The sequence below is a fragment of the Corythoichthys intestinalis genome, chromosome 19 (genome assembly GCF_030265065.1).
Source record: "Corythoichthys intestinalis isolate RoL2023-P3 chromosome 19, ASM3026506v1, whole genome shotgun sequence".
NCBI lineage: Eukaryota > Metazoa > Chordata > Actinopteri > Syngnathiformes > Syngnathidae > Corythoichthys > Corythoichthys intestinalis.
Window position 1 is genome coordinate 36,169,031 of NC_080413.1, and position 144,179 is coordinate 36,313,209.

General features: G+C 39.0%; 1 protein-coding gene across 8 annotated transcripts; it reads right to left on the bottom strand.

Moving 5' to 3' along the window:
- Nucleotides 1-6,907: 6,907 nt before the first annotated feature.
- Nucleotides 6,908-104,207, bottom strand: tab2 (TGF-beta activated kinase 1 (MAP3K7) binding protein 2). Of its 8 annotated transcripts, none has more exons than XM_057822315.1 (8): nucleotides 104,021-104,206; nucleotides 103,779-103,894; nucleotides 49,858-50,043; nucleotides 46,421-48,125; nucleotides 33,619-33,779; nucleotides 24,483-24,576; nucleotides 18,785-18,874; nucleotides 6,908-7,946 (listed from the first exon to the last, which is right to left on the bottom strand). In XM_057822315.1, exons 3-8 carry the CDS (start codon nucleotides 49,957-49,959, stop codon nucleotides 7,819-7,821), a joined length of 2,280 nt encoding a protein of 759 aa, XP_057678298.1. In that variant the 5' UTR covers nucleotides 49,960-50,043; nucleotides 103,779-103,894; nucleotides 104,021-104,206; the 3' UTR covers nucleotides 6,908-7,818. The 8 variants fall into 8 exon arrangements, with proteins under 8 accessions (XP_057678298.1, XP_057678299.1, XP_057678300.1 ...); XM_057822316.1 differs by having other exon boundaries at nucleotides 103,770-103,894; XM_057822317.1 differs by having other exon boundaries at nucleotides 6,908-7,943; nucleotides 103,779-104,207.
- Between the last annotated feature and the right edge of the window lie 39,972 nt (nucleotides 104,208-144,179).

A 144,179-nucleotide genomic window follows, 5' to 3' on the forward strand; every position in this document is an offset into this window, starting at 1 on the left:
GTATCGGTCGCGAACGATTCGTTCTTTTTGAACGAATTGTTTGGGTGAACGAGACCGAACTAATCACCATCTGCACTGATTCGTTCTATGAAGTTGGTGCTTGTTCACTGCGTGGGAGGGCGTTGAGCAAGCGGCAGCGTCTTCTGACATCGCACACGACCAATCAGACGCCAGCCTCATCGCGGGCAGGGGAGGGACCGGAAACAGAATCAGGGCGTATGTCACTCACTTCCACGTGTGGCCAATGAGCAGCCAGCGTGCAGGCAGGGGGGCAAGACTGAGTTTTGTCACTTCCCGTTCAGTGACTCGGTCCTCCGGTTCCTGACCTAGCTTGCTGCTAACTTGACTTTCCAGTAATGAATATGCGGTGAACGAATCAAAAAATGAAAGGAAAGGACTTTGTCACATATTTGTTAACGTGGAGCCTATCAAATGCAGCTCAAAAAGACAAAAACACCACACAAATCTAGCGAGCATGGTTTAGTGTACTACTTTTCTCAACAGACTCGCGACTACCTATTACCACATACTATCAAATTTACAGTAATTTAAAACACGGGTAGCTACGAGGCAAGCAAAGGCTGAGCTGCGGTCGCGTGACGGCAATGAAGGGGGCAAAGAACTGTCACTATAAGGAGGCTTCATGGCAGCGATATTTACCTCATATGTGCACAGAAAAAAATATTTAGTATGATCACCATAATACTGATTTGCAATGAAACGGTATATACATGTCCATTTTTTCCAAGTGTTTTATTTATTTTTTTTCGTGTCAGGTGTTGGTTGGTTTGACAAATTATGTCAATCCGTCCATCATGTGCTACTCAAGCACCCCAAAATAACGCACATGGACACGGGAGATGTCTCAATATGTCTACATTTTTCTTAACAGACTAATGAGAGTAGAAAGGCGATATCGTAAAGAGCAAACAATTATTTCTTGTCAGCATTTGACGATCTGAGATGCGGGGACGACAGGGGAGCTGACCGGATTATTTTATTTATTAATACCAGTGCAAAAATTCAATACGATCACCATAATACTGATTTGCAATGAAACTGTATATACATGTCAATTTTTTCCGAGTGTTTTTTTTTTTTTTCGTGTCAGAGCGTGTCGGTTGGTTTGACAAATTATGTCAATCCGTCCATCATGCGCTACTCAAGCGCCCCAAAACAACGCACGCAGACACGGGAGATGTCGCAATATGTCTACATTTTTCTTAACAGACTAATGAGGGTAGAAAGGCGACATCGTAAAGAGCAAGCAATCATTTCTCGTCAGCATTTGACGATCTGAGATGCGGGGACGACAGGGGAGTTGACCGGATTATTTTATTTATTAATACCAGTGCAAAAATTCAATACGATCATCTTAATACTGATTTGCAATTAAACTGTCAAATATCAAAATGTAGTATTGTCTTTATTTCAGAGTAGCACATTCGACAACTAGCTATTTACACTTATAGTTTTAACAATAGTAACTAAAAATAATAGTGATGAGCATAAAAACAAAAATACAACAGAGCGAGAGGTAAATATGATGTGTTGGTCGTTCCATATTTTGAAATTAAACTTTCGATTTATTTTTATTTTCATGACAGCAAGCATTGTAAATGTGATCAAGAACATGCTAAAGAAAGTCCGTGCGCCCCCAACCCCAACCCCCCGCTCCCCCCACAAAAGGAAAATGTTTAACCGTGTCCTCAATCGAAATGCAAGCACGAGCCATGACTTTGAGCCCATAGAACTAGGACAGACGACGCGGAAGTTCTCCCTCACTTTTGCAGCAGCGGGAGGGAGACGAGGCTGTCTGTGAAAGCAGAATGATATTGCCTGTCACTCATTACTGAAACTACGACGAGCGGTCAATGAGGAGCCTGTGTGCAAGAGAGAGGGAGGGACCAAGAATGTCACTTCCCGTTCAGTTATACAGCTAAGCGGTCTTTGGTGATTCGTTCGGCAACGTCACTTCCCGTTCACTAACCGAACGATTCATTTGGGCGGGGAGGGAGATGAGGGGGGCGAACGATTCGTTTGAACGAATCTTTTTACTGAACGATCCGGAATGGATTCGTTTACTCAAGTGAACGACAGATCCCGTCACTAGACCGAAGTGGATACATTCCCACAACCACTTGCAGCAAATGGACCTGCAATTACGCGGTTGCACCACAAGATGACGCATTTCTCAATTTAACTGGATTTTATAAAACTCTTATTTAACTATGTTACATATATACATATTTTTTCATGCTTTATGTGTTGGACAATGTTTAATTACTTTAATTGTGACCCTATTTGGCATGTTATGAAATTACTTCACATTTGGTCTTTAAGAAGAAACGAGTCACTGCGCTAAATGCTAATGCTAACGCGAACGCTATGCTAACGCTACAAGTAATGACCACTCAGCACAGACCTTTGAACGCTAAAGAAACATGACATGTCTAGCCAAGATAAGAAAGTAATACTTACCAAGTAACACCTCCCATTTATGTTTTACAAAAGGAGCCTGGAATGGCCACACCCAGCCGGTGAGTAAGCGTGTGTTTGTGGGGCAGGGGCATCTCCCGGTGGCGCAGCACTTCAAATGAGTCACATGACCAAACACTGCGTGCTATGCGTGCTAACTACACATACAATAAGAAAATATCACACATTGTGAATTTATGACGGAAACTATGGCGAATTTTCATCAGACTACAACTAGCATCCATCTTGTTATGTTTTAGTCTCCCAAGACACGTTTTCAGCGTGTCGTCATGAAAAAATAAGTCTTAAGAAAAATTGTGAGCTGGAAATATGCTTAATTAGCGAAATCAGAGTAATATGTATTTGTTTTGAGTAGATTTACACTGAAAACAAGGAATTTAACTAGTTTTAAGGAGGTGTGTTTTTGCTGTGCAGCAATAGCTGGTTGTGTTCAATCGTTTCTGAGCGGGCAGCACAGGTAGTTCCGATTTGTAGTTACTTTAGTTTCCCCCAAAAATCAAAACATTTAAAACCGAGACTGGAGTTCATGCATTTTTAAAACAAAAGGAGTCAATAGATTTGTAAGACCTTTAATGGTCGTATTTATGATATTTTAGGAGGATTTAAGACTTTTTAAGACCCCACAGATACCCTGCATGCTGCCTTAAAAATGCTATTTTTCAATGTCATTTTTATGGTAGTTTAATAAGTAATTTGGGTGAAACTGGGTGACTGCAATTTACTGTATATCGTAACCCTGCTATGAAATCCAGTAAATGCTAGTTTCTGCACCAGCAGTAAAATTACATTCAAATAATCAGGTCACTTTTGGTCAACTGCCAGTTTTTTGGGGGGGCAAAAAAACTAGTAATTTAGACATTTCTACATCAATACCAGTCTTAAAAAAGCAAAGTTCTGCTGAATTTGCTGCGCTTTGGTACTGGCAACAAGAAGTCCGTCACTGCTACCTAGTGGACAAAACGCGAATCAATCAAGTGCTTTCTCCAAAATATGAATAGATTTCCTTTTTTTATTTAATATTTTTTACAAATAACTTATCTGTTACAAAGAGAATTTTCCCAGATAAAAACAAAGACACATTTTAGATATCGAAATGTGATTTTTCTCGTTTGACAAAAACCCAAACAAATTGCTTTTCTCCTTTGAAATGTTTTTTTCTTTGGACTGTTTTGAAAACCATGGCCAAAACTTTAGCATTAAGTGCTTCATTTTCATGACACTTTTATTTCCTACTTTTGATGTATTTAAAATTCTAAAAATTCTAAATATAAAATATTAAAAGATATGTTCTAAAGGAACAAATACAAAACAATTTCATATTTTGAATGAAGGGCAAAAAAAAAAAAAAAAATAGAAAAACGAATCCTAAATTTTAGTACAGTGGTACCTCTACTTACAAACGTCTCTACATAAGGAATTTTCAAGTTAAGTCACGCCTCAACGGGTAAATATTGCCTCCGGTTTGGAAAGAAATTTCAGGATACGAAAGGCAAAAATACAGTACCGGCTGCGACTCGCAGGTCCCAGAGTTTACTGAACGTAACTTACTCATATCTGCTCTGCCATTGGCTATTGCCTAGCATCTTCCTGGCATCCGATTGGCTAAGAGGGACCTCTACTGTACAGTGCTAACCAAAAGTATTGGCACCCCTGCAATCTGTCAGATAATGCTTAATTTCTCCTAGAAAATGATGCAATTGAAAAAATGCAAAAAATGCAATTACAAACGCTTTGGTAGTAATATCTTCATTTATTTTGCTTGCAATGAAAAAACACAAAAGAGAAAGAAAAAAATAATTTTACACAAAACTCCAAAAATGGGCTAGACAAAAGTATTGGCACTCTCAGCCTAATACTTGGTAGCACAACCTTTAGACAAAATAACTGCAAAAAAAAACTTCCGGTGTCCATCAATGAGATTCTTGGAATGTTAGATCATTCTTCTTTGGCCAACTGCTCCAAGTCTCTGAGATTTGAAGGGTGCCCTCTCCAAACTGCCATTTTCAGTTCTATTCGAATCAGGTCAGGACTCATTGCTCGCCACCTAAGAAGTCTCCAGTACTTTCTCTCAAACCATTTTCTAGTGCTTTTTGAAGTGTGTTTTGGGTCATTGTCCTGCTGGACGACCCATGACCTCTGACGGAGTGCCAGCTTTCTCACACTGGGCCCTACATCATTCTGCAAAACCTGTTCGTAATTTTCAGACTTCATAATGCCACGCACGCGGTCAAGCAGCCCAGTGCCAGAGGCACTAAAGCAACCCCAAAACATCAGGGAACCTCCGCCATGTTTGACTGTGAGGACCGTGTTCGTTTCTTTGAAGGCCTCGTTTTTTTCCTGTAAACTCTATGTTGATGCCTTTTCCCAAAAAGCTCTACTTTTGTCTCATCTTACCAGAGAACATTCTTCCAAAACGTTTTTGGCTTTCTCAGGTAAGTTTTGGCAAACTCCAGCCTGGCTTTATTATGTCAGAAGTGGTGTTTTCCTGGGTATCCTACCATAGAGACCCTTTTCATATTAGCCGCCGATGGATAGTACGGGTTGACACTGCTGTACACACGGACTGCGGGACAGCTTGAACTTGTTTGGATGTTAGTCGAGGTTTTTTAGTGGCCATCCGCACAATCTTTCGTTAAAATCTCTAGTCAATTTTTCTTTTCAGTCCACATTGAGGGAGGTTAGCCACAATGTCATGGGCTTTACACTTATTGATCACATTGCACACGGTAGACACAGGAACATTCAGGTCTTTGGAGATGGACTTGTAGCCTAGAGATGGCACATGCTTCCTCACAATTTTGCTTCTCAAGTCCTCGGACAGTTCTTTGGTCTTCTTTCTTTTCTCCATGCTCAATGTAGTACACAAAAGGACACAGGACAAAGGTTGAGTCAACTTTAAGAGTAAAAACATAAAAGTTGTATACAGAATTTGGAATTTTTTACCAAATCACACAATTTGGGCATAAAAAATTCCGGGACGGTGAGGGGCATAAAAGTCATATACAGAAATTGAAAAAAAATTACAGTTCCCCAGAAATTTGACAAAAACCTGCCCATTCATTTTTAATGGGAAAAAAAAAAATCAAAATGTATCTAGTCCTAGTTTTTCACCAAATCACAAAATCTGTAATCGTAAATGTCCCATTCACTTTCAATGGGATTTCCAATAGAATTTACATTGCATTGTTGCAACTGACGGCCATGTATGTCAAATCTGTTGATGCTAATGTACTTGGATTCCATTGACGCATCTGTGAGTCGATGCCATTGATGGCCATGGACGTCCAATTTTTTCCCCCATTCATTTTTAATGGGTAAAAAAAAAAAAAATCCCCAAATCAACAGGAAATGAACAGGTATTAATAAGACGTGTCCCCGAATCCATTGACGCTTATGGAGGGTGCTGCCATTGACGTCCATGGGCGTCCAAATTTTTTCCCATTCATTTTCAATGGATTAAAAAAAATGTCCCCAAATTAACAGGAAATTATCAGATATCAATAGGACATGTCCCCCAAATGTCCCCGAATCCATTGACATTTATGGAGGGTGCTGCCATGGACGTCCAAACTTCCCATTCATTTCCAATAGCATTTAATCTTTTTTTTTTTTCATTCTATTGATCCTAATGTACTTGGATTCCATTGACGCCTATGTAAGTCGATACCATTGACGTCCAAAATTTTTCCCATTCATTTTCAAAGGCAAAAAATTTTCCCCCCTAGATCAACAGGTCCCCTAGATCCCCGATTTCATTGACACTTATGGAGGGTGCTGCCATTGATGTCCATGGATGTCTAATTTTTTTCCCATTCATTTTCCATGGCAAAAATAAAATGTCCCCAAATCAACAGGAAGTGATCTGATATTGTCCCCGAAATGTCCCCAAGCCAACCTGGGCGGGGTTAAGATGTGTATCACCACAGAGCAAAGAGCCACAGTAATTTCTCCAGAAATTGCAGTTTCTAGTACAACCAAAGCATTTGTAATTGCAAACATTTTCTGGGAGAAATTAAGCATTATCTGACAGAATTGCAGGGGTGCCAATACTTTTGGCCAGCAGTGTATGTGTATGTGTGTATCCCAGCGTCCTCTTCATTCGCCCCTTGTGTTCCGACAGCTTTACGTGAGTGTATTTTGTTTTTTAAATAATGCACAACTCTAATTGTATTGTTATTGTGAAATATTCTAATTGCAACGTGTATTTGTTACTTGATGCATTTTTAAGAGTTTATGGAACTACTTCCAGAAGCAATTAATTTCTTAAGTAGAGGTACCACTGCATAGAAGAACCTCCACCAACAAAAGCTTAAGGATGAACTGAGACAAATTGGGAAAAAATGCGTACACAGAGTGAACAGTCAAGTGGTGCTCATTTATAGTTTCCCTCCAAGTAAAAATTCTGACCTTTATTGAGGACTTTTATTTTTTTGACAAAGTCACGATGAATCTCAGTACCGCAAAGAAAAGGAAACATTTTTCTAAAACACAATAACAAATCGGACATTTTCCTTAGCTAACGGAAGAGCATTCAGATGTGAAAACTAGTCTGGAAATGATGTCCCAATAATATTAAACCCATTTTCCAGTTGTAAAATTAAAAAATAAATGATTTCTTGCATTTTTACTCTCCCGGATGGCATTTTAACGGCCCACAGAACTGCGGAGACGTGTCACTCATCAGTTTAACAAGAGGGAAACTAAACAAGTCTATAAAGCTATACTTACAGGAAATACACGTGATTCATAGAGTGACGAAGGCACGTTCTAAAATTATGTACAGTAAAAAGGACTTTCTGTACACAAAGCATGCAATTTGTCTTTTTTTTTTTTTAAGTCAAAAGGAAGGAATATTGGAAAAGAAACAGGTGTTGGGGCATGAGGCACATTTCAAGACAGTGATGCTGCTCGTTTCCCCTTCGACGTCCTCTCCAAACAGCAAACAGAGTCCAGGAGTAGTCTGGTAGTTTTCCCTTCAGATAAGAGAGCGGCAAACCGACATTCTTGAATCCCCTCGACAAGCCGTCTCAGCAGGAAAAACTGTTCGACGAAAGGCACACATGCGCCCGTGTTGTGTACGTGTGACACTGCGAGGGGCTTGTAATACTGTGAGTGGGAGCAGCGAGGTATCCCCCCTCTCCTCCTGAAGGAGGGGGGAAGTTGCGTGAGGGGGGGGGAAAGGACCCCACAAAATGGGAGTGTTTAAATGTGAGGTATAATCCAACTGTGCCTGCTTTGAGGAAGAAACACAAGCTGTAAACAGTATCCAGTCAAACCTTCAGGAGGACAGCGTTCTGATTCAAGCAGGCGAAGGGTTGCTCAGAAGTCCCGTGGGAGGTCACACTCTTCACAGCGGTTGAGGGCCGGGTGATTGAAGAAGGTACAGCCGCTGCAGCTCCACTGCATCCCCTCGTCTTCCTCCTGCGCTGCCATGATCTTGCTGTCTGCTGAGGACATGAAAACAGGAACTTGTGATTAACTCATTTGCTCCCAAAAAACGTATACCGTAATTTCCCAAATATAACGCGCACATTTCCCCCCAAAATCAACTTGTAAAAATATGGTGCGCATTATACACGGGTAGAGGGATGGAGACAGAAATATATATGTATTGTATATACCGTACTATAAGTCCCACCTGAGTATAAGTCGCACCAGCCATAAAATGCCCATTGAAGAGGAAAAAAAACATATATAAGTCGCACCGGAGTATAAGTCGCATTTTGGGGGGAAATTTACTTGATAAAATCCAACACATAGAACAGATATGTCATCTTGAAAGGCAATTTAAAATAAAAATACAGTAGAGAACTACATGCTGAATAAGTGTACAGTATGATAATTAGAGATGTCCCGATCGATCGGGTCCGATCACGTCATTTTCAAAGTATCGGAATCGGCAAAAAAATATCGGCCATGCCTTTTTTTAATATATATATATATTTTTAATTAAATCGTTTTCTAATTGTATTTAACGTTACAAACATAATATGTTACACTCATCCAGAGTCTTTAATTTAGGCTGAAGGTAGGGTTATCAAATTTATCGCGATAACGGCTGTAATTAATTTTTTAAAAAACGTATCGCGTTAAAATATTTAACGCAATTAATGCATGCGCTGCACGACCCACTCATGCATTGTCGCGCTCAATCTGTAATGGCACCTTTTTACCTATATATAGAGATAAAAGGCAGCGTAAAATGAGTAGAGGGAATTTTGGCAGCCTTTGGAGCCTTTTTTTAATTGGCTAAAGCCTTACACTCCCTCTGCCTACGATTAGAAATATCATGGGAAGCAATGTGGGGAAGCAAGGTAGCAATTTATCTTATTCTTAACACCTTATGTTATTTCCCAACGCAGAGAAGATATATCAATTGGTAGCACTACGCACAGTCATGGTTCCACTTCCCATCATGCATTTGGGCATGGCTACAGTATCATTTACTGAAAAATCAACAAATACACTAGATGGCAATATTTAGTCACAATATACAAAGTCACAAGTCTTTCTATCCGTGGATCCCTCTCACAAAGAATGTTATGCCATCTTGAAAATTTATTGTCATAATAAACAAATACAGTACTTATGTACTGTATGTTGAATGTATATATTCGTCCGAGTTTTATTCATTTTTTTCTTAATGCATTGCCACAATGTATATGAATGGGAATTATTGGAATTGAATCGGGAGCAAATATCGGGATCGGCAGATACTCAAACTAAAACGATCGGGAGCAAAAAAACATGATCGGAACAACCCTAATGATAATGTTATATGATGCATGAACAACAAAATGCAAATGTGGCCGGTATGTTGACGTAACATAGCTATTAAAAGTTAAGATAAGATAACTATAGCATTGAGAACATGCTAACAAGTTTACCAAACCATCAGTGTCTCTCCAAAAAAACAAAATAACATGTGAAATGATATAATAATGTGTTAATAATTTCACACATAAGTCGCTCCTGAGTATAAGTTGCACCCCCAGCCAAACTATGAAAAAAACTGCGACTTATAGTCGGAAAAATACGGTATGTATAAAGACGGATTTTTTTTTTTATTGACAGGGCCCTGTTGTGTTGAAGAAAACGTATGCAGCGATCCATTGCCGACCATTACGGTACATGACGTCACCATTTTGTTTCGGTAATGCTTCACTCTGATCGGTCGAATGATTTCGTCTGCGTTAAATTCTGCTTTTTTCACTCTTCATAAAGCACAGAATTTAGTTTCTTGAAATCATTTGAGTCAACGTTTATTGCAACTCGGACCTTAACAAACGTAACACAGCACAGACTTCCTGTGTCCGTCAACTATATCTGTCCCTCGGGAAACTCAAACCCAAGTAACATTAGTTCCTCTTGTTACAGTAGCGATGCGCTCATTCCGATTTCGGTCCTCATTTTATTTTACCGTATCAATCCATGGAAGAAACATTTATTCATCATGATGAAACAACCAAGTTATACAGCAGCCTTTAAAAAAAAAGTCACATCTGTTTTGTTTTCTCCTGGATTTTGGTAAGTTGGAGAAGTTGTCAGATCATATTATTACCCTGTATATTGTCAGTTCACGGTAATGTTTTGAACTACCAATGTGCTATGCTTGTGCTGTGTTTCACCAATTAGAAAAATGACATTTCTGTATCTGTACACAAGCTCTGTTTCTTGTATTCTTCTATCTATTGGTGCTAAAATTAGGGTGCGCGTTATACACGGGTACAATAATTTTCCCTAGATTTTACAAGTAAATTTGGGGTGCGCGTTATACACGGGTGCGCCTTATATTCGGGAAATTACAGTATATACGTTCTATTTTTAATTGTTTCAGTGTCCCAAAAACGTATTTATACGTCTTTTACATTTTTTTTTTTTTTTTTGACAAGAAGCATCTCTAGGTTCTGTTGCATCTAAACTGCAATGCACAGTGCTCAAAACTCATTTTAAAACAATAAAACTGGCCACTGGAGGGCAGTAGCGCATTTTGTAAGAACTCATCTTGGGCCAAGAAAAGAAGTGAAGAAAAATAGTCAGGAAACGGAAGTTGGAGGGAAAGCCAAACTATGAAAAAAAACTGCGACTTATAGTCCGAAAAATATGGTAAATGACCTGAAAACCAAGAAAATCAACAGGAGGTGACTGAAAATCAGCAGCAAATGACCTGAAATGCCCCAAAATTTTAAATCATTGGTTGCCATTGACTGCCATAGACATTAAATCCAGTTAAAGTGGGAGGGATGTTTATCTGCTGCCACCCTCCAAGTTCAAATGAATTGGACGTCTACTAGTGATAAACTCAATTCAATTCACAGCACAGAGATAAAAAGAGCTTATTTTTGTGTTTATAAGGTGGGTGTTTATTGTGTTTATTATTATTAAGTGTTTCACAACAGAGATCCAAGCTGTGTTATCACACCAATGATCAATTAGAAACTAGAAAATGTAATTTCTGGAGAAATTGCGCGGGAAGCTTTGCTGTGCTGGTCGGTGTACTTGCAGTATAAGCACACACAAATACATGTACCGTATTTTTCGGACTATACGTCGCACCTCAGTAACCAGCGAAAAGTGCGCAATGTAAAGGAAAAAGACATAAGTATAAGTCGCACCAGAGTATAAGTCGCATTTTTGGGTGGAAATTTATTTGATAGAATCCAGCACCAAGAACAGACATGTCATCTTGATAGAGAATTTCAAATACAATAGAGAACAACAGGCTGAAGTTGTACGGTATGCTAACATTACATGACGCTAGAAGTTGGATTGGGCCTAAAAAAATCCAGCCCGAGCTGCGGTTATTAAAGCCCGACACAGCCCGAGTCCGATCAATTAACTTGATTTGCTGGCCCGAGCCCGAAAACCCCCCAAAATTTTAAGTTTAATTTGTAGGCACGAGCCCGGAAAAAAGAAACAACAACGAAATTTTACGTTTTATTTGTGAGGACTCAGAAGGAGGAGGAAATGCGGGGATGAGATGTGTGGTTGCGTTTTGTGTGATGAGGTGCATATATGCATAATGATAACAAATTAAAGCTTGTCTTTTGCAACAAATTCTCCCAGTTACACAAGACTGTAAGATGGATATTCAATAAACATTGATATCTTTTATATTTTCGTGTCTGTTCTAACAGGCGGATAGTGGATTTGACATTTATTTTAATCTCCTCGAGTTGGCAGAAAAAAAACTTTCCTCAATGTCTAAATAGTCTACATATTTTTATGATCATTATAAATGCATTTACACAACGAAATAACACTGGAAAAGTTTGTTAAATATATTTTTCGTATGAGACCAAAGCGCCACATTCTTTTACATTCAGCGAAGCCGACACAGGTTTCCGTATAACACCTTCAACAATCAATTTGAATCCTTTCCATATCCCACTCCTACCGCAGTTGTTTGCTTTTCAATTCCCCTGCTCTATATCGAAAAGGATGCTCGCGGAGGGTGCCGCAGGGCGCTGGGATGGGAAGATTGAAAAGAGAGCCACTGCGTTCACGTGCGCAGGCATGCACAGCACCTTCTCTGTTTTATCCAAATTATTTATCTTATTTGACATCCATACATCGTTTTTGTATAAATATATGAATATATATTTATTTTTAAAAAGTTAGCAAGACAGAAGTCGGCCCGACCCGACCGTAAATAAACACACATAAGTCGCTCCAGAGTATAAGACTCTGCCAAACTATGAAAAAAAAACTGCGACTTATAGTCCGAAAAATACGGTACACAGAAGAATACGTGTTGGTAGTACAAGTGCACTTAATTGTAGTACTATGGTTACTTGTACCACAAGTACGTGTTTTTGCATGTCCTTAACCTTGTAGTACAAGTACTACAGCTACGTGTAATTGCGTGTACAAGTACATTCAAGTACACGTACTTGTAGTAGAAGTTGAGTAAAATTAAGTACATGTTCGTGTAGTATAAGTAAACCAATTTTTAGCACAAGTGCACGACGTGTATGATTATCCTTGTCTTATTTCTGCAACCTTAGTTTATGAAGGCTACAGAGCTCTAGCAACCTGGAGGAAGACAAATTGGCTGTTGGTGGGAAATCCGTTGTAAACACAGAATCAAAACAATAATAACTTTTGTGAGCTGACAATCAACTTTCAAAACGGGAAAATCTCGGTTTTAACCATTGTGAATTAGAAGTATTTCCAAAAAATATGTTTCCTTACTGTCTACTGAAATATTAGTTTCCCCTACATAGAAAAGATTGTGGTGCACCGCCACACTAAAATAAAGCTGCCACCCATTGCAAATGACATTTTTTCCCCTTTTTTTTTAAAGATGCAATTTAATTTTTAATTCATAAGTTGTATAATTTCAAATGACATCTAAAAGAATATATATAGCCCATCATTTACGCAAAATTTGCCTTACGGCGTCTGAAATAGCACGTTAAATTCAAATTGTTCATTTACACGCCTTATTTTGGAAATCAGTTCTCTTGTTGTTGTTAACTCGTGCCAGAGTACATCAGCGCGGAGTCGGAAATAGATCAAATTTGCAGAAACGTATTTCAATTTAATGAAAGTAATTCTGATATACGCATGTGAAAGTGACCTTAATATGGACATCCACATAACGTTTAAGTTCTGTATTGCATGTCTTTGACCCGAATCGTCGCGTCCTAGCAAAGCACTTGTTCGTTACAGACGTCAGTTGTTGTAATTTCAGATGGGTTTTTCAAGTATTTTGGAAAAACAAAAGTTCCTGAAGAGGAGGGTATGGTAAAAAAAAGACTATTATTGTTGTGGCGAATGTAGACCGTTACGTTCAAACGTGAGGCTCACGCTCCCAGGTTTCTAATGCAATTACCTCTTACGTTGCGAGGAGTAGAAATAATCAAATGATTATGGCAAGCGTGGTATTTTAATGTTAAGATAACGTTTTCAAAAACTGAATGAGGCAAGATCACAGCTGGAAATGCAGATCAGGAAAGCGCACTAAGTCCAGGGAGGGAGAACTAAGCTAACAGGAAATCTGGCTGGGACACAACATGGAAAGAAATGGCAAAGCAGTCCTGGCTGTACCGCACAAATCAATGTGAGTATTAAGAATTGTGCAACTATTTTTTTTTTTTTTAATTAGTGCTGCCACATTTATCGCGTTAACGGGCGGTAATTAATTTTTTCAATTAATCACGTTAAAATATTTGATGCAATTAACGCATGCACGGAATGACCCGTTCATGCGTTGCCTCAAACAGTTTACAATGACGCCGTCAAAAGGCAGAGAAATGCGAGTGGACACAGGCGCTCATTGGACCGTGCCTTGTATTGGCTTAAGCTTTGACAACTCTTTCACAACAATTATAAGTATTGTGGCGAACGACGTGGGGAAGAATGACAGGAGACGAGCTTTTTCTTAACACGCTTAATTGAACACAACGCAGAACATACTCCATACCATTTGCGGCCACCACTGAGAGTCATGGTTACCCAACTTACCATCATGCATTTGGGCCGGAACAGTTAAGTCGCTACAATATCGTTTAGTGAAAGCACAACAAAAATAATACTCCTATCTCTCACAGGAGATGATTTTTTTCTTACCACGCATAATTGAACTCAACGCAGAACATACTTTATACCATTTGCAGCCACCACTGACAGTCATGGTTGTCCAACTTCCCATCATGCATTTGGGCGGAACAGTTAAGTCGATACAGTATCATTTAGTGAAAGCACAACAAAAATGATATTCCTATCTCTCAAAAAAATAATGTTCACAAAAAGAAAAGCGCTCAATGCAAAGAGAACTGGCATTCTCAATCAAATAGCTATGCAAAATACATATAAAACTTTCTCAGACTTTGCCTTGGCTAGATCTCTAATTAATTTAAAACTTGCCATAGACACCTTGTGGTGTATTTCAATCACTACCTTACGTAGTTAAAGACACTGTGGAAGAACGGCAGGGAGCCCGATGTGACGTCACCGCTCGGCGACATCAACAATGGCGAGCTATTAGTTTAGTTTTTGATTGAAAATTTTACAAATTTTATTAAAACGAAAACATTAAGAGGGGTTTTAATATAAAATTACTATAACTTGTACTCAAATTTATCTTTTAAGAACTACAAGTCTTTCTATCTTTGGATCCCTTTACAGAAAGAATGTTAATAATGTTAATGCCATCTTGTGGATTTACTGTTAAAATAAGCAAGTACAGTACTCATGTACAGTATGTTGAATGTTTATGTCTGTCTTGTGACTTCCATTCCAACAATAATTTACAGAAAAATATGGCTTATTTTAGAGATGGTTTGAATTGCGATTAATTAAGATTAATTAATTTTTAAGCTGTGATTAACTCGATTAAAAATTGTAATCGTTTGACAGCCCTATTTTTTATTAATCATAGTTGTATTGTTTCAACTTAAGTTACGGTGTTGAAAAAGGTTAGAAATTGGCATTATACTTATCCAAAAAATTACAAAACAGATGGCGAAATAAGTCATTGAAACTAATCATTATTTTTTTCAATATCAGTTTGCACTAGGGAGTAACTTTAAAACCATCAGAAAAGTAACTCCCACATAGACACTTCAGTTGATTTAATGTAATCTGTGAAACATGGGGTCGAAACAGTGTAGTCCTAATGGCTAATTCATTGAATGTGTATCAGAATATGGACCAGGTCAGCATGATGGCAAAGACTGCATCACTGACTGACGGGGAGGGCTATACCCTTGCTTGAGCCAACGGTCAGCTATTGCGTTGACAGTGCCTATCTCAACAATGAGAGCGATTTCTCTGCAATGAACAGAGTAAGACATTTGGTCAACTGTACAATGTCAGTTAGATATGCTTACAAGTCTTTATTTCCTTGATCTTTTTTGTTTTTTCTTGGGTAGGTGAAGACAGACCTGAGAAACCGGCTGGAGGGGGATAATCTGGCAGCATGCCTTACATTGACTATAAATGGACCACTGATTGCTGATTTCCCTTATGAAAGAGCACTCAAATAGTTTTTTTATTTTTTGCAAATAGGTTTTTGTCATTGTTCTTCTTGAGAAAAAAATTAATGTTAAAAAATATTCTTGTATGTCACGGTATGAAACAATTTCGCCGCACCACGCTGTCCGACTACAATGCAGCCCACCACCACAGTTTTAAAAAATCCAAGGGGGGAACCTGCATTAGGGCCATTTAAGGAGTCATTGAAGTGCAAATCTTACATAGTGCTACTTTACGTCAAAAAAAGAATTGGCCTAATGGCAGCTCGTTATCTAAAAAAAAAAAAAAAAAAATCTGATGTGATGTGAAATAATGATGATCTTGCCTAAATTTGAGCATGTCCAGTTGAACAAAATGCTCCCTGCATTATTCTGTTGTATGAATGGCAACAGGATGATAAGATCAACCCATAGACTGCAAAAATCTATTGACCTGACACTTCGTCATTCTTTGCTCGACGCCTTATCAGAGGGTGCCGAGCTTCATTTAGTAATTGCCGAAGACGGCACATGCTCATGTCGAATTTAAACTTGGATTTACTTACGAATGGATTTAACTACGCATACAAACAGGAAGGGTTGTCTCAGGAGTGATTTGCTCGAGGATTCAAGGTAAATATTATATTTTTCGTACCATTCGATTGAAGCATTTATTCTCAGGAATTTTCCTCTTTGTTTACACATGTACCTGACTAGCCTCATAGTTGGCAATATTTACGCAAAATAAATGCTACCTCTATGGTTTCTTTGCTTTTAACCGAGAATCGAGACTGTTTTACGTCCATATCTATAAAGAATTCGGGGATTTAAGCATTTATTCACAAGAATTTTCCCCAGAAAAGCTCCTTTCACACCAGGCGCCCGCTAGCCTCATTCGCTAATATAGTAGCATGGTACTTCGTCAATATACGTAAAATAAACGCTAACTTCACGGCCTCTTTGCTTTTAACCTAGAATTGGACTGTTTTACGTCCATATCTATGAAGAATTCGGGGGTTTAAGCATTTATTCACAAGAATTTCCCAGAAAATCGCCAGAAAAGCTCTGTTTACGTCAGGCGGCCGCTAGCCTCATTCGCTAACAGTATATAGTGGTATAATGATAATAAAGGGCTATTCTACTCTATAATAAGGTGTGATTGTATACAGTGTTGTTAATCTTACTGAAAAAAAGTAATTAATTATAGTTACAAATTACTTCTCCCAAAAAGTAATTGCGTTAGTAACTCAATTACCTGAATGTAAGAGTAATTAGTTACTTGGCAAAGTAATTGGTGATAATTACTTTTTTTTTTTTCCTCAAAAAAAAAAAAAAAAAAAAAAAAAAAAAAAAAAAAAAAAAACATTGGCCACACTATGTGAAGTTTTTTGTGAAGGTTTTTGGTACAATTGGCCCGAGCCCAATTCTTTACCCTAATTTACCCTTTACCCTGAATCAACTGTTAAAAGTTGTTAAAATTGCTCACATTATTGAATTTGTTCCCTTCTCTCTACTTTCGACATATGAAAGTTTTAAAACTGTTTCATCATTTAAAGATAGATTCAAGTCAAGATTTTGCCGATTTAGAAGTATTTTAGATAAAAAGTTACTTAGGTTCGCTAGGAAGGTTCTCTACAACAGAGCCGTCCTAAAAAGTCTACTGCTTTATGATGGTGGCTGTCTACTAACGCATTTAGTGCCATGCAGTGTTGTTAATTTTACTTTAAAAAAAGTAATTAATTACAGTTACAAATTACTTCTCCCAAAAAGTAATTGCTTTAGTAACTCAGTTACCTGAATGTAAGAGTAATTAGTTACTTGGCAAAGTAACTAGTGATATTTTTTTTTTCCTCAAAAAAAAAAAAAAAAAAAAAAAAAAAAAAAAAAAAAAAAAACAGGTCACACAATGTGAAGCTTAAAGGGCTTGGGGGACAATTGGCCCAAGCCCAATTCTTTACCCTCCACTTAACTAGACACAAGGGTATTGCGATAACTAGCTAGTAACCTTTGCTATGTGTGGAAGTCATTTAAAGTTGTGAATCAATCGTTAAAGTTGTTAAAATTTCTCCCGTTATTGCATTAGTTCCCATCTGTCTACTTTAAACATGTGTAAGTTTTAAAATTGTTTCATCATTTAAAGATAGATTTAAGTTAAGATTTTGCCGATTTAGGAGCATTTTAGATAAAAAAAAAAATTACTTAGGTTCGCTAGGAAGGATCTCTACATCAGGGCCTTCCTGAGAGGTCTACTGCTTTAAGATGGCGGCTGTTTACAAACGCATGTAGTCCTTAAAACATGTTGGCAATGCAGCAGTGTCTGTCATATGCATCTAGATCTATAATATGATATCTACCGTGTCATGTGGGCGTAGTTTGTCGGCTATGGCTGCAGTCAGGTATTATTGGAGCCATCTAGCATCGCAGTTGCAACGGCGTCTTCCCCACTCCTGCTCTGCTCTCGTCCCCGTGAGTCCGTTTCTCTCAGACTTTTTTTTATTCAACCAACTTAGTAACGCATAGTAACGCACGCCTTTCCCGCCTCAGTAACGGTAACGGCGTTGCCAAAATGAGAAAAGTAATTAATTAGATTACTCATTACTGAAAAAAATAACGCCGTTAGTAACGCCGTTATATTGTAACGCCGTTATTAACAACACTGATTGTATATAGAATTTTTTAATAATTTACATATTATTTATAATTGATTCTGCATTTTTTCCTTAAGTATTAAGTTTCTGTTGTTAAATTGAGTGATTTATTAGCTGTTGAAAACTTGCAGTAACTTAAAAAAAAAAAGAAAGAAAGAAAAAGGTTGCTATTTTGGTCAAAAACTCATATGATATGTTAAATTTTGCTATTGGTCCTGATAATATAGGTGATTATCTCTGCATTTGGTGATTTTTGTGCATCCAGTGTAAAGACTTTTATAGCCATTTTAAGTTGTGTTATATACGAAATAATAATCGGGATTTTGTAAGGGAGCGACTTTGAATTTTTTGATGCCGCTGCTCATGGAGACTCATATATGGCTAAGGTAGGTGCCTTTTATGGTTTTAGGTTGTTAGCAGCTTTTGTTTTGTAAATATTTGAAATTGAAATTTTGAAAATAGGCCCCCTACGACTCGGCCCCGTTTCCCGTGTCATGTCAATAGGTTATGAAGTCTATTATCAAACGTACAGTAATTTCCCTTGTATCAGCCTTTCTTTGCAAAAATCACCAGGATTTGGACACATATTTATAAATATTTTTTTTTCCATAAAAATAAATATATATATTTATAATTTAGAGACCAACTATGTAGAAAATTCAATCCTCCTCAACTTACCAATTGATAAAGTACTTTTGGGTTTTGGTGGAACAGGACCAACAAATCCAATGTTGTCATAGAAATTATGGCTGGGATTGAAGTGTGATCCTGTAAATAGATAAAGAGAAAGCTTTTAAGTTTTAAACTGCATTTATTTGGGGATTTGCATTTCTGGCTACAACATTTTTAATAGGCCGTAAATTAAATAACAAAAAAAAAAAAAAGAATATTTAAGTAGTTTAGTCCTCAAATAATTACTTTTACTTTTGCGAGCAACAATGAAAGCTAATCAAATAAACTAGAGGATGTCAATATACCTGTACACATATGCTTTTTAGAACATAAGGTACATCTCAATAAACTAGTCTCCTGTTAATTTTTTGACATTTTGACAATTTGGATTCATTGTAGGTCATTTCTTTCTGTATTGCACACTTATACCAAATATTTGGTCGATTCCTTTGTTTATTCATGTTTCAGTGCCATTGACGGCGCTACACGTTGTCTAGAGCTAGATGAGCTTTAACTTGCTGAGCTTCATTTTTTAAAATCATTTCCTGTTGTTTTTTTAAGAGCATTACCGGGTCACTTCCTTCACATTTTGGGGCTTTTTAGGTCACTTAGTCTTGATATCGGATCTTTTTTTGGGGTCAAAAACCATATGGCGGAAAACATAGAAAAGGCTGAAAATGCAGATTCTGGTCTTGCAACCCTCTTTAAAATAAACTGCTGTATTTTAAGCCAAAAGAACTGTTGCGTTTGATAGACCAATATGTCTATATGCTGCCATAGCAGATTCATGGCGCAATAAGCCCCCGAATTATTTTTAATTTGTCCGTTTTACCCTGGAAACCCCCGTTTATACACGTCCCGCAACTGCTTTTGTTTCAACCCAGCCATAAAACGAAGGTAATTAACTATATTTATTATTCAAAATGTTGGTCATTTTTAGCTTAGAATCATTAATTGATGTCTAATATTTTGTTTAAAAAAAAAAAAAAAAAAGACTTTAAAAAATTATTCACTCGCATATTTTAAACTTTTAAACAAATGACGTCACACTGAAAAAAATGGTGTCTGTAAAAAAGTCACGGATATCTACCTCATAACTATCTCTTAAATGTATTTTTTTTTTTGTTACTGTCGCATTTTCTCCAATATGTTAGATAATAAATAATCAATCAAACCAAAGAAAAATTGGGGAAAAAATGTTTAAAAGGGTAAATATATATATTAAAAAAAAAGAAAATCTTGACCACTCCTTGATCTCTGCGATTTCTGCATCGCGACCCTTGATATATTACCATGTTTCACCCATAAAATCCCCAAAAAATCCAGCAGTGTCTTGACACTCAGTGATACATATGCTACATGCAGTTTTTGGATCGAAAGAAGGTAAGTACACGGTAATATCTCGTCATGGCGTCTTTAATTCTGCTCTTTTATGCTTTGACCTCCAGATAGGGTTTCGCTGTTTTTTTTTTTTAAATGCCCTCTTGTTCAAATTTTTTCTTCCTCCAGAAAACAGATTTTAAGCTTTCCAATGATGTATCACACATGCATGTCGGACAATTTTGAAAGTTTGCCAAATTGGGGGTCTCAGAGCAGAACTTCAAGTCACCTATTTTCCGCCATATACAACTTTTGTATGCCCTGATTTCCAAAAATGTTTTTCGTGTAAATGATGTGAATCCGATAAAAGATGTCGGACGAGATACATTTTGAAATTTGAACTATTCTTTGTTTTTGCCACTGGAAAGGAGTGGGGCTCTTTTTGTCAAAAAAATCTGCAAATTGTATTATAGACCCCAATCACATGACGTCCCAACTCCGCCCCCCCCGACTGGAGTCGCCATATTGTCCGTCAGCTCGTCATGATTACACGTTACCGCTACCTACATGCCTCCTATTACGGCGTGTTTTTCTGCTCGTTAACATTAATAATCAAAATGGTGAAGGCGTGTGTGGCGGTTGGTTGCAGTAACAGAGAAGATAGACAGAGAGACTTAAGTTCTACCGTATTCTGAGAGACCCGAAGAGGAGAGCGATATGGACTGCTGCAATTCGACGAGAAAACTGGGCACCAAACGATCACCACAGACTATGTAGTAGTCATTTTATATCTGGTATGATGCATTTAATATATATTTACAGGGTTTTGGGCTGACAACCACAATTAAGATCATTGCGAGGCTAATCGCCGACAACATACAGTTTCAAATTCAAGATGTTTATTTCTTCCACCATCATTATTTTTTGAATAATATTTAGCTGGTACCAAGTGAAAGAAGCTGGCCTCGTCTACGGATCATCAGTGAATCAGTGGTGTCCAAACTTTTTGCAAAGGGGGCCAGATTTGGTGTGGTAAAAATGTGGGGGGCTACCTTGGCTGATTTACATAGAACAATATATATAAACAAATTTTAGCAAGCCCTTCTGTGTGTCACATTTGCTTTATTTTTTTTTTTTTAATTCATAATTTCAACAATTTCGCCTTTGTGGCGTTCTCTTTCGACCCTCAAGCTCTTGCGAAATACTGCTGCTGTGAAATTAAACTAGCTTCAAGTTGCTTTAATTTCTCGCTGCGTATCTTCCCTGTAATGTCGTACATGTCAGCGTGTCTTGTTTGGTAATATCGCGCCACATCGAACTCTTTGAAAACAGCGACTGTCTCTTTGCAAATGAGGCAGACACAGTTGTTGCGTATTTTATTGAAGAAAGTCCAATATCCACATCTGAAAATATTTTTACATAGAAAGATCTCCGTCGAGTACAATGGCTGCATGCAAGATTTGCGGCCTGAAAGTGTCGAGAGGTGGAGTTAAATCGGCTAGTTTCAATACCTCGAACCTGATAAAACTTTTACTGAAAGAAATTCCGCAGTAATTTGAGACCTGTTTCAAAAGTAAGGTTGCCACCTTCCAGAAATAGATTTTTATTTTCCCCCACTGAGACGGGCGTTCACGATTGGGGGTGAGAACAATAATCTACTTTTTGAATTTATTTGACTATGTTAGATCTGTTGATATCATTTTTTATTGGCATGCTAAGCAGGCACCATTGACTCGTGCTAGCTTAGCCACTCCGGAGCCCTGAAACTAACAGATAACAAACTGCACAGAATTTCTTGAAATCAATTCCACGGACTAATTGAACCCCCGCTAACTCAAAGATTAAACCTTGTGTCAAAAATTCGGAACTTCCCCTTTAATTACATGTAGGGCTGCAGCTATCGAATATTTTAGTAATCGAGTAATCGACTGAAAATTCTATCGATTAATCGAGTAATCGGATAAAACAAATATATTTTTAAGTGAAGAGCAATTATAAATATACATGAGAAAACAAGACATTTCATCTAATCTTGAACCATTTTCAGTCAATCAATGTCTTTATTTTCGATGTATATTGTTGAAAACAGCCAACAATTGCATCTCAGATGTAACTAGAATTTTAAAAAAAAAGACTAATTCACTGCTTTAAGATCTTATTTAAAAAAAAAAAAAAATATATATATATATATATATATATACATATATATATATATATATGTATGTATGTATATATACGTATATATACCTGAAAATGCCGTTACTCTTGATAACACGCATCTCTTAAAAGTTTGGAATTTTTCCCATGTGTTTCAACTGAATTTCTATTTGTGTCAAGCCATTTTTAAGTTCTAGTTAAGTTTTAAGTTAGTCTAAACTGTAAGTCCTGATAGGATTTTGAGTTTTTGCAGTGTTCAAAATAAATCTATGATAAAGGCTGTATTGGAGCACATTAGGGACCAGTGCTACTTGGTGTTTTATCCAGCAATGACTACTGAGCTAAAATTGATAGTTAATAAGCATTATTGAGTTTTTATTTTACACCCTCATCACTCCACAACGCTATGTTATGTTAAAGCCTGTGTGCGTGAGCTAGTGACAGTAATGTTTAGAGCTGGGAATCTTTGGGCACCTAACGATTCGATTACGATTACGATTCAGAGGCTCCGATTCGATTATAAAACGATTATTGATGCACCCCCCTCCTTTTTTTCCCTCTTTTTTTTTTTTTTTTTTTTTTTTTATGTTTTGTACATTTGTTCCAAAATTGTTCAAAAATACTCTCAGGCTAAACCACACTACTATTTCAGTATCAAGTTAACATGTAGCAGTAAACAAATATACAAAAATAACATTAAATAAAAAACTCCAGTCCCCATTCTGTATCAGCAGCTTTAAACTACATTCAATTAATTTCATGTTGTGAATCAACCGTTAAATTAGTTAAAATTGCTCCCGTTATTCCATAATTTCCCTTTTGTCTACTTTCGACATGTGAAAGTTTTAAAACTATTTTAAAGATTTAGGAGTATTTTAGATAAAAAGTTAATTAGGTTTGCTTGGAAGGTTCGCTACAACAGCCTTGCAGGGAAGTGTACTGCTTTAAGATGGCGGCCGTTTATAACGCCCGCATCTAGCTTTTTGTAGATGTGCTGCTAACACTACCAAATCTATATTGCATCTAGTCCTATATAAATGATATCCACCGTAACATTATATGGATGTACTTTGAAACAGCTTTTCGGCAGCAGTCAGGTATGTTGTTGTGTTTTTTTATCTCGTTGCATGAGTTGAGCTAGAGCCGTGAGTTGAGCATTGGCATTACCCAAGGGGCCGAGTAACGGGAAGCATGATGTTTAGCTACTCTCGCTCCGTTCTGTCCCGAAGACCGCGCGGCGCGCTGAGTGTTGTGTACTTCCGCTTTACTTCGCATATTTTAATAATCGGAATTTGGATGTTTGTGAATCGTTCTCGAATCTTCCACGGCCGAATCGCGAATAATCTAAGAATCGGAAATTTTGCACACCTCTAGTAACGTTAATCTTATTTATTAGCGTTTAGCGCTCTTTATTAGCGCTTAGCGCTCTACTGCTTTAAGATGGCGGCTGTTTACTAACGCTGCCCCGATGCGGCCGAGTCTGTCATTTCGCATCTAGTTCGACATACATGTGATCTCTATGAGACTCATCAGACGCTACCTGCTATCAACGTAGCATCGTGCGGGCTAGTATTTAGTAACGTCAGCGTCATTTCTAGCGGCTGTCGGCTGATGTGTGTTTTTTTTTTTTTTTTTGCTTCTTCCTCTGCGCACGTGACATCAGCGCGTTGTCCCGCATTAAAAGTAGTCCGAGCAAAACGTGATGCTTAGAGCTGTCAAAATAAACGATTACTCGAGGTGAATAAAATTACTCGGATCAGTTTTTAAACTCGAGTTACTCGAGTTGCTCAAGTATTCGTTTCAGCTCTAATTACATGCAATGACATTTTTCGGCCACCGGTGGGGCAGTACCCCCCCTCAATCCCTCAATCAAAGACCCATTATGGCCCTTGAGGACCGGTTTACCCACTCACCCCTGCTTTAATTGCTAACATAAGTATGAGTAAAAGTGGCTGCTCACTGGTTTTATTTCTGTCAGCAGTGATGCGCTCAGACGACCAATAAATCCCATGTTAGCAAACAGCTACAGGATGCAATTCAGGAAGAAGCAGTAGTTAACATTACAATAGTAGCACCTTGTCAGCATGTACAGGGAGGATGTGACAACCCCCGAGCTTGTAGCCTATCTGACCTCCAACACTCCAGACTTGTCTTCCGTACAATAACCAAACGAGACACGTTAAGAAAACATTTTTAAGAAAACATTTTAAGAATGAAAGATTCTTACCTCTTTTTTGACATAAATCAATTTCTTTGGTGAGGCATTCAATGTCGATTTGTAGTAATCTGTTTTTGCATCGCAACTGCTTCATCTCCTCGATCTGAGAGAACAAGACAAGATGGTTAAGACTCTGCAATGTTGAGGTTTGAAGTGATGCTTCATCGACTTTTGTGTGACAAATTTCTGAGCTAAAAACTCACGACATTATAATTGAGCTCTACAATATGCTACTATTGTAACCAAAGCTGCCCTGGGGCAGACTGACAGTAGCGAGGCAGCCGGTTTGTGCCATGTGGCACAATGACAATTTGTACAAGCCAAACTGGATTCAAAACTATGACTTTTGATCAAAGGACGACACGCTCAACTTCCCGCATGCTCGCCCCCAATGGCAGTTTGTGACTGTGCCCATTTTGAATTTTGAACCACTGTGAATTTCTGGTTGACATCCTGGTTTTGTTGAGAGATCTCTGCTGCCCCGGGTCGGAAAGCTTGTTCTAAACTGCAGGTCATGGTTCTTACAGGAAAATGACCCAAAACCCCAGCTAAAGTTACAAAAGAATGGCTAAGAGCAGAAATTTCATCGAAGGTTACAAAAAATCCATTAAATAGCAGTGACTGCCTCAAAAGATTGTGCAACAAAAGAAAATAACTTGGGATTTTTGTCGAGGCTTGTTTCATGAGGGTATTATTTTTCTCGTAAATAATTAGACTGAAACTAAATTCAAAAGCAATTTCAGATATTTCATTAGTCCATTTTCATTGTTTTTATACTATTTCGTGTGAGACTACTGTGGGAGTTTCTTTCATTAACATAGGGAGAGACATGGCCTCCTGGATCTCTTTTATATAAACCAATCTTCATCATTCATTCACAGATGAACCCCCTTAGCCTGGATTAAACAGTATTATATGAATACAATGTGGTCATCGTGAGTCAACCAAAGCCTTCCCAAACAGAGCTATTTAAGTCATCTGGCAAAAATTCTTCTAGTTTTAATATTGCAATAAATCGCAAAACCCTAAAAAGTCGCAATGTCAGTTTTTTTCCAATATCTTTCAGCCCAACTAGGTATTAGAATTATTATAAAATTGAAGAGAGCATAACGGTTTAATAATAATTGTGTTGGCTTGAACTGTGCTACTGTCTGTAAAGTGTATACTGTATAAGTGATATCTAGAACGGCCTAACAAATTAAATGAGACTTATAAAGTGCATCGGTTCAATCAGTTAAATCATAAACCGTAATTATTGCTATAAAGAGGGGGAATTGCTATCTGCTTTAATTTGTAAGTTTTAAGACTCAAGTTTAGTGTAATCAGTTTTGTCGTATGCCAGGTTTACAACCAAAGACAAGATTTGCCAAAATAAGCATTTTAAATTATTCATTGATTGTTTATTGTAGGGCTGTCAAAATTATCCCGTTAACGGGCGTTAATTAATTTTTTTAATTAATCACGTTAAAATATTTGACGCAATTAACGCACCCGCTGGCATATTGCCTCAAACATTACAATGAGGCCGTTTCTGGACATTAAGAGTGAAGAGAATGCCACCAGCCGCTTGGGGGCAGCGCCGTTCCATACTCATGTTATGTCTTCTAAACGTGGGAGAATTAGTAGTTGTGAGACGTTTATGCTGTATTCACAATGCAATGCAAATTGCTATTTGTGCTCCACACATATTTCGGTAAGTTTTCTTTCTTTTAGTGGCAATTATGTGTCTCTTGTTTTATTTTGGGTAAGATATGTACAGATACAGTGGTGAGAACAAGTATTTGATACACTGCCAATGGGTTTTGGCAGTGTATCAAATACTTGTTCTCCCCACTGTATATGTTATACAGTAAAGGCGAGTGGACACAGGCGCGCCGTTTATTGCCATAAGCTTCTACTTCACAACAAACATAAGTATCGCTTAGTGAAAGCACAACAAAAATAATATTCCTATCTCTCAAAAAAAACAATGTTCTCAAAAAGAAAAGCACTTCAGTCTATAGTAATGAGGCCCTATTCTGACACACAGTTAAACAACAATGCTAAATAAACTGGCATTCCGTATCAATTTAGCTATGCAAAATACACGTAAAACTTTTCATTCTATTTTTATTCTTCTTATTATTATATGAACTCTACTTTTGATTGAAAATTTTACATCCATCCATCCATCCATCCATTATCTTCCGCTTAGTCCGGGGTCGGGTCGCGGGGGCAGCAGCTTTAGCAGGGAAGCCCAGACTTCCCTCTCCCCAGCCACTTCAGCCAGCTCCTCCTGCGGGATTCCAAGGCGTTCCCAGGCCAGCCGATCGACGTAGTCTCTCCATCGTGTCCTGGGTCGACCCCGGGGCCTCCTGCCGGTGGGACATGCCCGGAACACCTCTCCAGGGAGGCGTCCAGGAGGCATCCGAACCAAATGCCCGAGCCACCTCGACTGGCTCCTCTCAACGCGGAGGAGTAGCGGCTCGACACCAAGCCCCTCCCGGATGACCGAGCTTCTCACCCTATCTCTAAGGGAGAGCCCGGACACCCTGCGGAAGAAACTCATTTCAGCCGCTTGTATCCGGGATCTTGTTCTTTCGGTCACGACCCACAGCTCGTGACCATAGGTGAGGGTAGGAACGTAGATCGACTGGTAAATTGAGAGCTTCGCCTTTTGGCTCAGCTCCTTCTTCACCACAACGGACCGGTGCAGAGTCCGCATCACTGCAGACGCTGCACCGATCCGCCTGTCAATCTCCCGCTCCCTCCTACCCTCACTCGTGAACAAGACCCCAAGATACTTGAACTCCTCCACTTGGGGCAGGATCTCATCCCCGACCCGGAGAGGGCACTCCACCCTTTTCCGGCTGAGGACCATGGTCTCGTATTTGGAGGTGCTGATCTTCATCCCAACCGCTTCACACTCGGCCGCGAACCGCCCCAGTGAGAGTTGGAGGTCACGGCTTGATGAAGCCAACAGCACCACATCATCTGCAAAAAGCAGAGATGCAATGCTGAGGCCACCAAACCGGACACCCTCAACGCTTTGGCTGCGCCTAGAAATTCTGTCCATAAAAATTATGAACAGAATCGGTGACAAAGGGCAGCCTTGGCGGAGTCCAATCCTCACTGGGAACGAATTCGACTTACTGCCGGCAATGCGGACCAGACTCTGACACCGGTCGTACAGGGACCGAACAGCCCTTACCAGGGGGCTCGGTACTCCGTACTCCCGGAGCACCCTCCACAGGACTTCCCTAGGCACACGGTCGAACGCCTTCTCCAAATCCACAAAACACATGTGGACTGGTTGGGCGAACTCCCATGCACCCTCGAGGACCCTGCCGAGGGTGTAGAGCTGGTCCACTGTTCCACGGCCGGGACGAAAACCACACTGCTCCTCCTGAATCCGAGATTCGACTTCCCGACGGAAAATTTTACAAATTTTATTAAAACGAAAACATGAAGAGGGGTTTTAATATAAAATTACTATAACTTGTAACTATAACATTTATCGTTTAAGAACTACAAGTCTTTCTATCCGTGGATCACTTTAACAGAAAGAATGTTAATAATGCCATTTGTGGATTTATTGTTTCAATAAACAAATTCAGTACTGATGTACAGTATGTTGTATGTATATATCCGTCATGTGTCTTATCTTTCCATTCCAACAATAATTTACATAAAAATATGGCATATTTTAGAGATGGTTTGAATTGCGATTAATTGCGATTAATTACGATTAATTAATTTTTAAGCTGTAATTAACTCGATTAAAAATTTTAATCATTTGACAGCCCTAGTTTATTGACAGTGAAATACAGGGTCACCCCAAAAAATGGCAACTTTTTAACAATCCAATAAAACCAAGAAAGTTGGGATAAAAATATTTTCTTCATAGCAATTGGAACTTTAAAAAAATATGTCTTTTAAGAAACAATTATGGAATTTTCATTTTAAAATGAAGTCATTTAAATGGAGCCTTCCTGCATGAATGCATTCTTGAAATCTCCTGTTCACCACTGTTAAAAGAAACGGGAATTTTTGCAAACTGGCAGACACGAGCCAGTGGCAGCCATTACGAGGGCTGCAGATATTGATTATTTAAGTAATTGATTAATATATTTAGGACTGCAGCTACCGAATATTCGACTGAAAATTCTATTGATTAATCGAGTAATCCGATAAAACTTTTTTTTTTTTTTTTAGGAAAACAGCAGTTATACATGAGAAAACAAAACATTCCACCAAACATTGAACCATTTTCAGACAATCAATGTCTTTATTTTCATGTACATTGTTGAAAATAGCCAAAAATTGCAACTCAGATGTGACTAGAAAAAAAACAACAACAACAAAATCACGGCTTTCACTCCTAAAAATTCTAGATCTTATTTTTTAAAAAAAAATAATAATTGAATGTGTTTCAATTGAATTTCCATTTGTGTCAAGCTATTTTGAAGTTTTGAAGTTCTAGTAAAGTTTTAAATTGGTCTAAATTGTAAATCCTGATAGGATAGTTTTTGAAGTGTAGTAGTAGTGTAGTGTAGTGAAGTGAAGTTTGAAGAAGATACCTGCTGTATTGGAGCACATTAGGCACCAGTGCTACTAGGTGTTTTATTTGGCAATGGCTACTGAGCTAAGACTGACAGTTAGCTACAGTATATTATGTTTTTATTTTACACCCTTACCCTGCTGTGTTTTTACAAATTAAATAAAGCCTGTATGTAAGACACTTTAGCCACGCATCGACAGTGGTCATAATTAATTGAAAATAATAATAATTAGTAGAAACCTAGCCCTCGTGATGCTTAAAGCTGACATACAGTGGGGCAAATAAGTATTTAGTCAACCACTAATTGTGCAAGTTCTCCCACTTGAAAATATTAGAGAGGCCTGTTATTGTCAACATGGGTAAACCTCAACCATGAGAGACAGAATGTGGAAAAAAACTCAGAAAATCACATTGTTTGATTTTTAAAGAATTTATTTGCAAATCATGGTGGAAAATAAGTATTTGGTCTATACCAAAAGTTCATCTGAATACTTTGTTATGTACCCTTTGTTGGCAATAACAGAGGCGAAACGTTTTTTTGTAACTCTTCACAAGCTTTTCACACACTGTTGCTGATATTTTGGCCCATTCGCCCATGCAGATCTCCTCTAGAGCAGTGATGTTTTGGGGCTGTCGTTGGGCAACACAGACTTTCAACTCCCTCCTCACCCCGTGGCGTCAAAATGATAATAAGAGCGGGGAGTAAAAATCCCAGAACCACACTGGTGGACCTAGTGAATGATCTACAGAGAGCTGGGACCACAGTAACAAAGGCTACTATCAGTAACACAATGCGCCGCCAGGGACTCAAATCCTGCACTGCCAGACGTATCCCACTGCTGAAGAAAGTACACGACACGTCCAGGGCCATCTGCGGTTCGCGAGACAGCATTTGGATGATCCAGAAGAGGACTGGGAGAATCTGTTATGGTCAGATGAGACCAAAATAGAACTTTTTGGTAGAAACACAGGTTCTCTTGTTTGGAGGAAAAAGAATAATGAATTGCACCATACCCACTGTGAAGCATGGGGGTGGAAACATCATGCTTTGGGGCTGTTTTTCTGCAAAGGGACCAGGACGACTGATCTCTGTAAAGGAAAGAATGAATGGGGCCATGTATCGAGAGATTTTGAGTGAAAATCTACTTCCATCAGCAAGGGCATTGAAGATGAGACGTGGCTGGGTCTTTCAGCATGACAATGATCCCAAACACACAGCCAGGGCAATAAAGGAGTGGCTTTGTAAGAAGCATTTCAAGGTCCTGGAGTGGCCTAGCCAGCCTCCAGGTCTCAACCCCATAGAAAACCTGCGGAGGGAGTTGAAAGTCCGTGTTGCCCAACGACAGCCCCAAAACATCACTGCTCTAGAGGAGATCTGCATGGAGGAATGGGCCAAAATACCAGCAACAGTGTGTGAAAAGCTTGTGAAGAGTTACAGAAAACGTTTGGCCTCTGTTATTGCCAACAAAGGGTACATAACAAAGTATTGAGATGAACTTTTGGTATTGACCAAATACTTATTTTCCATCATGATTTGGAAATAAATTCTTTAAAAATCAAACAATGTGATTTTCTGGGTTTTTTTTCCCACATTCTGTCTCTCATGGTTGAGGCTTACCCATGTTGACAATTGCAGGTCTCTCTAATATTTTCAAGTGGGAGAACTTGCCCAATTAGTGGTTGACTAAATACTTATTTGCCCCATTGTAATTAAACGCTAAATTACTCTGATCCATTTTTAAACTCGAGTTACTTGAGTATTCGTTTCAGTTCTAAATCTATTGATTAGTTAGTTTGATTAATCGAGTAATAGGATTACAAACATTTAATGCTTTGGATTAGGAGTGGGAACCTCAAGGCACCTCACGATACGATACGATTCGCGATACAAGGCTCACGATAACGATTATCTCACGATATCACGATACAGCAAATATCGATACATTGGTCAGAAATTTGATACATGATTTTCTATGATACAACTGTTGAAACGAAAAAAATATATATATTTCAAAATAGAAAAAATACTGTTTAAGTCATTTATTAAACAGTGACACCTTTTCACTGCAACATTGCGGTGAAATATAAATCTACTGATAATTGTGTACCTGAACATATAGAGGAAACAAACCACAACCACTGATATTTCTTGGAGAAATCATGATGAATGGCACCCTTAATTTCTTAAGTTTTAAATCTTTTGAAAATTTTTAACAGTGCTGCAGGTGTCAGTCAGCAGTTGAGCTTGGAGTGGGGCAAGGATAAAATTGGTGGGTCTTTTCTTTGTATATGACCTTTGTTGTCAAAAGCATTGGTTTGAGCAGTTCCACCATCTGCTTCAGCATTTGAGATGTCAGACTCAGTCAGTTACATTCTTCCTCACCTTAAAAACAACAAAATAAATTAAAAAAAAAAAAAAAAGAAATCCTGGTTTTTGTGTGTGTTTGAAGTATTGAGTGAATTAAAAAAATATTAATTGAATGTATAGAAATTGAAAAAACAATAATTACCTATCTTTAATATGTAGGCTACATTAATTATCATGCACGTCACCTTATATATCTTGGAAGCTATTCAAACCGTTTTTATAGCTTATTGTATCAAAATGGCAGTGATAACAGTTTGTGTCGTAAACTAGATGGAAAGTGGTTCTCAAGTAATATCATATAAATTTCATCCAGTTTAGGGTCCTGGTTCATTTTTTTATCATTCAACACCAAATGTCATCAAAATAATACATGTAAATTAAAAAATCAATTACTAGTACATTGCAAAACTTTCTTACCTCAAGTGATGCTCCATTGAAACCCGGTGTCTAATTAGTCACCAGCTGCCAGTGAACCTTATTTTATTAGACATTTCTTGCATACAGCAAAGTCCTTGTTCACCTTACTTCCATTATTATTGGTGTAAATTCCAAAGTGTGTCCACATGTGTTATTTTCAGCAATATTTTTCTCACTTTTCCTCCACCGTTCTCACGAAGCTTTTTAATTTTTTTCAACCCACTTGGGGCCGCTCTCCTTCTCTAGGCGACTTGTGCGCACTTTACCTTCACCGCCACTGTTGAGCGCCCCTAGTGGACCGCCAAGGAATTGCTCAACAAACAGTGAGCAGTTTACAGCATCCATACTGCATTGTATGGCCAATATGTCAAATAAAAGTATCGATACTTGGCGGGAGCATATCGATAACCGATCGGGTTGCAAAATATCGCGATATATCGCTGTATCGAGATATTGTCACACTCTTACTTTGGATGATAAACTTTACGAGACTTAAAACGAGTGTTTTTGCTTGCAATAATATTTATTCTAGCTTGCTAAGATTACACTTTCAAAAGAGCATTAAAATGCGAATCTAAAATAAAATTCCTGAGTGTTTCTTCAACTTTTGAATCGCACTTTCATTTCACAAGAGCCTAACTTATAAATGTATTTAAAAATAAGTTAAAACACATTAGCTTAGCCTCAAACGGTATAAAGAACAATGCAGACCCAAGTACAACAAAAGAACAATTGGCTAACTTGCACAGCAAAGGTCCGCTAGCTTAAATGCTACAAAATGCTAATGTTCTTTTATACAAAGCTCTTAACAAATTCTCAAACACATATTCCCATTAAAAACTGCTAAATATACTTCTAAACTAAATAACGAATGCATAAACAAACATATTAGCTCATACAAAAAACATCTTATGTTGGTCTGAACAAGGAGCATCTGGGTTCAGCTATGTCAGACAAATTATGGCATTTTCACTGCTGCCACTAGAGGGCTGTGTATACACCCAAATCAATACAACTAAATGCAAACCAAGAATCCTCGAAGCAGAAAATTTTGATTTGAAGCTTTTATTCTAATCAAATAACTCGAGTTAATCGATTAACCGTTGCAGCACTAGCCTTGACTTTGAGCAGGTAAACAATGTGGCATTTTGGTAACCAAGGTGAATTCAGGATGAAATTCACATTATCCCAGCTCAAAGAATCAATGAAGAATCCCAACACAGGAGTTCAGGAATGCATTCGTATAGGAGGACACCATTTCAAGAATGTTATTTAAAAAAAAAAAAAAAAAAATGTTTTAATTCCATTATTGTTTCTCGATTGGGGGTGGGGGGGGGGCATCACCCAGTATAATAGATATTGGTGAAAATATCCTCAGGGTTTTCCCCTACTGCTTTATAAGCCTGGTGGTCAAAAACATTCATGAGGTCGCACAACACAATAGCTTAAACTAAATATATGAGTTACCTGGTTTTAACCCTTGACCTTGTTTGCACTTATTTTTTTACTTCACTTTTCTCTCTCTCTCTACCACTAGGCTTTCCAAGTTTTCTCTAGGAAACCCTGTAAACCTTTAACGTAACTGTTTCAAACCTGTTTACGTACTTGTTTATGTCTGAGCGTTTAATGTAAATTAAGCAGTCCAAATAAATTTCTGGAATACAACAAAAAGTGTGTCAACAGTTGTCAGTGCATCACGGGACTATTTCTCCATCAGTTGGCAGGATCACCATAGATCTGACTTTTTTTATTCCCCCATAAATCCATCACAGCATAATTCACTATTGTTCGCTGTTGAAAAACCACAAAAATAAACTTACAGAAGGAATTTGGGAGGCAGAGTTTGATCGCTCCAGTCGTCTCCTGGTCAGGTCATTCTCCATCTCATTGACTTCCTCTTTTAGCTTCTCCAGCTTCTTCTTCTTTAACTCCAGTTCATGCCAAAGCCTGTCCATTCGTGCCTTCTGATGGACCAACAATGCTGAGAAAAAGAATCGTAATTAGTTTCTGCAGTATCAACAATTATCAAGCTCATGAAAACATCTGTGGACCCAAAAAATAACTAATTTTACTGAATTTACCCTACAATGACCACATTCCGACAAATTTTTAGAACATCCCTGATTAAAATACTACAAATGATGAGACTGCAACAATGCTTGGACATAACAGTAATCTTGAATTACTTCTGTTAACTTTCAGTATAGGATATTGATATTTTTAGACATGTAAAACTACACCACACACTAGATGGGTGTACTTGTAAAACCATGTTAGAAAGACAACACCTCAGCGTAAAGTGAGACTTGAGAAAACGAAGAGACTTACCGTACAATCGTTCTGTACTCTTTAACTCTTAAATCAAACCTCTTTTCAGTGAGTAAAATATAGAAAAAGCATGACAATAAAAATGTATCTGTATAACCCTTCTTATTTATTAGACGTTGATAAATTTGAATACTACCATCAATCACATGTAAAACAGCTTCATCTACTTCACTATGAAGGTTTATGGCACAGGAAACCCCAAAACACAAACAAAACATTAGTTGAATTTTTATATTTACTGCCAATTTCAAAGATTTTTGGGGAAAAAATGACAGTCTCTTATTTTAAGAATGAGATATTTTGTTATGATACGGCCTCATCGTAAAAATGGAATAAACTATTTTCTTCCCCACAAAATTCCAAACACCGTACTAATTACAATGCAAAAAAAATATTTGACTCTAAAGCTTCTTTCAGACATACAATGAAGTCCGTTAATGTTCTGGTGTTTACCCAGGTCGTGCTCATGTCTGAACACAGTTACCCGAGTTGGTTGATACGGATATTAGCCAGAAATTTACCGCTTTGCGACCAAGTAAAATGTCTGGAACTTTCCCGGGTAGCATTATGTGTTAATGCAGCAGGCTAAGTTCCGCGCAGAGGTTGATGACGTACTATCATGTAAACACATAACTTATTATTTAACTTTTTGACAAACTCTGTGGCTGAGCAAAAGTAGTACGAGTGCTCATAGCGTGTTTTCTTACTACTATTATTGTATTTTAAATAAATGTGATTGAGAACATTGTGTTCAGTGTAGTCTCTTACAAATTAATAGTCTGATCAGTACAGTAAATGAATTTTATTTCTTCAGCAAAACCTATAAAAGTACCATATTTTCCGTTCTGTAAGGCGCACCTAAAAGCCTACAATGCGACTTATAATCAGATGCGCCTCATACGTGGATCAATATTGGTTAATCACGACACTATTTTCCCTTTAGCGTAGCTCCATCTAGTGGATGCATAAAGCTACTACAACTACAGCAACAGGGTACCCAAAAACAAGTTTTTTAACAATCCAATAAAACCAAGAGTGATGGAAGAAAACACTTTCTTTATATAAAATTGTAACCTTAAAACATGCCATTTAAGAAATAATTATGGAATTTTTATTTAAAAATCATGTCCTTTAAAGCAACATTTGGTAACTTTTCAGTTTTGGTCGATTTTAGCGACGCCGTTGGACAAAAGCAGTTTGTGTTTTGCCTTAAGGAAGACTGCGTTTCCCATGAGGACCAGCACACACCCGCACGGTGTCAATCTCCTGGTCGCTTGCAGATGGATTAAACAACATTTCTGTTTCCAGCGGCTGTGTGAAAGATGAATAGAAATAGGTAATAAATCCAGTTGTGGCTAAACAATAGTATATGACGGTTAGCAACTGTGTGGCTTAGGGGCAACTTACATGGTGACGCTCCGAGAAAACGACAAATTTCAAATTTCCTTTTATATGGTTACGTCTCCATTCGAAAACGTCTCAATTCGCGTGAAAATGATGTAGTATTCATGCCAGGCCTTAGGGGGCAGTGCAGATTTACAAGGGGACAGCCAATGACGCAGTTTGACACCGACGACCTCCTCAGACCAGAAGACAACATACCCGCCCATTCCAAGCAATTGCATTTTTTTTGCTCCAAAAGGCACAAAAATTGAAACATTAAACATATTTAAATTAAAATTATCATAAAAACAGTCAATTAAAGCCGACGTTCCGCCATGTTAGCTGTTTTTAATGTTTAGTAGCAGCTCTGCGCACGCCCAATTTGATGTGTGCAAGTGCTGATGTCATCGGCACGGGAGCTTTCCATTGATATGGATGCGGAGCAAGTCCCCGCAAGCGAATCTTTCCACTTTGGAGCTAGGATTCAAAGGTTTGCGTCTTCGCCTTCAGTTTTCGCCGACTCAATATAAAGGTGAGGCCATTCCGCAACATCATTGCGTCTTGGTGTCGCAGAGTCAGCATGTAAACTGCCCCTTATTGTGGCTAACCACGCTTCACCCCACCCGAACTCATCGTTGAGAGGAGGGGAGGGGGTGTCACGCCAGCGAGTGAAAGCTGTGCCAAAGTTTATTCTATACATCCTGGTAAATGTCCTTTTTCCCCCCCCTCCTCAGACAAAACTTTTTGTCTCTTTTATTGCTCTGCCATCTTTGCAGAATTCGCGTGAAAGCGTTCGCATCTACTTCAGTCTTGTTAATGTACTGGGAAAGCGGGAAGTGACATATGCATTTGTAGGTTTTTTTGGTGTGGCAGGGTTCCTGCCACCCTCCTCAAAGTTAATTAATGTCGATGAAAGTGATACTGACCCCATCAAGATATAAAAGCAGTGTCATTCGACTAGTGGTCAGTCTAGTTATTATCACAAATGTTATGAACATATTTTATAAAGGTTAAAAAGTTACCAAGTGTTCCTTTGAAGGGAAAAAAAAAAAAGACTTTTTGCATATTGGCACACATTAGCAAGTGGCAGCACTCAGAGATAGTGACTTTGAGCAAGTGAAGAATGCGCCATTTTAGTAACCATGGTGAAATCAGGATGAAATTCACAGTATTACAGCTCAGATAAGAAATCAATGAGGAATCTCAAGAGCAGATTTCAAGAATGCATTCATACAGGAGGACGCCATTTAAAGAACGTAATTTTTTTTTTTTTAAAGTGAACATTCCATTAGTTTCTTATTTGGCAGGTTTTAAGGTTTCAATTCCTATTAATTCCATAAAAAAAAAAAAAAATACAGATGAGCTGTCCCGAGCCGATTGCATAGTCTCACTCTCCCTCCCTCCCTCCCTCCCTCCCTTTCCCTGCTCTGTTTGTCAGGCATTGCACTGGAGTTGCTTATTAAAGTTAACGATGATTGACAGATGTTTGGGTTTGATTTTGCCAGAGACACGGACTTCAAAGCGCCGCATGCGTAAATCATCGTTGAACTTGTTAAACAGTTGTTGTGGTGTAAGTGAACAGCTTGAGTGGACTTACTCTATGAAGTATTTAATAAAGCCAAGCCTTTTTCTACTACGTTATTCTTATTTAAAAATAATTCGGTGGCACAGTAACATGTTTAAAAGTTATAATAATTATTACATTTGAAGTGCTTAAAAAAAACATTAAAATATACATACACATGTATTTTTTTTAATTATACTTTTGGGCGAAAAAAAGTGAAAAACATGTCTTATGTGTATCTCTTTCCAATGAGACTACTTTGCGGTTTTTCGCGGCAGGTTCTAGTTCCCATTACCCACGACAAACAAGGGATCACTGGATTGTTTACTCATGGCATGACATTCCATTTAGCGCAGCTCCATCTCGTGGATGCTTACAACCCCAACCACTACTACTACTGCGCCTTTTAATGCGGTGCATCCTATATACGAAAACAGTTTTAAAATAGGCCATTCGGTGAAGGTGCGTCTGATACCCTGATGTGCCTTATAGTGAGGAAAATACAGTAAGCAGGTTAAAAATCCTGCCTGAGTCGCATGCTGCATTTAGAAACTGCCTTGCCGGTAAGTAGAACAACATTTCCCTCCAGCATGAACACAGCAGAGCTAGTAAAGTAACAGGCAGATTGTCACATCACCTGGTAATGTGCGATATATTATGACAAAAAGCAGCCCACTAAAACTGATGTTTGATATTTTCTACTTAACTCTCTAGCATGCTAGAATGCTCTGTAGCATTCACTACAGTGGATTGTTACAACAACAACAACAAAAAACATTTTGCTTTTGTCCTAAAAAGAATTAAAATACTTCAGAAATTAAATATTGACCAAGGATTTCATAATTCATGCATCAAAAGGGTTAAATAACTAGAAATGTCCATAGTAACAATACCAAATGCATCTATGATTACGAATCACAGGATCTTTATTGACATATTAGGCTGTAATATCGGAATACACACCTTAGATTAGGAAGAATATTAAGTTATCGCTCCTACCTGTAGAGAACCATACAGGCATACTGCAACACAATTTTTGAGGAGAACTTAAAAAGAGGATGTTCGACTGAGATGTTTAGTTTGGGAAAGTCCTGTACACCATGTGTAGAATTTTTTTTTTAAATGGGCTGCCATTGAAATTGTAAGTCACCATATTAGTAACCTCTCTCTAGTACATCCCTTAAAAAAATCTTACTACTAGTTGTGTAGATACACAAAAGAAGAACAAAGTCTGACGGTGGCCAGAAAACGAGAAGAACGTGTAAATCGTTCCTCTCCTATCTACTATGCAGAAGCACCAGAGATAAGAAAAATTCACATGCTGACACCTGACAGTACGTGACTTTATGCCAAAGATAATACTGAATCAGTTTTTCTGGCACACGTTGGTTTTAGCGTTGCGAAATTCAAAGCGGACACGAATTAAACTATCATGTCAATGTGATTACATACGGTAAAAAGACAATGCAGTTCTCGTGTATGGACAAATCTTTTGTCACACATGTAGCTATTGTTCTGCGACAAGTCGGCCATAATAATCAAGGGAGTCTGCAGTCACCCCGTGCTGGATCTCAGTACGAGGACCAAACCAATTCATTTACTTCTTTTTGCTTATGTTACAGAATGGAATGTCTCTACCTTTGATGCGATAATTACCTTTGACAGTGTGTGTGTGACACACCTGAGCCAACAAATACACTCAATAAAAAGGGTTTTGAAGCAAGTATTCCTTGCTCAACAAAGTATCCAGTTTAACACAACTGACTTAGATAGCAATACATTGGTACCTCTACTTACAAACGTCTCTACAAATGTTATTTTTAGGTTATGACACATTTAAACGGGGAAATAATGCCTCTTGTTAAAGAAATTTCAGGCTATGAGAGGAAAAAATACTATACAATACTGTAAGACAGGGGTTTTCAACCCAGTCCTCAAGGCACACTGTGGGTCCTGGTTTTTGTTCCAGCCGATCCAGCAGAGACAGTTGAACCAATGAGGCTTCTGCTAAAACAAGCCACACCTGACTGCAATCAACTGATTGCACTTGTAAAACACCAGATTGGGGAAAAAGTGTTGTCATCTTGTTTGGTAAGAATGAAATCCTGCACCCACAGTGTGCCTTAGTGGAATAGGTTGGGAACCCCTGCTGTAAGAGATACGTATGCACTTCCTGCTGTCTTCTTTTAAATGCAGCACCATAAGATCCTGCTGCCCTATTGGTCGTAATATTTCCAATCATGCTTAGTAATGGAATTCCGCTCTCCTATTGGCCTATTGTTGATGTTTCAATTTGGGTGTCGCAGTACGATGACGTGCACAAGCGACGGTGTTATTGTTGATATTACGGGTCGACGTCCTAGAGAAATGACCACAAGGCTCCTCGTGTTTTTGTCCGACGAAGAATTTTTTTTTTAAGCCCAAAGACGGGTCTTTACATTAGTCGCATGTTAGAGTGTAGGTCTCCTTAAATTTTTGTGTCAGTAAGAGTGAGACAGGTGAAAGGCACCACTGATCTCGTGAAAGAGGAAATTGCCTTACTTGAAAGGTAAGATATATTTTTTCTTTTTTTCCATTGCATTTTGTTCTGTTATCTTATTCTGTTCTGACAAGTTTCAATCATACGCTGGTAAGGAATTTTTAACCCGCCCTCACCATGAGTTGATGTCAGTTGGCAGGATGAGATAAAACGACGTTGCCTGATGGTAATCCGTGGTGTCAATTATAGGCATGTGCCGGTATGAAATTCTGACGGCATGATAACTAGAGGTGTGCGAAATTTCCGATTCTTAGATAATTCGCGATTCGGCCGTGGACGATTCAAGAACAATTCACAAACATCCAAATTCCGATTATTGAAATGTGGCAAGTAAAGCGGAAGTAAAATACAGTCAGCACGGTCTTCAGGACGCAATGAGGAACGGACCGAGAGTAAACATGCTTGTCATTTCCCCTTTCCATTACCCGAGTAATGACAATCCTCAACTCACAGCTCTTGCTCGACTCATGCCACTAGATAAAAAAGCAATAATGCCTGACTGCTGCCGACATCCGCCACAAACTACCCACATAATGCATGTATAAAGAACTAGATGCGAAATGACAGACTCGGCGGCGTTAGAAGCACATGTATAGAAAACTAGATGCGAAATGACAGACTTGCAGGCGTAAGTAGACAGCCGCCATTTTAAAGCAGTAGACTTCCCTTGAAGGCTGTTGTCGCAAACCTTCCAAATGAACCTAATTAACTTTTTAAAATACTCCCAAATCTACAAAATCTTGACATGAATTTATCTTTAAATGATGAAGCAGTTTTAAAACTTTCACATGTCGAAAGTAAACAGAAGGGAAATTATGGAATAACGCAATTTTAAAAACTTTAACGGTTGATTCACAACATTAAATTAATTGAATTTATTTTAAAGCTGCTGATACAAAATGAGGACTTGAGTATTTTAGTTACTGTTTTGAACTGTTAACTTGATATTGAAATGTAGTTTATTTGAGCCTGAGAGAATTTTTTTTACAATTTTTGTAACTAATGCACAAAACATTAAAAGCAGCTTATATAGCTGGGGGGGTGCATCAATAATTAGGGTTGGGCGTTGTTTGAAATTGAACGATTCCGGTTCTGATTCCGGTTCCATGTTTTGATTCTCGTTCCGAACGAGTCTTGATTCAGATTCTTTTAAGAGACAGAGTCCGAAAAATAAATTCATTAATTAATTTAAAAAAGGCAGGGTCACAAAATCTATAGTTTAAAAATGTGTTAGTTTATATAAGTGGTTCTTAACCTGGGATCGATCGAACCCCCTAGTTTATATACATGATATCGCGTATAGCCCGACGTAATACTACGACTTATTCTCGTACTATTTTCCATCCATCCATCCATCATCTACTGCTTAATGTCTGACTGCGGGAAAAGCAGAAGACAGACGTAATGTATTGTTTTACTTACCTGGTATAATATATACCATACCTTGAGATATCTGGGTGAAAAAAAAAACAATAAATCTGTTCCATTGAACAGAATTTTTATTTTTCAAAATATATTTGCAATTTGAAACATAAGTATAATGTTAAGTTAAAATACAATTTAATAAAATGAAATATTCTAAATAAAATTAAAATAGGGTTTATGCAATCCATTAGGTGAGCCTAAATCCGCAACCTCAGCTCAACATTATTACCATCAGAACAAAAATAATTGAATTATTTTCCATAAAAAATTGTGTATGACACGTATCATGTTGACATTATACAACCTCTCTTTCTCAACACAGACAGTTGCTAGAGAGTAAAAAAACACGTTTTACCACCGCTAGACACACTAAACACGCTGGAGTTACAGTAAAATTCGTAGCTGGTGGGAAACATTTATGACAGTGTTTACTAACCTTTAATTTTGTATAAATGCAAAATCATATTGGAGGTATTGCCTCCTCGGCAGCCACTCTCTGCAAATAGGTTTTACATGTCGGTTGGCCCTCCTTCTTTAAGCCGCGGCCGTCTGTAACTTTTTCTGTTGCCAAAGGATTCCCATACCAGCTATTTCGTTTTCCTCGATGGGAGAAAAAGTTTTACCTCCTTCAGCCATCGTGTAGCACAGCTGACTTACTGACACTGAGCAACAACCGGTGGGGGAGGGTTGAGCCTTACAGCTGCAAGCGAGGTATTCCTCAATGCATTTTTGGCAGAAAAAATAGCTAGTACTTTAGGGACGGTACAACGGAAAATTTTTGCAGTTGACGTAGTAGTTGACCTTGACGTTTTCATACACGGTAGGCCTATACCTTGAAACCGGTAATCGGCACATGTCTAGTGTCAAAACTGTCAAATGGTCTGGTTAAGCTAATCATGGTCCTTCAGTCTAACGTCATGTGTTGTGAGGTCAAATAACAAAACAAAAAAAAAAGCCTTCAAACTTTCAAACAAAACAAAAACAATACAACGCGCAACTCCGCGGTAATCGTACATGGCGTACACTGTATCCAGCACCCTTCCACACCTGTGAAGAATAAGTCATTGTTATATACTGTAGATGCATAGTGATGACGTCATTGCCCATAGTGGCTGCGTTGCCACATTGCGTCACTCAACATAAAAACTGCTCCAACAGCTTCATTACAAGTATTAACGGTTAGGTTAGATATATCGAATGATTCAAATGCGTTTGGCTGTTGTTTAATTCCAGTTTTACCCGAACTATAACATTTAATGGGGCGTGTCAATAATGCTTGGAACGGATTAGGGCATTTACATGTACAACTCGTCTCTATTTACGAAATTTTCGGTTTACGACACTACTTCCACAACCAATTAATGTCGTAAGTAGCGGTACCACTGTACTACATTTAGAAAAAATATTAAATTGGCAAATCAGAAAGAAGAAGAATACGCATCCGCTGGTTTCTGCATCAACAAAACCAGTACCAACACACAACAAATTGCGCAAGGTTCTGCTGGATTTGTTGTGTTTTGGTGCTGGTTTTGCTAGTTCAGAAACTAAAACTAAAAGTAGATTAGCTGGAAATCAACGGGAATTCACAGCTCTCTGATAAGTATCATTAAAACGGGTTAAATATAGCAAGACAGGGATTTTTTTTTTTTTTTTTTAAGGAAAGACCACAGGGCTGATGAGGGTCAGCAGAAGAGGCCCATTGTGAAGACCCTCCTGTTGGGAGTGACTGCAATATAAGAATCACAGTCAATGACTCACATGTAATTTAGTCAAAAGCCCAAATAAGGAAACACTTGTGTGCCCCGACACATTTGACTCACTATAGAATTTACTCTGCTCTGGCTGTTGTAGCAAACATAGCATTTAATGGAGACAACTCACACTCGAGTCATCCCAGCGGCACCCACCAAATAAGTCACCTTTGCTTTTATCTGACTACTTTTAAAGCAGACCGTACATTCGCAGCAACAAATGTTACTAAGAGTGCTTACTTTCTGGTAAAATGAGCTTCTTGGCAGGAACAGATGGAAAAACAATTCAGACTTGTCAGGGGTATAAAAAACTATTATGGCTCTAAAAACAAGCCTTTTATCCTAAAAACTTACGTGCACGTTGTAATGAGAAGACTTCTGAATTAAAGTGGTATTAAGATTTTTGGACACCCTTGATCATATTCAAGAGGTTCCTTTATAAACAATTGGTTGTATGGATCAGCAATTAGCATAATAAATGGCGGAAAAATTATATTTGAGAGGTAGAAAAAAAAAGTATGTAGGTGTAATATATACAGACACAGGTAAAGCAAGCAGTGAGAAAGGGTGGTGATATTGGCCATTTGCAAGTGTTTCTCCTGGCTTTTTTTTTTTGTTTAAACAAATATTGGACACCTCTGTAACTTTTTTCAACTCTAAAATATTACTCAAATATTACTTTTTTAAAAAAATATATAAACATATATATATGTGTTTAACTGAAATTGATGACCCGTACAACCAATTATTTTTAAAGGAGAATCTTGAAAATTATCAAGAGTAAGCAAACATTTTCATCTAGGTCATATAAACAATAAAACAAGCTTTAACTAGACAAGAAATCTTTGATAAACACGCTTATTTGACAATGACAAAGTAAACATTGCATGTTTTTTATTTAATGTGTAGACTATAACATTGTCAAAAATGATTCCTGCATAGAATGACCTATAAAAATGCCTTAAAAAAGTCTGAAAATGGAGTCACCTGAGCAGAATCAAGTTTCAGGGCTCACTGGCTCAAGTTAGCGTTAATGTTATCACAAATTTAAGTGACAGCCAAACAAACAATCACACACCCATCATCACAAAACATTTTGCTCGATCCAAGTTCAGGTCACCCATGGCTGAGGTTGGGAATGCCCTGGAGTGAATTATTATTCCGATCAGTAATTAGTTTATGGGCTAACATGAACACAGCTGAAACTACATTGCTTTGATTGTTTTTATGTTAACTGACAATGATGAAAACTAGTTACAGTAATTTCCTCTTCAAACTTGGTTGCTCTCCACCTAAACAAACACTCTTTCAGGGAGAGACTCCTGTCCAGTTGTAGTGTAGCACTAACAACTTTTAATCATGTTTTGTTACTACATTTGGTGATAGCTTAGGTATGGCTTTGCAATCTTATACAGTTACTCCTACTATCTTCCCTTCAGTTGTCAGAATAGTAGCTTATTCACTGCCATGGTAGCCGCGATTAGTTTGTTAGCCGCAGTGTTGTTTTCGTCAACGATGACGACAACGAAAATATTTCGTCAACGAATACTTATTTCATGGTGATGAAGAGACGATAATGCGCTAAAAACGTGTTTTGGGAGCCTAAAACATGACAAGACGAATGACAGTTTTTGTCTGATGAGACGAGTACGAGACGAAAACGCACAATAGTTTCCGTCACAAGTTCACAATGTGGGACATTTTATGTGCAGTTAGCCTTCTTCGTAGCAGTGTCTGGTTGTGTCACTTGTAACGTGCTGCCCACCCCCCTTCCAGACTCGCCAGTGTGTCGTCTCCATGCTTCATGCAGGCTTGCATACATGGTAAGAATTGTTTTCTTGGCTAGAGTGAATATGCAATGTTGCTATAGACTTGAAAGGTCTGTGCTGAGTGATCATCACATACTAAATGTAACTCGTAGCGTTAGCATAGCGTTCCCGTTAACATTAGGCTCATGCTAACAGCGAGTGTCCTCTTAAACTCTATTTTTTTTTATTTTTATTTTTTTACAGTTTGTGGCCTCCAGGTGGGTATAATTAATTGAAAATAATGTACTGTTTTTCCTGCTGAGTGTGTATTATATTATCACCACGTTGGCATTGTCCTTGTAGATAGATGCTACAATATGTGCTTGTCTGTCAATGTTCAATGTTCGAAATACAGTGGTACCTCTACACACAAAGTTAATCCCTTCCAGGACCTTGCTTGTAAGTCGAAATGGTTGCATGTCAAGCAGGATTTTCCCATAAGAATACATAATTCCATTAATTCGTTCCACAGCCCAAAAACCTACACAAAATCCTTAATAAATACTGCTGTTACTTTTGCAAATCGCAGTTACAAAGTGCAAAACAAATAAATTTTGAATAAAAAAAAAAATAATAATAATATAATAATAGTAATAGTAATAATAATATCTGTAATAATGTAACAAATCAGGTTCTAATGTGGCGGATTTTTTTGCTGTACCTGAACGCATCGCGAGGCTGACGTGACGGTGAGCAAGAGAGTGCGGTTCTATTTTACTTTTTGTTTTGATGCTGGCGTCAGTGTTGCACAAGTTGATGGAATAAATGATTAGAAACCTGACAAAGTCGGCGATTTCTATGGCCATGTTACCACAATAAGAATTGTCACCTTAACCTATAAAGACTGGCAAACGGAGGAGGACCGCTGGCCGAGATCGACATTCTACGGCCCTATTGTCGACCCAGTTCATGAATGGACACACCATGCTTATATTTTGCTCTCATTTACATCTTCATTTCAACGGTAAGCGTCACCTTTTCATTTTTTCCTCCACCTGTACAAACCTTTTTGGATCCATTGTTGATTTCTCTCACAAGAAAATCAGCCATCTTCCGGCAACACAAAGAAACTGCGGCGCTGTCGAAAATCGTCATATTTCAAAAATGTCGTCAAATAGCGAGTCAAATTTTACGCAAAATGTCGAAAAGATCGTGCGTCAAAGCGATCGTATGTCTAGGTACCACTACCCTTTATATATTTTGGAGTAATTTTTTTTTCATTTTACAGACGAAAACATTTAGTAAACCTCGACTAGCACTAGACGAAACTAGTCTTCAGTTTTCGACAGCAGAAACTAGATGAAGACAAACATTTTGAGATGACTAAAATAATACTAAGACTAATAAGTGTTATCGTCCAATAGACTAAGACGAAAATTAAAAAGGCTGCCAAACACAACAATGCTTAGCTAAAGACAAATACAACGAGTTCAGCCGCAGGTGCTAGCCAGCCGCTGCCCAAACTGCAGTCAAAAGTGCAGAGAAACTTGTCTTGTAAACCAGAGGATATGGCTTTGCCAACGCCAACAAACATTGCAATTGGTTGGTAGAGTGTAATCCATCCAGTCGCAAGCTTGCTCACTCACTCACTGTTTTCTGCTAAATCAAAATGAACAATACTAACACTAACTTGCACTGATTGTGCCGATTTTCGTATTGAAAAACAAAAAGCAGCTAGAACTGCTATAAAATATTAGTTAAATGGGTGACATTTTTAAAATAAAACACAGGCTAAACCTTATCAGTTTTCTGCAGAAGGTCCATTCATGAAATTGCATCCCATGTAAGTTCTACCGTGTGATTTAAAGACTCAAAGTGGCTTACCTTGCGTGTATGCAGCATCATCAGAGCCCATGCTGAGTCTGCGAGGCTCGCTTGGTCTCTCCTTGTGTGCTGAAAGTGGATCTGAGAGATGGAGGGGGTCTGGTTCGGCAAAGTGATGGTCTGCCGGTAGAGTGAGGAGATTGTTGGGCTCAAAGGTAGGAGACACAACCCCAGGGGACACTGCTGGGGGCTTGTTGGGGGACACAGTGATTTTGAAAGTATATTTTGTGTTGGGTTGAGTCACCACCACACGTGGAGAGGAAGCCGGATTTCCCACTCCCACTGAAGCCCGGGATTTAGGCGGATGATGGTGGATATAAGCAGGGCCCATACTCACCTGGCCCCCAATGTTCCTCGCACCTGATGGCCCCTGCAATGGAGGGTTAGCTGAGATGTAGACTGTGGGAGGGTTTCTACCCCCAGCGTCATCACTAGAGGAGGCATTTGCTGAAATGTAAAACTTGGGTTGTGAACGAGATCCGGCAGAGGCAATTAAAGTCTCCTCAGAAGGCGTCGTAGCAGCTGTAGGCGGGCTAGCAGAGATGTAAACAGTGGGCTGGCTGCGGCTCAGACCTGAGCCTCCAATGGATAGAGGGTTGCTAGGGACAGTAGATACCCCAGTTGAGGAGGAGGAGCAGGAGGAAGGGCAGGAGGACGAGGTGGAGGAGGAACGGGACCCACCGCCTGTTCGCAGCACAGCTGTTGTTGTGGTGGAGTTGCTCCTCTGAGGAGATTCAAGTTTGATCTCAATCTGATTCTTCCGCGGGCCGGTGGAGATGTTCTGGATGTTGTACTGGCTGATAGCAGAGAGCGTGGTGGGCAAGACGGAGGAGGAGCAGGACGACGAGGAAGACGAGCAAGAAGATGAGACACCAGATGAAGATGCTTGGCTTCCACAGGGAAAGTTGGAGGGTGCTTGGGGATTTGTTGGGGAGCTAATTGGCATGTAGACATGAGATGTCTGGTGACCCTGGGAGTGATGCTGTGAGGTATGTGACGAAGGGGATTGCTGAGGCCCGGACCAAGACCCGGACAAGGACGAGGGATGAGAGATCTGATAGATTTGCTGCTGAGGCTGAGAGGTGGGGCTATACTGGGCCCTGCCTCCTTGCTGCTGGTTCTGTCGAGTCGTACCACACTGACTTACATAGGGCCTAATGTAAATAGAGTTACCCTGTGGACTTCCTAGACCTGACTGTGGCCCTCCACGTATGTGTAAAGAAGTAGGAGTGTTCCGGCCAGTCTGAGGAGCTAGCGTCACAGTAATAGGGTTGAAACGTGGTGTTTGCTGGAGACCCATGGTTGTTCCTTTGACACCCATTGGGTAGAGTCCAAGGTGTTGTGGAGGCTGCGGTTTGCGCGAAGGCTCCATTGCACTGAACACATTGAGACTGGGGGTCCCTTCAGCTGGAGCAGAATGTGGCTCCTGCTGAAAGAAGTTACTGTTTGGTGCTTGGCCTGTCTGCAGGGGCCCTTCGCTCAGGCTATGGGCCAGAGTTCGACTGCCGTTCATTCTCAAGCTGTCTCGCACTGGGGCCACATGCACATTCTGAGACTGCAGGCCCAGGTTCAGCTGGGTCATGTGATTACGGAGCCTGGTCAAATTGGGGTCGTCAGAAAAATTGATGTTTCCTTCTTCGGTGTACAAGTAGCCTGGACTGACCTGGGACAAGTATTCACAGCACGCGTCTAAATTGTTGTTATTCTGGAAGAGAAGCAGAAGAAATACAAAAATAAGTCTTTTCATTAGGTCATAACTATTGGACATTAAGACTATTTATCCTCCCATTTAATCCTGTATATCCCTAGTCCATGTAGATTTAAATCCAAGACTAACCCTGCGGACTTGGTAAGAGACAGCCTCACACCCATGACTAGTTGCCAGTCATGCACAGCGTGGGGCTGTGGTGACCTGGTCCAATTCCCTATTTAAGTGACCGAAGGAATACAAACTGCTTGGCCATCCCTGGAGAACTATCCACTTATCTATGGTGGGCAACTTAAACTTATAATGACAGGAGTGGAAAAACGGAAACAGTTTTGTTGATGTAGCTTTAGTAACTTTTGTAGTTAGGCCTGTCGCAATAACAAATTTTAGTAGGCGATATATTGTCTGATGAAGTATTGCCGATATGCGATATTATTGTCAATTTTTTTCACCAATTCAACCATTAATGTAGTGACAATACATCCTAATAAATCACCCATTCAAAAGCAATAAATTGTTATTCTTAAATAAAAGACAAAGTTTATTAAAATTGATAAATATTTTAAAAAAAAACAAAAACAAAAAAACACACACCCACATTGCAGAATGAGTCATTTGAAAGCTAGCTAAGTGAAGAATGTGAAATAGGTGAGAAACCCAATGCCACATTTTGTTTCTTTGCCAATTAGAGCCTATCAAAAGTGTTGTTTTGATTCAAAATGACTGTAAAGGGCACGTTTTCAAATTTGAAGCCAAATTATTCAATGCCAATCAAATTTTTCATTATGGGTGTTATTTCAAATCCATTTTTAGTGTAGAATCTTAAGTGTGTGAGATTAACTCGAGAAATCCTTATTTACATGTTGAACATGATGTGCTTTTATTTTGAAATGTTCACCGGAAGTGCGTTCGCTACGCCGCTAACTTTGTGCTTTACACTCAGTTTCCCCGCATTGTTTGCAAATGCTTCTAACCAGCTTTTTTTTCCATGTTTGAAATGTCACCTTTCAACCGCAATTTTGCGTTTTGGAGAAGACTGCCAATGTTTTATAGCAGGCTAAATTGGTTAGCAAATTTTCCACTAGCCTCAATGTAGCAATGCTAACGTTTTACAATGTTTAACATAGATGTGTTTCCTTATTTTCTATGCCTGAACTTTAATTCTACTGCGGGTTGATGGCCAATAAACATCTGTGAAAGGAACAGGAATGTCATATGCAACCAACACGCACATGTGCGGAGTGCAAGCAGCACACGCAAACATACGCACGCACAAATGTTAGCAGGCAAGTGGCGATAAATTGCTGCCTGAAAAATTACCGCCTTCGTTTTTATTTACTGTGCGATAATTTGACTTATTGCATTTCGCGACAGGCTTTTTTGTAGTTATTCTCATTTTTATCTATCTGATTATTCTGCAGGTTGGTAAAGATGTTCTAAGGTTTAACCTTCACAGAGATTTCAAGGAAGACAGTAAATCAGCTTTTGCATTGATTTGAAGCAAAATTACATTTGCCCTGATTTTATCAAGCACAAACCTTAAATTAAGGTTAGTTGATTTATCTTCGTCTTCCATACTAGAGCAATTTGATTTTTCAAGAACGACAACTGTATGGTGAGGCTTATGTATACATAGATATTTTGATAAAACACATCTTTCCCCAAGAAGAAAAGGAAGAAACAAGTAATAAATAGTATTGCTTGTATGAAAGATTGGAAATCTGCCTACCTGAAGAACACACTGAGACACAACACCCTCTGGGACTTCAGGGAACTTCTGGCGCAGGTCATGCAAAACCTGAATGTCAATATGGTGGCTTTCCTGGGCCATTCGTATGTTGCCAGGTCAGAACTGCTGGTTGGAGTCGGCGTATTGTTGCATTAGTTATCAAAGACCCTTCATCTTGAACGTATTCTGATGGGAACAGGAAAAGTAAAAAAAAATCATGACAAAATGCGCTTTTAAACCGTACCTATACATTCCACAGCATTGCAAGACGATGCTTCTCTCTAAACAGACAGTTTGAAATATAGAAAAATAAAAAAATAAAACATGATAATTAATGAGACATACATCTGCATATACAGTAAATATAGTATATTAGACAGACAAAGGTTACTAACTTCCATCACATCTTGTTAAAAGGGAAACGACTCTCCAAAAGCCAAGTAAAACCATCTGCAACTGCAGACTCAACGCAAACAAAACACAGTATTTTTCTTTTGTGTAATTCAAGGAAATATAACATTTTACAATTACGCTAAGCATGGATTTTTTTTTTGCGCCCTCTAACCCCCCAATTTCCCCCCCCCCCCCCATATCATAATTCTCAATTCTTTCATTATTTTTACTTGGTTTTTCTATCGTTTTTTTTTTTCTGATGGTATTTTTAAATAGTTCAAGTAAGCACAACTGAATTCTGTGCCTCTCGCAAAACACTTCTGATTTTTAATATTTAAAGTGTATATGGCTTTTTAAGACACATTGGGGTCATTCTCTCTTTTTTCGTTTTTTCTTTTTTTTAAACTGAAAATTAGAGCAGGGTGGTAAACCGAAAATTTACCGGCACCGAAATTCTTCACGATGACCGATGTAATTTTGACAATGACGGTAAATTCGGTAATTTAATAAAACAAGAAAATGTAGTTTTTTCATCCCGCTTTGACTCTGTGTTGTTCGGCAATGTTCATTCCCCTTTAAGAAAGCAGAAAGTGTGCTTACGTATGGAGTCACGTGGTTATCAGGAAGCCAAACAAACAAGAGCCCTGTGGCTAACGCTAGCGGCTAACGCTACAAGCAAATGTGATGGAGTGTGGCTTAAGGGAGGTTAGCCAAACTTTCACCCGACATTAAATAGACTCTTGGCGGCATCCAGACAGGATTTCACCCGCTGATCACGATTTCCAAAGAAGATGCTTTCAATGCTTTCTACTAGTAGCCAAGCCACAGGCTAACGCTAGTGGCTAACGCTACAAATAAACGTGATGGAGTCGGATAGCGGCTCTAACCTTGGCGAAACAGCTGAACTTAATGAGTGGATTGGGCACGGACTGCATTTAGCAATTAGTATGTCACGTTATTGTGTATCTCTGTGTGATTTCTGATGGCTGTTGTGATAGTAAAGCAATCAGCATAAAGTACAATCCAGCAGTGAAAATTTTAATATGACTGTTTAATGGCCCCAGCTATTTTTCTGTATGTGCTTAATTCTGTGTCATTGGATCAATGCAGCTTTAATGTGTGTGTGTCTGTGTGGGGGTTCATGTTTGCTTGCATGTATTAAAAAGTGCACTGGGGAAAAAAAACAGAAACCTTGAAGTAAACACTTGTGTTAAGTAAATATGTCACAGCAGCCATTAACAATAAGTTGTCTTTTTGAAGTGTACTGTTCAAGCTGTAGGTCATTTGTATTACAATGACATGTTTGCACAGGCATATTGATTTTGACAATGTACATTGTTCAAGCCATACAAGCTGTTATAAATGTTCATACTTGAATTCTTATTGTTTACAATAATTTTTTGTATACTTAATGTTTAGACTGCATGTACAATTGTTAAACATATTAAATTGAAAGCTGGTAAATAAATCAGCAAGAAACGGTTAATCTGTATTTCATGCATTGATTCAGATTTTCAAAATATATAACAGTCCGCTTGGGCGAATTTATCGTCATTTATCGTTATCGAGGTAAATCTGCTCAATTTACCGCGATACGTGCTTAAGGCCATATCGCCCAGCCCTACTAAAAATGATTTGTACAATACTCTTACTAGTACTTACTACAACGTACTCTAGGTATTGTATCGATGTCAGAATTTTTGTATCATGAGAACACTTCATTGTTGTTAAAGCCTATTTTTCCCAAGATAATTTGTTCAATGCAAATGTAAAAAATTATCAGTCATTCAGCTTCATTGGTCCCTACTCAGGAATATCTAAGTACTGAAGCCGAAGTGAAGACAATTCTATTGTGTGTTAATGAGATTATATCATTTCTGTGATTCAGAGGTGGGAATTCATTACATAAAGAACCCTGTCTGCAGCCCAGATACAACCCAACTACGAAATACATAACTATAAGTTGGTAATGTTTTTACCCAAGTCCAAGAACATGAAGAAGAAACTTTCCAGTTAAATAATATTACCCCATAAAAGTAATGCAAAGTACATCGAACTGAAATGAATTCCCAACATATTCAAGTCATAAAACTAAATCAAATAAACCTCAAGGTAAACAGTAAGTGCAAACCTGAAACAGCTGTTCTTTTCATCAAAACTTTCATGAAACCTTATCTGTAGAGAGGCTAAACTGACATCTTTGTACCACATTTTTAGTACTTCGAATCGGAAAATAATTGATCATTTATTTAAACTACACCATCATTAGGGAAGGGAAGCAGTGATAGATTAAGGACATACTGTATAGTGCGCACTGTACAAGACTGTTCTTTGATTCCACACATCTCCAGAACACAAAACCACATTTTATGTGCACAACCCAAATTGTTCCAAACTGTGCCTCTCGGTGCACACAAAACTAGGATCAACTCTGCTAGACAGCCTGCTCAGCTTTTAGTTGCCCGCATTTGAAAACAGCATTTGGCATGCCCGTGTGTGCATGCTTGTGCACGCATCAGTAGGTTTGTGTGTGTCTACAAGCATGTACTGTTGGTGGTAAGGCATTGTGTGTGTGCAGGAAATCAAATATTCTTCAATACCGCTGCCTGCAGCTGCCAGTTGATGGGAAGCAGGCAAGCGCAAAAGTTTCCCAGGTCGACCCATCCCGCTAAAGGAAACTAGGGTACACTGGGAGGTCTGAAAAGCATGTATGAAAGCATGTATGTATCTCTTGGACTGCAAATGTACTGTGACTACTTCTTGCTGTATGAGTACATGGCTGAGCTGCATTCACAGTGGGGAGGAAAAATAGGTATGTATTAGGGCTGCAGCTATTGATTATTTAGGTAATCAATTAATCCATCAATTAGTTACCGTAATTTCCCGAAAATAACGCGCACTTTTCCCCCCCAAAATCAACTTGTACAAACTATATTTTATATATATATATATATATATATATATATATATATATATATATATATATATATATATATAAAGACCGATTTTTTTATTGACATGGCCATGTTGTGTTGAAGAAAACGTATGCAGCGACCATTACGGTACATGACGTCACCATTTTGTTTCGGTACTGCTTCACTCTGATCGGTCGAATGATTTCGTCTGCGTTAAATTCTGCTTTTTTCACTCTTCATAAAGCACAGAATTTAGTTTCTGGAACTCATTTGAGTCAACATTTATTGCAACTCGGCAACTCGGACCATAACAAACGTAACACAACACAGACTTCCTGTGTCCGTCAACTATATCTGTCCCTCGGGAAACTCAAACCCAAGTAACATTAGTTCCTCTTGTTACAGTAGCGATGCGCTCATTCCGATTTCGGTCCTCACTTTTATTTTACCGTATTAATCCATGGAAGAAACATTTATTCATCATTATGAAACGATCAAGTTATACAGCAGCCTTTAAAAGAAAAGTCACATCCGTTTTGTTTTCTCTTTTCCTGGATTTTGTAAGTTGGAGAAGTTGTCAGATCATATTATTATATTACCGTGCATATTGTCAGTTCACGGTAATGTTTTGAACTACCAATGTGCTATGCTTGTGCTGTGTTTCACCAATCAATGAAATGACATTTCTGTATCTGTACACAAGCTGTTTTCTTGTATTCTTTGGTGCTAAAATTAGGGTGCGCGTTATACACGGGTACAATAATTTTCCCTAGATTTTACAAGTAAATTTGGGGTGTGCGTTATACACGGGTACGCCTTATATTCGGGAAATTACGGTAATAAAATAAAATACATGTGTATGTATATTTTAATATGTTTTTTAAGTACTTCAAATGTAATAATTATAACTTTTAAACATGTTACTGTCCCACCGAATTATTTTTAAACAAGAATAACGTAGTAGAAAAAGGCTTGGCTTTATTAACTGCTTCATTGAGTAAGTCCACTCAAATCCACTCAAGCTGTTCACTTACACCACAACAACTGTTTAACAAGTTCAACGATGATTTATGCATGCGGCGCTTTGAAAAAATAAAATGCAAAAGAAAAGCTGTTAATAAGCACTACTGAAAATAAGGGATTCAAGTGCATGAAATGGAAATATAATTTCATGAAAATCTAAGCAAACAACCTGAAAATCAAACTGACACAAAAAAAAAGGAGTGAAGCAATAAGCAGTAGGGCATGCAGCAGTTTTTGTTTTTTTCTTTGACTGCATTGTGGAAACAATTGCCAACTGACAAGCCCCAACAGCATGTTTGGAAGAAGAAAAAACCTTTGCAAACTATTGCTTCTTTCCAAACACTGTGAGAAAATTTAAGAGTGGACATTTAATATGACCAACAGAATCACCACAATGGGAGATTCAGGAAAACAAACAGCTTTAGATGTTACATAATAGCTGATGGATCCACGTCTGAGCGCCTAACATCACAATATAGTACAAAAACAGCGCAGTCTGGGATCTGACCCAAACAAATCCTGAATAGATATTGTCTTTCTCCTTCATGAAATCCTTTTTATTATGGTCAGCGCAGCATGTCAGGCAGATATGTTATATTTGGAAAGACTTCGAGACAGTTTTAATATTACTCAGTGATACCTCCGTCCTCAGACCATTAAAAAAATATGAAATTGTGCTCAATTAGCAATAACTGATTGATAAAAGTTTATTTCACAGGATGGTCTTGGGCACATTTCATGTCGTCATATCTGTTTAATATAGTAGTAAGATGAATCTTGTACCGTTTTAAAGCTGAATTCAAGTTTTTTTGTAATACAGTAATAATTATTTTTTTCTTTTTTCAGCTCCAGTTATAGTGTTCACTCAACCAGAAAAGGTGGCTTGCGTCCTTGAACTTGCAAAAACTGAATCATTGATGTGTGCCGTGTGAGTAACAGTGCTCACAATGAACATCTTTGAACATTCCATAAAAAAATTCAAACTCGGGAGGTACAGGGTTTCATGCTGGCAGTTTTGTCCAGCTATATTTGAGACTTGGGTGGCAGTGTCGTCTCTCAACACCCTCGGCTAGGCAGTTAAACACAATGAAATGGTTTGCACTGGGGCGCTTAGCGATGACATGCCAAGTATGCACCAGTCAAATCTTCACCCTTTATTGCCTTATGAAAAGCACTTAAAATATGTCAACATGCTCTTTTGGAGCACACAGACTACAGGACATTAGCAGAACCTCTGTCTTTGGGTCAATTCATTCATAAATTGGCTCGACTACTTGTGTGATTAAGTCCTACCACAAACATTCAAAAGGCTTCAAGACTGTTTGTTTTAACAAGACCAATCAATTACTGATGAAAATGTGTCAAGCGGTTGTTTGCTTTTGTACAGCTAACATTTTGCTAACACATTATCTGACAAAGTGAAACCTTAAACATAGACTTCATAATTGTATTGACGGGTCACCACCGTCAGCCACTGCGCAACGCCTTCAAGTAGGCCTACGCCTACAGTCCGCTTTAGTTATTCGCAGTCGGTCGCAGTTAGTCAACACATGCAGTGATCCAATGACAGATTTAGGTTGAAAAAGTACGAAAGCTGTACCGCATACAAACAGGAAGGATTGTCTCAGGACTGATTTTTTCGAGGATTCAAGGTAATAATTGTATTTTTCGTACCACGCATGCATTTTGAAACGTTGTGAAAAAAATCAATGAGAGAAATTAACCGCTACAGACTAGCATCATTCTTCAACATATTTACGAAAAACAAATGCTAACTGCCCTTTAACATACTGTAGCACTGCTCTTTTAACATAGAATCAAGACTGTTTAACATTCATATCTCTAAAGAATTCAGGGATTAAAGCATATATTTACAAGAATTTTCACCGGAAAAGCTGTTTACATATGGCGGCCGCCACATTGACTAACAGACTAGCATCATTCTTCGACATATTTTATGAAAAATAAATGATAATTACCAGTTGTTGTTTTTTTTGCTCTTTTAACAAAGATTCAAGACTGTTTTGCGTCCATATAAATAAAGAATTCAGGGATTTAAGCATTTATTCACAACAATTGTCAACGAAAAAAGCTCTTTGTCTGTGATTCCACTCGGTCAGCTTGGACGTCCATGCTAACAATGCAGGCTCCTATTAATTGGCTCCACACCCAGTGTCCTGTCAATATCATTATGAAGTCTATGCTTTAACCATCATGGTATTTGTATAACATTAAAAATAATTCCAACATGATGTTTAAGTCTGTGTGTAATGCTGCCGCGATTAATTGATTAATTCCATTAGAAAAAAGCTTCAAATCAAATTTTGCTGCTTTGAGCATTCGTTTTATTAGAACAACGTTGTAATGTAATGTAATGTAAATTTGGGATTATTGATTTGGGTAGATACATTGCCCTCTAGTTGCAATAATAAATATGCTATAACTCATCTAACTTGGCTGAATCTAGCTACTTCCTGTTAAGACCAACATACATACGATATGTTTTTGTTTGAACTAATAGGTTTGTTTATGCATTTGTTATTTAGTTTAGAAGCATATTTAGCAGTTTTTTTTTTATATATGTTTGAACAATCTGCTAAGAGCATTGTTAAAAAAATAAAAAATTAAAAAAAAAAACACCTTAGCATTTTATAGCATTTAAGCTAGCAGACTTTTGCTAGCAAGTTAACCAATTGTTCTTTTTCGCTTGTACTCAGATCCTAAATCATTTATTTATTTTTTTATATCCTTTGAGGCTACGCTCATGTATCTTATTTATTTATTTTTTTAATTGCATTTATTGGTCTTGTGAAATGAAAGTGCAGTTCTGCCTAGTTTGAAGAAGCACGCAGGAATTTTATTTTGTATTCACATTTAATGCTCTTTTCAAAGTGTAATCTTAGCAAAGCCAAAACAAATATTATCAGAAGCATAAACACTTTTTTTTTTACATATCCTAAAAAGTATTCTGCAACGCATTGAATGTTCGTAACCCGATTAACCGATTATTCGAACTAACTAATTGATAGATTAATCGATTACCTACTGTAAATAATCGATTGGTGCAGTCCTACCAGTGTGTATGGGAAATATTGGTTCAGAATCATTCTACTGCGGTTACCTCAATGTGCCTGGCTGAGAAGAAAACAAGCAGCCGGAAATGCTTCCTGCAGCTGCTAGGAGTATCATTCCCCACCTTGAGGCCAACCAAAAGACAAACAGGAGCCAAGTCATGTTATTCCACTGCAGCTGAGATGCCATTTTGAATTGATTCAGCTTCCAATTAATTTATCTCACACTTATCTTTTACAGATCTGAGATCAAAACAGACCGTTTCCTGATATGCAAGGTGATTTACTAACTCAAATGATGTGAAGTAGGGCTTGATTGAAATATCTCATTTTACAATATATTATAAATGTGGTCTGAAAATGTTCTACAATGTTTGCTGGTAATACAAATTTCTAATGCTTTAAACGTTTGTTCAGTTTTCGTATGGATAAAATTCTCTGTACCAAACTCAACTACTTGCTCACATCCCTTGGCCAGCAGCCATTTCCTGGACTTAAGACCTAAAGAGAGCATCTAATGGTGCTCCTCAACTTTGTTACTTTGTTAAGTGAGCATCACTACATAAAGTATCTCACTTCCATGCTCAATTTGAAAACTTAAAAACTCATGTTCTTGGAGCGAATGGATACTGCAGAGTTAATTGAACTCGGGTCACAAATGAACTGCATAAAGGTTGTTTCACACAATGGCAGCATGGTGTGAAAGGGTTTATGGAACCTGTTCATTGTGTATGTGCTTCTCAGGGAAAGTGAATTTTCAATGAGGGACAAGGCCTAAAATAGAAATTTGTTCTATTTTCACAGCGTTGCCGCACGGACATCGACAATACATCCAATAGCAGAGGGGCAGGCGTACTGATATAAGGCTGTCTCGGCGGATGGATACAAACAAATTACGGCTGAAGAAACCTTGATAAATGCGCTTTTAAGTTTTGTGAGCTCTGGGACACTCAACATATGGCTCTCACACCTCTCCATGCTCAGCGAAATGATATCTGGATGCGAGTTTGTGAGGAAATATAGTTTACGAATAACAAAAAAAAAAAAAACACCTTCTCACCGAAGCTAGTAGGTCTTCCTACGGCTATTATAATCTCCCCTACTTCTTCACACTGGAAAAGTTGCTGTTTCCTTGTGCAATGATGAAAAATAAATAAATTGGTGCTCAGTTGGGACTATAGTAAATACGCTTGGTGGAATCCACCCGCTTTTCACTTCCTGACAGTGTCTACGTCAGCATATGTGGCTCCTCCCCTTGCTACGGGCCGGTTTTAACACTGGGGCTGCCGCTAGTGTGAAAGTCTCAACAGTCACCTTTTTACTACCGTATCCTTGCACCACAATCTCCAGGAAAGTGTACTCAACATTCACAAGTGTAGCAGTTGGATTGAGCTCAAACCACTCAGTGCACTTGTCCACGACATGTTACACTGTTATGATGTCAGCCAATAAACATGCTTAATTGTTTCAAAGAAAACACTTGTAAAATAAATTAATTCATGTGGGATTACATTGGTTCAATTTAAAATAAACTCCAAAACCAATAACTATTTTCATGTATAACTCACTAAGACCAAAACTGAAATGAAATTGAAAGTTTTTTTAAAAATCTTTTGGGAGGGAGGGATTCGCTAAAATGGCAATTGTTGGTCAAAATCTAAAATGAAGAAACTTAGGCCGAAAAAGTTTTAATAACCCTAAATTTAAAATAATAACAATAATAATTATAACAATACTTTTTGGCAGTATTTTTCTTCTGTGATGTACAGTAATTAACCTTCTATGGTCGGCAATGGCACAGGCACGTCCTGTGCGCATGTCATCTTTCAAGCCATGTAACTTGATTACATCGCCCACGCGCTTGCGGAACACCTCCTTCGAAAGGGCAGAAGTCGAGATTCCCCCTCGTTTTTACTTGTCGTCAATACATCACGTAACACGGGAGATAATGCCATTTGAGTTTTATAGTTTTACTGCCCTCATAAATAAGCATTAAAACGCTGCATGGACCATGTGTTTATGTCCATATTTCCATTGTTTCTTGTCTTGTTTTTTTCCAAGCGGAAAGCACCGTGGAGAACTACAAATGCCATGAATCCTTTCTGATGTCACACTGGAAATGACGATTGTTACACGCGAGGTCGGGATGTGTGCTAAGAGGAGAATTGAGCATCAATGACTGTGATCGAGTTTATAGTTTATTTGGAGATGATAATCCATAAACTTCATTTTGCTTTATTTCAACAACTTGATATATGTATAAAGGCCAAAAACGCCCATGATCATACCTACGGTTTCTATTGAATTATCAAATATAAAACTATATCTTTTTTTTCCCCCTGTTGAATGTTCATATTTACAAGTTGCAATAATTTTATCAAGCTTTAAAACAGTTCACTGAGCATGTTTGGTTGTCAAGAGGACATCAATATTACAAATTTTGACAAACAAATTTTGGATTTTTTTCTGTCTGTATGGCCCAAAAGTTGATATAATTGGCCAGTGAAGAAAACAACAGTTTGGACATGAAGGTTATGGTGCCCTGGAAAAGGGGACCAAACCAGGCCATTGTGAATAATTCTTTGAAATATAAAGGCAACATCAAATGCACCAAAAAAAAAAAATCGGACAAAATAGATCGGGATCTTAGAGGGTTAACCCCTTTAACCACTTTTTAAAACGATGTAATGATTCTTGTTGGGAGCATATCGATAACCTATTAGGATTCAAAGCATTGCTATAATTCACAATGCCGATATATTGTCACAACCCTAGATATAGTGGTATCACAAACTGTAAAAATATTTCTTTTCTAAAACGTAATTAGATTCTAGAAATATAAAATGAAGTGAAATTAATGAAAGACACTAGGAAGATCAAGTCTACCATATATATATTGCAAAACTAATTTCAGTGGCTACAGGCCTTCGATTTTTTTTTTTTTTTTTTTTTTTTTTTTTGAATGGAAATTTTGCAATTTGAGGGTTCTTTCACCATTTTAAAAGTCAAATTTAATGTTTTTTAAAACATTAAAAATATCATTTTAGACCAAAGTATATTGCACTGTTTAGCTTATTACTCACCATAAAAAGATCAAGTGTCAGTCCATGTAGATACGAGTTGCTACAGAAAGTGGACTTTGGCGAGAAGAAAGAGGAAATGTAAATAGTATTAAATAAAAAAGAGGAAATGGTAATAATATTCATAGGCGGACTCGCTCCATTCACATGAATGCACCCACCGCAGGGGCGTGCACTCACCTGCCTTTTGGCCACACAGAACGACATTTCATCCGCAGCTACATGTGAATTTATTAATATACATAGTTAAGTAGTGTTGTAAAATAATGAGCTTTGCATGTGTTATATTTCTATGTATTGGCCAGTTCCTTGGCGGTTCTGAGGTCCCCCTCACATCAACTCAGAAATGTATTTTTATCGTGTGTGAAACAGAGAGAACAATAAGCACTACTCGCCTGGGAAGAGAGGGAGAGAGAGAGAGTCAATCGGGGTGATGGGTGCAGGTGCTTTACTAAATATCAATGTATTGTTCTGTAATGTTTACTTGCTACGGTCATTTGGGAAGTGGTTAACCTCAAACCCTGCCAATTTGTTTGTTTTACATTGTTTATGATAGTTTTGGAGTAGAGCAGAAACGAATACTCGAGCAACTCGAGTAACTCGAGTTTAAAAACTGATCCGAGTAATTTTATTCACCTCGAGTAATCGTTTATTTTGACAGCTCTAAGCATCACGTTTTGCTCGGACTACTTTTAATGTGGGACAACACGCTGATGTCACGTGCGTAGAGGAAGAAGCAAAAAAAAAAACCCCAAAAAACTGCAGCCGACAGCCACTACAAACGACGCCGACGTTGCTAAATATTAGCCCGCACGATGCTACGTTGGTAGCAGGTAGCGTCTGATGAGTCTCATAGAGATCACATGTATGTTGAACTAGATGCGAAATGACAGACTCGGCCACATCTGGGCAGCGTTAGTAAACAGCCGCCATCTTAAAGCAGTAGAGCGCTAAGCGCTGATAAAAAGAGCTAAGCGCTAATAAATAAGATTAATGTTACCGTTACTAGCTCACGTAACATTAGCCCTGCGGAGGGCTAGGTTTCTATTAATTATGACCACTGTCGATGCGTAGCTAACGTGTCTTACATACAGGCTTTAAAATAAGGTGGAAAAGCGCTATATAAGTACAACACCAACCAACCAACCAACCAACGGCGTTGTGGAGTGATGAGGGTGTAAAATAAAAACTCAATAATGCTAACTATCAATTTTAGCTCAGTATTCATTGCTGGATAAAACACCAAGTAGCACTGGTCCCTAATGTGCTCCAATACAGCCTGTATCATACATTTATTTTGAACACTGCAAAAACTCAAAATCCTATCAGGACTTACAGTTTAGACTAACTTAAAACTTAACTAGAACTTAAAAATGGCTTGACACAAATAGAAATTCAATTCAAACACGTGGGGAAAAAATCCAAACTTTTAAGAGATGCGCGCTATCGAGCGTAATGGCATTTTTAGGTATATATATATATATATATATATATATATATTTTTTTTTTTTTTTTTAATAAGATCTAAAGGTTTTTTGAGTGAAAGCAGTGAATTCTTTTTTTTTTTTCCAGTTACATCTGAGATGCATTTGTTGGCTGTTTTCAACAATACACATCGAAAATAAAGACATTGATTGACTGAAAATGGTTCAAGATTAGATGAAATGTCTTTTTTTCTCATGTATATTTATAATTGCTCTTCACCTAAAAATATATGTGTTTTATCCGATTACTCGATTAATCGATAGAATTTTTAGTCGATTACTCGATTACTAAAATATTCGATAGCTGCAGCCCTAGTTTGGAGTAAGATCACTGTCAAAGTTTTGCACTCTTTTTGCACACCCATAGTCCTAGCCCCACCCCCAAAAACTGTTTGATAAACTAAAATATTCTAATCTAAAATCATCTAAAATATTCCCCATTTTTCAACCATTTGCACATTTTCATTAGAAAATGTAAAAATCAAAAGAGCACTGGTCAACTGATGTCGTGTGTTTACATTGGAATTCAATATGTCCACCAGTGTTGTTTTCGTCAACAACGTCAAAATTCTTCGTCAACAAACATTTTTTCCTTGACTATGACGTGACGACGACGAGCTAAACACGCAGCTTGGGAGACTTGGAACATAAAACCTAATTTATGCTTCTGCGTTACGGTGACGGCGCAATGTTGTTAATGAGCATTCGAAGTTCTGCGTCAAGTAGGGCTGGGCCATATGATATGGCCTTCAGCACGTATGACGGTAAATTGAGCAGATTTACCTCGATAACGATAAATGACGATAAATATGCCCAAGCGGACTGTTATATAATTTGAAAATCTGAATCAATGCATGAAATACAGATTAACCAATTCTGGTTGATTTATTTACCAGCTTTCAATTCAATATATTTAACAATTAGACGTGCAGTCTAAACATTAAGTATATGAAAAATGATTGTAAAGTATAAGAATTCAAGTATGAACATTAAATAACAGCTTGTATGGCTTGAACAATGTAGATTGTCGAAATCAATATGCCTGTGCAAACATGTCATTGTAACACAAATGAATTACAGCTTGAACAGTACACTTTAAAAAGACAACTTATTGTTAATGGCTGCTGTGACATAATTACTCAACACAAGTGTTTACTTCATGGTTTCAGGGTTTTTTTTCCCAGTGCATTTTTTAATACATGCAAGCACACATGAACCCCCACACAGACACACACACACACACATTAAAGCTGTATTGATCTTCTGCAAATGAAACATTTAAGATTTTATGATGGCAGTAATGGCACAGAATTAAGCACATACAGAAAGGGGTCATTAAACAGTCATATTATAATTTTCACTGTTGGATTGTACTTTATGCTGAATGCTTTACCATCACAAAAGCTATCAGAGAAATCACACACAAACAGATACAAAATAACGCAACATACTAAATGCTAGATGCAGTCCGTGCCCAATCCACTCACTAAGTTCAGCCGTTTCGACAAGGTTAGAGCCGCTATCAGACTCCATCAGGTTTATTTGTAGCGTTAACCGCTAACATTAGCCTGTGGCCTGTCTACCAGTAGAAAGCACTGAATGCACCCTCTCCGGAAATCGTGAGAAAAGGGGGAGGAGAAAACCCATCTAGATGCCGCCAAGAGTCTACTTAATCTCAGGTGAAAGTTTGGTGAACCTCCCTTAAGCCACACTCCATCACGTTTGCTTGTAGCGTTAGGCGCTAGCGTTAGCCTACCGGGCTTCTGTTTGTTTGGCTTCCTGATAACCACGTGAATCCATACGTAAGCACACTGACTGCTTTCTTAAAGGGGAATAAACATAGAACACAACACAGAGTCAAAGAGGGATGAAAAGACTGCATTTTCTTGTTTAATTAAATTACCGAATTTACCGACATTGTCAAAATTACATCTGTCATCGTGAAGAATTTCTGTGCAGGTAAATTTTCGGTTTACCGCCCTGCTCTAGCGTCAAGGGAACGCGTTGCTCTGTAATTCACCGCCAAGCAACTAGAGGGGGTTTGCGTTGTGCTTGTACGGTTTTGGGGGACTCTTGTCGAATTCCTAATCAATACTGAACAATAATTGTTGTTAACACAAATGTTGAAACGCAGGCGACACAGAAGACATTTGTGAAGGTTTGACGCGTAGTCTTGATTTAGTGGAGGTGCCAACAGGCTACGCCATAGGGTCGTAAATTGTGTGGACGTTAACGGCGTTGGTCTGCCATCACCGCTAGCAAAAGCATAAATCAGCCTTTACGAGATGAGTGCCAGTTTTCGTCTGACAAGACGACAACGAGATGAAAATGTGATATCGTTTCTGTCTTATGTTCACAATGCGCGTGACATGTTCATATTGTACATATAATCAACAGACACTAAATGTAACTCCTAGCGTTAGCGTTAAGCCTGTCGCAATATGCAATAATTCCATTTATCGCGCGATATATAAAAATGGAGGCGATAACTTTTCCGCTGCGATTTATCGCCTCGCGTGCACGTGTGTGTGCGCGTGCGGCAGACGTGCTGTTAATAGTTCGTTACCAACTGCGCAAAATGCATCTTCGTTCCAGGTCCGCCAAAAACTAGCGCCAGAGCCAATTGTTCCCATTATATCCTATTGTTCAACGTATACCGGCCGCGTCAGTGCTCCGGAGTGACTGTGGACCATCTATGGCGCGCCGGTGTTCGGCCATTCCTTACTACGCGGCGAAACGTTCTACACAATGCTCAGGGCGCTTGCGCATGCATTCACACGCATGCGCACATCTGTTAGAGGCGGCGATTACTCACTATTTTTGTTTTTATTTAGTTATTTAGAACCTTTTCACAGCCTCAAAGATACTTTTTGCATGTATTACCCTCTCATACTTTTAACCATTGTGTTTTTTTGTGTTAGCTTTGAAGCAGTTGACCACATTAGTCACGTAGCGTGTTTAAACCGTCCTTATTTGATATAACTACATTTAAGTATTTTCTGCAGGCATTTTTTTAGTACCTTATTCCTGTATGCATCTAAACAAAACAAGTTTAGAGCGCACGGTAGTACTTTAGGTCTCAAATTCGACTAATGTAGGACGTTTCGCCGATGTAGAATATTTTGGCAGAACACCGGTGTTGTTGACGTGCGGGCGCTCCCGTCAGGAGTGACATTTCACGCGGGGCGGCTATTTTTCGGCACAACGCTGGATATTTACAATTAAGTCCGCCAAAACATTGTTACCGACTTGGCTGCTACGAATAACCTCACTTTGACAAAGAACAGCTGAATGAAATTACCGGTAAGAGCGCTGTGCTTCAAACTCGTCCTGTATATGAAAGCCCTCATATGCTGGTGTTGTGTAGTAATGAGCAGACGTGACTTTCGCGGCGCTTGTTAACTTTTTTAATGCGCGCACACACTAGATATCATGAAATGGCAAACTAGATGTGCTACTTCCCATGCCATTGGCTACGTGAGCCCAGAGTGATTATGGGACATGTAGTCCATATACTACATCGATGAATTCTAAACTGTCATTTGTCACATGAGATTAAGAAGGCCAAATCAATCCATACCAGTGCCTATAGATAATGTTGCAAGTATTGTTAATTCAGTACGTGACACAAATGGATTCGGACCATAAATAGGATGTCTTGCTCATGTAGTAAACCTAGCTACTAAGAGAGCTGTAGCAATCAACGGTGTGCCCTGCCTCACTTTACAAACAGTAAAGATTGTTCTCAGCACTTTTATGCAATTTTTTTTCATATCAGTAAGAAGTAAGCACATAAATATTATGCACTAAAATGCATGTTTATATGATGGCAATTTAATTTTTGCTCGTTAGCAAAAAAAAAAAAAAAAAATACAATTGTTTTTTGTTTTTTTACAGAGCATTAAATGTATTGAATCGGATCGAAAATCATGTCCCTCGTATCAAAATTCGTACCGAACCATGACTTAACTGTATCATTGCATCCCTATGGAACACCATTGCAGAAGCTATGACGGGAAAAATTTTTCTAAATGCTGAAGTTGTTAAGTGCATTTTTTTTTTTTTTAAACACATTTTATTTATTCTGTGTTTCTGTGCGGTATAAATATTGTTGTTTTTTACTTAAGAGGTATGGTCTATTGTTTTTAGTTGTGATTTCTTAAAAAGTAGATTTGAATTTAAGAGTAAATATCGCGTTTAAATGGGTGTACTTCATCTATTAATATATACTGTATTCGCACTGTGTTATTGTAAATTGGTTTAAAAAATTGGGGGGGGGGGGCGCAATAATATCGCATATCGCAATAATTTATGAGAATAATTATCGCACACTAAAATTTGTTATCGCGACAGGCCTAGTTAGCGTAGCATTCGCATTAGCTTCAGAATGGCGAGCGTCCCCTCAAAACAATGACCAGTCTGAAGCAGAGCCACTTGGCTTTTCTGGTCAGTAAGTCTAGGGGATGTTAAATGCTTTGACCATTTTTTTTGCAGACTGTTTGTGGCTTCTAGGTAGGGTTAATTGAAAGTAATGTCCTGCTTTTACTGCTGAGAGTGTATTATCATTACAAAGTCCTTGTAGACGATACAATACGTGCTCATCTGTCTATATTAATTCAAAATTGTTGGAATCCTTTATTTATTTTATGACTAATACTTTTGAATTTTACAAACGAAAACATGGGTAACTGTCAACTAAAACCAGACAACATTTGTATGAGATTTCATCAACTAAAACCAGACGAAGACAAAAAATTTTTTAAATGACTGAAATAAAATACTAAAACAAGACTAATAAGTATTTTCATCCAAAAGACAAAGACAAAAATTAAAAAGGCTGCCAAAAACAACACTGATGTGCACCTCAGAAAACCTATTTTTGGAGGTGGTTCTACACTGAATTTGCACATGTAAAGATTTCACAAGCTTTACTTGTAAGGGCAAATCAGGCATTGCAAATTGTTTATTTGGTTTAAAGTAAAGTAGAGTTGTCTGTTATTACTGGGCCGGCCATTAAAGGTATTTTAAAATGATATCAGATAATATTGACATTGTCATTATCGGTTTTGCACATGGCAGTGCTGTCTTGTCCACTTATTGCCTGCTTGTGCTTCTTGTGTTTTGTCGCCCCCCTGCTGGTGATTAGGTGTAATTAGTTTTGAAAGTTCAGCACTTTCTGCTAACATCATCATATGTCATCGTGAGCTCACTTCAAATAGAGAGAGCTAAATGGACGAGCTAACTCTGCTGCCATTGTACCATAGCAGTTCTTGCCATCTCACCACGTTGTTTGTGCCTTATACAAGCATCACTTGTAAGTTATATTCTTCCTTTGTTTTATATTCATAAGCGTTGTATAGTATATTGGAGATATGTATATTTTTGTTCGCATTTGTGGTAAAATGTGGTTACATTATTTCATTGCTTGTGAGTTTTACTACAAGTCGCTATTCAAATTGACACATGATGTATACTTTGCTTTATTTTGTGACTTTATTTCATATTATTGACTTTGAAAAAAAAATGTATCAATGCTCTTTTGAAGAGAAAGCTGAGTACAGTAAAGCCAATTCAACTTTACTCCAACGTCTGACTTCTCTTTAGAGCCTGATTAGTTCACTATCTGTCAATTTGTGTACCCACCCACACATTGAGAACAGAATAAGTGTCTTATTGGCACTTTGCACTTGCACTTGATCAAAAAAACCTGATGTTTCCACTTTTGATTTCAACAACAAATATAGTGGCCGAGTAGTTAGCATGTCCGCCTCATCGCCTGAGATCAAGGGTTCAATCCTGGGCTCCGGCCTTCCTTTGTGGAGTTTGCATGTTCTCCCCGTGCCTGTGTCTGTTATCTCCAGGGACTCCGGTTTCCTCCCACATCCCAAAAACATGCGTGATAGGCTGATTGAACACTCTAAATTGTCCAGAGGTATGAGTGTGTGCGTGAATGGGTGTTTGTCTCACTCCGATTGGCTGCCCTGCCTACTGCTCGTAGTTAGCTGGGATAGGCTCCAGCACCTCCGCGACCCTCGTGAGGATAAGCGGCATGGAAAATGAATGAATAAATAAGTATAGTGATGGAATATAGGCAGTTTTCCATAACATCAGTTGACGTTGTTTTCATATTTTTCACATAATGTTTACTTGTAAAACCTTGAAGTTGTTACATTCATCATTAGTAAAGCATCCAGTGGGGCATCAGAATACAATTAGCCAAAATATGTTACGTTCACGACTGCATATATCGAAATCGGTTTGATATTAGTATAACATTTTTGGAGTTGGACAATATTAGGATATTGGTTATGAGTTAAAACGTCATTATGGGACAACTTTAGTTTATAGTTAACATAGTGCAATGTCAAAGATTCTAATTCCACTTGTATGTAGCATTACATTTGCTTACATTTATAGGATCCAAAAAGGTGCAAAACATTGGCCAGTGTTGGATTAAATTTGTTAAACCAACATTTTACAAAGACCCACACAAAGGAGTTTCCATTGGCAAGGATAAACTACAACAAAGGGCATTTCAGTAGGGTGGACTCCACTGTCTACCACATCGTGACAATATGTTTTCAGAGTGAGACAGGGAGCAAGGGAGTAGGAGAGCCCGAGGCCCACACTGTTACTGATATAACACTAGATCAAAGCCCTTTCCCATGGTCAGCGAGCACAACAACCTGAGAGATGAAAGACTATGAGCAGACTTGGGGTGAAATGAAAGACAAAAGAAGCCTCTCCATGGTATTTACAAACAGCTCAGAATCAGTCAAGCATTCTGTGAGAAGGAAACGTTTGTGAGGAGGTGTGAGACAACATGGTGTCGGAATTTAGCAACAGTTTAAGCAGCGTGGCGATAAGGGTGCTGTTGGCATTAGGGGTGGGGACCTTCGGGTACCTCACGATACAATACAAGGCTCATGTTGACGATGCTCTCATGATATGGCAATACAACAATTATCGATACATAGGTCAGAAATCATTCTAGGATATTCTACAAAAAACTAATAAACAGAAAAACAAGCTTTTTTCATCCTTGTGCTGTGAATTGGAATTCGTTTGTCGCCAGTAGTCATCCAATCTGTTTGAACTGGGAGGGATGGCAGCGAATGAACAAATATTTATTCGCAGCCAATGCCAGACAATGGGTTCGTTTTGGGGCATTTTACGTCCGTTCCTGTTGATTTTGGGGTATTTACAGGTCACTTCCTGTTGATTTTGGGTTACTGAAACGGACGTAACTCAAGAATGTCCCCAAAAGAATAGGAAGTAACCTGTAAATGCCCTATAATGAACAGGAAGTGACCGGCAAATGCCCTAAAAAGACTGGCTGTGAATGCTCTGGTTTCAGTGCCATTGACAGCGCTAGACTTTCAATCTAGTTCAAATAAATTGGATGTCTAGCGCTAAGAATTGCAGCCAGTGAGCTAACGTAGTCACAATAGCGTACCACACAAATGCTATTTTTAGACCGCAAGGCTGCGTGACGTCAGCATCGTATAACCATAAGGGGGTCAACATAGAAGTGCGCTCGCATACAACCCATGCTAGTACTGCTTGTTTTCTGCCGGTAATCTTTCAAAAAAGAACATGCCGAGTAAACACTGCTGCTATGGAACTTGTAGAAACGACTCTAGACATTACGACGTATGAAGATTGTTTTCTTCATACATTTCCCAAAGCCAAAAACTCAAGAGGAAAAAATGTGAACAGTGGATCAACATGTGCGGATGTCCAATAGACCAGTTTAACGCCAGCAAGGTGAAGCCATTCACACTCATATGCAGTAAACATTTTGTTGGAGCCATAGCCCTACAGATGACAATGCTGATCCATTGCCTGCCACGAAGAAGCCATTTTGATATTTTTACTTATTTTTTTGCGTGGCGTTTTGCCGTGCTGCTTCTGACAATGAATGACCTGAAGAAAAATAAAATGGTATCTGACTGCCACTGTTGTTACCTTTTCTGTTGTAAAGAGTAAGGGGGAAGTTTAAATAAATTAATAGACTCAAGATTTGTTATTAATGAAAAAAAGAAAAGTGTTCATTGGCTGTCACTGAGTAGCATTTAAGATCGCTACACAAAAATAGCAATATAAATTACCTCCAAGAACGATCAGAGACGTAAGACAACCAGAGGACACAATATATAATAAAGACAGGGCATACCGTGGTAAAGGATAGCTTGTTGAAACAGGAGAATGTAATTATCAGTGGCGGAAGGCAATGCACACAAGACAAAGGTGTCGATAAATAAGCTACATCTGGATCAGGTCGGCTCTTTTTCCTGTCTTTTTTTCAGCCCTTGACACTCAAGCCATCTCTTTAACTCAGTACTTGTCAAATGGTGGGGCGCGCCCCCCCCAGGGGGGCGCAAAGCGATGCCAGGGGTGGCGCATGTGAGCTCTGGGAACATGTTTTATTTTTCTTTTTTTTTGCCGTACTAGAATAAAGTGTACTTGCACATCCACTCAGTGGGTGGCAGTGGCGCTCTCATTTTCAGAGTGCGCGCAGTATTTTTGAACTAAGCAAGAGCACACAGAAAAGAAATATGAAGAAGATCTGTGCGCCGTTTTCGAAAGCCCTTTGCCGACCAGACTCACGCAGCAACACACTGTCTTCTCCGGTTCTCTCGTGTCCGCCCGAGTAGTGCCATTTTCGGCTTGGGATCGTCCTGACGACCGCCCTCACCTACGGTTCTCCCTCAGCCGCCGAGAATGCGCTTTTTTCGGGCCGTTTGCCTTTTGGCTTTGACTTTTAATACAGTGGGAGAAGAGGAAAAATCACTGTTTACTGTGTCTAAAAATGATTATAGTGGACAGCCAGAAGCCAGATTAATGGAGACGCCACTTAAAAGACATTAGACTCCAATCTCATTGCTAAGCCGCTTGATTGTTTTTCAGCGAAAACGTGGCGAATATTGCCAACAATCGTCCCGCTTTGTCCGTGTTATATCAGTAAACCAGTGAGCACTGTTAGCATGCTCAGTGCTAAATAACACCACACCTTTGCAAATGAGGTAATACTGTGAGCAGTGAAAATAAAACTGTCCTTCTGTCCAAAGACACTCCCCCCTTCTATTCACTTTTGTTTTTTCGGTCAAATTTTTTGGCTTATTGTCCTCATGAGTTAATGTTTCTAATCAATTTGATTTTTTTTATTGTTTACTGATTTTATTACATTTTATTTTTCAGTATCAAATGGTCAAAATGTACCTTGAGTGTATTTTTACAATTTGGATGTTGACTTTTGTTTAAATTCAGGCAAGCTGATGCGCGTTAAGTCTTTTCTGTTACAAATAAAACAATGTTAATAGTTATACAAACTAAAATGATACTTTATTCTAAATTCTAAATTCATTTATATTACTGTTTTTTCTTTAGTAGAAAAAAGGACACAATGTTAGGCAGATGCGTACTTATAATAATAATTTTATTGACAAATGATACTATTTACAGTGGCGGCAGAGAGTTTGGGGGGGGGGGGCGCAAAATATTTACGTCTTCCTTGGGGGGGCATACCAGAAAATAATTGAGAAGCACTGCTTTTACTGATTCTTCCACATCTTTACCAGTGAATTTGGCACCTGGGACATCATTTTTGGACAGATTTGGTAGGTTCAGCTCATTAAAGATCTCGTTCGTACACTATGTACATGCATCAAGCATGAGGGACAAACGCAAGTTTGACCCCCTTGGCAACAGTCTAACGTCACGAATATTACTGAGCAAAGGTGACGTGTTACATGCGATACGCTATTCTTATGGACGATTTTGGGAGCAACCTGTTAGTTCTTTAAAAAAAAAAAAAAAAAAACTGACACCTTTTATAAATGATATATCAATTCTTGGTGGCAGCATATCGATAACCTTTTGGGCTTCAAAGTATCCATATATATCATTTTTTTCGTATATTGTCACACCACTAGTTGGCATCATATTAGGGAAAAATCAGTGGCATCATTTTTGTAAATACCAACTTTATTGCTGTATAAGTCCTAATATAGTGCTAGATTATATGTGCAACAGTGCCCGTATTTCAAATGTAAGAATCGCAATCAATAGGGCTAATTTCATCAAGGATGCCAAAATCATTATCACAATTAACATTCGATAAAATGTGTAGACCTTTTACAAATGCCAACGCATCTTCACTGTCTATAATATAAGCAGACTGTAGTGTGTTTAGCAGACATGGTGCAGACAAACTGGGACACCAGTCTCCTCTAAACCTCCCCCCAAACTATTATGCAGGATCAGGATGTCGTGTAAGCTCTGGAAACACTCATGGAGCTATCAGTACCGTGACTAGTCTTTAGAGTAAAGGGGCAGCAGGGAAGAATTCAAACTAGGTCAACTTTCTTGTAAATACATTCACATTACATCTAAACTGTATCTTGTGAGATAATGTCAGTAATATTGTCCATCCAATAAAATACATAGACATTTGACTTGTCGATGAGTAGCTCATCCAATATTGAAAGGTAGTGCAGAGACTGAGTACATGTAGAAAATATATAGCACAAAATTATTGCTTTGTTTGACATGTTTTAGGTAGGGCTGTCAAACGATTAAAATTTTTAATCGAGTTAATTACAGCTTAAAAATTAATTAATCGTAATTAATCGCAATTCAAATCATCTATAAAATATGCCATATTTTTCTGTAAATTATTGTTGGAATGGAAAGATAAGACACAAGACGGATATATGCATTCAACATACGGTACATAAGTACTGTATTAGTTTATTATAACAATAAATCAACAAGATGGCATTAATATTAACATTTTCTTGAAGCGATCCATGGATAGAAAGACTTGTAGTTCTTAAAAGATAAATGTTAGTACAAGTAATAGAAATTTTATATTAAAACCACTCTTAATGTTTTCGTTTTATTAAAATTTGTAAAATTTTCAATCAAAAAATAAATAGCTCGCCATTGTTGATGTCAATAACTACACCATGCTCACTCATAGTGCTGAAAGCCATAAAATCAGTTGGACTCATGCGCCAGCAGAGGGCGCCAGACACCAAAAAACAAGTAACAAGCGGACATTACACTTTGCTGACATTTTAGTCTGAGCGGGGCATGTGTGTTAATTGCGTCAAATATTTTAACGTGATTAATTAAAAAAATTAATTACCGCGATAATTTTGACAGCCCCAGTTCTAAGTAAAGTTCAAATCCACTATTTATGCAAATATACAGTAACTGCTGTAAGATGCCATGAAATGTTTAAAATACACAAAGGTAAAATACACAAAGGTAGTCACTTACCACTGGCTTTATGGAGGCTAATTTCTTCTATCTTTTACAACACAACAGTATTTTACAACACAGAGGAAGCTGAATGTGTACATGCAAACTGGTGTTTGTAAGACAAAGTTCTTATCAGAGGAAATGTTTTTCGGTGTGTCTGCACCTTCAAAAAGTTAACAGGCCAAAGATAAGGACTTATAACCATATTCCTGTTTGCTGTCACTCTAGTTGTAGCAGTAGTGCTTATATGACGCAGGACATGCAATATGAGAAGATGCGGTTGATTTTAGAAGGAAAGAACTCTTTTGGGCTATTGTAGTTGCTCCTATTTGACCATTTTTATGACAGCTCAGCATCAATGTGTATTGCTGAAAGTAAGTCTAGGAATAGGAAAAGTTGCACAGAGCCAGTGTGAAATCTGAGCAATGACGCTGCTTCAAATAAAGACTTCAAATCAGAACAACCGTCAAGTGTTGTGAAAAAAATACGATTTTTTGGGTGGCTTGACATTGGCTACGTTTACATGGACACATTCAGTTTAAAAGCCTGATTGGAATTTAAAAAATGCTTCATGTACACTAAGGGAGTGACAATATGTCGAAAAGGTGATATAGTTTGTGGCCCAAAAGGTTACAGATTTGCTCCCACCAAGAATCGATAGAAAGTCATTCGTAGTTTTTCGCAGTTAATAGGAACCCCTCCTGTCCCTGCCCAATAAAATCGAAAATCCACTAAGTAGAGCTGTCTACAAATCGAGTTTGGCACTGTTGCTTTTCTCCAAAGGAGTGGCCGTCCACCAAAGATGACGCCAACTGTTCAGCGCAGAATATTGTCTGTCTGTGTCTGCTAAAGACTTACATACTGTAAATCACTGAAACAGTCCAAAATCTCTGTGCACACATCAACTATATGTAAAACTATGGCCAAGAATGGTGAATTGAGAACGGAGGATGCCACTGCTGTCTAAAAAAAAAACATTGTTGCTCGTTTAATGTTCGCAAAAAGGCACATGGACACTCCACAGAAGTTTTGGCAAAATATTTTGTGGACCGATGAAACCAAAGTTGAATTGCTTGGGAGTGACAGACAACGTCATGTGTGAAGGGAAAAAAATGGAACAGCTCACCAACATCAACACCTCCTCCCCACTGTGAAGCATGGTGAAGGGAGCATCATGATTTGGGGCGTTTTGCTGCCCCAGGACCGGGACAACTTGCACTCATTCAAGGAAGAATGAATTCAAAAGTTTTACAGGAAAACCTGAGGCCATCTGTCAGACAGTTTAAGATAAAAAGAGGATGGATGCACAACAAGACAATAATCCAAAACACAGAAGTAAATCAACTTCAGAATGGTTTCAGAAGAACAAAATACGCATTCTGAAGTGGCCAAGTCAAAGTGCAGACTTGAACCCCATTGAGATGCTGTGGCATGACGTAAAGACAGCGATCCATGCCAGACATCCCAGAAATCTGTCTGAATGACAGCGGTTTTGTAGAGAAGAATGGGCCAAGATTCGTCCTGACCGATATGCCAGACTGATCTGCAGCTACAGGAAGCGTCTGGTTAAAGTTATTGCTGCCAAAGAGGGGGAGGGGGCACAAAATATTAAATGTGATGGTTCGAGTACTTATTTTTATCCCTTCGGTCATTGTTTGCATACTATCCTCATAAAAGTATGAAAACCTATAAATGTTTGGGTGGTTTTAGTTCAAGCAGACACTTTTTTCATCTGTGTGATTTTGCCAAAGATCAGATCACATTTGATGGTGAGTTTATGCAGAAATGTGAGAAATTCAAAAAGGTTCAGATACTTTTTCATACCACTGGCTGTAAATGTATATTTTTAATAAAGGTTTTTAAGCACTGCAAATGTAATAACTATGATATGAATGATTTGTACATGTATACATGCATATATCTTAACCTTTTTTTTTTTTTTATTATTAGCACAAAAGTTAGTATGGCCTCTTCTTTTTCTGCAACTATTTACGGTATATTTGGTCAATCTGCACATATCAAAATAATTTGTTCTGACCGAAAGAGTGATACATGAACACGCAAATCCGAATTAGATCGATCTTTTAAGCGTCCATGAAAACAGTTCCTCCGTCCTTTATTTTAATCCGAAAACTGATCGGATTTGGTTAATTTTATCGATGTAAATATAGGCATTGATTTGTAACACCCAAAAAGAAAAAAAGTTTCAGGAAAATAAATCTTAAATTTGTCTTCTTATTAAAATAATAATAAAAATAAGTGCAGATAAAAATGAAATGATGTTTTGGGAGTCATCTAACTTGTGCTGGTTTTAAGTGATAGTAAAGTTGGCTTAAAGTTGTAATTGGACTACAGGGATGATGGTGGTTGCCATTTCTATTGTCAAATAAAACTTGAAAAATGCAGGGTGGGAATCAATGCTCCAATCACAACCCAGACACTAACAAAGACTAAACGTATTCTGCACTGCCGTCTCTCAAAAGATGCATGTTTAACACACCATGTACTCTGGTTCCAATTAGGTAAAGTGCTAAAAGGAAGCCAGCTGGGACTCCACAATATTCCTTTAATTGACAGTTGTGCTACTATCCTATTTCATTGTAGAGGTTGTCCAAAGGAAACTTGAAAAATACCTCATTAGCATGCGAAATCAGCTTTTAAATTATTTCATCATGTCGGCTTTACAGGAGGACGCTATTTTACTTAGTAATAGAATAAGATGAAATATTATTTAATTTTATTTACTCTAGGTCAGGCATGTCCAAACCGGTCTTCAAGGGCCACTACGGATTCTGGATTTTGTTCCTGCCAATTGTGCACAGACAGTTTAACCTAGTTCAACAACTTTCTTAACCTGGCAATTATAGAACAGCAAGCCTATCAATAACCAAAAGGCCTCTCAAGGATTTTTAAACATAACACTGTAAAATGCAAACATTTGCTAATTGCCATTGTAAGGTTTATAACTCAGTGAAGGAAAACTACGGACTCTAGAACAGTAACAAAACTTTGCATACTGGCAAAACAGGAGTGGAAACAAACGCACACATCCCAATCCGACACAGTGCCAAAAATATTATTAATATGCCCGATAACATATATTGTTATCGGATTTATTGGGATGACATCATAATTCGTGCACCTCTAGTTTAACCAATGAGGTTTCTGCTAAAACAAGCATTACCTGACTGCAATCAACTGATTACAGCAGAGTTCAACCGATATATCCGCCAGCCAAAATATTTCTTTTTTCCAACATTATTTCTCGTAAATCTTAACTAACCCAACTAATTGGCCAAGTTAAGTGTTTGCCACATGTCGTGTTGTCCAGCAAACGAACATTCTGGCAGACTGTTTCCCGCTGATTTGGATATCAACACTGCTTATCTTAGGAAGCACTGTGGCTGGTTTAAGAAGTGCTGATCCCCAGCGCCCGGAAACAGTGCGCCTACTGAGAATGATCGCTATCTAGCCGATAAATCGTCAGGTGCGCATTGTGAAGTAGTGCTGGGCGCTATATTATATAGTTCGATTCGATCAATATTTTATTCAAATTTTACGTAAACAAAGAATTTCTTGGCTCCTTGAGACTTCCACCTGAGTACCGGTTTTGCAGACACAAAAGCTGAGACTACACCCCAATCACTGTAGCTCTTCTCTGACGTACCAGCGAAGAGGAAAAGAAAGTCTGAATTAGTTATTTCAAAGAAGCATCTCTAATTTAGAATCAATGTTTGCCCCGCACACTTGCCACTTTGCCAATGGCGAATGGAAACGTGGTTGTTGTGATCCGAAAAATTTTCCACCGAGCTGTTTTGCCACGGCCAAAAACCACACAAAACAGGTGGAGCCTCCCGGGGTAAAGATTTTGAGAACCCCGCTCTCCTGAAAGTAGGACCAATTTGTCACCCCAAATAGTCTGATAAAAGCATAGACTTCTCTATCAGTTGATGGAACACGGGGCCGATCCGTATGGGGCCTATTTCAATAACTTAAAATTAAAATATTTTCAAAACCAAAGCCGCTAGCGACCTAAAACACAAACAGAAACCTACCTCCCTTTGGCATATATGTGTCTCCATGAGCAGTGACATCAAAAAATTCAGTCGTTTCCTAATAAAATCCCAGTTATACAGTGGGGAGAACAAGTATTTGATACACTGCCAATGAGAAAACCCATTGGTAGTGAATCAAATACTTGTTCTCCCCACTGTATATACGTATAAAAAAACTAAAATTTGCCATAAAATTCTCAAATTTTAAGCTAGATGCACATAAATTACCAAATACAGAGATAATCATCTATATTTTCAGGCTCAATAGCAAAATTTAACATATCATGTAGGTTTTTGCTCAAAATAGAACTTTTTTTTTTTATTTAGTTTTTAACAGCGAAGAAATCACTCAATTTTCACATCAGAAATTTAATAATTGAGGAAAGCATGCAGAATCATCTTAATTTTACTCAATAAAAGCAAGATTAGCATTTTTCGATAGACAACCACAACATATTTAAGTTGAATTCCGCTCATTTGTAGAGATACAAAATCCAACATGGCGGCCGTTATGAGCTTGTTAAGTGGAAAATTTTTGCAAATAAATGCTTAAATCGCTGAATTTCTATAGAAATGAACATAAAACAGTCTGGATTTTTTGGTTAAAAGCTAAAAACAGGCAGTTATCGTTCATTTTACGTAATTATTTCAAGCCAAAGTTACGGTATTGTTTAATCCAACATGGCGACCATCACGGAACGAAAAGCTTTTTAAGTTAAAAATTCTTGCAAATAAATGCTTAAATCGCAGACTTTCTATCGATATAAACGTAAAACAGTCTAGATTCTTGGTTAAAAGCAAAAAACGGGCAGTTATCATTCATTTTACGTAAATATTTCAAGCCAAAATTACAGTATTGTTTAATCCAACATGGCAGCTGTGACGAAAAAAAAAAGCTTTTTAAGTTGAAAATTCTTGCAAATAAATGCTTAAATCGCGGAATTTCTATCGATATGAACATAAAACAATCTATATTCTTGGTAAAAAGCAAAAAACGGGCAGTTATTCTTTTACAAAAATATTTCAAGCCAAAGTTACGGTATTGTTAATCCAACATGGCAGCCGTCACAAAACAAAAATCTTTTGAAGTTGAAAATTCTTCCAAATTAAAGCTTAAATCGCTGAATTTCTATAGATATGAACGTAAACTCTTGGTTTAAAGAAAAAAAAACAGGCAGTTATTCATTCAACATAAACATTTTATGCTAAAGTTAGTCTCATTTTATCCATTCAATTCATTGCATTCAGAACGTTTCAAAGTGCATGCATGGTGCGAAAAGTAATTACCTTGAATCCTCAACCAAATCATTCTTGAGACACTCCTGCCTGCTTGTAGGCAGTAAAAGTAAAACCTTTGTCCTATTTTCACCTAAATCCGGCGTTACAACGCAACATGTGTTTGAGTTGATGACTGTGAATAGTGAAAGCCACCTCAACGCTTTATATGTAGGCCACCTACGGGAAGGCGTGGCACAAAGTCTGTGGGAGTTGTCTTGTTAACTGAAGTTAAACAGTTCATGCCCAGTGTGACCTTGGCTAACACAGAGATAATTTTTGTGGTTTTCATTCATCCATTTAATATAGGGTTTGTACATGTATAAGCAGATCTCATTTAATGCTTTTCAATGCCTCTTTTAATGACACTTAAACTAATTTAATGCCCATGCCCAACTGCAGATAGTTTCACACACAAAATTTGTAAGTAGAGTTGTTCGATAATGAATTTTAAACAGATATCCCGATACTGATATTGAACCGATACTGATATATGCTGTCGTGGACTTAACATATTATGGCTACCGCAATTTCTCGAATTTTTTCCCCTAAAATCAACTTGTAAAATCATGGTGCGCATTATAAACGGGTACATGGATGGAGACAGAAATATATATATATTACATATACATTATATATATATTAGGGCTGTCAAACGATTAAAATTTTTAATCGAGTTAATTACAGCTTAAAAATTAATTAATCGTAATTAATCGCAATTAATCGCAATTCAAACCATCTATAAAATATGCTATATTTTTCTGTAAATTATATATATATTCTGTAAAATAAATTGTTGGAATGGAAAGACAAGACAAGATGGATATATACATTCAACATACGGTACAGAAGGACTGTAGTAGGCATTTCACTCTACTGTCATTTAAATCTGTCTATGCTGTCCTCACTCCGAAGCGTCTACTTTTTCCAAAGCTAGACAGCTAGTGAACGACGCCTTAATAATCAGACTTCTTCCTTTTTCATCTGATTTATTAATAAAATGGCCTCAAACCATTGTCCTCTTTAGACCGTCATAAAACTACAAAAAAAAAAGTACACAAGCATTGCATTAGCAACAACGTTAGCTTAGCACGCTATACAGGTTCACTAAACATAAACAAAAAGCATCTTATACAAAAAATATAACATTTCGCTTACTAACATAATATGTACATTCTTTACAACAACCATACTTACGGACAAATCTTGTCCAAGGATCATATAAGCACAACATTAGAACGTAGGCGTCAGCCCGAGACGTCGTGCAGCCATATTGAACTGGCAAGAAAACAATAAACCATGTCGCAAAGCGACCACAAGAGTTCGCTGTTAGACAGCACAAAAAGCCTTGCTGTAAAACTTACCAAAAGGCAGAATACTGTCTGAGCGGGACATGTGCGTTAATTGCGTCAAATATTTTAACGTGATTAATTAAAGAAATTAATTACCGCGCGTTAACGCGATAATTTTGACAGCCCTAATATATATATAAACCGATTTCTTTTTATTGACATGGCCACGTTGTGTTGAAGAAGCGTATGCGGCGGCTCGGTACCGACCATTACTGTACGTGACGTCACCATTTTGTTTCGGTAATACTTCACTCTAATCGGCCGAATGATTTTGTCTGTGTTAAATTCTGCTTTTTTCACTCTTCATAAAGCACAGAATTTAGTTTCTTGAGCTCATTTGAATCGACGTTTATTGCAGCTCCGCAACTCGGACCATAACAAACGTAAGCACAAACACACTTCCTGTGTCCGTCAACTATATCAGTCCCTCGGGAAACTCAAACCCAAATAACAATAGTTCCTATTGTTACTGTCGTGTTGACAGCGATGAGCTCTCACAGATTTCCGACTTACGTTCTCACTTTCATTTTACCGTATCAATCCATGGAAGAAACATTTATTCATCATGATGAAACGAGCAAGTTATACAGCAGGCTCTTTAAAAAAAAAAAAAAAAAGTCACATCTGTTTTGTTTTCTCCTAGATTCTGGTACGTTGGAGAAGTTGCCAAATCATATTATTACCGTAAATATTGTCAGTTTATGGTAATGTTTTGAACTACCAATGTGCTATGCTTGTGCTGTGTTTCACCAGTCAGTAAAATGACATTTGTGTATCTGTACACGAGCTCTGTTTTCTTGTATTTTTCTATTTATTGGTGCTAAAATTAGGGTGCGCGTTATAAACGGGTACAATAATTTTCCCTAGATTTTACAAGTAAATTTGGGGTGCACATTATACACGGGTGCGCCTTATATTCGGGAAATTACGGTAATTGTATTGAGATACCCCATTGGATACTTTCATAATGAAAATGTAACAACTTCAAGGTTTTCCAATAAACATTCTTCGAAAAGTGCCTATATTGCACTACTATAGTGTTAAAATCAAAATAGTGCAAGCATCAGTGTTTGGATCAAGTGCTAGTGAAAAGTGTCAATAAGGCAAAGCTATATCACATATGGCTCATACAGTGCTTCTGGTTCGAAACAAAAACAAATGCACACAGCTTCACTACAGGGAATGGATTATATAATGAGTTTAGAATTCATTACTTTTGAATCATTTATTGTTCATTTAATTTTTGCACCATGAACACAAAAGGTTTGCTCACATGCATTTGAAGACACCTAATGGTCAATAAGCATAACTGCTGTACTAAGCTGTTACCAGCCCTTGTACAAAGGCTGAAGGCTTCTACATTCACTTTGAAGGTAACATGCAGATTGTTTTTTCACGATTGGTTTTGGGCCAATGTCGATATTATCTGATACAATTTTATAATGCTTTTATCAGCAGATACCATCTGCTCCCCGAAAATACATGAAAACTGTATGAATTATGTTAAAAATTTTTTTTTAAATCCATCAGGTTCCCAAAATGTTTAATACCTCAATACCTACCTAATACCCTAATACCTACCTTAATGCTTTTTAATGACCCGCATAAACCCTCTTGTACAATGCTTCAATCCGATACCATGTCAGTAGAAGATGCTACCGCCTAGTCCTGTAACTCTAATCCTCGAAGAGCCCACCTTAACAATTCAAAACCAACAGCAAGCACAACAATTTACTGGCACCAATTTAAAGCATATGACATACTGTACGTAGTTTTGAAGTGTCAGAAGATCAATTTGTCCTGCAACTCAAAGGTTTTGTGAAGTGAGAAAAAAAAATAAAGCTAGAGGAGCACGTTGAGAGAGCAGATTTCTGCCTAAGCAGCCAAATTCAAAGTGGTACCATATTTGGTCAAGTGGGCACTCCCTTTAAGTATGAAACAAGTTATCGCAAAATTCCATTCCTAATTTCTGTGACCATTTCATATTGAAAACATATCCTAAAAGTATGATAAAAATCCCTTCATTCGTTCATGAGTTATTGAACAAAAACCAACAGACAAACATAACAAATCAAACACATAAAAGCACATGAGCTTCCACTCTAGTTTTCAGCCAAAATGTCATATCGAGGCGACTTTTCTGATACCACCTTCATTGGCAGGTTTAAATTTTAACAATGTGCAATTATTTTACTCTGCATCTTAAAACAGGCATGTCCAATGATGCAAGGATTTAGGAAGTTGACATTCACTGCTGGCCAAAAGTATTGGCACCCCTGCAATTCTGTCAGATAATGCTCAATTTCTCCCACAAAATGATTGCAATTACAAATGCTTTGGTCGTAATATCTTCATTGATTTTGCTTGCAATGAAAAAACACAAAAGAGAATGGGGGAAAAAACGATAAATCATTATAATTACACACAAAACTTTAAAAATGGGCCGGACAAAAGTATTGGCACTCTTTGAAAAATCATGTGATGCTTCTCTAATACCCCTTTCCCACTGGCCAAAAAACCCGTGTCAACCCACTAACAATCGGCTTTTGGTGACAGTGGGAAAGGTGCAGCGACCCGCCTCGACCCGTGTCAATCAACCCGCCAAGCGACCCGCGTTAAAATCACCTCGGCTCTGATCGTCATGCTGTGTGAAAGAGAAACCCCGGGTCAACAGTCAACACCCTAATCTACGTGGTGACGTAGGCTCTTACGTGATACGTCATAACAACGTTCCAGTCGCCTCCCATTTAACACGCCCCACAACCGTAGTTACGTCGATGCTCACGACAAAGCTAGTAGAAGAAGAAGAATTCACGTCGCTTACGTTGCCTCAGCAAAGCAGAGTGTTGATCCTTTGCTGCATTTCGACCATTTGGAGGGCAGTAAAAAGCATGCAAACAGAGAAAACCAACGGAAAAGAGGCTTCCATTTTGCTCTGCATTGTTTACTTCCTTGAACTGAATGAATTCGGTCGCATTTGTCGACGCGCATCTTTGCGTGGTGACGTCACGTAACCTTACGCACGGCTGAGGAGGGGTGGGTAGACGGGTGAAAAAAAAAAAAAAAAAAAAAAAAAAAGACGGCTTTTTTTGTCAATGGGAAAGGTGCCAAATGCCAACTGCTAGTGGGTTGCATCGGCTTGGAAAAAACGTGCGTTGACACACTAGTTTCAGTGGGAAAGGGGTATAATTTGTGTAATTAACACACCTGTGTGGACGGAAAAAAAATTGATGAAAGATTTCAACGACAGATTGTGCGGATGGTGGATAAAGGACCTCGACTAACATCCAAACCAATTCAAGCTGCCCTGCAGTCCGAGGGTACAACAGTGTCAACCCGTACTATCCATCGGCATCTGAATGAAAAGGGACTCTATGGTAGGACCCCACACCTCTGAACCAGAGACATAAAAAAGCCAGGCTGGAGTTTGCCAAAACTTACCTGAGAAAGCCAAAAACGTTTTGGAAGAATGTTCTCTGGTCAGATGAGACAAAAGTAGAGCTTTTTGGGAAAAAGCATCAACGTAGAGTTTATACGGAAGAAAACGAGGCCTTCAAAGAAAAGAACACAGTCCCCACAGTCAAAATGGCGGAGGTTCCCTGATGTTTTGGGGTTGCTTTGCTTCCTCTGTACTGGACTGCCTGACCGTGTGCATGGCATTATGAATCTGAAGACTACCAACAATTTTTGCAGCATAATGTAGGGCCCAGTGTGAGAAAGCTGGGTCTCCCTCAGAGGTCATGGGTCTTCCAGCAGCACAATGACCCAAAACACACTTCAGAAAGCACTAGAAAATGGTTTGAGAGAAAGCACTGGAAATTTCTAAAGTGGCCAGCAATGGGTCCGACCTGAATCCCATTGAATACCTGTGGAGAGATCTGAAAATGGCAGTTTGGAGAAGGCAGCCTTCAAATCTAGAGCAGTTGGCCAAAGAAGAATGGTCTAAAATTCCAGCAGAGCATTGTAAGAATCTCATTGATGGATATCGGAAGTGGTTGTTCGCAGTTATTTTGTCTATAGGTTGTGCTACCAAGTAATAGACTTAGGGTGCCAATACTTTTGTCCGGCCCATTTTGGGAGTTTTGTGTAAAATGACAATGATTTCATTTTTTTTCATTCTCTTTTGTGTTTATTTCATTGCAAGCAAAATAAATGAAGATATTATTACCAAAGCATTTGTAATTGCAATCATTTTCTGAGAGAAATTGAGCGTTATCTGACAGAATTGCAGGGGTGCCAATACTTTTGGCCAGCAGTGTATTTGTTTCCGATAAGAATAAATTCTGTGGTATCAACATTTGAAAAAAGTCACGTAAAAGGAACACACTAAAACGGGCTTAACAGCACGTTTATCAGGTGACCCTAAAAACAAAAATGCAAAGTGAATACAGGCACTGTTTACACAACTGATTGAAAAGAAGAAACTGGATGGAATGTGCTGTTTCACATTACAAAGCTGTTTGCTGTTGCATAGGAAGTTATGCAAAAAACACATGCAAACGTTACACAAATGTCTGTTTGAATGTACATGTTCGGAGAAGTGTTCAGTGTAGGCATGCACTAGTACAATGTCTTCGTAATAATCACAAAATAAAGCACTTTTTATTTTTCAGTATATATTCTCCAGCTGTGTACAAAGAAGTCCAATCCAAGATGGGCAATCCATCCAGTCTCTATACTGCCATGTGGTCACATAACTTACTTCAAATCCGACAATTACGAGTACACCAACCAAGGTGGTTATTAATGTTTTTATTATAATTTGTCCCATTCTTGAGTGGTGTTTCAGAATGTTCAAAATCCTAACCAAGCACACATTCCACATATTTTCAAACGTCGTTTTACAAGTAATTTGTGTTTTTGAAAGAAATGAAGCAAACCTGAAAACAATGTTACTCCCTTCAAAGCAGATAAGTCTTGAGCGTTTGACAGAGGGAGGGGGGCTATTTTCCTGGTAACTGCATTTTCTGCAGTGGGGGAAGGTGAAGGCACCCAGCCCTCTTCCTAAAACCCGAGCCTTCATTATAATGCAAAGAGTCACTCTCGTAATAACTTGATTCCTGGTTGGGATTTCAGGCGCTAAGCCCTTTCACAAAAGCATTGCAGAGTGAGCTGTAACTGGAAACATAATTAAATATCTTTAAGAAGCAGAGAATGATTGAGAAATCACCAACAAGGAAGATAACAAAAAAAGCAAATGAGATCTTTTTAAATGGCAAATTGTGTTCGGATATGACTGTGCACATGTATTTTATGGTCAATACACTGCACTACACATTATAGTACTTAATCACCCAGCTATGTTCAAACTGTGGAGTTAAACAAACAATGCATTTTTTTTTTAATCCTAGAAGCTTATATGTGTATTCACGGTTTTTCATTAATTGTATTTTTAAACTAACTCATATCAAATCTAGAAACACTAAAGCACGTGGATATTTATTCAGATCTGCACTGCTCAAATCAAGGGCATAGGTTTGCATAGGGATTAGGGACGGTAGAGACAAAACGCTACCAACTTTTCAGGACGCTAAAAATGTCCCCATCAACTTTTGAACAACATTATTTGCATTATATAATGAGTTCAGTTATATAGGTGATTTAGATTGTCTTACGTATTTTGTAAGGAATTGACCCTACCATTAATAAGTGAATTATTTTCATTATGTTCCGATTTACATTAATCTCTTTTCACTTGCTGAATGTGACAGTCCATTTTTTTCCCCCTGAAACGCAGAAGAATTTTTTTTCGGCTAGCAGTAGCCACTGCAGGTAATGTAAAATGGTGGTGGTGGGGAACAAACCACTCATTTTGCTACTGAAAGTCTGACCTGCATTAGCGTTAGCATAAAATTAAACTGTGTGAATTTGCTAACCTGTAAAACTCGAGAAGGAAGCTGCTTACAGAGAAGTGTCCTCCTGTATCTGTGTTCTACTGTTAACCAGTGTTGTTAATAACGGCGTTACAATATAACGGCGTTACTAACGGCGTTATTTTTTTCAGTAGTGGGTAATCTAATTCATTACTTTTCTCATTTTGGCAACGCCGTTACCGTTACTGAGGACGGAAAGGCATGCGTTACTATGCGTTACCATATTGGTCGAAAAGCCTGAGGGAGACGGACTCACCGAGACGACAGAGCAGGAGTAGGGAGGAGGCAAGAAAGTTGTGACGCCGAGCAAACGCGATGCTAGGTAGCTCCAATCATACATGTTGTAGCCGATAGCCTACAAACTACGCCCGCATGTTATGGTAGATATGGTAGACATGGTAGATATAACTACATGCAAAATGACAGACATGGCACTAAATGAGTTAGTAGACAGGCGCCATCTTAAAGCAGTAGACTTTTTAGGACGGCTCTGTTGTAGAGAACCTTCCTAGCGAACTTAAGTAACTTTTTATCTAAAATACTTCTAAATCGGCAAAATCTTGACTTATCTATCTTTAAATGATGAAACAGTTTTAAAACTTTCATATGTCGAAAGTAGAGAGAAGGGAACTAATGCAATAATGGGAGCAATTTTAACAACTTTTAACAGTTGATTCAAGGTAAAGGGTTTTTTTTGTTTTCTTTTTTGAGGAAAAAAAGAAAAAAGTAATTATCATCAATTACTTTGCCAAGTAACTAATTACTCTTACATTCAGGTAACTGAGTTACTAACGCAATTACTTTTTGGGAGAAGTAATTTGTAACTATAATTAATTACTTTTTTTCAGTAAGATTAACAACACTGCTGTTAACGTCAATTAAACTGAGAAATGTAGTGAACCGAGTTTTATCCGCTTCACCCCAATTTTCATTTTTATTTATGTAGTCTTAAAGCAGTCTAAAGGAGCTTTTTGTTTTTTGAGTTTGACTGTGTTTGTGGACATAAGCAGTAGTGTTTTACCTAGGAAGGCCCAATTTTTATCTATTTTTGTTATTCCCCAACTAAGAAGTTTTTTCAGTTTGATTTAATTTCTTTATTTAGATGGACAATGTTCAGTGGTCTTAAGACAAATGTTTATTTTTTTGCATTCCTGGATAGTAAAGAGATTATTAACAAGTTTGTATTTATTGTGTATGTTAATATAATTTAAATTATGTTCAAATGTTGAAATTTAAATTTAATAATAAAATCCAGACATTTATTCTGGTAGTTTTCAAAGTGTTTCTTTAGTAGTTTTTGAAAACAAAGGTTTTAATCGAACATTGTATCACCTGAACCAATATATATGAAAGTGAGCATAAGTCAATATAGATTTATTTTTGCATTGATCATTTAGCCTATCCATTAATTAGCTTCATATTTGTGAGAAATGTAGCCATGACAAATGTGCACCCAATCTCTTTGGTCTTATGAATGTCCCGCTTCCAACAAAAAGTGTGCATGCAGGTTATGCTATTATATCGTCCCTACCAATGTTGAGACCAAATCTACACCCTTGGCTCAAATGCACATCAAAATGCTACAAACAACATTAGGGTGCAGCTATCAAATATTTTAGTAGCCGATTAATCGATGGACTAGTTAGTTCGAATAATAGAGTAATCGGATAAGGAACATGAACAATTAAAATACCTGAGCTGAGCCTCAAACGGTATAAATTCATTTTAAAAAATGAGGATCTATGTAAAACAAAAGAACAATTGGCTAACTTACATAGAAAAATTCCGCAAGCTTAAATGCTATAAAATGCTAGTTTTTTTTTTTTTTTTTACAATGCTCTCAACAAATGGTTCAGACACATATTCACACAAAAAAACGGTTAAATATACCTATGAACTAAACTATGAACGAATTAAAAAACATTAGCTCAAACAAAAACTTAACTTACGTTGGTCTTAACAGGGAGCAGTTGGATTCAGCCATGTGAAGAGAGGCAGACGAGAGGGCAGTGTATCCACCCCAGTCAATAAAACTAAATGCAAACACTTTCAAAATAAAGCATTACAACGCAAATTTATTTAAACGAATACTCAAGGCAACAAAATTTAATTCGAATATTTTTATCTAATCGAATACTAGAGTTAATGGATTAATCGTTGCAGCACTAAACAACATACTATTTTTGCTGTGCATAGTTTCTAGTCGATACTTTCCATTTCCTTCAGTAAGGTTGACAATTTTTGTGTTTTCCTAGTATATTTCTACATTCTGACCTCTCTGATCTACAGTGTTTTATTAGGCAGGTACTGTAGTTAAGAGTTCTCCAACTGAAGGCAAAGTGTTCTTGGTTTAGGCTGTTATAATTCCAGATTTTATTACGTGGTTCAGTATTTACTTCTAGATTTGTTAATGGAGCAAAATGTAAGATTTGCACTTCAATTATTCATAAAACGGCCCTAGTATTTACATAAGACATTAAAGAAACGTGTTTTTTGGAAACACTTCAAACACGATTCTCAATGGTTAAACTGAGACTGTCAGCCCGTAAAAGTTGTTATTCCTTCTATTCTGTGTTTACAACAGATGTCACAGCCTCCACCAATCAGCCAATTACCAATTTGTCTTCGTCCAGGTTGCCAGAGCCCTGTAGGCTTTGTAAACTGAGGTTGCAGAAATTAGACAAGGATATGCATATACAGTAATGGACTAAATTATGTGCACACCTGGAATTTTTCCAGAAAATACAGTTTCTCCCAGACATTAACACAATTACAAATGTTTTCAGTATAAACCTGTTTATTTTTTGGATTTGCATTGGAAAACAACAAACAAGCTGAAGAGAAAAGCCAAAATGTAGACAATTTAACACAGAATGCAAAAAATGGGCTGGACAAAACTGTTGGCACCCTCAACTCAATATTGTGTTGTGCATCCTTTAGAAGAAATAACAGAAAGCAATCGCTTCCGATAACATCATTCCGATTTACATCATTATTCATGAGAAGAGTAAAGTGAGCAATAGAATAGCTATTGTACATTAGTAATCACCCCCCCCCCCCCCCCAAAAAAAAAATATTGTTTGTTATGAATGAATTCCCAGAAAGATGGCCAGCAGGGAATATTCACAGGCATGTTTATAGGAAGCGCCTTTTAAGTACCACTCATTCAGCTTGGTCTAAGTGTCAGCCATGATTTTATAAACACAACAAGTGCGCCTCATTTTTCTACAACCATACATGCATTTTTCCAACATGATTTCAGAAGAGTTAGTGAAATTGACACATATTAGCATTACCAGCATTCTTTTGTGCAAAGCTGCCCTGTAGTTAAACGCTAAAGTTAAAGGTTCTGAGCAATATTGCTGAGTTTTTAAAAGAGTGACAAACACACAAGTTCTCCCATCAAACAGTTTGCCAAGCTAAAAGCGCAGATGGTTTCAGTTAAGGCAGCGCACCTATAAACAGTTGTCCATGGACGTGCATTGGTCAGGAAGTGCACTGCAAGTCACTGCAGGCGCAAGCTGCTAATGAATGATTACAGTTAAAGCAATGACAACAAAGTGGAAGCTGGAGGTGTTTGTAAGGGGACAGTTGTGCAGCTGTGAGCTTTTTGAAGATTTTTAATTGTTCGTTTACCTTTCTTACTGCTTATCCTTGGGCGTGCTGGAGCCTACCTCAGCTAACTATGAGCAGGAGGAGGGGTACTCCTTAAACTGGTTGCCTGCTAATCTATTTTTAATTTTTTTGTAAATAAACTTCAATGTGCAAAGCAGTCTTAAAGGAAGCCAATCAAACTTTAAAGTGGGTGAAAAGCATACAAGGATGCTTTGTAAAATACAGTCCAATTGGTTTGTATATAGATATGAATGAAACGGTATGGATAATTTGTACGGATATTTTGTAAGCCGATATTTGAGGCCGATACACTTTTTATTTTTTTTTAAAGCACAAAGATTATGAACGGCAATTTTTAAAAAAAATTGCATCAACAGCTTCAAATTTACATTGATGACCTGAGACTTCAAGGATTAATTTGGTCTAGTGCTACGAAACCAACGAACACAGCACTTGTTTTTATGATTATACACATTCAGCAAAAACAGTACATTATTTTCAAATACTTAAACCCCCCACGAAGAAATTTAAACAAGTGAAAGGGAGACTTGAAGAGGATGCTCGCCATGCTAAAGCTAATGCTAACGCTAATGCTACATGTTACATTTAGAGCAGGGGTGGGCAAACTATTCCACAAAGGGCCGCAGTGGGTGCGGGTTTTTGTTGCAACCCATTAAGAGGACACATTTTCACCAATCTGCTGTTTTACAAGTGCAATCAGTCGATTGCAGTCAGGTGCTTCTCATTTCTGCTGAAACCGCATTGGTTATACTATCTGTGCTGGGTCAGTTGGAACAAAGACCAGGACCCACTGCGGCCCTCAAGGACCGGTTTGCCCACCCCTGATTTAGAGAGTAACTATAGACCCTACTCACCTACGTCACAAAATGATGTGTCGCTGTATCCGGCCGCCATATTGTACCTATTTTTTAGACCTATTCTCATTGTTTTCAATTAGTCGTGCAAGTTATAGAGCAATTCATGGAAGCCCCGGTGTTATCTGACGCTGTAAACTCATTGGATGCGTTGCATAAAAGGCGTTACGTGGAAAAGCTTCAGTTTATCCATTCGCCAGATCCGTATTTGATGCCTAAATCGATGTTTTTCGACCAGCTGTCTTCGCCATCTTTGCCTGACCCTGATATTTACAACTATCTTGTCCACACAAAATCAGCCTATTCTCACGAAAGTTTGAAAAACTTTAAGAGCTTGGAGGCTTATAAATGCTACGTTGCTGGTTGGGTGAAACAGGTCCTCGTACACGAAAATTCGGCAGGAATCTTGTGCTCGGAAGGTGAGTTACGAAATTTTCAATTCAAAATCTTTTGTTCTTGCTAACATCCACTGTCAAGTCTAATGTATTTCATGTCATTTGTCAATGGAGCTAGGGCTTTTAATGTTTATATGGTTTAGCGATAGCACTCTCACTACATACAGTGCCTTGCAAAAGTATTCAGCCCCCTTGAACCTTGCAACCTTTCGCCACATTTCAGGCTTCAAACATAAAGATATAAAATTTTAATTTTTTGTCAAGAATCAACAACAAGTGGGACACAATCGTGAAGTGGAACAAAATTTATTGGATAATTTAAACTTTTTTAACAAATAAAAAACTGAAAAGTGGGGCGTGCAATATTATTCGGCCCCCTTGCGTTAATACTTTGTAGCGCCACCTTTTGCTCCAATTACAGCTGCAAGTCACTTGGGGTATGTTTCTATCAGTTTTGCACATCGAGAGACTGACATTCTTGCCCATTCTTCCTTGCAAAACAGCTCGAGCTCAGTGAGGTTGGATGGAGAGTGTTTGTGAACAGCAGTCTTCAGCTCTTTCCACAGATTCTCGATTGGATTCAGGTCTGGACTTTGACTTGGCCATTCTAACACCTGGATACGTTTATTTTTTAACCATTCCATTGTAGATTTGGCTTTATGTTTTGGATCATTGGCCTGTTGGAAGATAAATCTCCGTCCTAGTCTCAGGTCTTGTGCAGATACCAACAGGTTTTCTTCCAGAATGTTCCTGTATTTGGCTGCATCCATCTTCCCGTCAATTTTAACCATCTTCTCTGTCCCTGCTGAAGAAAAGCAGGCCCAAACCATGATGCTGCCACCACCATGTTTGACAGTGGGGATGGTGTGTTCAGGGTGATGAGCTGTGTTGCTTTTACACCAAACATATCGTTTTGCATTGTGGCCAAAAAGTTCAATTTTGGTTTCATCTGACCAGAGCACCTTCTTCCACATGTTTGGTATGTCTCCCAGGTGGCTTGTGGCAAACTTTAAACGAGACTTTTTATGGATATCTTTGAGAAATGGCTTTCTTCTTGCCACTCTTCCATAAAGGCCAGATTTGTGCAGTGTACGACTGATTGTTGTCCTATGGACAGACTCTCCCACCTCAGCTGTAGATCTCTGCAGTTCATCCAGAGTGATCATGGGCCTCTTGGCTGCATCTCTGATCACTTTTCTCCTTGTTTGAGAAGAAAGTTTGGAAGGACGGCCGGGTCTTGGTAGATTTGCAGTGGTCTGATGCTCCTTCCATTTCAATATGATGGCTTGCACAGTGCTCCTTGAGATGTTTAAAGCTTGGGAAATCTTTTTGTATCCAAATCCGGCTTTAAACTTCTCCACAACAGTATCTCGGACCTGCCTGGTGTGTTCCTTGGTTTTCATAATGCTCTCTGCACTTTAAACAGAACCCTGAGACTATCACAGAGCAGGTGCATTTATACGGAGACTTGATTACACACAGGTGGATTCTATTTATCATCATCGGTCATTTAGGACAATATCCTCACTGAACTTCTGGAGTGAGTTTGCTGCACTGAAAGTAAAGGGGCCGAATAATATTGCATGCCCCACTTTTCAGTTTTTTATTTGTTAAAAAAGTTTAAATTATCCAATAAATGTTGTTCCACTTCACGATTGTGTCCCACTTGTTGTTGATTCTTGACAAAAAAATTAAATTTCATATCTTTATGTTTGAAGCCTGAAATGTGGCGAAAAGTTGCAAGATTCAAGGGGGCCGAATACTTTTGCAAGGCACTGTACATATATAATATGTAATAAATATGAAATGCGATAGCACTACTCCAGATTGTCCCTAGTTGAATTTATTTTTTGGCTTTTGACCTCAATAGTGAAATTGGAAATTAATTGTATGACAACTGTCTGATTATCCCCTTATAATTATATATTTTCAGGTAGTTCATTCACAACGTCTGAGTGTATGTTGTCGGCGATTAGCCTAGCAATGATCTTAATTGTGGTTGTCAGCCCAAAACCCTCTAAATATATATTAAATGCATCTTACCAGATATAAAATGACTACTACATAATCTGTGGTAGTCGTTTGGAGCCCAGTTTTCTCGTCGAATTGCAGCAGTCAATCTCGGTCTCCTCTCCGGGTCTCTCGGAATACGGTAAAACTTCAAGTCTCTCCGTCTATCTTCTCTGTTTTTGCAACCGACCGCCACACACGACTTCACCATTTTGATTATTAATGTTAACGAGCAGAAAAACACGCCATAATAGGAGGAATTTACGAAGCGCTAATGCATTAACATGACGAGTATACGGACAACATGGCGCGGGGGCGTGGCGGTGACGTCACTTGAGTAGGGTCTATAACTCAGTAAACATCTTAAACAGCTAAAGCAACATTCCATATTCTGTCATGCAAGATAAAAAAAATCTTACAATATTTACAAAACAGGCAAGCCTGAAGCCTCCTGTAGCAGCCTGCCTTCAAGCTGCTGCAGGGTCCTTCCTGGGTCCTACCATTAATCAGCGGCTCAGCAGAGGCCACAGATGCCCACATAGATACCTGATCAAAATTTTTTTATCCGTTTTTTTAATTGGCCAATTTTGGAAAAACGTCCATATATCGGCCGGTCAACCTCTAACCAAACTTATCTCAGTTATCAATATTAACGGTCATGCTAATATACTAAATACTACCCACTAAGCCTGAACGATATATCGTTTAAACATCGCCATCGCTATGTGCGCATGCGCGATAGTCCCATCGCAAGGACGTGCGATAGTTTGTTTTTTTTTCAATCCACAAACCTTTGATCTGCTTCATTCACTCGCACAGTCTCTCTTCACCCCCTTTCCCAGCTCTCAGTCTCTGCGGCACTTGCTTATTAAAGTTAACGATGGCTTTGATCTGGTCAAAGAAGCCGGGCAGCAATCTGTCAATCATCGTTTAACTTGTTAAACAGTTTCTGCAAAGAAGCGCGGGCTGGAATGAATGTGTGTGTGTGTCTGTTGGGGGAGAATGTGGAGACGTTCGAGACAAATAAAATGAACGCCAGAAGTGATTATGAGGAGTTTGTAATTTCTACATGTCACTCCAAAAGTCACAGCCATGTTAGGTAAAGAGAAGCATTTAATAAAGCCAAGCATTTTTCTACAACAGTACTTTATTCTTGTTTTAAAATGATTCAGTGGGACAGTTATGTTTAAAACTGATCATAATTATTACATTTGAAGTGCTTTGGAGGAAAAAAGTGAGAAAAAACATGTCTTATATGTATCTCTTCCCAGTGCTAGATCTGAATAAATACATTGACCACACACACACACACAAAAAATGGGGGGGGGGGGGGGGGGGGGGGGGGCGCTACTTCGCAGTTTTTCACTTAGCGCGGCGGGTTCTGGTCCCTATTAACCGCGAAAAACGATGGAATACTGTACACTGCGATCATGATGAGTCATCCAGTCTTTCCAAACAGCTATTCAAGTCATCTAGTAAAAATGTCTTTAATTTTTTTTTTTTTTTTTTAATATCGCAATATAATATCGCAATATATCGCAAACCCCCAAAAAATCGCAGCAATAGTTTTTTCCAATATCGTTCAGGCCTTACTACCCACCCATGTATTTTCTAGCCCACCTGTCCACTTAAGTTTTAGTTGTTTTGTGCTGGTTACCGGTTTTAACGTATACCGTGGTATGAAAATATCAGGGTTTCAAAACCACTAAAATTTTCCGTCATACTGTTCCTACGGTATTAGCTATTTTTTATGTCCCAAAGGTAGAAATCCCTCACTTGCAGCTCCAAGGCTTACCTCTCCCCCTCCGGTTGTTACTCAGTGAGTCAGAGAATCAGCTGTGCTACATGATGGCTGGAGGAGGTGAAACACCTGAACTAGGTGAAACACCTGAACTTTTCCCCCATCAAAGAAAACGAAGTCATTGGTATGGAAATACTTCGGCTACAGTAAAGTTACAGACGGCCGAGGCTGGGAAGACGGCCAACAGACAAGTAAAACATGTTTGCTGAAGGTGGCTGCCAGAGGAGGCAATACCTCCAATATGATTTTGCATTCAGATGACAATCTGTCGCTTTATACAAAATTAAAGGTTAGTAAACGCTGTTATAAACGTTTCGCACCAGCTAAAAGAGTTAACTCCAGTGTGTTTAGTTTGTCTAGCGGTGGTAAGACAAATATGGAAATTGGCCAATAATTCAATTATTTGGTTCTGATGATAATAATGTTGAGGTGTGGCTGAGGGTTTAGGCTCACCTGAAGGACTGCATTTATTTTAATTTTATTTAAAATATTTCATAATGCTTATGTTCCCATTTGCTAATACATTGTTTTGAAAAATAAAAATCCTGTTCAATGGGAAAAAAAGTTGTTTTTTTAACCCAGACATTTAAAATACCACGTTTTAGAGTGGTAATTGCAGTACAGTGATACCGTGAAACAGTAATGTTTTTGCTTGAGGTTATCATACTGTCAAAATCTCATACCAGCACATGCCTTGTTATGACATTAATTTCAGTTGACTGCTGCCTGAGATGGATGAAAATTATCTAGTTTCGCCGCTTTGATTTATTTCACTGAACCAATATTTATCCGAACACTGTGTTTAGATGAGTTCAGGCAAATACAAGGTATTCATGAAAATAGAACATGATGAACTTATACTTACACCAAAGTATTTAATAATAATAAAAAAAGCTTTATCCTAGTAGACCCGTATGATTACGGGCAAAATCATAATCTTCAATATTTTGTTATCTACAGGATTGTAATCACAATTATTAGTCAAGATTATTTACTGTGTATACGTAATACCGCAATATGATCATAACTAGGGCTGTCAAAATTATCGCGTTAACGGGCGGTAATTATTTTTTTAAATTAATCACGTTAAAATGTTTGATGCAATTAACGCACATGCCCCGCTCAAACAGACTAAAATGACAGTACAATGTCCGCTTGTTTTTTGGAGTTTGACGCCCTCTGCTAGCGCTTGGGTGAAACTGATTTTATGGGTTAGTACCATGAGTGAGCATGGTGTAATTATTGACATCAACAATGGCGAGCTACTAGTTTATTTTTTGATTGAAAATTTTACAAATTTTATTAAAACGAAAACATTAAGAGGGGTTTTAATATAAAATTTCTATAACTTGTACTAAGATTTATATTTTAAGAACTACAAGTCCTTCTATCCATTGATCGCTTTAAGAGAATGTTAATAATGTTAATGCCATCTTGTTGATTTATTGTTATAGTAAACAAATACAGTACTTATGTACCAAATGTTGAATGTATATATCCGTCTTGTGTCTCATCTTTCAATTCCAACAATAATTTACAGAAAAATATGGCATATTTTATAGATGGTTTAAATTAAGATTAATCACAATTAATTTTTAAGCTGTAATTAACTCGAATAAAAATTTTAATCGTTTGACAGCCCTAATAATAACATGAAAATTTAATTTAATTTTAATCATCAAGCGTAGTGAAGTAGTGTTTTACTTTCTTCTATTATACAATGAAACTCTTGCCCCATTTTTAAGAGTTTTATAGAGAACAATAATAACAAACTGCTATTTGATCTGATCGACCTTGATCTTTTGATGTTCCATCTGGAGATGGCAAAGACGAAAACTTGTCAAAGGTATTCGATTCCAAAAATGCTTTTGCTGTTGCATCTGTCAAAAAAAAAAAAAAAAAAAAAGACTTGACTGTGCAACTGGGTTTTCATATATCAAAGCGGTCCATATGCAAGGAGAGTTACAGCTGTCATTTTTTGAGGTGGATGGGATCAAGTCAAGTTCAGACACATAGTTAGTTATGTTACCCAGTATGCCAGTATGTAACGTGCCAGGAGCACTCAATTTTGGTTGCAAGGGCCATTAACCTGCTTGAAGCTCTAGCTTTATAAGTTATGATTGATTGTGTATGTAAATATAATACCAGTGTCAATCAATTGCTCTTGACGAAGATGCGTGTTTCAACAAAGTCATTTTAACTGGAAATGTACAAATTACTTCTTTGTGTCTTTATATTTTTTCCAGAATGGTGCATTATCATTTATTTTATTGATTTATATTTTTTAATTAAATATAACTATAAAAAAAAAAAACCAAAAGATGAGTCGTCATTATTTTCATACAGTCCTTGCATTAACATCAGAGCCACCAAAGAAAGTTATTCCAGGTATTCATTATGATTTCTATACTAACTTTATTTCAGTTTTTTTTTCTTTGTCCATCCATCCATTTTCAACACCGCTTATCCTTGTCAGGGTCGCGGGTTGCTGGAGCCTATCCCAGCTAACCAAGGGCGAATGGCGGACTAAACCGTATACTGTATTTTTGACCTTGTACTTTGGGTCTGTTGATTATTAGATATAGACCCTACCCACGTGACGTCACAACTCCACTCTCCTGAATGGTACCGCCCACTTGTCCGTCAAAACATAGTGTTAACCTGTTACGGCTACGTACATTTCTCCTATTTACGGCGTGTTTTTCTGCTCCTTAACATTAATAATCAAAATGGTGAAGGCGTGTGTGGCGGTTGGTTGCACTAACAGAGAAGATGGAAGGAGAGACTTGAAGTTTTACCGTATTCCGAGGGATCCAAAGAGGAGAGCGAAATGGACAGCTGCAATTCGACGTGAAAACTGGGCACCAAAAAATCACCACAGACTATGTAGTAGTCATTTTATATCCGGTAAGATGCATTTAAGATATACTTAGAGGGTTTTGGGCTGACAAATAACCACAATTAAGATCATTGCGAGGCTAATAGCCGACAACATACGACGTAGTACGACATAGTTTCAAATTCAAGATGTTTGTGACTTCCCTTTCTTCCACCATCGTTATTTTTTGAATAATATTTAGCTGGTACCAAGTGAAAGAAACTGGCCTTGTCTACAGGGCTGACAAATAACCACAATTCAGATCATTGCGAGGCTAATAGCCGACAACATACGACGTAGTACGACATAGTTTCAAATTCAAGATGTTTGTGACTTCCCTTTCTTCCACCATCGTTATTTTTTGAATAATATTTAGCTGGTACCAAGTGAAAGAAACTGGCCTCGTCTACGGGGCTGACAAATAACCACAATTAAGATCATTGCGAGGCTAATAGCCGACAACATACGACGTAGTACGACATAGTTTCAATTTCAAGATGTTTGTGACTTCCCTTTCTTCCACCATCGTTATTTTTTGAATAATATTTAGCTGGTACCAAGTGAAAGAAACTGGCCTCGTCTACGGGGCTGACAAATAACCACAATTAAGATCATTGCGAGGCTAATAGCCGACAACATACGACGTTGTACGACATAGTTTCAAATTCAAGATGTTTGTGACTTCCCTTTCTTCCACCATCGTTATTTTTTGAATAATATTTAGCTGGTACCAAGTGAAAGAAACTGGCCTCGTCTACGGGGCTGACAAATAACCACAATTAAGATCATTGCTAGGCTAATCGCCGACAACATACACGTATGTATGTAGTGAGAGTGCTATCGCTAAACCATATAAACATTAAAAGCCCTAACTCCATTGACAAACGACATGAAATACATTAGGCTTGACAGTGGATGTTAGCAATAACAAAAGATTTTGAATTGAAAATTTCGTAACTCACCTTTCCAAGCACAAGATAGATTCCTGCCGAATTTTCGTGGACGAGGACCTGTTTCACCCAACCAGCAACGAAGTATTTATAAGCCTCCAAGCTCTTAAAGTTTTTCAAACTTTCGTGAGAATAGGCTGATTTTGTGTGGACAAGATAATTGTACAGTTCAGGGTAGCTAGCAGATGTCAGGCAAATACGGCGGAGACAGCGGGTCGAAAAACATCGATTTAGGCATCAAATATGGATCTGGCTAATGGATAAACTGAAGCTTTTCCACATAACGCCTTTTATGCAACGCATCAAGTGAGTTTACGGCATCCGAAAGCACCGGGTCTTCCATGAAATGCATTATAAATTGCTCGATCAATTGAGACCATTGATAATACAGACACAAAATGACGGACAAGTGGGCGGAACCATACAGCGAGCACGTGATTTTGTGACGTCGGTGGGTAGGGTCTATAGGCACCGATACGGCTATTTTTGGAGTATCGGACAGTACCAGATTTGGTGACAAGATCGGATCCCATCCAGCAGTCAGGTATATTTTCAGTACCAATCGTGCTTTTCAGCTACTGAAAATCAAACCACTAGGCAAATATGTCCGCTGAGTGACACACTACTGTTCCTTAGAAACTAATGATTTAACAGAGCATCATGTAATATTCTTGAGGACGTACCAGCATATTTTGGTTTAATACAAAAAATATGATTTTTTTGCATTATTTTTACTGGTCTAAAAATATAGGTATCGGCATTTGATTGTTAACGGCAAAACATCTTTAACCCTATATTGCCAAATGTATCACATTTGAAACACCTAAAATGTCATGATTTTGAGACTAATTGAGAAGTTTGACATTTCTTTTTGAAAAAAAAAAATGATGGATGCAAGTCAACACATGCATCTGCAGGTTCCATGAAAAAAACAAACAGGATTCAGCAAGTGTTATAGATATCTGAGCGCTTATTACACATATTCATTTTGACTTTTTTTTTACAAATTTGAAAAAATGTTTCATTAGGACCTTATTTTTCAAATTTTGGGATTCTCTGTTGATTGCTTCATCTTGCTCGCATCAAAGGGTTAAAAAATTTAATCGGAAGTCAAAAAAATCAGCATTGGGACGTCCCTATGTAAAAATGATTAGTACGATTTAAAAAAAAAAAACAATGACTGGAAAATCTAGTTTTAAAAGCCGTTGGAAATTTATTTCATGTTATTAGAATGTATAGTGATCTTGTTAAACATTTCTATATGGTATATAGACTAAATTTTTAGAGTATTTTAGAAAAACGGCCAGAAATCAGACAAAAAAAGGCTCAGGACCTTAAGGGGTAATGATGTCACGAGAATGGGTGAGCTATTTGAGATACCCACATTTGATTGGCTAAAATAGTACCGGTCTTGATAATTGATTGTCTGTACCCAGGCCAGGTGGCCACTTCCTGGAAATGTAGCTTTTATTAAAAAATTTTGTACACATGAGAAAATTTTTATTCGTAAGAAAAAGGTGTACTTAGTCCTTTTAACATGAAGACACCCTGCTGACGTGTGTAATACCAGAATACAGATTGATTGTATATTGGATTTATTACAACAGCTGCTGCCGCTGTTGAAGTATGGATTAGCATAAATCTATTCATAATAGTAACAGCAACAAATGGTGTAAATTGAGATCGTTTGCCATTTTCTGCTGTGTAATGCTCATCTTAGTACAGATTGTTCTTGTTTTGGTAGCAAATATAAATATGGTGCTGTTGCTGTTAACAAAGACCAGAAGTTAACTAACTTAAGCTCATGAATCAGCTAAACTTAACTGTCATAATAGTAACGTCCTCGTAATTAGGGGTGGGAACCTCTGGGTACCTTACGATGCAATGCGATTTGCGATACAGGGCTCACAATAACGATTTCATGATGTGCCGATGCAACAGTTATCGATACACGGATCAGGAAATCATTCTACGATACCCTACAAAACAACTAAAACAGAAAAACAAACTTGTTTTAAAGACTTTTAAAGCAACACTAGGAAACTTTTCAGTTTTGGTCGATTTAAGAGACGCAGATGGACAAAAGCAGTAGTGTTTTGCCTTAAAATAGACTGCGTTTCCCATGAGTACCAGTGCACAGTGTCATAAAATCCTGATCTCCCGGTCGCCTGCAGATGGATTAAACGACATATCTGTTACTAGTGACAGTGTGAAGGCTGAATAGTAATGGGGTAATCAATCCAATAATGGCTAAACAATAGCATATGATGATGGGGCAGTTTATATGGTGACGGTACGAGGATACTCGCCATTCAAATGACGTAGCAATTCTGTGTGGAAACGATGTAGAATTCATGCCAGGCCCTATGGGGCAGTGCAGAATTACAAGGCAACAGCTAATGATGCACTTCCTTGACACCAACAACCTCCTCAGCCCAGAAGACAACATACCCGCCCACTCCAAGCAATTTCATTTTTTATTTTTTTTTGCTTAAAATCGCACAAAAATGGAAACATTAAACATATTTAGATTGAAAATATTATAAAAACAGTAAATTAAAGCCGACGTTCTGCCATGTTTACCGTTTTTAATGTTTAGTAGCAGAGCTGCGCACGCCCAATGTGACGTGCGTGAGTGGTAACGTCATCGGCGTGAGAGCTTTCCGTTTATATGGTTGTGGAGCAAGCCCCGCAATCGAATCCTCCACTTCGGAGCCTGGAATCAAAGGTTTGCGTTGCAATGTTAACGATGAGAAACGTTTGATTTTGTACTGTAGTTCCCCACCGGCCATCTGATCCCGCCTCCCTTCCACCCAAACTCATCAGCGCAGAGTTCGGTTGGCGGTTCACACCAGCAAGTGAAAGCCGGGGCAATAGTTATTTTTGAGTAAGTAACGAATGGGTAAAAGGGGGAAGTGACATATGCCATAAAGCAGTCAGCACATTTGTAGTTTTTTTGTGTGACAGGGTTCCTGCCGCCCTCCTTAATTAGTGCCGGTGAAAGAGATACTGACTAGGGCTGAACGATATTGGAAAAAACAGACATTGCGATTTTTGGGGGATTTGCAATATATATATATATATATATTTATAGGGTATATAACCCTAACCCTAAACCTAACCCTAACCCTAAACCCTATATATACTGTATAGATACTGTGTAACTGTGTATATACTGTATATACAGTATATATCGCAAAATTATAACTAAAATAATTTTAACCGGACTTGAATAGCTCTGTTTGGGAAGACTTTGTTTAACTTTGTTTTTCTTCTCCATGGTCATACAGCCTCTCACGCGCTCTCCTGAAAAGCAGTGTGACCCAACTTTTTTTTTTTTTTTTTTGGGTCACCAGTGCAGCTGGCGTTTGGTACTTAAAATTAATGATAATTGACAGGTTAGTAGCGTTGATCTGGCCAGAGACACCTCGTTAGCGCTACGTTTAAAGGCACATATGTGTTAATCATCGTTAAACTTGGTACACAGTCTGAAGTGTGCTATGGCAACTCATTCATTGTGTAGGTGAGAGGCTGTTCTCGGCAGCTGGAGGGTCAAAGCAAAAAAAAAACTTTTTTTCAGCACTGGATAGGGACTCGGTATCGGCAAATTCTCAGTCAGGTGACTTGGACATCCCTAGTATTTATATAATACTGTTTAATCCAGGCTAAGGAGATTTATCTATGAATGATGAAGATTTGTGCATATAAAAGGGATCCCAAAAGCCATGTCTCTGCACAATTGCTGCTTTTGTGAAAAAAAAAAAAAGTTTACATTCAAAAAAAAAAAAAAAAAAATTAGCGCGCAATAGAAGTATTGCGCACATTGCGATGTTCAAACGATATATTGTGCAGGACCAATACGGACCCCTTAAAGCAATGGTTTTTAACCTTATTAAAGATACCGAACCCCACAAATTTCACATTTGGATTCACCGAACACTTCGGAATTAGATAATAAAGCATTTTTTTTTCAAATTCAAAACTGACATATCTTGCTAACAGGCTAATAATTTAAAAAGTTCCCATTCAAAATTCTTGTCATTTTGACAGCATGTTTTATAAACACGTCAAAATTTGGAGACTACGCTGCCCATTGGTCTGTTGTGTTCCCTCATACCAAGTGCGAGTCAATCTTCCACTGAGCAACCTGTTCCTCCTCCCAACAGGTCGAGGACTAGCAGTTAAAAAAATTGATTAAGACTAAATTAGAGCAAACCAGTTCAAAACCCAGTCTAAAAAGTCACTTTGCCTAGATTTAATCAGCATACGAAAATAGGGGTCTGAGTTTCTTTACCTACGCCGAACCACTTACTTACTTACTTACTTAACTTACTTAACCCCTGGGGTTCTAGTGAACCCAGGTTAAGAACCGCTGCCTTAAAGATATAAAAGAGGTGTCATTCAACTAGTTGTCAGTCAACATATCACAAATGCTATGAAAATATTTTATGAAGCTTAAAAAGCTACCTAGTGTTGCTTTAAAGACTTTTTAAGACCATAATGGAAAAAATTTAGGACTCATTTCACATTGATACCGGCAAAAAAACGTACTAAAGATTTGAAAGAAAAATGGAGGACCTGAATTACTTGGAAAGTATATGAATTTATTCCCAGCCCTAACACACTGTGATACAAATGAGCACAAAGTACTACTAGCACTACTAGTAGTTTCAGTAGTAGTATTAAAGTAAAAAAGTAATATCAATAGATTTTTAAGACCTTTCAAAATTGTATTTCAGACGTTTTATGAGATTTTAGGAAAATTTTAGACATTTTAAAGCCTTAAATTCAAATGATTGGATTTGAGACTTTTTAGTTACGACTTTTAAATACCCTGTGGATACCCTTTTTCTGAAGTGAGGGTGTATGCAAAATGAATGCATTGACAAAAATCGGACAAATCTGTCTCAAAGAAAAAAGCACCAATTTGTGTTTCCTCAGCAAGTGCAACAAGCGTGTAATTCAAACACAGCGTTTAAACCTGATTGCATTGTCTGTTGCACTGACGCAGTGGCGAGTGATTCACATGTGACAAACATAATACAGTAGTGGCCAAACAACAGGTGATACACCACTCAATACAGCCACGAGTGTAATAGAACCAGCGAATAAACCTAATGAATTACAATGGAGTAGTTTGATTTAAGGGCTTATTAAATAGCGGTTACAGAGCGCTGCAACGAATTAATTGTTTTAACCTTTCCATCCATTCGACTGAGCTCGATGGAAAAAGTAGTGCAACATCACCTCAGACAGTGTGGCGAGACGTAATTAAAGTTTGAATATTTGTAAAAGATGCAAGAAAGTCTGCACTGTGAAGTTAGCAACTCTGTCATGCCTCAGACTTAAAGCCACCTACAAAAAAAGTTACTTAGCTACCGCAGCTAGCCGACTGGTGAAAAGTTATACACAATATTTTCCACACATCCAAAAGTTTTGTCGCGGTTTTTTTTTTTTTTTTTTTCTTCATATAAGACAAAGTGAGTAGCGCTTCCCACTAAATAAGTGCTGAGAGTAAGTGTGAACTTCCTTCAAATTAATACCATTATTGCTGTTAATACTAAAGTGCTGTGGGCTATCAGGTAAAAAGTTGTAGTACCCGACTTACTTGGCTTCCTCTTCTCCGCTCGCTGCCGCTCCTTGGGCCGCCTTCGACACCCCCGAACGCCGCCGGACCTCCAGAGGGCCGCGAAGCTGCCACAGGAGAAGCCGAGAAAGGTCCAACTAGTATCAGGCAGACGAAAAGCTAAGTTTGCACCGAGGCCCCGGGCCTTAATGTGTCCTCGAAATAACGCCCAGGGGAGGGATAGCGAGCCTCGGGCCTCCGCTTTTAGACAGACTCGGGAATACCTTTTTGACAGCTCTTCTTTCTCAGCCCCCCCTCCCCTCGACAGCCCTTCACTTTTCTCTTTTTCCTCACTTCCAGTAGATACGAATCAAAATACTGTCACACAATATGGCGGCTGTATAAGCAAGGTACTATCGCGAGAGGGAGACTTGTTTTTTCTCCTCCACTTTCCAAAAGTTGTGCTCGTTGTGGGAGGAGACTTTGACTCTAGATTAACTAACTGTTCTGATGCTGAATAGGCAAATAAATCTCATCCATCCACGTTGACATACTTTTTGTATCAGTGTAATAAAGTTTTTTCGAACCAAAAAATGCTAGTTATAGATAGAAATTTGTGATTCACATTTGTATGTTTTTTTTTCATTGGAAAGACACTTATCTACTAGAAACTGCAATTTCTGGAGACATTACGATGGGGCTCTGATGTGGTAAGGGCGTAGGTTTGCATAGGGACAGTAGGGACATAACACTACCAACTTTTCAGCATGCTCAAATTGTCCCTACCGACTTTAAGCAACCTTATTTGCATTACAGTGCACACATAAGTGAGTACACCCCTCACATTTCTGCAAATATTTAAGTATATCTTTTCATGGGACAACACTGACAAAATGACACTATGACACAATGAAAAGTAGTCTGTGTGCAGCTTATATGATAGGGTTCATTTATTTTCCCCTCAAAATAACTCAAATTATAGCCATTAATATCTAAACCCCTGTCAACAAAAGTGAGTACACACCTTAGAAACTACATCCCTAAATGTCCAAATTGAGTACTGCTTGTCATTTTCCCACCAAAATGTCATGTGACTCGTTAGTGTTACTAGGTCCAGGTGTGCATAAAGAGCAGGTGTGTTCAAATTTTTAGTGCAGCTCTCACACTCTCCCATATTGGTCACTGAAAGTTCCAACATGGCACCACATGGCAAAGATCTCTGAGGATCTTAAAAGACGTATTGTTGCGCTACATGATGTTGGCCAAGGCTACAATAAGATTGCCAACAACCTGAAGCTGAGCTGCAGCACAGTGGTTTAGATCATCCAGCGTTTTAAAGGAGCAGGGTCCACTTAGAACACAGCTCGGGTTTTTCGTCCAAAGAAGCCGAGCGCACGTGCTGAGCGTCACATCCAAATGCTTTCTTTGAAAGATCGTCACATGGGTTCTGTCAGCATTGCTGCAGAGATTGAAGAGGTCAGCCTGTTAGTGCTCAGACCATATGCCACACTCTACATCAAATTGGTGTGCATGGCTGTCACCCCTACAGTCAAGCATGATGGTGGGAATGTCATGGTCTGTGGCTGCATGAGTGCTGCAGGTGTTGGAGAGTTACATTCCATTGAGGGAAACAAGAACTCCAACATGTACTGTGAAATACTGCAGCAGAGCATGATCCCCTCCCTCCAGAAACTGGGTCGCAGAGCAGCGTTCCAGCATGACAATGACCCCCAAACACACCTCCAAGATGACTACTGCTTTACTGAAGAGGCTGACGGTAAAGGTGATGGACTGGCCAAGCATGTCTCCAGACTTGAACCCAATAGAACATCTTTGGGGGATCCTCAAGCAGAAGGTGGAGGTGCGAAAAGTCTCAAATATCCGGCAGGTCCTCAACGTCGTCATGGAGGAGTGGAAGAGCATTCCAGTAGCAACCTGTGAAGCTCTGGTCAACTCCATGCCCAGGAGAGTAAAGGCAGTTCTGGATAATAGTGGTGGCTACACAAAATATTGACAGTTGTCATGTTGTACTGTATGTTAATATTGACAACTTTCACTAAGGGGTTTACTCACTTTTGTTGCCAGGGGTTTAGATATTAATGGCTATATTTTGAGGGGAAAATCAATTAACTCTATTATATAAGCTGCACACTGACTACTTTTCATTGTGTCAAAGTGTCATTATGTCAGTGTTGTCCCATGAAAAGATATACTTAAATATCTGCAGAAAGGCGAGGGGTGTACTCACTTTTGTGATGCACTGCAGATCGGTCCTTGAATTTATTTTTTATTTTTTCATTCACTTTTGTATTTTTACTTATTTTATTTTTATTTTATTCATTTATTCTTATCATCATCAGTATCATTGACAGTTGCAAAATGTGATATGATTAACCTAAAGAAAGAAAGAACCGAAGAAAGACAAGGGCTGACGGGAGAAGCATATTCTTATCAAGACCCGTCCCCTTGCAGCAAAGGACGCACAATCAAACATGGTAGAGTTGAATGCATTACATTACAATACTTTAGTTTGAGTCTAGGGGTGGTCCACTGTCCCACAGAAGTGGACCCATTCTTGGATAGCTCCCAGTTATTTTAATAAAGAGACTTGCACTTCAAAATGTTTAAGTAGTTTTGAAAACAGAGGTATGAATCAAACCTTGTATCACCTGAATCAATACACATTAAAGTTAGTGTAAGTCAATACAGATACATTTGCATTGATCATTTAGCTTATCAATGAATTTGGTTCATATTCCTGAGAAATTTAACCCTGACCCCCGTTCAATAATCTGTTTGGTCTTATTAATGTCCCATTCCCCAGCGAAAAGTGTACACGCAGGTTATGCTGTTATATCGTCCCTACCAATGTTGAGACCAAACCTACACCCTTGTGTTGTATATACACATCTATCTACCTGTTGATTTTGGGGACATGTCCTGTTGCATGGCTGTCAATGCCATCGACTTACTTGGGCGTCAGTTAAATGTCACTAGGCTGTCATGGTAAATGGTAAAAAAATCACAAGGATCTGTTTTCCTGCCATTGAAAATGAATGCGGAATTTGGACTTACATGGCTGTCAATGGCATATTATTAGAAATGAATGGGACCGTTTTTGGCGAGTTTTGGGGGACCATACGTTTTTGACAAATTCTGTATCCAACTTTTATACCCCTTAGCGTCCTGGAATTTTGTGATTTGTTAAAAAATTATTTTATTTCGCAAAAATTGTAGGATGACATACATTTTGATTTTTTTTTTTTTTTTTTTTTGAACGGAACATTTTTTAGGGTCATTTGAAAAATTCCATGCGTCCCATGAAAATTCCGGTCATTTCGATATTTGATTGGTGCCGACCGGTCAAACGGTTTGGGCTGTGTGGCATGTCGAAGAAACGCCATTCAAAAAAAAAAAAAAGGAATTTTACTGACCGGGCCTTTGCTTTGCAAAGCCCCATCTAATTTACTGTAATAAATCAATCCATTGTAACAGTTTTTCATATTTTCTATCAAAGGTTTGCACGGGAAGTGTCAGCAATGGCATTTTGCATGAAGCATTAACTCTTTGGCTGCCATTGACTGCAATAGATGTCCAATTCATTTGAAGTGGGAGGGGTGGCTGCAATTGAATGAATGTTAATTCGCTGCCACCCTCCGAGTTCAAATGGGTTGGACGTCTACTGGTGATAAACCCATTCTGATTCACAGCGGAAAGATGAAAAGAGCTTGTTTTCCTGTTTATTAGTTACTTTGTAGAATATCCTGTCCATCATGTTCATTCGCTGCTATCCTCTCAGTTGAAATGGATTGGACGACTGCTAGTGAAAAAATCATTGCCTGGCATTGGCTACCACTGACAGCCATACATCTCCAATCTATTTAAAGTGAGAAGCGGCAAAGGAATATTCGTTCATTCGCTGCCATCTCTCCCATCCCTCCCACTTCAAATGGATTAGACAACTGCTAGTGATTTAAATTCACAGCAGAAAGATGAAAAGGGCCACATAATTGGACGTCTGTCACCGTCAATGGCAGCCAATGTGTTAATAATCAACCGTCAAGTTGCAAAATAATATTTTTAAAATGCAATGTATCAATGTTTACCGAGAGAGGTAATGGACGTGTATCTAATAGAGGTGGGCAACCAATAAATATTTTCTTTTTTATTAATAGATCCTTGCAATTAACGTTGTTTAATCCCATTGTTATACACACAAACCAATAATAAATTCTGAATTATCCTAGAGGTAACTTGTCAAGCCTTAGTCTTTAAGGATTACTGTATTACTAACAAGAAACAAAATTAAGAAAAATAATCGATACTCTTTTGCTGCCTATTGTTCTCAGTTCTCTGTAATCAATGATTATATCTGCCTTATGAGTGCGAAATGAATCATTTATTAGAGTAAAACAAGCAGCCACCCACGGACAAAATGTCATAAAGTCAGTGCGTAATTTGTAAATCATAAGGTGCCGGAACGCAAAGTACATATGACAGTGCAGGGATGACAAGACAGGCACAGGTCCCGGAACATACGCAGAAAATGGTGCTGAAAACAACACACAAATGCCCACTTGCAACGCTGTGGGACTTACAAGCCTCAATTTCAGATAATATCCATGGTATAAATGTTACGCCATTTTACAATTATTTAGGAGCTCTAGCTGGCCCCCACTCCGGGTGGCGCTGAACCTGACCAGCTGCTGACACGGTAGCAGCCTCCTGCCCCCGCTTGGCTGTCCGTTAACCTGGCTAGCTGCTGCGGCGCGAATTTCTTGCTGCACCCGTGCTACTCGTTAGCATGATCGCTGCAGCTGCCCTCATCACCGGTTGTTGCTTTTCTGACTCGTTTTGAACCATCTTCGTTCTTTTTGAAAAAAGAAATGCAAACTGCAAAATGCAACTGTCTTTTTGACATATTGAAATACCGTTTGATCTCTGACTCTTTCAAATGACGTCAAATTTTTATAAACAACATGCAATTCTTGGGATTTGTTCTGTAAATGAATTTATGCATATTATTATTTTATTTTATACTTTTTTTTTTTTTTTCATTATTATTATGATTTTCTTTACACGAGAGGTGCCAGATCTGCCCGACTAAGAAGACTGAAATCAAGAGGTGCCGGATCCTGTCGGAACAGGATCCGGCACAAATCAACCCCTGCATAAAGTTAATTTTTTTCTTGAAATAAAATTAAATTCTTGAAAACTCTATCTTGAAAATGAATTTTTAATCATGTCCAACGCCCAGTAAATCAAATCTCAACTAATCAAATGAGTCAACATAATAAGACTCAGCCATTACGAGCGTAGAAAACAGCCTTGAAAACATTTAGCCTGAGCAACGTCGTGACTTTTAAAAATCTGACGAGTTTAAAAAAAAAAACAAAAGATGAAGAAAAAGACAAAAAGCCATTATTATCATGTGCACCAGCACAAATGATTCTGAAGGCCCTGGGCAAATTGCATTTACAAATTAGAAATATGTACTTCATCATTACTAGAAGCTCTGGCAGCCATAAAAGACGCCCTATGAAATTAAGATTAGACAGTTTCAGTTGAGAATTGACAGTTGAGTTGTAAATGCTGTGCTTTTGCTAGTGTTTAGGTCAGCAGAGAAGCCTTGAAGGCCCCGACTGCACAGCATAGGATTGCGTCTCGGTAAATTCTGCCGATGCTTCACTAGAACGAGTGGATGGCACATGAAGGGAATCCACTGCCAAACAAATCATGTGGCTTGCTCTGGCAACCCTTAACAGGGAAAAATTATAGGATCACTTTTCAAACAGCAAACATTTTAGTCAGCATGGACACCAAAGACAGGTGTCCCTTCTCAGTGTCCTCTGACAATTATTTATGTTGACCACGTCTCCTGCCAGCCGCCTTCATTCTCACATGGCCTAAGTGAGTGAGACAACCGAGGCTTGTGAGAGCCCCAGTGAAAAGATGGCACATTTGTTCCTCTGTGAAGCGCATGGAAACATATGGTGTCTCGAGTGTCGCCGCAGTGCAGTGACTCACAAACACTCACACACATCGCTGCTATCTGGCACACACCGTGACCCTTTGACTCAGCGGTTTGAAGCCCGTGGAGCTGAAATCCCCTTCAGTGTGAATAGAAAGCTGACAGCACAGTGTAGTCTGTTATCCACAATGACAATTCATTCCTTTACACAGTGTCTTGACACACTTGGCACTGCCAGAAAAAGGAGGATTCACTGCTCTATTAGGGCAGGGGCGGAATGGCCCGGGAGTCAGTGAAGACCAGCCCACTTCATGGACGCTGTTGGAAGCCATCCAGCCGGTACCATAAGTACATTTACCTGTACCTTGATGGGGAAAAAACTGCATTTGATGTTTGTTGGGACAAAAATCATGTATAGTAAACGATAACACAAGCCCTTAAATAGCCTAGTCTAGTTATTTTAAAGCATATAGTGATAAATAAGTGAAAAATAAGAAAGTGAAACATCACATTCAATATTTTGTGCAGCAATGACCAAACTCTTCCTGTAGCTGCAGATCAGTCTGACACATTGATCAGGACTAATCTTGGCCCATTCTTCTCTACAAAACTGCTGTAGTTTAGCCAGATTCCTGGGATGTCTGGCATGAATTGCTGTCTTTAGGTCATGCCACAGCATCTCAATCTGGTTCTGGACTTTCTGGACAAGTCTGGACTTTGATTTGGCCACTCCAGAACATGTATTTTGTTCTTCTGAAACCATTCTGAAGTTGATTTACTTCTCTGTTTTCCATCATTGTCTTGCTGCAGCATCCATCATCTTTTTAATTTCAACTGTTTGAGAAACGGCCTCAGGTTTTCCTGCAAAAGATCCTGGTAAACTTTTGAATTCATTCTTCCATTAATGAATGCAAGTTATCCATGCCCTGAGGTAGCAAAACAGCCCCAAATCATGATGCTCCCTCCACCATGCTTCACGGTGGGGATGAGGTGTTGATGTTTGTGAGCTGTTCCATTTTTCCTCCACACATGACGTTGTGTGTTACTCCCAAACAATTCAACTTTGGTTTCATCAGTCCACAAAATATTTTGCTAAAACCTCTGTGGCGTGTCCAAGTGCCTTTTTGCGAACATTAAATGAGCAACAATGTTTTTTACACAGCAGTGGCTTCCTCCGTGTGGTCCTCTCATGGGCACCATTCTTGGCCATAGTTTTAAATATAGTTGATGTGTGCACATTGATATTGGACTGTGCCAGTGATTTCTGTAAGTCTTTAGCAGACACTCTAGGGTTCTTTTTTTACCTCTCTGAGTACTCTGCGCTTGAACTCTTGGCATCATCTTTGGTGGACGACCACTCCTTGGGAGAGAAGCAAAAGTGCTAAACGCTCTCCAGTTGTAGACAACTTCTCTGACTGTCGATTGATGAAAATCCAGACTTTTAGAGATGGTTTTGTATCCTTTCCCAGCTTTATACAAATCAACAATCCTTGATCATAGGTCTTCAGACAGCCCTTTTGACCAAGTCATGATGCACATCAGACAATCCTTCTCATCAAGACAATTCATACCAGGTGTGTGTTTTATAGTGGGCAGGGCAGATTTAAACCACTCATCAGTGATTGGGCACACACCTGACTTAAAATGTTTGATAAAAATTGGTTTCAATTGCTCTCTAAATCGCCTTAGGGTTCACTTACTTATTTTCCCCCCTTCTGTCATTGTTTGCATGCTAGCCTCATTAAAATATGAAAACCCATAAGTGCTTGGGTGGTTTTAATTAAAGCAGACTGTTTTTTAATCTGTGTGATTTTTGACAAAGATCAGATCCCATTTCATGGTGATTTTAAGCAGAAATGTGGGAAATTCCAATAGATTCAGATACTTTTTCATACCACTGTACAATACACATGCTGGCACTTTCTGGTTTGAGATGTGAAGATCATCCACCACTATGTTTCTACTGTCCTTAACGAAGGTTGCACTTGTTAACGCTTCATAACTAAGCGGCCAATGGAGTGGCATAAAGGTTTGTTTAAGAGGCGAATAATGACAGGAGACCCTCTACAGAGCTAAATCTAAACTGCTGACCCATGACAAGCCACTCTCAGACCGTGAGAAATGGGCCTCTTTCCATGTCAAGAATGTGTGTGGCCGGTTGAGTTGCTCCAAAACGTCAATCTGAGGAGTGTGACTAGTAGCGGCACCAAAGAAGAACGTCATTTTTTTAATGCGTAATTTTTCTGAAGCTGCAGTTTTTATTGTTGTTGCACTTTGTCCTCCTTTTCGAGAGAACTATCTTTCACTCTCTTAATCTGTGTTTACACACAGTTAGTTACTTGTGCGTACAGGATGTGTGCGGTCAGATGAGAGACTGAGAACAGGGAGCAGAACCTGCTGTGAAACACGAATAGTACTGTCAGCCAAAGAAATAGTCTTATCTTTTCATAAAGTTATTTTTTTGACTTATCAAATTAGGACATCACTGATTCTCTTCAAAATTTCACAACTGAAAGTAAATGATAACTTAGTTGCTGATGCCACAACTTATATTAACAGAAATGTTCAGTTTCATTTTTAGACCCCTATCGGCATACATGTACAATGAATAAATAGAGCGCAACCACAAGCATAACACAGGTCTATGAAGGAAAATATCTGCTATTTCCACCAGGCAGTTTGCTGGCAAACCAAGATTAAGAGTCGTTTGCTTCTGTAGCGGAACAGGAAGTCAGACAGACACACACTAAGGAAATGTCACTCGGAAAAAAAATGCATTTCAGTGGAACCAGTCTGATGCTTCGGGGGTCAGACAAAAGTTTGGGTTCCTCATTTACCGAGAGTTGAAAATTGCCTGTAAAGACAAGAAGAGCTCCTGTATATCGTGGTTTATTTTTAGTGTGTAACCTACAACCCCTAGCAAAAAGTATGGAATCAACAGTCTCGGACGAGCACTCACTCAGACATTTTATCATGTAGAACAAACTCAGATAAAAAGCTTGAAAAAATAATGAATTAGTTCAAAAGTGCAACTCTTTAGCATTCAGAAACACTAAAATAAATGAATAAAAACATTGTGGTGGTCAGTAAATGTTACTTTTATAGAGCAAGTGCAGGGAAATATATATGGAATCACTCCATTCTGAGGAAAAAAATATGGAATCATGAGAAACAAACAAAGAAATAACAATCAAAACTCATCTCTAGCATTTAGTAGCACCAACTCTGGTTTTTATGACAGCTTGCAGTCTCTGATAGATGGACTTGATGAGTATTCTTCATCAATTTGGTGCCAACTCTCTTTGATTGCACACAGCAAAAAGCCTGGTGTTGAATTGATTCTCACAGAGTCAATTTCAACTCCTTTTCAGACTTTATATAGGTCCACACTTTCTAGGGTCAAATTAACACTTTGGAAATAGTTCAATATCAACACCACACCAAGAGTTCCTTCTTTAACTCTTTACCAGAGTTGACGTTATTAGGCAAATAACACTGCTCTGGGTTAAATGTTTACTCCTTACCAGAGTTAGAATAAATAACACTGTGCTCTGAGTTAAATATTTTACTCTTTCACAGATTTGAATACCTAATCATTTTACTCCTTACCAGAGTTAAATACAATTGATTTACTCTTTACGAGAGTTAAATAATTAAATGTTTTTTTTACTCCTTCTGAGAGTTGAATAATTAAAAGGTTTTACTCTTTACCACAGTTAAAAATAGGGATTAGACAAATGACAGTTTCACATATAAAACATTTATTAAAACAAATAAAATATTAAAATAAATAAAACATTTCGTTTGGCCATGTTCTCCCCAGTCCAGTCAGTCTTTCATTACAGCAGTATAAAATCAACTATAATATATAGATGTTCATCTGAGGCACTGTATGAGCTCTGAACATCGAACGGTGTGCAACATTTCAGCTCAGACATTTTATTTATACACCTTTCCTCACTTGTGGATACTCTGAAAGCATGACGATGCTCATCAAACATCTCTGTAAACATCATGTTTGACAAAAAATAAATCTGGTCGCGACGCAGCACCGTGTTGGTCTGTTGGCTCATCAAATTCAAAATGAAGTGCAGGTGTGTGAGTCGCGGGAGGAGCTTATTTACATCTATCCTGAGTTGAGTTAACACTGATGTCACACCATTTAAATCAGAGGGTGTTAAAAATTACACTTTGGGAGTCGAAATCAACTCCAGGGCGGAGTGATTTGAATCAACAATTAAAAACAACTCCAAACACTTAACCATTACACCAGACAGTGTTAAAACAACACTTTGGGAGTAGTATTAACTCCGATTTCCATCAACTATTTAAAATGACTCCAGACACCTAACCATTACACCAGAAAGTGTTAGAATTGAGTGGTATTAACTCGGGACTGAGTTGGATAACATTGACATGATCAACTCTTTCAAATAACTCCAACACTGAACCCAATTTAAATACAATGGTGATAAAATGACACATTGGGAGTTGAAATCAACTCTGAAATGTTTAACCCTGGAATTTCAACTCTTTAATTTTTGCTGTGCAGTTGCCAGATAATCCTTGCAGGTCCAAGCCTTGCTGTCAAGGGCGTAGGATTGCATAGGGACGGTAGGGACATAACACTACCAACTTTTCAGGATGCTCAAATTGTCCCCACCAACCTTTAAGCAACCTTACATGTATTATATAATGAGTTCAGTAATACAGGTAATTTAGATTGTCTTCCTATATGTTGTAAGGATAAAACTGACCCAACCATTATTAAATGAACTATTTTCATTATGTTCAAACTTATATTTACCCCTTTTCCCTTGCTGAATGCACCCGGTCCAACCCCCCCCCCCCCCCCCCCAATTACACGATTGATACGCATGCATGCTCACATGCACACAGCCCCGACAGAAATACATGTCGACAAAATGCCGCCTCCTCCGAAGACGAAGGATATTAGGATATTTGGGATATTTTTTTGGCCAGCAGCAGCCACTGTAAGTAATTTAAAAAAGACTCCAATGTGGTAAACACACCACTAATTTTGCTACTGAAAGTCCGACCAGCATCAGAGTTAGCATAACATTAAACTGTGTAAACTTGCTAACCTGCAAAACTCGAGTAGGAAGCTGTTTAGAATTGTGCTTTTTGTGTTTTCTGCTGTTAACATGAACTGTGAGAAATGGAGTGAACTCTGCTGGAAACGATAAAACCAGAAAAATGTGAGCAAGAAGCTGCTTAGAGAGAGACGGGTGCTGCATAACCTCATATGTTGCTTACACAACACATAATTATAATTGACTATGTGAATTATTTTTTTATTTTTTATTTTTTGTGCCACAAGCTACCACACTAGCGTTGCGATCGACTGGTCGATCGTGATTAACGTAATGAGCACCTCTCACTTAGCATATCAATTAATTGGGTTCATATTCGTGAGAAATGTAGCCCTGACCCCCGTTCACCCGATCTGTTTTTTCTTATTAATGTTCCATCCCGAGCAAAAAATGTATAGGAAGGTTATGCTGTTATATCGTCCCTACCAATGTTGAGACCGAACCTACGCCCTTGCTTGCTGTAGACCTTTTTTTTTTTTCAATTTCCACCAATGGTTTTCAATAGGGTTGAGATCTAGGCTATTTGCAGGCCATGACATTGACTGGATGAGTCTTTCTCCAAGGAATGCTGAACACTTTTAGCTCTGTGGCATGATGCATTGTCATCTTGGAAAATGACAAACATATTTTCAGTTGAAGGGATAAGAAAGCTGTCTACAATTTCAATGTAAACTTTTGCATTTATTGAAAATTTAACCACAACCACCTCCCCAGTGCCTTTGCCTGACATGCAGCCCCATATTATCAAGGACTGAGGGAATTTTGATGTTTTCTTCAGGCAGTCATCTTTGTAAATCTCACTGGAACAGCACCAAACCAAAGTTCCAGCATCATCACCTTGTCCAATGCAGATTCTTGACTCTTGACAAGGTGATTTTTTTTGCTAGGGGTTGTATGTCCAGTCATTGTTTACTTTGCATTATAGTCAGTGACGCCATTAACACATCGCTTAGTAACTCGAAACAGTAAGATCGCATTTTATTGTAAAGTCTCATCTGACGAGTTGTTATTTCCAAATCAGTACATGTCCAAGTCTGTGACTTCATTTCTCCTTCAGAGCAAGGACCACTCACTTGTAATCCGTTAAAACCATCGACTGTAATCAGAGCACAACTAAAGAAGCCGCGTTAAAAACGCCACTGTATATTATACTATACACTCTATTTTTTACTTTTACTTGAGATTTGTGAAGAAGAAACGCTTATCTCTTTCCCCTACAATTACAATAGGTTTTACCATTTTTCCTCTTTATTGTACATATTATTATTGTCAGAGATGCCCACAGAGGCCCTACCATTTTCACCAATGAGCAACAATAATCACATGACCCCATCATACCAATTAGACATAACAAGTGAAAGTGAAATGAAAGAGAATGAGCTAATATCGTTACTGGAGCATTTTAAATATTAATGCTACTTTTGTGTTTAAAATGGCTTTTCAAAAAGGTGATTACATTTATTGTTCCATGTATTGTATCCATACTTGCACACATTATGATTAGATTTGAATTACAGTGGTACCTCGACATACGATCACCTCGACACACAATCCTTTCAACATTCGGCGTAAAATTTGACCATTTGTCGCTACATCAGACTGCATGCTCGAAATATGACGATTTATGACAGTGTCGCAGTTTATTTGTTTTCCCGCAATACGGACGCACGGCGGATTTTCTTGTGAGAGAAATCAACATGTGTTCCAAGAATGTTAATGCAGGTGGTGAAAAAAGGAAAAAGGTGAGGCTTAACATTGAAATGATGATGGAAATGATGAAATGAAATATGAAATATGAATGAAATATGAGCGTGGTGTGCGCGTCATTGAGCTGGCTCGACAATACGGCCGTAGAATGTCTACGATCTTGGCGGTCCTCCTCTGACCTCCGTTCGCCAATCTTCATGAGTTAAGGCTACAATTATTATTACTCTAACATAGCCAAAAATCGCCAGCTTCACCAGGTTTATTTATTCATTTATTTCAGAACTTGTGCAACACAACATGCCTACTGTCGGCTGCGGATGAACATGAAAAGTGAAAGTAAAAAGTCCTTTCTATCTCTGTAACGTCAGCCACGCGGTGCGTTCAGGTACATCACGCAAAACACATCCACCACATTAGTACCCTATTCGTTACATTATAACAGATAAACACGCTAAACACATCCACTACATTAGTACCCAATTCGTTACATTATTACAGGCATTAATATTATGTTTATTATATTATTTTTCTGATTTTCATTCATAATTTATTTGTTTTGCTCTGTGTAATTGCTATTTTCAACTGTACCAGCAGTATTTATGAAGGATTTCGTGTAGGCTTTCAGGCTGTGCAACGAATTAATGGAATTATAATGTATTTTTATGGAAAAATCCTGCTTGACATAGAACCATTTCTCTACTTACAAAAAAAGGTCCTGGAATGAATTAACTTCGTATGTAGAGGTACCCAGTGCTTAATTTGTAAATCCTAAGGTGCCGGAAAGCAAAGTACATATGACAGCGCAGGGATAACGAGACGGGCACAGGTCCCGGAACATACGCAGAAAATGGTGCCGAAAACAACATGCCCAAATGCCCACTTGCCATGTTGTGGGACTTTTCTTTTTTTCTTTCTTTTCTTTGTGCTTTTCTGACTCGTTTTGAACCATCTTCCTTCTTTTTGAAAAAAGACAGTAAATGTAACTGTCTTATTGGCATGTTGAAATACCGTTTGATCCTCGTTGCTTGCTCCCCAGATGCCGCAAATTCCATAAGTTTTTATTTTATTTATTTATTTATTTTCTAATGTTAGGAGTGTGATTTGTTGGTCCAGCTTTTCAGTGCATCAACAAATCTCCAAGTCTTTCAAATGACGTTAAATTTTTATAAACAACATGCAATTCTTGGGATTTGGCATATTATTATTTTATTTTTATTTATTATTTTATATATTATTTATTATTTTATTTTATACTGTAATGTCCGTGACTATGTGTAATATTCTGATATAATGTTTTCCGAGGCACCCTGAAGTGCACGCAACATTACTGTTGTTTTGGTCACGTGATGCAGGAGTGCGATAGAGAGGCACAGCCTGCTGAGAGCCACAAGTTCTGTTCGTGCAGTTAGCTCCATGTGTTAATAAAGAAACAAAGTTGTCAGCATGTCGTGTGTTCGATACCTTTGTCAACAAAAAGCTCAAAACAAGACACTATGCACGGTCTCTTTAAGAGACGCTGGGACCGGAGAACTGTGAGTAGAGGGAACCGAGGGGGAGACGGGCGACAAGCAAAATTTTGCGGTCAAAAGTGGTGGAAGTCCACTGTTATTTTGTTTATTGTTTTCTTATTGTTGCCACAATAAAGTGGAGAAAGCCATCAACGACTCCTCTCCTTCTTTTCCCCCATTCGGGACTATCACAATACATTTTTTAAAAACGTTTTCATATTAGTATCATTTTTTTATATACACGAGAGGTGCCGGATCTGCCCAAATAAGTCTCGGAACACCGGGAGGCCAAAATCAAGATGTGCCGGATCTTGTTCCGGCAAGATCTGGTGTTCTGACGACACAAATGACCTGGAGGTACCACCATATTACAAACTTGACTGGTTTTTACCAGTAGTCATTCTTCCTGGATGTTTTTACCGCCTCATGCAGGATAATCTGCATATTGCTTTGTTGACCAAAACAAACACTGAAGATGTAGCAGCGACACTTATCCCGTGAGGGTTAAATGGGGACCCTCCTTGGCCCCTGTTTCAGAAAAATCCTAGAGCCGCCACCGCATACTCCCATGGGGTTTCAGAATCGGCACCTCTCAAACTAAATTTCTCGAGTTGTAGAGCCAATGCCAAGGCAAAGGGCAGCAATCAATAAAAATAATTGAATAATACAAAAAATAAATAAATAAAAAATGAATTATACACATGTGTATTTTTCGGCCTTTCGGTTTTTCGGTCAAGTGTTTCCAATGTTCGGTTTTCGGTTTCCGCCAAGAATTTTGGTGGCCGATTGTGTGGAGTTTGCATGTTCCCCCCGTGCCATCGTGGGTTTTCTCCGGGGACTCTGGTTTCTTCCCACATCTCAAAAACATGTGTGGTAAGCTGATGGAACACTCCAAATTGTCCGTAGGTATGAGTGTGTGTGTGAATGGTTGTTTCTGTCATTGTACCCTGCGATTGGCTGGCAACCAATTCAGATGACAGTATGACAATATGACAAGTCAGACTGACATGACGACTGGGTTGTCGATTGTCTTCGCGGATCAGCAAACCGCCCGGCGGAGAGCAATTTACAGCTTGTTCCCCAGAGGAGGGCGGCTGCAGTTGTTGTGAAGCTAACGTGCAGCTAATGTGCATGATGGAAGCTTTTTACATGCATATCAATGATCAAACGTAAGTAGTCCTTTATTTAAAGAAAGTTTGTAGTGTTTACTTTGTAATCGCTGTATTCGTATTTGACATAATACAAGCTGTTTACTCACTTCCTCGTAAGTCCAATGGTCCCACAGTAGTAGGGCTTGTTTTGGCCAATATTCACGGTGAATGGGAACGTTTTGAAACTCCAAAAAGGCGCACACGCCTCTCCCTCATACAGCAAGATTTTTCTGTAGCCGTTTGGCTGGCGGGATGCGAAAAACAGTACGGCTGCATAGTGAAAAGGACGCCTTCATCCGTACACGTCACAGCGCCCTCCTCCTCAATGCAAGACCGAAGCCGGAAGTCACTCATTTTCATGGCGCGGGATTCAAAAAACTAAATAAATATAGCGATCGCTTCCACACACATCCAAGCGGTCCATATCATTCAGGAGCATAAAATATCACGTGTATTATGAAATAAACATGCTTTTTCATGTCACATGCACTTTAAGTAATATTGTTTTGAAGTCCCACTACTCTTACTTGAATAAATATTTTGGCTACTCTACCCACTTCTGCAAATAATGCAGTCAAATCAATTTCACATGCAATGTTTTATCAGCCTACAATATATGTGTATGATTTAATGAAGGGTATTCTGTGATCAAAAAGGTTTTTTTTGTTGGAAAAGTGCTCTATCATAGCTCTAAATTGAAATTGAGGAGATGAAAACCCAACCAAAATATCTTTTAGAGCAGAGTATAACATTTATGACCCAGCTGGAACATCAAGGCTTGTGAAGTGCAGTAGTAGGTTGGAAGCTACCTCAGGATGGAGTGGTGCGATGGCATCAGTCCAGACGCTCATCTCAACTTTAAGGTCAAAATGACTGGGTGGATTAGCCCAGCCCTTTCCCATCACAACTGAAGCAGTTCCCTTGATAAAGTTAGATCTCTGAGCAGACCAGAACTGAAAAGGAAAACAGTGAGGAGGAGTTTTTCTCTCCAAACTTGCAGAGTTTACAAAAACTTTCATTATTTGGGAACTTTCTGAACTATAAACAGCACTTACTGCTATTGATAACAGCTGATGACTTTCCAGGGGATTCCCTCACATTTCGTCTGAATTCTTGTGGTTTTGTATGTTAAGTCCAACACTTTTCCATCCATCAATGTTAAACCCCGACAAGCATTCACACCCACAATCACACTGCCACTGAGTGTCCAACCCTGTTGAAAAAGAAATTGTGTGCCTTCTAAGATGCAACTTTTCCCATGTTTATCATTGTCAGGACTACAAAGAATGTGATCCCAATCCAAAACAGTTCTTCTTCAAACTGCAACACTTTAAGTAGCTTATTTTCTTAATTCCTGTCAACTTTACAGAGCAGGGGTGAAAGTGGCTAGAATTTCTTACCGGAGCTCTTTGACATTAAGGTCGCGATGGAGACAGATTTGTTATTTAATTTAATTAATTTATTTATTTATTTTCAAACCCCCTGAAATCACCGAAATGCAAAAAAAAAAAAAAAAAAAAAAAAAAAAAAACTGCTTTTGGCAGTCATACCATTACCACACAATAAAATACAAAGGGTCTAATGCATGCATCAGGCTACTGCGTTATACTTACATTCAGTGCTTAATTTATAAATCATAAGGTGCCGGAACGCAAAGTAAATTTGACAGTTCAGGGATGACGGCATGGGGACAGGTCCCGGAACATATGCAGAAAATGGTGAAAACAAAACGCAAATGCCCACTTGCCATGTTGTGGGACTTTCCTTTTTTTCTTTTTTTTTCTATGTGCTTTTCTCACTTGTTTTGAACCGTCTTCATTCTTTTTGAAAAAAGAGTAAATGCAACTGTCTTTTTGGCATGTTGAAATACAATTTGATCCTGGCTGCTTGCTCCCCAAATGGCGCAAATTTCAAGTTTTTTTTTTTTTTTCTTTTTTAATGTCAGGGGCATGATTTGTTGGTCCAACTTTTCAGTGCATCAACAAATCTCCGACTCTTTCAAATGACATTAAATTTTAATGAACAACATGCAGTTCTTGGGATTTGTTGTGTAAATGAATTTATGGATATTATTATTTTATTTTATACTGCAATGTCCGTAACTACGTGTAATATTCTGATATAATGTTTTCCGAGGCACCCTGAAGTGCATGCAACGTTACTGTTGTTTTGGTCATGTGATGCGGGAGTGCGATAGAGAAGCACAGCCTGCCGAGAGCCCCAAGCTGTATTCGTACTGTTAGCTCCATGTGTTGATAAAGAAACAAAGTTGTCAGCACGTCGTGTGTTTGATGCCTTTGTCAAGAAAAAGCTCAAAACAAGACACTGTGCACGATCCGTTTAAGAGACGCTGGGACTGGAGAGCTGTGAATAGTAGGAAGCAAGGGGGAGACGAGCGAGACGCAAAAATCCACGGTCGAATGTGGCGGTAGTCGGGTATTATTTTGTTTATTGTTTTCTTATTGTTGCCACAATACAGTGGAGAAAGCCATCAACGACTCCCCCCCCCCTAATGTTTTTATATTATTATTATTTTATATGCACGAGAGGTGCCGGATCTGCCCAAATAAGTCCCGGAACACAGGGAGGCCAAAATCAAGAGATGCCGTATCTTGTTCCGGAAAGATCCGGCTCAAATTTTGAGAATATGATTTCTATTGAAAATTATATGTTTTTCAATGATGTGCAAAATAACAGTTAACAAAAACACCAGTAACCCCCATTTCCTCATTTTTTATTTTCCATCATTTCTTCACATCTAAATGCGAAACCTCAATTTCAACTACTTTAGAGCATAAATTAAGAACATAGAATGTACACTCAATTGATTTCATTGTATATACACATTAGCTTTGTGTTTTTACAAATTACTGAATCCGTTGTTGTATTTACCATGTAAGAGTCAATTAAAACACTTATGAAAAAGCATTGATTAGTATATTTGTAAGGTGATTAAATGAAATAAAACTACATTTTAAACCGGTGTTTTTCACATTTTACCAGGGGTGAAAGTGGGCCAGAACGGTCAGGAACACAGTTCCGGTATAAGATTCAGGGCCAGAACGCAGTTCCGGCATAAGATTGAGGGCCGGAATGCTGTTCCGGTACACGGTGCTTTGATTCCGAAAATATGACGGCAACTGTCAAAACTCTATGTAAAAAAAAAAACAAAAACTGCCACACATGCATTTCATCTCCAAGAAGAAAACAATCTACCAACATTACATTTACATACACAAGTGTTAAGTGTTCCACCAATATTTATTATTTATTTTATTCCACGGACGGCATGGAGGTTTCCCCAGCTGCTGCAGTTATCTGAGTCTGACGATGATGAGTCACGTCAATGTGCGACTGCACGCAGCAAAGCAAAACTCCTGGACTCCTTTATCCGTTGAATTGGCTGACATACTGACATTTGATCAGCAGAGATAGTTAGCGCTGATTGGTTCAAATTTGCATGTTTTCTGGAACAGCAAAAAAAAAAAAAAAAGGTTGAATTGATGCGACAAAAAAGGGCAATGCAACATAAAATAGATCAAATATTTAAGAGCAATGAAAGAGTTGGGAGGCTTACTTATCGTATTTAGTTTTATTTGCTCTGATGGGGAGGTTTAGAACATCTTAGCTGTCAATGTGAACTTTGGATAATATTGGATAATAAAGTAATTTGTACTTATTTTTCTGAATGTATGTTATTTATATCTTTATTATTAAAAAAAAAAGTAAATGTTTATATTAACTTCAATTTTAATATACATCCTATGTTTTTAAGTAGTTAAAATTGAGATTTGACATTTAGTATGTAAGGAAATGAGGGAAAATAGGAGTTGGAGGTTGGGGTTATTGCTGTTTGAATCATTGAAAAAATACAATTTTGAATGAAAATCAGTTTTTGTATGTGTTATAAAAATAACTGTGCTAAAACAGTATTCTTTGTATTTCAGTAGTTTAAGAAGTTTGACCCCCGCCCCCCAAAAAACAAATAAATAAATGAATAAATACATGAAATTTCTGGCTCCGTGGCGACCTTCACGTCGGAAAGTTCTGGCAAGAAATTCTAGCCACTTTCACCTCTGCATTTTACGTACTGTTACGTTTTACGTAACGTGATTGCACAAATTGTATGACTTTTTGTCCCTTACGTTGCCATACGCAGTGAAATCTGTGGAGTTGATTTTTTGGTGTAAAATATTTTTGAGCTGATCGGTATTGTTTGGGTGTTGTTTTAATGCTAGCAGTGTTAAGATCGCTCTTGGCGCGGTGTCAATTAGTGAACACAGACACCCCTGGCAGTGTTAAATGTACTAGCAGAGTTAAACGGCGACACCCAGTTTAAGTGCACGTGTAAGAAAACAAAGCAGGTGCACAAGTGACACCACGACTGTAAGTAATGTTGTCTGTAAATAGCTGGAGTATGTTTGCTTGAAAAAACACATAATTTTGAGCCTGTCTTGTATGCTTACTGGAGGGGTGCAAAGTCCCTCTGTTACGCCTCGCAAGCGCAACAGTAGGGTACACTTTCCAGGCAAGCCCATGTTGTGCACTTGGATCCCCCACTCATCCAGAATATTACCAACATCACAATGAGTAATAAAAATTAACACTCCTACTGTAAGAATACAAGAGGTGGTTACACATTTTGCATGTAAAAGGTTTTAATAGGAATTGCCTAACTTATTCAAGTAGTTTATTAAGTCTTACTTAAATCAATTAGGCATTTTTCATTTAACTACAACTGGTGGCCGTAAATATCATTGCATGTAATTGACTTTCCTATATATGAATTTAAAATTAAGACTTTGCCGCTAAAATGTTGTCTATAAAAGTTGTAAAGCAATAAAACAAACAACAAAAATGAATGAAATGAACAAAACAAAACAAAAAATTATATTCAAAATTATTTTTCGAACACATCATGTGAGTAGCACCTTAGAGACGTTTGCTTTGTTTAGTCAAGCAACCTGAGAACAGATTCTGGCTGGAATATTTAGTCAAAAAGGATGCAGTGTGTACTTCTCCTTTAGGTAAGACAGAAAAACGCACGCTCTCACCCCCGCGCGCACACACACACACACACACACGCACACACACACACACACACACACACACAGCTGGGATGCCAGTATGTACGAGCATGGGCTAAGCTACTCTCTCAGCATATATCATGTAAGTTAATTTTATTGCTGACACTGCGTTTTGGGGTCAAAAAAATGTTTTGCCCCCCGCCACAAAAGTTAAAATCCGCCTATGTCTGCCAGTAAGCAAGCTTGGTGAAACTACAATTTTTCCTAACCCCAAGGCACCAAAATGCATCTACTGTATATCACCATTTGATACAGTATTCAGATTCTGTCAGTCTGTCTTTAAACGGAGACTATGAAATGCACGGTCGTCCAACTTGCTGGCAGGTTGTATCTTGGGCAGAGAAAGAATGAGTTTTCATTTTTTAAACGATTGTTCAAGAAACGCCCTCAAAATATGTAAAAATATTATATATAAACCAGACATAAATAATTGTTTCCATCTCGATCACTAGGCATTGTGTTAGGAAAAGTGTACATGTTAACTCACTCATTGTTTCTAATTGAATGTTTCCTTATGTATTACAGTTTTTCTCAAATGCTTTGGTACGTTTCTCAGATCAGACTTGCAATTCTTAAAACTACTTGTACAATCCTCACAACATCGCATCACTAGTGCACATCAAAAAAGCAGTTCCTCATTCCTTTGAGCAAGTTTTAGATGTTTTTGTGCATCCATGCAAAATATTTTGTACAATTCTCTGTTGTTTCCTACATTATCAGCTACATCTGCCATGATGGTCAATATGGATTATCATGGGTCTCTATTGAATAGTTTCACCACCCACAACATCTAGTCAGTATTTTCATTACTTATTTTACGTAACTTATTTTAACCTGCCAAAATTTGTAATAGTTTGGGACAATGTGAGTTTCCACCACGCCAACATAATCTGGGAATGGTTTGCCACCCACAACAGAATGAAGTTCTTACCACTATACTCCCCATTCCTCAATTCCATAGAAGAATTTTTCTCCACAGGGAGATGGCAAGGTTATGATCGCCAGCCTTACAATCAGATGACTCTTCTGGATGCCATGCAGCATGCAGTGACATCACAGCAGAAGCTGGGTAAGGTTGTAGGAGCCTGAAATAACGTTTGGATAATTATTCATGTTAATTGTAAATAATTTATTTGGTTCCATAGGACAAGTTGTTATTTGTTTATTTTACTTGATTTCGTGGAATTAGTTTGTAACGTCACGTTTGACGATGTACTATATACCGCTGAAGTGGAGTTGTGGAGTTGGCGTGAAGGGAAAAAGTAAGCTTAGAGCCCAAACAGTTTTTGACGTCTCTTTCTCTCTCTCTTCCTAGTTGTATTAGTCTCTCTATCCCTCTATCTATCTCTCAGTTGTTCCTTTGTTTATATTTTCGGATGACAAGCTGTGGATTACCCTTTGTTGAATTAAACAAATGAACTGAGAATGAGTGGGTGAGAGTTTTACTTCCCCGCTGACCGGCGGGCGCGAGGGGGACGGAGCGAGGAGATCGTCGGGCTAAAGGCTGTTTTTCGTTTTGGAACCTACAAAAGCATTCAAAAAGATTCTCTCCACGCTGTATCGCAAGAGAGGACATCCTTTGTGACGTGGATGAAAATTTGTGTGAACGTCAAGATGCGTAGAAAGTATGTGTGAATAACCCTAACAGCATTTCAAGTTTATTTGTGCCGATTGTCTTATGTTTACATTTCTAATTTTGCTTTTATGTTATATTTCTTTGTGCTGTCTTTTGCTTTCGTTTTTGCAATGACATGGTCTGTAAAGGTTGTAAAAACAGTAAAAGTGCAAATTGAATCTTGTCCAGTCTCTTGCAATCAATCTCCCTCAAACAAAGGTGTAACTTGCAATTTTCAGCAAAATTTACGTACACAATCTTCAGCATCAGAGCCTTCTACCAGAGAACTGCTCAATTGAGAGCATGACTAAGCAATTTGACTGTCTTGTTTGCACACAATAAAACAAGGACATCATTCTGACAGCACTGACATGTTCATTGACACAGAAATTTAATTTTGAGCGATAGACGAAGTATTTTGCTCAGAAAACTTGCCTTTGCAGGTAATACATGTTTTGCTATATGTTGTGGGGATTAAACAAGTAGTTTTGAGAATTTCAATTCTGATCTGAGAAACTTACAAAAGCAATTGAGAAAAAACTGTAATGTCTCATGAAACTTCCAATGATCTCCAGTATGTACTGTATGTTGTACAGTTCTTGCACTATTGAAATGTGACTGTGCTGGGTACAAAGTCAAACTCATCAAGCCTGTTGTGACAAAGGATTGTGTGTGTCCACTCTGTGATTAGACAGAGGCTGGAAGTCTGAGTTGATGAATCAATAATTATGTCAAGTCAAGGTCTGAGGGTAGCTCAGTCTTCTGTAAACATTTTAAAGTCTGTATTCTATTGACATGGCCAATCACAAGTGAATGTATTGTATGTTAATATGTTCCTGCCCCTTGTAGTCAAGCATTTTGAGGTGAACATCTGCTGCCAGCAATACCAAACCGACCTCAAACCGACCTCCCTTTCTGCGTTTCTTGCCAATGTTAGTTGAGATAAGCCTAACACATTGTCATTGCCATGGAAACCAACCTGTCCCTTTGATTGATAAAAACGGATCCTGACTGAAAGAACTCCATATATACTGGAGCGATTGCTACAGAAAGAAAAGGCGTAAACACTGCTTAGGTTTGCTGGAGCAGAGCTTCTCTGCTGCCAAAATAATACCTCCTGATGAATAAATAAATACATCCTCTACACTCCCAGGAGAGACCTTCAGGGAAGAAACAGACCTGGATGTGTAGACACAGTTGGCCAGTGGCTAATAATCTCTGCCAGAATATTGTGACAGTGACAAATAAGAAAGGAGAATGACACACATCACATAAAAATAAGGCCTGCCAATTAAAATGGACATGTTTTATTTACCCAAAAGACAGAATTCATGCATATTCAGTGTTATTGTGTATATATATTTATGTACTGTATATGGTGGAAAACACTCAGGTGACTTGAAGTTCCGCTCTGAGACCCCAAATTTGGCCAAATTTCAAAATTGTCCTATATGCATGTGTGATACATCTTTTGAAAGCTTAAAATCTCAGTTTTATGGGGGAAGAAAAATTTTGAACAGGAGGGCATTTAAAAAAATAAAAATAAACAGCAAAACTCTAACTGGAGGTGAGAGCACGCGAGAGCATAATTAAAGACGCCATGATTTTAACTTAAGTTGCACCGATACCAGTATCGGCAGGGAGCGCTGATCCGGCCCGAATTGGTGGTATCGGTATCGACGAGTACCTACATTTAGGGCGCCGATACCATCTACTGGCATCACTTGAACACAAATGTACTGTCCTCCCCACGTGAGCTAACTTCCCAAATCCCGATGCATGACATCTGTATGTCTTTGTCTTGAAATTACCAAATGAAACTAACTCCTTCGTCTTCAATTTTAAGGATGTAAACTACAACGCATATCCGCAATGTTACGCTGCTCATCTAACATGGCATTCACAACCGATTAGCATGCGTAAGCTAACGCCTACTATCATGTCGCCGATGGGATCAGAAACCTTAAAACCGTGGGAGACTAAGCAAACTCATGGTTTCATGATGAACAATGAGTGGCAAATTAAGAGCGCCGTACTTCAATCTCGTCCTGTTTATGAAAGTCGATTGTCATATGTGTTGTGCAGTAATGAGCAGAAGTGACTTCTGTGGCCAGAAAACACTCAAGCGGCGCAGCCGCAGCGCGCACAGTAGATATCGTCAAATAGCAACCTAGATGTCCTATGTTAGATCCCATGCTAACTCTCGCGCGCACACACTAGATATCATCAAATAGCAACCTAGAAGTACTACATTAGATCCCATGCCATTAGCTGCGTGAGCCCAGAGCAACGCGTAGTCCATATACTACATTGATGAATTAGAAACCGCCATGACTGAATGGAAGTTAAGCAGGCCAAATCAATCCATACCAGTGACTATAGATAATGCTGCAAATACTGTTAATTCAGTACATGTTACAGATGGACTGTGCAAAAGTTTTAGGCAGGACACCTGCCTAAAACTTTTGCACAGTACTGTATATATTTTTTTAATTATTAAATTTATTAGGATCATGGAAGCTTCCACTTGGGGAAAATATATACATGCAGTATATCCTGTATATACATAATATAATAAAAAAATATATATATATTCATATATATATATATATATATATATATATATATATATATATATATATATATATATATATATATATATATATATATATATATATATTTTAATTTGTATTTTATTTTTTGCTAACAGAGTGGTATCGGAATGGTATCGGTATCGGCCGATACTGCACAGCCAGGTATCTGTATCAGTATCGGGCCCAAAAAATGGTATCGGTGCAACACTAATTTTAACGAGATATTATCGCGTACTTACCTCTTTTTGATCCAAAAACTCCATGTAGCATATATCATTGAGTATCAAGACACAGCTGTGAATGGCCACAGCCAGATCATTTGGGGGATTTTATGGGTGAAACATGGTGATATAACAAGGGTTGCGATGCAGAAATCGCAGACATCAAGGAGTGATGTGATGAAATGATTTTCATTTTCATATATTTACCCTTTTAAATGGTTTATTTTTCAATTTTTCTTTGTTTGGATCGATTATTTATCATCTAAAATATTGGGGAAAATGCAACGGTAATGAAAAAAATACAATTAAGCGATAGTTATGAGGTAGATATCGATGACTTTTTACAGACACTAATTTTTTCATTGTGACGAATTTGTTTAAAAGTTTAAAATATGCGAGTGAAAAATTTTTCAAAGTTTTTTTTTTTTTTTTTTTTTTCAAACTAAATATTAGACCAATTAATCGTTCTAAGCTAAAAATGACAGACATTTCAAATCATGAGTGCGATTACTTACCTTCTTTGTATGGCTAGGTTGAAACAAAAGCGTTTGTGCGACGTCTGTAAATATCCAGGGTAAAAGGGACAAATTAAAAATAGTTCGGGGGCTTAATGTGCCATGAATCTGCTATGTCAGCATATAGACATATTGTTCTATCACACACAACAGTTTTTTGGCTTAAAATACAGCAGTTTATTTTAAAGAGGAGTGCAAGAGCAGAAACTGCTTTTTCAGTCTTGTCTGTGTTTTCTGCCATATGTATTTGTTATTATGTATTTGTACCATCTGATGTCCAGGGTCTGCGAGCGCGTCCCCAGAGTGTCCTTTGGCAACTTCCACCTGACTGACTGGATGACACCATACATGGTGGCTCAATACAACCTACAGTCAGCTGAGAGACGTTCTGGGCATTTACAGTGAGGAGGCAGCGCAGCTCGCCCTCCAAGTGAGCTGGACTAAAACCAAGTTCATGTACTTTTGATGGACCAGGTCCACCTTCTGTTAGTATCGGTAGTGATCCACCCTGCTTTATGGCTCAGAAACATGGCCCCTGAAACTACACTCTCGCCGCCAGGATCGATGACTTTGATAGCAAGGGCTCTCAGAACCCTCGAGAACGTCAGGTGGCCCTAGCAAGTTTCCAATGAAGTGCTTAGAGCCCGCACGCGCCAGCCCCTGAACATCTTCCTTGATCGCAAAATGGTGCACCCTTTGGCGTTGTCCTTTGTCTGCCTCCTGACCATCAGACACGAGCCATCCTCCAGTTTGACCCAAAGGCTACAGGCTGGAGACGACCACGACGGAAGTCCCGCACCCGATGGCTCGACGTCGTCGAGGGCGACCTCCGACAACACGGACTTACCATGGAGGATGCAGAGCAGCTGGCACAAGATCGCCAACACTGGAAAAACCTGGTTCATTTGGTCAGCTCGACGCACAGGGTTGGGACGCCCTTACCCTTGCTAGAGCACTAATGAATGAATGATGTTGGACAAAATAATGGAAACACCAAAAATGTTGGCATCATAATCATTAAACATAATTGGAAACAATTCACAAGATGTATGAATCTATACTTCCGGAAATCAAGGCTGTAATTGTCGCAAAAGGTGGACCTACACCATATTAAATTAGTTTTTATTGATTTTTTAAGGTCAGTATGTCTGTTATATTCAGTTATAAAGAGAGTTATAAGAATCCCAAATATACACGTGTTAGGGTTGCGTGAGCTTGAGAGGATCCCAAAGCAGACACACAGGGGTGAGAGGAGTAATTGTTTATTGGCGATCACGAGAATGTGGCTGGGGTGGATGACTTGGCTCGTGGTAGATGAGCTGGCGTAAGACGAGGAGGCTTGGAAGGAAGGCAGGCGTGGAATCCGACGAGGGGCATGCAGAAAACAGGACGTAGGAAACAGACGAGTTGATCGGGCGACGAGGTGGAGCGTCTGCTTGGCTTTTAAAGCTGGCTGATGTTCATTGCCCTCAGGTGTGGCCGCTCCACTCGTCTGACCTGTAATCAACTAAAAAACATGCACACCTGCTGGAGGTGGGCATGTCTCAGAAGGAAGGGGAAGAGGACCTAACAACACGCACCGGCCACTTTATCAGGTACAACATGCTAGTAACAGGTTGGACCCCCTTTTGCCTTCAGAACTGCCTCAATTCTTCATGGCATAGATTCAACAAGGTGCTGGAAGCATTCCTCAGAGAGTTTGGTCATCTTGACATGATGGCATCACGCAGTTGGGGCAGATTTGTCGGCTGTACATCCATGATGCGAATCTCCCGTTCCACCACATCCCAAAGATGCTCTATTGGATTGAGATCTGGTGACTGTGGAGGCCATTTGAGTACAGTGAACTCATTGTCATGTTCAAGAAACAGATCTGAGATGATTCCAGCTTTATGACATGGCACATTATCCTGCTGAAAGTAGCCGTCAGAAGTTGGGTACATTGTGGTCATAAAGGGATGCACAAGGTCAGCAACAATACTCAGGTAGGCTGTGGCATTCCAACGATGCTCAATGGTACCAAGGGGCCCAAAGAGTGCCAAGAAAATATTCCCCACACCATTACACCACCACCACCAGCCTGAACCGTTGATACAAGGCAGGATGGATCCATGATTTCATGTTGTTGACGCCAAATTCTGACCCTACCATCCGAATGTCGCTGCAGAAATCGAGACTCATCAGACCAGGCAACGTTTTTCCAATCTTCTATTGTCCAATTTCGATGAGCTTGTGCAAATTGTAGCCTCAGTTTCCTGTTCTTAGCTGAAAGGAGCTGAAAGGAGCTCCCGATTCAATTCCAATCATTCCCGATAATTTTTCCCGATCATATACATTTTGGCAATGCATTAAGAAAAAAATGAATACAACTCGGACGAATATATACATTCAACATACAGTACATAAGTACTGTATTTGTTTATTATGACAATAAATCCTCAGGATGGCATTTACATTATTAACATTCTTTCTGTGAGAGGGATCCACGGATAGAAAGACTTGTAATTCTTAAAGGATAAATGTGACTTTGTATATTGTGACTAAATATTGCCATCTAGTGTATTTGTTGAACTTTCAGTAAATGATTCTGTAGCCATTTAACTGGTCTGCCAAAATGCATGATGGGAAGTGCAACCATGACTGTGCATAGTGACACCAATTGATATATCTTCTCTGCGTTGAGAAATAACATATGGTGTTAAGAAAAAAGATCAACTACTACCTTTCTTCCCCACATTGCTTACCACAATATTTTTAATTGTTGAGAAGGGGATTTTAAGGCCTTAGCCAATTAAATAAAGGCTCCAAAGACTGCCTAAATTCACTCTACTCATTTTACACTGCCTTTTAGCTCCATATATAGGGAAAACGGCGCCTTTATAGATTGAACGCGACAATGCGTGAGTGGGTCGTGCAGTGCATACGTTAATTGCATTAAATATCTTAACGTGATTAATTCTTAAAAAATTAATTAATTACCGCTGTTAACGCGATAAATTTGACAGTCCTACTTTAAGCCAAAACTAAAGACTCTGGATGAGTGTAAGACATTTTGTCTGTAACCTGAAATACAATTAGAAAACGATTTAATCAAAAAAATATATATATATATTTAAAAAAGGCATGTCCGATATTTTTTTGCCGATTCCGATACTTTGAAAATGACGTGATCGGACCCGATCGACCGGCATCATCTTTACCAACAACAATGCCACGTTCAAAGTCACTCAAATCACCTTTCTTCCCCATACTGATGCTCGGTTTGAACTGCAGGAGATTGTCTTAAACCATGTCTACATGCCTAAATGCACTGAGTTGCCGCCATGTGATTGGCTGATTAGAAATTAAGTGTTAACGAGCAGTTGGACAGATGTACCTAATAAAGTGGCCGGTGAGTGTACATCTGGTGAAAAATCCTTGTCCATAACACATGAATTATGAAATACTTGGTCAAGATTTTTTTTACTGAGGTTTTTATTCTTCTTAGGAAATGAGAATTATGTTCATTTTTCAAAAATATGATTCTATCATGAAGTTACATGGTGTAACAAAACAATCTAAATTTACTATCAAAAATGAATTAACTTGTGTTCTCTTGTGAATATAGGAACCTTTGATCCCTTTTATGCTTTGATAAACATTTCGACAATTTGTGGGAAATTTCAACACTATATGCACAATGCATAGGCACAATGCATAAGCCTGATTAAGAAAACCAATGAAACTTCCAGTTGTAACTCCTACACCTAAGCACCAATGTCTCTGTTATTGTCTGGCAGCCGCTCATCATTGTTGTCACTGCAGTCATCATCACTGAAGTTGGGTTGAATTTCTGTAAAATGTCTTATTCTTTGCTGCTTTTCAAGTCTACAAAATAAGATAAAATGCAAATAGTAATGCAAACTACAGCTAAGTTCTTGTGTGCTTTTGTGTACTCACAAAAGTGAGCACATCCTTCGCATTTCTGCAGATATTTAAGTACCGGTATATCTTTTCATGGGACAACACTGACAAAATGACACTTTGACACAATGAAAAGTAGTCTGTGTGCAGCTTATATGATAGAGTTCATTTATTTTCCCTTCTAAATCACTCAAAATATGGCCATTAATATCTAAACCCCTGGCAACAAAAGTGAGTACGCCCCTTCGAAAAAACGTACATCTCTAAATGTCCAAATTGAGTACTGCTTGTCATTTTCCCTCCAAAATGTCATGTGACTCGTTACAGGAGTGCTGTCAGCATTGCTGCAGAAATTGAAGAGGTGGGGGGTCAGCATGTTAGTGCTCAGACCATACGCCGCACTGTACATCAAATTGGTGTGCATGGCTGTCACCCCAGGGTGAAGCCTCTTCTGAAGACGTTACACAAGAAAGCCCGCAAACAGTTTGCTGAAGACATGTCAACAAAGCACATGGATTACTGGAACCATGTCCTATGGTCTGATGAGACGGACGGGCTTTCTTGTGTGCTGTCTTCAGGAGAGGCTTCCTCCTGGAATTTTATAGAATTTAACCCTTAGATGCATAAGTGGGTCAAAAATGACCCGGTGGGGTTGTTTTCTTGAAATATCTTCGGATTGAAAAATTGTTATCAATTCATATTCCAGGTATTCCTCAAAAAACATGTTTTTGATATAATGCCATTCAAATTTGTGATGAACTTTTTGAACATTTGAAGAAATTGTCATTTTTGTATTACTACCCTAAGCTTCCACAAGTGGGTCAAAAATGGCCCGCATGCATTTTCTATGGAATCCAATGGGAATCTTTCATTCTTATTAACTTTGGCTGTCAGGAATAAATTTACCGTGACCACACAGACTTGGTATGTAAAAAGTGACATCCCTTAAGAAGATTATTTTACACAGCAAGGGCTGATATGTGTACTGCAAGTGTAATGTCCATATAGTATTTTGGGTTTGTGTCTTTCATGATTTTTTAAATTATTATTTATCAACAAATTAAGCTACCTCATAAATAGCTAGCTAACTAAGGCTAGGTTCATACCGCAGGTCCTAATGCACAATTCCGATTTTTTTGTCATATGTTTTTTTTGGCGTGCCCGTTCAGACTGCCTTTGCATATTGAGCCTGTTTAAGTATCACACATGTGCTCTAATTCGCAGTCCGAAATGCGCTGAGCAAACTGGCAGGAGCATTGGAGCAGAGAGAAAACCGAGCATTCTCAGACTTATTATCAACCCATTTTATTTTTTTATGACTGCTGTCAAGCCCGCTCCTTCCCCAAAATCCGCGTTCAAGCTAAGCGCTAATGCACAGCTGCTCCGCAACCGTAGCATTAATTGCTTTATGAATTCCAATTTGGGGGACTTGACAGTTCAGACCGCAGCCACATTCTGGAAAAATGTGGCCCGGATAGGATTTTAACCACATACAAAAGTGACCTGGATCGAGTTTGAAATGGTCCACTTTTATGCGACCTTTCCCGTTCAGTCGAGTCGGAAAAACACGAAAAAAAAAATCGGATTCGTGCATTAAGACCTGCTGTATGAACCTAGCCAAAGTTAGCTAACATTACTGTATTTATAAAGTATATAAATAGTGTGTGTAGGTGTGTGTGTATTTATTTATACAGCTACATATTGATCTATTGAAAACACTACTCTTATGTTTCCTTATCAGAAATGTCATAGCTGCTAGATTTTCAGCTGAAATGGTCCTACAGATGTTGGATGATGAAGAGGCAGTGACGGGTTTGGACGCAAGTGTCCGAAATTTCTGTTGATGAGGACCCAGACTATTGTCCAGGTGGCAGTGGCAGTTTTCCACCTGGAAATCCAACTGAACTGACTCATAAGATTCCACTTTTGTGTCCTCTGAAGAAGAAAGTGTCCAAATCATGGCCAACAGAATGAGTTGGTAGGGCTCTTACAAGAGAGAATTACCTCCAACCCAGGGCAGAACACAGAGCCACAATATACTCAGAAATCGGTCAGTGCCTCAACAAGGGCTTAGCACCGCTGTCTCACAAAAAAGATGCATGGGAGCTCTTCATCATTGATGATAATTTACAAGGAAGGATAACGTCTCTTGCTGTTCTGTTTTATTTTTATTATTATTATTATTATTATTATTTTTTTTTTTAATGTTAATTGAATCATAAATATATTTCAAGCATGAGATCGTTCTAGTGTGGCCCTAAATATAATACTAATTAATATACAAGTGATTATTCTTCACCAAAATGGCATAAAAACACATTGGTTCTAATATGGGTCATTTTTGACCCACTTATGGAAGAGTGTAGGGTCCAGTAACTTGTGCATCTAAGGGTTAAGCTAGCAGACTTTTGCTATGCAAGTTAGCCAATTGTTCTTTTGTTGTACTAACATCCTCTTTTTTTAAATACCATTCGAGGCTAAGCTCCAGTATTTTAATTTATTTCTAAATAAAAGTGCAACTCTGCATAGTTTGAAAAAACTCGGGAATTTTATTTGGTATTCAACATTTAATGCTCTTTTGAAGGTGTAATCTTGGCAAGCCTTTGTTTCACATCTAAAATTTATTCTGCAATGCATTAAATGTTCCTAATCCGATTACTCTATTATTCTAACCAACTAATTGATAGATTAATCGATTACTAAAATAATCTATAGCTGCAGCCCAAAGTCATAGTTTCTGAATGAGGAGAGAGATTCTTGTGAAATATCATGTGATTTTCCTGTCGTAATGTATAATAGATCCTTGTTTTAAATGAAAATGTCAAGAAGGAGATGTATTTTACACAAAAAAATCACACTATAATTATTGATTCTGGAAGTCTATTAAGTGTCAAAGGGAAATGACAAACCAGCCATGCTAGTGACACTTGTTGTTAATTTGTTGTTCAGTATCTGAAAGGGAAAAGGGGCCATGTGAGGAAGCTCTCTTCAAGTCATAAATTCTCTTTAAATGGGCACAGTAGAACTCCAGGCTGAATGACTGCTGCATCAGAACCCCTGAATGCCTGATACCAAGTCTCAACATGTCTGCACTGAGTTGGCTCGTCAAACCACCAGGTTCATAGAGACAACGTGGCGTTTATTTGATTCATCCCAACAACATGTCTTGAGAGTGACATATTTTAAGTGTTGATCATCCTAAGCAGACATTCATTACAAAGAATCCCATTGTGTAACACACATACACTTCAACTTCGGAGTAAAATATTATTGAAAATAGGGCTGTGTAACAATTGGAGTTAATAGCACAAGACCCTTGTCAATAATTGCAATTATTAGCATTGTTATTCACAAACTACAATAATAAATTCAAATTTGGATTAAACCCCACATTTTGTTTAAATACACTAGCTAAGAGTTGAACAGGCACAAAAAAATATTTGCTGTGGAATGAATTAAAAAGTCCATAAAAAAAAAAGAAAATAGCAGTTTTATTAGTATGCTAATCAGTAGTTATAATTAGACATGCCTGATTTTATTGCATGAATACATGGTACACCAAAGTCTGACTGTGAGCTAGTCGTGTGCAGATGGCGAATTCAGAGGAGTCAGCACGATAAGGCCTGCAAGGACGTCAACGAATGATAAGGCAGGCAAGAAGGTGGCAGAGATGACAAACAACAGTCAGCACAACAACGTTTGCCCGATCCAGAACTGGCATCATCTCAGACGACGCCCCGACAACCAGCCGATCAGATTTGCCTTTTGGCTATCTTTAAAAGACTGAACCATTTTGTCAAAGTTTCATCAATTCCCGGATGCATTCATGCATGCTGCTGGAGTTGTACCCTGGACCAAGGGTGTAGGTTTGGTCTCAACATTGGTGGGGACGATATGGCATAACCTGCATGTACAGTGGGGCAAATAAGTATTTAGACAACCACCAATTGTGCAAGTTCTCCTACTTGAAAAGATTAGAGAAGCCTGTAATTGTCAATATGGGTAAACCTCAACCAAGAGAGACAGAAAAAAAACAGAAAATCACATTGTTTGATTTTTAAAGAATTTATTTCCAAATTAAAGTGGAAAATAAATATTTGGTCACCTACAAACAAGCAAGATTTCTGGCTTTCAAAGAGGTCTAACTTCTTCTAACGAGGTCTAACGAGGCTCCACTCACTACCTGTATTAATGGCACCTGTTTTAACTCATTATCGGTACAAAAGACACCTGTCCACAACATCAGTCAGTCACACGCCAAACTCCACTATGGGCAAGACCAAAGAGCTGTCGAAGGACACCAGAGACAAAATTGTAGACCTGCATCAGGCTGGGAAGACTGAATCTGCAATAGGTAAAACACTTGTTGTAAAGAAATCAGCCTGTGGGAGCAATTATTAGAAAATGGAAGACATACAAGACCACTGATAATCTCCCTCGATCTGGGGCTCCATGCAAGATCTCACCCCGTGGCGTCAAAATGATAACAAGAACGGTGAGCAAAAATCCCAGAACCACACGGGGGGAACCTAGTGAATGACCTACAGAGAGCTGGGACCACAGTAACAAAGGGTACTATCAGTAATACAATGCGCTGCCAGGGACTCAAATCCTGCACTGCCAGACGTGTCCCCCTGCTGAAGCCACTACCCGTCCAGGCCCGTCTGCGGTTCGCTAGAGAGCATTTGGATGTGTCATATTTGTTTGAGTTCTGTTCTTTTTTCCTATATTCAGCACCTGATTGAGCCAGATGGGTGTGGTAATGCGACACACCTGTGCTGCATTAGGAAAGCTTGATATTTAAGGAAGCCTGTCACCATCTGCAAGTGTCGGACTATTACATGCCAACCTGCTTGCTTACCGCTGTGTGCATCTCGAGTTCTACTTGCCATTTACGGTTGTATTCTTTGTTATCATATTGTTGTGCTAGTATTTTTGTTGGACTTTGCTGTCATTTAGTTTAGCCTTTTTCCGGCCCTTGCGCCTCCTCCTTAGTTTACTCGCCGACTAGGTTCGTGCCATTTTTATTTTGTATTTTGTCTCGCGTTTTCTGGCGTGCTCCCTTAGTTCTCATTTTGTAATAAATACGACAAACTTCCACCTCTGTGTTGGACCCATGCTTAACGGCTTGCCGTATCATAACAGAATAGTCCGACCACATGGATCCCACAGACTTGGAGGGTGTTTACAATGCTCTGGCTGGTCACGACCGCATGATCGGTAAACATGAGCAATCGTTGCGCGAATTAGTGCGTTTGATCGGTTCTTTAACCACAAGAATTGAAAACATGGCATCCCCTAAACAAACTAGTGCTACTAGTAATATGGCCGCGGCGTCTGAACAATCCACCCCACCGGCGTCATTTCGAGAGCCGGTACTGCCACACCCCTGTCGTTACGAAGGCGAGCCTGGCGCATGCCGACAATTTTTACACCAGTGCTCCCTCGTCTTCGATCAACAGCAATACACGTTTGCTAGTGACAGATCCCGGGTAGCGTACGCTATGAGTCTACTTACCGGTAGAGCAGCTACATGGGCCATGGCGGTAAGCAACACAAGGCCCGCGATCCGTAATTCATTTGAAACTTTTGAGGCGGAGTTCGTGACAGTTTTTGATCATCCGGTTAGAGGCAAGGAGGCAGCCAGCCGCCTGCTGGATTTTTTTCAGGGCAGTCTGTCCGCAGCTGACTACTCCGTTCAGTTCCGCATTTTGGCGGCGGAGTGCGGGTTTGGTGACGAAGCACTGTGTGGAATTTTTCGGCGAGGGCTGTCTTCTAAAATCAAAGATGAGCTGGCTTCCCGGGACGAATCTTCAAGTCTGGAGGAGCTGATTTCCTTATCCGTCTCTCTGGATGGTCGGCTGAAGGAACGCGAGAGGGAACGGGCCATGGAGCACCGGGGATATCCGTGGTCGTCGCCGAGGGGCTGCCCGACTGCCATCGGTGAGGACGGCTTCGTTGAGTCACCGGTCGTCCGGGCGCCGTCGCAGAGTCCGGGCTCGATGAGGGAGGAGTCCATGCCAATCGGCGGTGGGCGTCTCTCTGCAGCGGAGCGACGGGGACGGATGAGAGCAGGTGTGTGTCTGTACTGTGGTTTGCCGGGGCACCGTCTCGCCACCTGTGACGTGATCCCCTCGCGTCGACCTGGATCTGCTCCCCCTGGGGTTCGCCTTCCCCGAGGGGGGACAAGGTTCGTGCACGACAACATCCCATCAAGTGAGTCTCATCACGGAGAGTTAAAAGAACAAATAAAACCCCAGGATATTACGCGACTGCAATTACAGGGGGAGATGTCGCATGGTGGGGTTAATATTGGGATTACTGCTCTGATTGATTCAGGGGCAGATGATTGTTTTGTAGACCGGAGTGTTGTAGAAGCTCTCAAATGTCCTTTAATAAAGCTAGCTAGACCCAAAATGGTTTTGGACCTCGATGGGCGCTCCCTGGCGGACGTGAGGTTTATTACGGCGCCACTCAAAATTAGACTTTCGGGGAATCATTTTGAAATCCGTAGCTTTCTGGTTATGCCATGTAAATTGGCTCCAGTTGTGTTGGGGCTCTCCTGGTTAAAAGTGCACAACCCTAATATTGACTGGACCAAAACACAAATATTAACATGGAGTACATTTTGTTATTCGCACTGCTTGCGCTCTGCAAGTTTACTTCCTAGCCGAGCGCAGGCACCTACCGAGCCAGTTGATTTGGGGAATGTTCCGGCCGAATACCATGACCTCAAACAAGTTTTTAGCACGGAGTGTGCTAAGACACTGCCACCTCACCGTCCGTACGATTGTGCGATTGAATTGTTGCCTAACGCCCCGCTACCTAGCTCTAGATTGTACCAGGTCTCTAAACCAGAGCAAGAGGCGATGAGGGAATACATCTCCTCTTCCTTGGCTGCTGGCCTTATACGCCCTTCATCTTCTCCTTTGGGGGCGGGGTTTTTCTTTGTCGGCAAAAAAGATGGGGGCCTTAGGCCGTGCATCGACTACCAGGGTCTCAATGAGATTACAGTTAAAAACAAATATCCACTGCCGTTGTTAGATTCGGCTTTCGCCCCATTAAAATCGGCCACCATATTCACAAAATTGGATTTGCGCAGTGCTTACCACTTGGTCAGGATTCGTGAGGGAGATGAGTGGAAAACCGCCTTTAAAACCCCGCTCGGGCATTTTGAGTACCTTGTCATGCCTTTCGGCCTCACAAACGCACCTGCTGTATTCCAGTCTCTCATAAATGATGTATTGCGTGATATGTTAAACGTTTTCTGTTTTGTATACTTGGATGACATTTTAATTTTCTCAAGAAATGAGCAGGAACATTGCCAACATGTCCGCATGGTTCTACAAAGACTTCTCGAGAACAAATTATTTGTCAAGGCCGAGAAGTGCGAGTTTCACTGTGGGTCAATACAGTTTCTGGGTTTTGTAGTGGAAAAAGGAAAGCTCAGGCCTGATCCAGCTAAGATCCAGGCAGTGGCAGATTGGCCGACTCCCACGTCACGTAAACACTTACAAAGGTTTCTTGGGTTCGCCAACTTTTACAGACGTTTTATTCGAAATTACAGTATGAGGGCCGAGCCGCTTACTAGACTGACTTCGAACAAACGGCCCTTTGCATGGTCTTCTGCGGCTGAGGCCGCATTTGTAGGTCTAAAACGTGCATTTACGAGCTCACCTGTCCTAGTCCACGCTGATTCTGATCTTCCTTTTGTGGTCGAGGTTGATGCATCGAGTTCCGGAGTGGGGGCCATTCTATCCCAGAGGTCTACGGTTGACCAGAGACTGCACCCCTGCGCATACTACTCCCGCCGCCTCAGCCCTGCAGAAGCAAATTATGATGTCGGCAACCGGGAGCTGCTCGCTATCATACAGGCTTTGCAGGAATGGAGGCACTGGTTGGAGGGGACGGAAGAGCCGTTCCAAATACTCACGGACCACAAAAACTTGGAGTATCTTCGGGCTGCCAGGCGCCTCAACTCCCGCCAGGCCCGTTGGGCGTTGTTCCTGACCCGCTTTAACTTTGTGATCACTTACCGTCCAGGGTCGAGGAACGGGAAGCCCGACGCCCTGTCAAGGTTGTATGAACCATTGGAGGAGGGTCCTTCGGATGAGCCGGTGGTGCCAGAGAACCTGATCGTTGGAGCACTGCGGTGGGAGGTCGAGCGTCTGGTGGAGAAGGCCTTGCGGGGTGTAAGGGTGCCTGGAGGCTGTCCCGTTGGCAAGTTATTCGTACCAGACGCACAGCGCGCAGGAGTGCTTAAGTGGGGCCACATTTCGAAGTTTGCCTGTCACCCGGGCGTTTCCCGCACATACTTTCTTGTGTCACAGAGGTTCTGGTGGCCAGGCATGCGCAAGGACATCATGGACTATGTCTCCGCGTGTACCATCTGCGCTCGAGGCAAGGCAGTTCATCGGCCACCTGCGGGATTGCTGAATCCACTCCCTGTTCCATCTCGCCCCTGGTCTCATGTTGCACTGGACTTCATCACTGGTCTCCCACGATCCAGGGGCCATTCTGTCATCTTGACCGTGGTGGACAGGTTCTCAAAGATGGCACACTTCATCGCGCTCCCCAAATTGCCTTCAGCTCTAGAGACTGCTGACCTTTTAGTGACTCATGTATTTCGCACTCACGGCATTCCATGTGACCTTGTGTCGGATAGAGGACCACAATTCATCTCGCGGGTTTGGGGATCATTCTGCAAGGCCTTGGGGGCCACGTCAAGCCGGTCCTCTGGTTACCACCCGCAGTCGAATGGGCAGACGGAACGGGTCAACCAGGAGCTGGAGGCTGCCCTTCGCTGTGTTTGCCAACTGCATCCATCCTCCTGGTCATCACACCTCCCTTGGGTGGAGTATGCCCACAACACCCTCGTTTGCTCGGCCACAGGGAGGTCACCATTTATGACCGCATACGGGTTCCAGCCTCCGTTGTTCCCGTCCCAGGAAGCAGAGGTGGTTGTGCCTTCTGTCCAGGTCCACCTGCGGAGGGCCCATAAAGTCTGGAGGGACGCAAGGGCTGCACTGGTCCGCACAGCAGCCCGCAACCGACAGATTGCTGATCGCCACAGAAGGCCTGCTCCAGTCTATCAACCGGGCCAAATGGTCTGGTTATCGACGCGGGATTTGCACCTTGCGGGGACGTCCAAGAAGTTGGGCCCTAGGTTCGTGGGCCCTTTTGCTGTGGACTCGGTGGTGAACCCCGTCGCGGTCAGGCTGAAGCTTCCTAATTCAATGAAGATTCATCCAGTCTTCCACGTGTCTCTGCTCAAGCCAGTCTCCACCTGTCCCCTGAACCCTCCGCCAGTGCCTCCTCCTGCTCCTCGTGTGGTCGATGGTGGGCCAGTGTATACAGTACGTACCATACTTGATTCTAGGAGGCGGGGTAGGGGTGTGCAGTACCTGGTCGACTGGGAAGGTTATGGCCCTGAGGAACGCCAATGGGTCCCCCGCTCCTGGATCCTCGATCCGTCGCTTCTGCGGGATTTCCACTCCCTCCATCCCACGAAACCAGGTGGTCCGCCAGGGGGCGTCCGTTGAGGGGGGGGTTCTGTCATATTTGTTTGAGTTCTGTTCTTTTTTCCTATATTCAGCACCTGATTGAGCCAGATGGGTGTGGTAATGCGACACACCTGTGCTGCATTAGGAAAGCTTGATATTTAAGGAAGCCTGTCACCATCTGCAAGTGTCGGACTATTACATGCCAACCTGCTTGCTTACCGCTGTGTGCATCTCGAGTTCTACTTGCCATTTACGGTTGTATTCTTTGTTATCATATTGTTGTGCTAGTATTTTTGTTGGACTTTGCTGTCATTTAGTTTAGCCTTTTTCCGGCCCTTGCGCCTCCTCCTTAGTTTACTCGCCGACTAGGTTCGTGCCATTTTTATTTTGTATTTTGTCTCGCGTTTTCTGGCGTGCTCCCTTAGTTCTCATTTTGTAATAAATACGACAAACTTCCACCTCTGTGTTGGACCCATGCTTAACGGCTTGCCGTATCATAACAGGATGATCCAGAAGAGGACTGGGAGAATGTGTTATGGTCAGATGAAACCAAAACAGAACCTTTTTGGTAGAAACACAGGTTCTCGTGTTTGGAGGAGAAAGAATGCTGAATTGCATCCGAAGAACACCATACCCACTGTGAAGCATGGGGGTGGAAACATAATGCTTTGGGGCTGTTTTTCTGCAAAGGGACCAGGACGACTGATCTGTGTAATGGAAAGAATGAATGGGGCCATGTATCGAGAAATTTTGAGTGAAAATCTCCTTCCATTAGCAAGGGCATTGAAGATGAGACGTGGCTGGGTCTTTTAGCATGACAATGATCCCAAACACACAGCCAGGGCAACAAAGGAGTGGCTTCGTTAGAAGCATCTCAAGGTCCTGGAGTGGCCTAGCCAGTCTCCAGATCTCAGCCCCATAGAAAATCTGTGGAGGGAGTTGAAAGTCCATGTTGCCTGCTCTAGAGGAGATCTGCATGGAGGAATGGGCCAAAATTCCAGCAACAGTGTGTGAAAAGCTTGTGAAGAGTTACAGAATACGTTTGGCCTCCGTTATTACCAGCAAAGGGTACATAACAAAGTATTGAGATGAACTTTGGGTATTGACCAAATACTTATTTTCCACCATGATTTGCAAATAAATTCTTTAAAAATCAAACAATGTGCTTTCTGTTTTTTTTTTTTTTTTCACATTCTGTCTCTCATGGTTGATGTTTATCCATTTTGACAATTACAGGCCTCTCTAATATTTTTCAAGTGGGAGAACTTGCACAATTCATGGTTGACTAAATACTTATTTGCCCCACTGTAAGTGCTTAAAAAATGTGCTCACTTGCCAGTGCCCCTCTGTGCCCCAGTATTGTATTTGGTCTAGTGATGCCCCTGCTAATCGGTAGCTGATTGTTGATGATTGAGGGAATTTAATAGTTTGACCAATTAATGTGTATATTCGAGTGATTCAAAATGAGAAAAAAAAACAAAACAGTGACAACAAAAACCACACGCAAAAAAGTCATCTGTGATGATTTTCAAAGTTTTCCTTCAATCCTTTGTT

What these genes read in the sequence shown, in the direction of transcription:
- tab2 (XM_057822315.1), bottom strand. Translation starts at nt 49,959, where the DNA reads ATGGCCCAGGAAAGCCACCATATTGACATTCAGGTTTTGCATGACCTG. An exon ending in TGATTTATGTCAAAAAAGAG is followed by an intron (nt 18,875 to 24,482) that starts GTAAGAATCTTT and finishes ATCTATTTACAG; the next exon opens with GATCACACTTCAATCCCAGC. An exon ending in CAAAAGTACTTTATCAATTG is followed by an intron (nt 7,947 to 18,784) that starts GTAAGTTGAGGA and finishes TCATGTCCTCAG; the next exon opens with CAGACAGCAAGATCATGGCA.